General features: G+C 46.5%; 1 long non-coding RNA gene across 1 annotated transcript; it reads right to left on the bottom strand.

Moving 5' to 3' along the window:
- Positions 1-31,454: 31,454 nt before the first annotated feature.
- Positions 31,455-132,896, bottom strand: LOC138565924 (uncharacterized). The gene is made up of 3 exons (XR_011301709.1): positions 132,817-132,896; positions 34,859-34,973; positions 31,455-33,619 (listed from the first exon to the last, which is right to left on the bottom strand). It is a non-coding gene; the product is annotated as an uncharacterized lncRNA (long non-coding RNA).
- Between the last annotated feature and the right edge of the window lie 11,283 nt (positions 132,897-144,179).

The raw sequence follows: 144,179 nt of genomic DNA, 5'->3' as shown, positions 1-144,179 counted from the left end.
TAACCTATGGTGGTGAAATGTTGACCTGATTAATGAAATCCAATCTAGGAGGCACAAATTGGGAGAAAGGGGATTGAATAAAATGTAACAGAAGGGAGATAGGGCGGGGACACTCCTAGCTGATAGGATATGAATACAGGTAATTGAGAGAAGGGTCAAGAAAATAAGATGTGAAGGGCCATTTGCTGCATTGCTGATGTAGCCAGTGGTTTTGCTGAATATTATCAGACACTTTATGGCAATGGAAATAGGCTTGAAGGACAGAATACTATAGAATGCCCTAGGTTATCCCCAGAAGAGTTAGCATATCTAGATAAACCGATAACACAGGAGGAGATATACAATGCGATCAAAAACCTAAAAGCAGGTAAAACTCCAGGGGAAGATAGCTTCACGGCCCCCTTTTACAAAACATATTTGTTGACCTTTTCCCCTTTTCTCATTAAAATGTATAATAGTGTTCTATTGAATCAAGGGATCCCGCCTTTATTCCCCAAAGCCCTGGGTGAGGAATAAAGGTGATGTGAAATGTGGCTTTAGAGTGGGCTGGCTGACCTTGCAGAGTAAATGATATTCCAGACCCTCGGCAAAAATGATGGGGAAAGGGTTACAATCAGAAACCATATCCCTCCATACAGGTACCTGTCAAGGTTGTCCCCTTGCTCCACTGCTTTATGCACTGGTAATGGGGGCCCTTGGCCTCCACTCAAGTTTTAACGTTAACTTCAAAAAATCATTGCTGTTTCCCATGGAAGAAATGTCCCCTCTAACAAGAGAGCTCATTTCTAGACTCAGTTTCCTCCATTATGTAGACAAGATAAAAAAGGGATGATTATAACCAAATCACTTGATAACGTGGGAGGAAAATCCCTTAAAGTTATTGGAGGTAGTAAGGAATGAGTTTGAAAGATGGGGCAATTGTTTTTTTGTCATGGATAGGCCGTTTTACTGTGATTACAATGAATATATTGCCAAGATTTCTATACATGTTCCAAGTGACTTCTGTGGAACATTGAAGAAGGCTCTGTTGGACTTGCATATGACACACTTATCCTTCCTAAGGCGAAAGGAGGGGTGGGTTTTTCAGACTTTACAATATATTTTAAATCCACCCAAATGAGGGTTTTTGGTTGACCATATAGTCCCTCATACTGCTAAAAAATGGGTCACTTTAGAGAACACAGTACTATTCCCTGTATCTGTGAGTGAGTGGTTGTGGGTCCCTAGAAATATCATATTGGACATCATTTTAAATCACCATGTCAGAGAGCCTTATGGGACTTATTGGGGAACAGAAAAGATACTAGATGGTTGTCTTCCTGTCCATCCCCGTTGAGTGCTTTATGGGACCCTTCGATTAGAGCTCTTGTGATTGATCCCAGTGGAGTCCAACAATTGTACAAAGACGGACTGGAAAGAGTGGGGCAATTATGGAATAAAGAACAGTTTACAATGATTCAACAATTACAAGATCCAAGATTACTGTGGTCGGAGGGTGGGAGCTGGGGAGGGGGTTATAACTGTTACATGTATTGCATATCTTGTTACATAGAACTATCCACTAAGAATTAAATGCCAGGAACTGGATAATGAGTTTGAAATATATTGGTTGATATTATAATTTCACATATATGCAATACTTTGGAAAAAGGAAGACAGATTTATTTAGGAAAACAAACAAGAACCCATCTCTATTTGTGTGGATAAACTGGTTAGGAGGAGCTCATGGTGTTACACATGAATAAAAAGACACTGCCCCTTTAAGGGCAGCCAAGGAGAAAGAGCGGGAGGAAAGACGGAAAGGGAGGGGCTGGAGGGAGGAGACGGCAGTTGGAGTTTGGAGGTGAATAAAGTTGGTTCACCGTGAATTTGGCTCCGTGTCATCTGTAGGCCTGAGTGCGTGCGCATGAGCGGGGTCCAACACTGGCGACGAAGCCGATGCGAACCCGTGGGTGCCGGCAGCAGTGACAGGAGGGCGGTTAGCCCAGCAGTTGAGAAGGGCTCGTGAGCCCAGCAGGTCAGGTGGGCCTGTGTGCCCTGCAGTCCAGCAGTGGCCCGTGTGCCCTGCTAGGAGAGCCTGTGTGCCCAGCAGCGTCCAGGGAGGGCCCGTGTGCCCAGCAGCTTGAAGGGCCCGTGAGCCCAGCAGTGATTGGAGGGCCTGTGTGCCCAGCAGCGTCCAAGGAGGGCCCGTGTGCCCAGCAGCTTGAAGGGCCCGTGAGCCTAGCAGTGAGTGAGACACCGCGAGGGCCCGTGCGCCCCGCAAGAGTGCAGCGACCTGCACACCCGGCAGCAGCCGACGACAGGAGCGACGCGCCCGTCATCGAACAGAGGACAGTGCGCCCACCGGAGGACCAGCGCACCAACTACGCGGTGGACCAGAGAGCCAGCGGAGGCCCGTGCGCCTCAAGAAAAGGAAGTTCGCAGACCTGCAGGACGTCAGCGACGCGAAGAGCCCACGAGCCAAAAGAGGCCCACGAGAAGGAAGACTGCAGAGAAAGCGCGCCATCCGCGAGGGAGGACAGAGAACCACAGCGGGCCCATACGCCAGGAGAGAGGAAACCCGCAGGCTCGCGGCATCAATTTAACAAGTAAGGTGCCGGAACGGGATAACTGGGAAAGGGGAACCCCGTGTCCCCTGCACGTGACATTTCACGGAAACACATCCAAAGGAGAGCCACGTTACGAGGACAAGGAAGACCCCGAGTCCCCCCACGTGACACTTCACCAAATAGTAAAGGGGGAATCTATTCACCAAAAACAGCAAAAGGGGAACCGGGTAATCCATTCACCAAGGGAAACCCCGAGTCTCCCCACGTGACATATATAAATCACACAAAGGACAACATCAGCACGAAAGAAAGAAGCACACTGTCTCCCCCTATGACATTGGGAAAGGAAAACACCCCAGAGCAAGGGCACCCCAGTGCCCCCACAGGACAGTTACAGCGACCACACGGCAAGAAAGCCTCATTACAGAGGGAAATCCCGTGTCTCCCAAAAGCGACAAGCAAGCATACAAAGGAGTGGGAAAGACCACGAGAGAGAGGGGAGAAAACCCAGTATCTCCACACACGCGACCCCTCAAGAACCTACCAGGAAAGCCATCTAGAGATGAGGTTTTGCACCACACCCTAGACGGCAAGTCCAGACTTGGGCACACGTGCACTGTAAGCCACGATACCAACAGAAAACCGCGAACAACGCCCACATACCACCCCAACGGACTAGTGAATACTAAGGGACACCATCATGTCAGCCCCGGACGCAGCAGACCCCAACGCTCCACCACCACCACCAGGAGCACCCTCCTCTCATGCAAGCCTAATGAGGAGACCTGCCCCGTTCACGTTAAATCCACACCATGACCAGGGGCAAAGATGGATGGAGGAATTTGACGACTTCGTAGGTGCCATTGGCACGCAAGAACCTCCCAACATATTGAGCATATTTGCAAATGTCGCAGGGAGAGAAATCAAAAACATTATACGCACAATCCCTCCACAAGATCGCACCACATATGCAAGACTCCTGCAAGCCATTAACGAAAAGCTGGTCATCTCACCTAACCGGGACTATGAAAGATACACCTTCAACCAATGTGGCCAGCTACCTCACGAATCAATAGGGGAGTTCGTAATACGTCTCCAAAGGAAAATATCCAAATGTGACTTTGCTAACTTTAATGACGAAGAAGCCATTAGATTACGCATCATAGAAGGGTGTGTATCCTCGATGTTCCGGAAGCACCTCCTCAAGAAACCCTTATCCCTAAAAGAAGTGCTAGACCTAGCCAGGGTCTACGAAAGAGTGGACATTCAGGCAGGAGCCATTGAGAACCCAAAGAAGGGAGAAACCATAGCCGCAATACATCCCTACGCCCGCCAGCCAAACCCCCAACCAAGGACCAATCAGAGGTACCCAACGCAATGAGCACAGGGTGACCGCCAATGCTATCGCTGTGGATTCGAATATCCACACAGAGGACCATGCCCTGCCATCGGGCAACGGTGCATGAGATGCGGAATGGAGAACCACTTCCAAGTGATGTGCAAGGAACTACTACCGGAAGGGGGATCAATACGCCCACGACCTGCCCCTCGCACGATGGACGCACATAAAGAACAGCATCACCAAGTGGATAGGAACGTACCTCTCGCGCCATCATATCAACGCCCAAACACAGTGAGAGCTCTGGAGGGACTTCAGATTGAACCGGACAGGAAAGACTACGAACTATATGATGCCTATCAGGATGACTTCATGCGGGAACTAGAACGCGAAGACAACCGCAAAGCGGAAGCACCAGACATCCGGGAGCGCGACAGGGAGCCATACCCCTACGCCCCACCACATTATCCACCAGGTGGAAATGAACAGTCTCAATACCTGCAAGACGGCTACGACCGAGAGTATGTATGCCTTCTCAGCGTGGAGGAGGAGGACACTGCGGCTCCCAGAGTAACAATTCAGATGGGAAGAGCCCAAAACAGATTTATCGTTGACACAGGAGCGACGGTAAACGTCATGAATGAAGACATTTATCGTGAAATAGCCTCGGCATACCCCATCCAAGAGTCTAAGACACACATCTTCCAATGGGGAGCAGCCCAACCCATGACATCAAAAGGGAAATTTCAATGCGATCTACGGCACAGAGACATCACAGCAACCGCCACGATACATGTGATAAGAAGCCCAGCTATTGGCCGCTGCCTTCTCAGCTACAGGACAGCCAACGCACTTGCCCTGATTGACCTACATTATGACCAGTCGGAGGTCATTCAAGGACTACCACTACCATGCGAATCCGTCAGGGCAATGATAGACAGACCGTTGGCAAAAAGGGAACTCAAGGACACTTTCCCCAAACTGTTCGAAGGAGTAGGAATGCTAAAAGGGCCATGCATCAAACTACACATAGACAAAAATGTCAGGCCAGTTCCACAACACCCACGGAAAGTGGGTTTCCACCTCCAGGAATAAGTATCAAAGGAAATACAACTTCTCCTCCGGAACGACATCATAGAGAAAGCGGAAGGGCCAACACCCTGGGTGTCACCAATAGTAATTGTCCCCAAGGACAATGGTCGCCTTCGCATATGCGTAGACATGCGCATCCCAAATACCGCCATCCAGAGAGAAAGGCATCCAGGACCAGGATTGGAGGACATGCTAATAAGGTTAAACCAGGCGAGATTTTTCTCAAAACTTGACCTCAACCAGGGCTACCATCAACTCGTCCTGGATCCAGAATCACGGCCCATAACCACATTTGCGACGCATGATGGCCTGTTCCGATATAAAAGATTAAACTTCGGCATCTCATCTGCCGCGGAAATATTCCAAGAGACCATCATGCGTCTCATAGCATCAGAGACGAATGCATTAAACTACAGTGATGACATCCTCATATTCGGGAAAGATCAAGGCCAGCACGATAGGGCCCTCAGAAACATCTGCTCCATCCTACAAGATGCAGGGCTAACACTGAATGAGTGCAAGTGCGTCATTAACAGAACAAGTCTCAAATTCTTCGGACACACATTCTCAAACAACGGAATATCTGCAGACCCGGACAAAATAAAGGCCATCACTGATCTTCGAGCGCCGACGAACACAGCAGAGTTACGCTCGCTATTGGGAATGGCGGGATATTGTGCGCGATACCTTCCGAACTACGCCACAACGACTGACCCGCTCCGCAACCTCCTGAAGAAGAACCAACCGTTCACATGGGACGCACCCTGCCAGGAGGCATTCATAGCGATAAAAGAGGGACTTACCAACAACAAACAACTGGCATACTTTGATCCTAACTGGCACACCATCATCACAGTTGATGCGAGCCCGGTGGGGCTGGGAGCCATCCTAGCACAAACTGACTCGGCAGACAACGGCCACCATGCAATAGTTGCCTACGCCAGCCGAGCCCTGTCACACACGGAAAAAGCCTACTCTCAAGCAGAGAGAGAAAGTCTGGCCGCGGTATGGGCGTGTGAAAAGTACCACCACTTCATCATTGGCCGGAAATTTACCCTAGTGACAGACCACCAAGCCCTCCTATCTATCTTTGGGAACCCCAGGACGAAGATGCCACCCCGCATAGAGCGATGGGGGATAAGACTACAGGAATACGATTACACCATTATCCATAAACCAGGAGGAGACGCAAACCCAGCGGACTATTTATCTAGACACCCTCTACAGGACAAAGATGACACCTTGGCACATGAGGCCACTGAATATGTCTTGTACCTATCGTCAAATGCCATGCCGCCCACCATCTCCACCACGACGTTCGAGGAAAGGAGCAAAGCCGACCCAACGATCAGGGCCGCTATCACACTCACTCGCTCCAACAAATGGAGAGAACGCCACTCAAGCAGAACTGAAGAAGGAGGCGTAGACCAGAAAGAATTGGACCGGCTAGCCAAAGTAAAAGATGAACTTATAGCAACTGACCAAGGGCTGCTACTACGAGGAAAGAGGTTAGTAGCACCAAGAGACCTAAGAAAGACACTAGCAACGCTGGCACACGAAGGACACAGGGGAATAGACAACACAAAAAGGTTCCTCAGGAACTATGTCTGGTTCCCATACATGGACATGATAGTGGAGGACATGCTCAGACACTGCAGACCCTGCCAACTGGCAGCCCAAGGACCAAACCCAAACCCCCTCCAGCTCACCATGCTGCCAACAAGACCCTGGCAAAAGGTCGCAATGGACTTCTATGGACCCGTAGAAGAGGGAGGGTATCTATTAGTAATAATAGATGAGTACTCAAGATTCCCGTTTGTTAAGCAAACACCCTCGACATCCTTCACTGACAATGCACCCATAGTGGATGAACTTTTCAGCGAATGGGGCATCCCCAATGTCGTGAAGACTGACAACGGGTCCCCTTTCCAGGGACGGGAATTCGCAAACTTCGCAAAGCACCTAGGCTTCTCCCATCAAAAGATCACACCACTCTGGCCCCAAGCCAACGGGATGGTCGAACGGTTTATGGCCACGATCAAATTGACCCAACAAAAGGCAGTAGCGGAACAGACACCCCATCCGAAAGCCATCTGCAGCATGCTCCGAAGCTACCGGAATACTCAGCATGACGCAACTGCAAAGCCACCCGCTGAACTCATGGTGAGATACCAACCCAGGACGCGTATCCCACGTTGGGAGGACTACACGCCGGAAGAAGACCTAGCCATCAGGGAACGCGACGCTGAGAAACGAAGGAAAGCCAAGCAATGGGCTGACACAAGAAGGAGAGCAAAAGAACAACAGCTGGAAGTTGGACAAACAGTACTGGTCCGACAAACACAGCGCAAGAAAACGGATACTCGATACCACCCAGAGCCAAGAATCATCACAGCCATCAAAGGGCCCATGGTCACGGCAACTGGAGAACTAGGGGACATTACCCGTAACTCCTCATTCTTCAAGAAGCTATATCTGGAAGAACCTGAACCACCAGAAATACCTGACGAGAGCCTCGATGAGGAAGAGGAAACAGAACCCCCAATAGAGTCAAGCGGCGAGAGCAGAGAATCACCAGGGAGACCCCTGAGGACGATAAAGAAACCGATGAGGCTCATCGAACAGATGTAGCTGGACTGTCATGATAAGCACGGGGGAGGTGTTACACATGAATAAAAAGACACTGCCCCTTTAAGGGCAGCCAAGGAGAAAGAGCGGGAGGAAAGACGGAAAGGGAGGGGCTGGAGGGAGGAGACGGCAGTTGGAGTTTGGAGGTGAATAAAGTTGGTTCACCGTGAATTTGGCTCCGTGTCATCTGTAGGCCTGAGTGCGTGCGCATGAGCGGGGTCCAACACATGGTTTACTCCTGTTCAAAAGCTGCCGAGAGGTCCAACAATACAAGCATACAGGCATTTGCTGGCGAACCAAGAATACAGCAGCATTATGGGGTCATGTAAGGCGGCACGAGGCATGCAAGGGCAGAACTTTCACCTACTGATCTTAACATAGGATGACCATTCTAGGCATATGATGTTATTTTTGGTTCATTTGAGCTGCACTTGCCGTATGACACCCAAAACCTGCTGCCTTTGCCAATGCATGTTGGTTGTCCCATGGCTGGAAATGTGTTTTAGGCGCATTTATCTGTGGGTGAATGCTGCTGGTAAAAAATGCTACCAGTGTTCTCGTTTACGCCGCTATCCATGGGTAGAGGGTTGAAGTAAATGTGATAGGGAGGGAGGAACATAGGCGTCGAGTACATGGGGTCGAAGAGTCAACTGCCCCGTTGCTCTTCCGCAATCGTGGCAGGAATGTCCTTTTTCCCAGGTGGAGAAGCTGAGAGCAGATCCAACGTTGGGCAGGCAAAGTCCATCCCGTAGCCCACGCCCCTACAGCGACCAGCGAGAGATCATAGATTATAGATGGGCTGCTGCTTTTAACAACGGGGCTCTTTTCTTCCTGCTCCAGTGTGCAACCATGCAGTCACCTCGCAACCCACTGTTACACTCTGGAGACAAAAGCCCCCCACTGGGGCCTCACACATGCTTGCCTACTTTCGTCGTTTTCGTCCTTTTGGCAGAGCATTTGAAGTGACAGCTGTTTATGAGCGATGCTTTGTTTTAGAAGCCATTGTTTTGGACAAGACGTTAATGTTTAGGTGATAGGAACTGCAAATGGGAACTTTAATACTGAAAGCAAACATAACGAACGCATCAGTGAGTTGCCCAAATATATGCCTTCTTCCAATACAATTAAAATTGCCACCCATTTTTTTTAAATGACTGCTTTATTTTCATGATACAAAAATATTTTTTGTAGCATGCCACATTTTCCTCACATCATATCTTAAGCATGTCTTTGTCAAACACTTAAAAACAACGAAGATGGCTTTTCACACGTTATCTGTTGCGAGTTTTAAAGTCTTGAAATACAATTTTCAAAAACCCACATGTAATGTTTTTAGCCTTCTGATGAATTGCATTCTGGTATTTGTAGTCTTCCATTAGAGATGTGGAAAAATAACACTACAATCATGCCTTTTGCTTAACATATTTCCGTAAGGATGTACATATGCATATGACCTTATGATTTGAGTACTTTTCTAGTCCTACTTATGAAACAGAGTACAGCTGAACGCAAACATGGGGGTGAAGAGGGGAACGGAGGAGAGAGCAAGAGATTTCTGGTGATTTTCCTAGTAGATGGGAGAATATGTTGGTGTCCTGGAAACTGGAGAGATTGCATTCCCTGATCCTGGTCCAGTGCTGCTTTTCATTAACATTTGAAGACCTGCAAAATCTTAATCTCACTGCCGCAAGACCTCTCTGGTATATAGGTTGTACTTCGCAGTTTAAGGCAATCTTGTAGTAGTGGCATTTTCCCTATCTACCCCATGCCTAATCTCTGCCTTGATATCCTTGGAACCTGCAGTGACAGCAGGAGACATAAGTGTGTAGCTCACCTTATGTTTTGAAAATACTAAAAACTCCCCTGTAACCGACAACCTAGGTAATTATTGCCCCATCACCAACCTTCCCTTCCTGGGTCAGATCATCGAGAATGCGGTAGCCGCGCAACTGCAACAGCACATCAACAACAACAATCTCCTCCAAACCTACCAATCCGGGTTTAGACCCAGATGCAGCAAAGAGATGGCAACCATACAGGTGGTCGACACCACCCTCCACATACTTGATGATGGCGACCCTGCCTCCTGGTTCTACTCAACGTCTTGGCTGTTTTTTTTCCATACAGTAGACCACCAGGTGCTCATGGACACCCTACATCAGCGCACAGGGATCAGCAACCTTGTCCTACGCTGGTTCAAGTCCTGCCTCGCCAACTGCCAGCAGTTTGTTCAGTTAGACTCCTCAGGTTCACCAATGCTACCGGTAACATGTGGATTCCAATAGGGTTCCATCTTCTTCCCAGTGATCTTCAATCTATTCATGGAGCCTCTGGGAGCCCTCCTAGCCACACACAACATCCACATCCACCAATATGCCGATGAAACAGAGCTATACCTGAAGATCGACTCCATCAGGGTCATCCACAGGATCAAAACCTGCCTTGCAGTGATCTCGTTTTGGAAGTCCAGTGCATACTTGAAGCTCAAACCCTCCAAGACTGAATTCCTACTCCTCACCAACAACACTGAACACCCAGATATACAGGCCTGACTTAAAACATGATTTCTGAGGGCTTCACAGCAAGCTTAACCCCTGAGACAAGTCCCTTGGGTTCCACATCGATAAACACCTCTCCATCAAGACACACATAGCAAAGAAAACTGACAGCTTGGTATCAGCCCTCCCTCCTGTGGAAAGTCTAGCCCTTCCACCTTCCGGACAGCTTTAGATCCACTGTTCAAGCACTGGTCCTATCCCAACTGGATGGGGGCAATGCCCTCCTCTAAGGCCTCCCATTGTCCTTCCTGTGCCCCTGAGAAATATCCTACATACGGCTGCATGCCTCATCAATGGTCTACTCAGGTACGACCACATCACCACGCCCCCTCATCAACCTTCACTGGCTCCCACTGCATGCACGAATCACCTTCAAGTCTTGCTGCGTCATCTATACGGCTGTTGCCCTCAAGTCACCCAGCTACCTCACGGAGCAACTTAGCATCTCCAGCAGACAGTGCTCCACCAGAAGCCAGCACACATGCAGACTTCATATCTGCTGCTGCAAAAAGTAAAGGAACAGAAAACAAGCCTTCTCTGCGTATGCCCGAAGACTATGGAACCTCCTCCCCATCAGCATCAGACTCGTCACCACACTCCTACAATTCAGAAAAGAACTCGAGACCCATCTCTTCAAGGACTCTCTCCTCAACCCTGAGGCCATCATGTTGCCCCCTCGCCATCTGACTCGCTAGACGCCGTCCTTCCCTCTCCTCCCTGCCACCCTGTACAGCTGTACCCCTCCTCTGTCCCCCTCTGTATCCCACCCCCTCTGTGTGTGTGTATGTTCTGTTGTTACCTCTGTATAGCGCTCCATTATGCATCTGTATTGTTGTATACCTCTGTAAAGCTCTCTGCTGCTTCTCCAAGCGAGGTCCGCGCTAAATAAATACAATAATAATAATACTAATAATAATAATAATAATAATAAAAGCATTGCTTGGAGATTCATTTCTTGAGACAGGCAAAATGATCCTCATATTTAGTTTCAAATTAAAAGCATATTGCTTGTTTGGGCAAAATGGCCAATTATATACACCAATCATGAAACTGCTTCAAAAGCAACACTTGACTTAAGTTAGCAAAATACAATCACATTTCTTTGCATTCCACAGTCAGCCATAATTTTTTAAACCAGCACTGCAAAAAGACCTACCATCTGCAGCTGGGAAAATACATGTTCAAGTGCCTGACTTGCCAACTTGTGTCGAATCCCAGCTTCATCGCTTAACCAAACGGTGTGCTCTCAGACACATCGTTTTATCTATCTCAGTGACGCTTATCGGCCAAAATTAGAAGTCTCTAAAACGGATTCAGACCACATTGTCTGCTAATCCAAAAAACGCTTCACTCATGATATAGCCACATATTTGTGATAATAACAGTGACAGTTGTTATGATGAACATCGTGGTTTGTCTCTGGGATTACCTGTGGCAACCTCGGTAAATGTCACTTCCTACGATCCTCTCTCGTAGTAAAGACCCATTCTATTATGTCAATTTCAGTGATGTCACAACATATACAAATTATGGGGCCCCACACTTCTTTAGCCATGCAGGGCACCACAGATGCCAGTGCCGGCCATGACTGCAAGTATGCGCCAGGAATCCTGATCAGGCTATGCAGGGAAGAGAAGAAGCTTTGCAGCAGTGCGTGGGACTTCTCCCCCAGCTGCTGCCTCTGCGAAATCCATCATGGAAAGTGCCCTAGACACTCTTGCAGCAGGCCTCCTGGGTGGCAAGTCCTTTTTCATTCACATGTTCTTTGCATGAGTGCACTTGTAATGTGCAGCAGTTTCATTAGCGGCTGCAGAAAACACTCTGAACAACATAGGCGGCCCATTCCTCTCAAAATCTTATCGGCACCGAAATGTTCACGTGAATTGTTTGATATACAAATGTTGCGCACACTATGCATAAGATGCATGCCTTTGTCAAAAAGTGACTACAAGCAGTAATGTTTCACATGAAGGCTCTTCAGGGGGGCGTTTAGGTCTTGGCTCAAGTTCTCCAATATCTGGTGCGAAATAATCAACCTTGATTGACATTTATGCTCCCATGTCATGTGTAAAGGAATTCAAAATGACATGCTTCAAAAAGGCCTGCATTTACAGAAAATGCCTCTGGAGTTATGAACTGTACAGAGGAACGTAGTTTTCCTTAGACAGTCAATATAATACAAGGGGCAGCACGATAGTGCCAGTCTGCCTTCATAGCTCAGGTCAGGGGCCAGGAGGCTTCTCCTGTTTCCTGTTTGTGTGCTGCAAGTGAGCCGGAGGGCCATGGTGGTGGTGTCTGGAGTCCAGGGCTGCAGGTAACGAAAAACATTTCTGTATGTATATATGTGGGGATGCATGCGTGTTTGTGTGCATGCATGAAAGGGTTTGTGTCTGTGTAATTGCTTTTGTGAATAAGTGGAACCTTAAGTGTGTATGTTGAGGTTCATGGGTGGTCGCGTGTCAGAGATAGCTTTTATGCTGTAAGAATGCGTTCATTAAGTTTGTGGTTGTGTCTGGACAGGGAGCAAGCATCTGATTGGGGGCGGACAAGCAGCCAGCAGCAACATATTCTTTTACAGTGGCATACATATTTACAGGCATTATGAGCAAGGCAAACCTAACATGACGAGTGTTCTTACATGGGCGTGCAGGAGGAGGGCTGCATAGGTGCAGATGGGTAACATGGACATGTTTGCTTACAGTGGCATACAGTTGTACTGACATTCTAGGCAAATCCAACACGAGTGTTCTTAGATGGAGGTGCAGAGGCTACATTGGTGCAGGTAGGTTGGGCATGATTTCTTAGAGTCAGCATATCATTTTTACTCTCCAAAGCCAACATAATCAGTATTCTTATGCGGCCAGACTGGCTTGGTGCAGTTTTATTTCCTGCCAATATGAGCAAATCCAATAAGTTTATGTTCTTACATGCGGATCCAGCATCGACATGTTTTCTTATAGTATCATAACTGGCACTATGGGCAAAGCAAACATGAGTATGCCCTTACATGAGTATGCCCTTACCTTATGTGGGAGTACTGGCATATATTGGTGCAGCCAACTTGGACATGTTTATACCTAGCCAGCATTACGTTTTATTTACACTGACAGAATACTAGCATATATTGTGCACAAAGGGATCATGAAAAGGCATTGTGAAAAGCTTCTGTGCACTGTTGGTGACTTTGCAAATATTGGATTTTTTAATTGGGTAACCTACAAAACAGATTCTAAACTGGGTGGCTTTTTGCTCAAAGTGTGATGTAAAATATACCCATTTTAACCAATTATAAAAATAAAGAAATCACAGGATAGAACCCCCAGAGATCCTCTTGGTTGTTTCAGGCTCCCTCGCTGCAAACCCCTGTATATTCATGGAAACTGTTTACCCAGCACCCTAAAATAATAATTCTTCTGCTACTGTATTTTTCCTCATATGTTTTCTAAACAAGAGTATTAATTAAGTAGTGATTTTAGGTGGAGAAAAGAGGGCAGTGGTTTGCCAGCATTATTAGCTTTGCTGGGCTTTAGAATTCTCATATTGAGCAGATACTATGGCTTTCACACCCCAGCCGGGGGCAGACATGGGCGGTAGTGGCCCACCAGCCCAAAGCAATGGTACGCCCCAGCAAAGCGAGGGCCTCTCCTCTGGCTGTGGGCTGTTACGGACATGGCCGCACCCCCTACCCCTTGCTGGGGGGGTGAAAGCCATTCATACGCCGGAGTTCATCCGGGGTGAGAATGTTTTTTTTTCATCCTCGAAGGATTGGCTGCCTAAGTCCCATTTCCATTTCTATGGAGGCGACCGGGATCAGAGAAGCACAGGGACTGAAGCTCAAAGCTCTGGTCCCGCAGGTAAGTTGGGAGGGGAGGAGGGGGTGGGGAAGGGTGTTTGTTGATTTATGGGGTGGGTGAGGTGGGGAGGTAACAGGGAGAGGCTGCCTTTTGCCTCCCCACATAAAAAAGAAATATAAAAAGTGGTGCCACCCCGGGAAGGTCCTCGGGTGGCTAGAACCGTCGGCGCAGAATGCATATTCTTGCCTGCCGTTGCAGTCATCTGATTGACCAATAGCCCTTCGCCGGGTGCGTATTTGCATTTAGACATGTAGACATGTAGATTACTGTTGTGTGGCTGAAATGAAAACATCTAGCTCTCCTAACCAAGCAGGTGCATCCCATGGGGCCTAGTACACATATATGTAGATCTCTTGAGACCCTATGCAACATGTTTGTATATGTTAGAATTCTAGTAGGGGCGTCTCTGCGCTTTTGTGATAGCAACACCTACTGTGCTACATGACAAGTACCTGTATACTCCTTTAGACAACTGAAACACGAATCACATGCTTCAACTAATTTAAGGTGTTTACATTTCTTTGTTGCAAATCATGAAACTTTTAAAGCACTAGGGTTAAGGGTTGTACACAATAATAAAAAAAAATATTAATATCATCCCTGTACCGAAAATCAAAAGCCGGTACCCATAGGGAGGGGTGCAGATGTAACAGGGTTTGTTAATCTCTGCACACAATGAAAACATCAGAATGCTTGTGGCAATGTTTTTACAAGTGGCATTGAACCACGGGAAAAATGACATAGAGCTCAGGAAACCGCAGTAAAGTCATTTCAAATATGCTGCATAATTCTTTCACGGGTTAAATGGTTGCTATCTCTTAAATCCACATTGATGTAGTGCAATTGCTTTTTATGGTACACGTGGAGTAATTACTTCCCTGAAGGAAATAGGTTGCTTCCTTTTGTTTGCTGCTTTTGTTCCTTCTCCATGTATAAAAATAAACACAGGGACGTGAGGTGTGTCAACCTCTTTATTTCCTCATTAACATGAAGATGGCTGCACTCTAAAATAAAGGTCAGAAGCCACCAACTTTAGGGTAATGTACTAAGGAACGTGGTAGGGGATTGCTTATCCAGGTCACTGCTTCAATATCCAGGTCACTGCTGCAGGTGCTGAGGCAGTGGAGGAAGCACTGTTGGGCTGTGACTGCCGGGTAATTTCACGGAACAGTTGTCTTGGCAGAGAATGCTCTGCCGGATGTAGAGTGGCAGAAAGTTAAGCATTACATGACGTGGACTGGCCCAGCCGTGACCACCTGGGCAGGATAGTGGGCGGGTCGTCCAGCAGGTTCCAAGAGCTGTGTGTAGCGAGTCAGCTGCAGTTTAGAGGAGAAACATAATTCCTTTCAAGGGTGTTTGCCCAGCCCCACCATCATCAGCATTGCCCATAGTTGCCATCTGGGCTGGAGGATGACAAAACAGCGTGTCCACAAATGGTACTGGGGGCCGGGTATGGATGGGCGGATGGAGGAGGCTTTCAAATTGCGTATGTTGTGCAGCGAGAGTAGTGGGTCTCATATTAGCACCAAACCGCTCTTGCGCCGGGTACATGGACTGGCTATTGCTTCACCAACAGCATTGCATATCAGAGTGCCTGTTTCAGAGTTAGGTAGTTAGGCTAGATTAGGTTGTATCGCAATGGACTACCACTCGAAATGGGTGGTGTTGTCATGGGTCAGGATGTTACTTCTGCCATTGTGGTCCAGTTTCTGGAGCGTGTGTTACGCTGCGGGATAACGGGTTCCCTATCACTTTGACAGACACAACAGTGCATAATTCTGGATGGGGTTTTTCAGGATTTTTTTAAGCCGGCTTACATGGTCCACACAATTATGGCTCTACTGTACCTGGCCAAACAGTCTTGCAGAGAGAATAAATGGGGTTGTTAATAACCCTATCCTCTTAGCAAGGGCCTCTGGTTTGGGTTGGGAGTTAGATGAACAGAGACATGGTTTGGGCCTATTGCACGACATCCCACGCCTCTACAAATCAGAAAGAGCTCGGGGTAGCATCTTCCCAGTGATGGCTGCCCAACTATGGAACTCCCTCCCCACCACAATACGCACAAACCAATCCTTCTACAAATTCAGAAAGGACACCAAACTATGGTTGATCTCCAGAGACACATAATTATAGACCATTATTTCTTTCCACTTCACCCAAGTGTATATATCTCCCATCAGTATTATTGTATTGTATTGTTTTGTATCTGTATGTACATTCCTTGCCTCTTGCTTAAACTGTGCATTGTTATGCTTGTCCCATACCTTTATATGTAATTACTGTGTGTACTACCTATTCCGATACCATGAACATGCATATTCTTGTAATGCGCCCAGATACCTCAGGGTGTGGTGCGCACTATAAATAGTAAACAAACAAACAAATAAACAAGGTCATCTCTATTGGTTGTTTTGAAGGGCCTTAAGCATCTGTGTGAACTTGCGCCAAAGAGGCTGGGTGAGTCCGAACCTCTGAGGAGGTGAAAGGTTGAGAACTGTTGAGGCATGTGGAAGAAAGCCAGAATTCATACAAAAGGTGGTAAGAGAAAAAGAGATCTTATGAGCCAGTGACTGGGTGATCGTGAAGAATACCAGGTGGCGTAGTAAGGTACTTTCCAGTTTCTCTCTGCGGACGGTTGTGAGTTTGTATTTGTGATGGTGGAAGTTGTGAGGAAATGCCATATGTCAAGGCTGTAGAAGGCCTGGCTTTTTTAATTTGTATTGTTTAATAAAATGATATAGGTAATTCCATCTCAGAAAGGGTAGTCTGCCAACCAGAGCCACCCTTTCATTAAGTTCCAAGTCAAAACCATAGTGAAACATGTGCCCAGCTGCATCAGTATGCTGATCTGCAACGCCTGCTTTCCAGTGGTACATAGCAGGTTCAGAGGTCACAGCAAAGTCGCTCCAGCACAGAGGCTACATTTAAAGACTGCAGAAGGGTTGTCTGTATTCTAGTCAGTCAGTCTATCTATCTCTGCCAGCCTGCAGGAAAAGAGACTGATCCTTTGTGAGGTGGGGTAACGCCTGCCTGTCTCCAGCAGGACAGTCTCTCAGCAGGAGATGTCCTTTGAAATAGAAATCAAAGGCCACACATGTCATAGCCTGGAAGAAAGTTGACAAATCCACACTCCTTCTCTAACCACGGAAGCCAAATCAAGTACAACGCTCCCACCTTGGCTGGCACAAGTTCCTGATAATAGCTTACAGTGGTCATCAGGAGGCAGTAAATGGGGGAGGAGGATTAGGGAGAGGTTGTGGATAGGTATAGGGATTTTAGGGAAACTGGATAGTGGTTTATGGTAACCCATGTGATAGGAAGTGGGGCGAATGAGGGAACAGTTTTGCACACCCTCAATGATTTCACAACAGCTTGTACCATATAACTCCATACACATATGCCTCCACCACTCATAACTGCGGCAAAGCCTTGTGAGAGCCACTCCTACTTGTGGCATCCCTAACCTCTGACTATAGCCCTAGGCGTAAGCGATCACACATAACAAACACAAACATGCCACAGCATGTGCTGAATTCCTCAGATAAACAGTACCTTTGCACGAGCGGACCATATTACATAGACAGTATTACGACAACAGCGAACTGACATCAGCAAAGCAAGCAAAGCACAACACAGCAGCCAGGAACTGTGGGTTTTGTAGTCTGCAGCACTATGGCCCCACATCTCCACGGCTGGCTAGCCTTCAAATTATGGCTACGATCATATAAGCCTTCATGACCCACAACTACCAGAATCCTGAAAACATCCTAAACAAACAGACTAGCCTCACAACAGGGTGTTGCAAACCAAAGTGCTTTTAATGCTTTGGGTCTGTGATGAGGGGGTGTGGTTAGTAGTCATAGGGAGCTCAGTACAGTTGTAGAAGGATTTGACCATCTTGTTTCTCTCTGTGCTCCTTTGCGTCCTATCTCCTCCACTTCCTTTTAGCACAATGTTCTTTGGATATGATGCAAAAAGGCAAAAACCACAACGACAGGGATTGGACCAGTTAGAGCACTGTTGCTTTGTCCAATCCCCTGTAGATCTTTGCCTGTAAAATAGGGGATCTCCCACATGTTCTTTGATTCACTTTTGGGCCTTTCAGGACATAAGAAACAATTAATTTGGACCTCTTTTGGGAGGGTTTGAGCCTTCCAAAGCCCACAGCTATTGGCGTGAAGGAGTGTTCCAAAGCAGAGGTAAGCTCTGCTTCCTACCCATATCAAGGGCACATTGGAGGTGACTCTAGCTAAAGACCAGCCACTCTGCTTGAAAGCTCAGAAGGGTGGGAGAGCAGAACTTGAAAGGGCTTTTGTGATGTGAATTGCATTATTCAAATAACTCAACAGTTCTGATGTCATATAGTAGTAAAGGGTTCCCATCTAAAATCTGCAGTGTGGTAGACACATTTGAGTGAAACCCATTTTCAGTTACAAGATGGCCCGCAGATTTTTGCTTGTAGATACTGTTGCCTTTGCCGTTTTCGATTTCTAGGACCGCACCGTTTGGGCTTTCCGCGTTTTTTCAGCATTTAGCTACCTTTTCACTCAGCAGCGTTGTAATGCCTAATGGTGACCTAAAACTAGCGCAAGGGGCCACTGCGGACAGGAGAACGCAGCTAGAACCAAAGAGGAGTACGAGTGACTTCAAGTGAGTTCTGCATGCACCAAAACGAAATGGCGGTGCGTCGCATATTACCGTTGTTTTCTCTTAACATTGCCACTGGCTGGCAGGCATTTTTCCATTGACGGTCGGAGTGAACTTTTTTCTTTTTCTTTTGCTTTTCCGTCCCTTTCTCCCTTCCGTGTTTCCTCTGATATAGGTGAACACCGAAACAAGTAAACTGTGTGGGGGTGGTCTTGCAACTTTCTATTTCCACTAGACCGTCATGGCGACAACACGCGTCCCAGCCACTACAGATACCTGAGATCAAACGTTCCCAGCTTAAGGTCAGTTGAGTTTCACACTGTTAACAAGACCATATCACTTCAGCTATTTCAGTGCGGTAGAACCAGTGTGATAGAAATACCATACATGTTTAAACAAATATGTAATATGAATAAAAGTTGACAGTATGCGCCTGGCATCAATTAATGGAACTTGTCAGCGCACATTCGGTTTATAGAGCGTTCCTAAAACAGGCACGCGATGTCAACAAATAACCCAGTTTAGTTAAAAGAATTTGATTTAGAGGGGTTTGAGTCATGGGAATAGACTTTAATAGAATATTTTCTTCTTGCTTTATAAACTTCATAATTTTAGCAGATAACACCGTGTTGTTACTGCTATATCATTAATGAGGCTTTGCCTTCCCACTTTCTTTCAGGGGATTTTACTCCTGCACACGCAGACGTTTTTGTTACTCCTGCAACTATTTACCAGTTGACTGCGAGTTAACCCTTCAAGGTATTTATAGACCTGGAGGTCGACTAACTACTATAATCAGTTTTTTGATTCACAATATCTGACTGATTTATTCGTTTGTCTTTGTTTCTCTCCCTTTTTGCTGTGTAGGTTGGCGTTATACAACGATAAAAGCTTCCCTCTAAATACTGCCCCCCCTTATTTGCACCAAGTTACATGGTCAATTTTTGAAGTCTTTAAACGATTGTAATGCCAATTGTTGTTCATAGCACATCACCCCTGAAGAATTTCCCGGTAACAACTCTCTCGAAGGAGAATGGGAATGAAACATGCCAGGTTTTTTTCTGTGAGAAAGATGTCGCAGTTATAATAAGGCATTGAGAGTCGCTCTGGATCCAGGACTATTAATAGGAAATTATCAGTTAGTAAAGAGATCCAATTTAGACATCCGTACTGTGGGTTAATCCAGGATGCTAATGTTTTTTATATATATATTTTTTTATGTCATTTGTGCTGTCTATCATGTAATTGGATGTTGTCGTTTTAGTCGTGCAGTAACCACCACAATAGAGCAGTATTTGTAATCATAATTGTTTTGTTCTGCTTTTTTGACGTTTTTTTATTTTGGTGGCGGTAGTTTTTTCACGCACACATGGAATTCTAGGAGCACCTCTCTTATCTCCACTTATTCTTTATTAGTTTTGTATTTAGTTATTGATTGTTCCTGCTCGAATACATTGTGATTATTGTGGTCGGTATGCTATTTTTAAGAAAAGAAAATTAAATGGATTTTTATAACATGTAATTTTGTAATAAAGTATAATAATATGTATATTTTTTCAACCACAGCTGTCAGTGTAATTAGTTGCAAGGTTTTCGAATAGTCAAATTTGTATCCCTAAGGGAGCAGTGACGAGAGGAGCTAGGACCCTTCTGTTTTTGATAATACGTTTTTTGTGGGCACCGTCCTAGACCTCTCTTAAATAAAAACCCAGTCCTTCTCTAGTTCTATGGTACGATCACATAAGCCTTCATGACCCACAACTACCAGAATCCTGAAAACATCCTAAACAAACAGACTAGCCTCACAACAGGGTGTTGCAAACCAAAGTGCTTTTAATGCTTTGGGTCTGTGATGAGGGGGTGTGGTTAGTAGTCATAGGGAGCTCAGTACAGTTGTAGAAGGATTTGACCATCTTGTTTCTCTCTGTGCTCCTTTCCTTCCTATCTCCTCCACTTCCTTTTAGCACAATGTTCTTTGGATATGATGCAAAAAGGCAAACACCACAAGGACATGGATTGGACCACTTAGAGCACTGTTGCTTTTGTCCAATCCCCTGTAGATCTTTGCCTGTAAAATAGGGGGTCTCCCACATGTTCTTTGATTCACTTTTAGGCCTTTCAGGACATAAGAAACAATTCATTTGGACCTCTTTTGGGAGAGTTTGAGCCTTCCAAAGCTCACAGCTATTGGCGTGAAGGAGTGTTCCAAAGCAGAGGTAAGCTCTGCTCCCTACCCATATCAAGGGCACACTGGAGGTGACTCTAGCTAAAGACCAGCCACTCTGCTTGAAAGCTCAGAAGGTTGGGAGAGCAGAACTTGAAAGGACACCTCGGCCCTATAGCCCATGCAGTGATTCTCACAACATCTGCAGAGCTAGAACATCCCGGATCCCTGTTATACCAAATTGAACTGGTCTAACAGCATTCATGCCATGTTCAGCACACACAATCCAAAGGGAAGTACTGGTTCTGCTTTTGGTACTCCATCAAACTTCGAACCACCATGCTTTGTATCCAAAGAACCGGCTTGCCACTGCATTGTGTCAAGCGGAGCACGACCATTGTTGAGGTCGAACAACCAGCTTGCTGATGTGGACAAACTCGAATCGCTGACTCTTTTAACCCTGTCTGAGATCATTAAGGTCACTGCATCGAAAACAACGGCCCTCGACTTCAATTGCTGGAGCATCTTGTCACTTGAAGCACTGGTTTCCAACATTTCAAACCTACTCGACACTCACTGGCGAGCCATCTGATCTGCACGACCCGAATGCTGCACTCAAACTGCACCAAGCTCCTGCTTCGACTCAACTAAATGCCAGCTCGCCAATTGAACGAGCATGACTCGATGCACCCAAACTTGGTTTGACCCCCTCTGCAGTACAGCTTGAAGCCTTGTTCGATGCTGTTGAACCGCCGAACATTGTAATTAGGTACTTTGAAATAAACTCTTTCACACTGGTGCACCTTTTGAGGCCCTAGAGACTGGTGAAGACACTTTTGCACCTTTTTCCAATAGGAACATATCCTTTTTGAATTCCTTGTTGTATTTCTGCACGTCACACTAAAGAGTCTTCTCTTCTTATACTTTTGGATCTTTCTGCTGCGTTTGATACTGTTAATCACACTCTTCTTCTGTCTGCTCTCTCCTCTTTTGGTTTTTCTGGTTCTTTTTGGATTCCTGGGCGGGGGACTCCTCTGAAACACACACACTCACTTGTGGTGTTCCTCAAGGGTCAGTTCTTGGTCCGCTCATTTTCTCTCTTTATACTTCTTCGCTAGAAGGGGTTATTTCTTCTTTTGGGTTTTTGCATTACTTTTACGCTGATGATACACAGCTCTTTCTTTCATTTCCACACTTCACAGATGATATTCATCTTAAACCTAGTGCCTGTTTACTGGCTATCCAATCATGGATGTCAGACCACTTTTTAGTTCTTAATGCTGTGAAAAGTTATTTTCTTTCCTGCTTCTAAAATATCTTCCTCTACTTCACCATCCTTTACACCCTTTCCTCCGGCTCAGTTACCCATTTCATCAGTGGCTCATAACCTAGGCCTTTTCTTTGACTCAGATCTTTCTTTTGAGCATCACATTTCATTATCTGCTCGTTCCTGTCGATTTCATTTATATAACATACCCAAAGCTTGTCCTTTTATAATCTTTAAAGCCACAAAGTTATTGATGTCTGCTCTAATCTTTTCACAGCTTTTTTATTGTTCTTCTGCACTTTTTGGACTTCCTATATCTCGTTTTTAATGTCTCTATTCATACTCTTTGTTTGCTTGCACCTCATGATTCTATTTTCGATGGCTTTCTTTTCATCACTGCCTAAAATGTAACTTTTTATGTTTAGTCTTTAAAGGTCTTTGTGGTCTTGCCCCTCCTTATTTTTTTTCACTTGTTTCCTTCTATCTTCCTTCTCATTCACTTTGTTTGTGTCTCATTTTCTTCTTATAGTTCCTCGTCCTCCATGTGCTCCATCTCATTTCCGTTCTTTCTCTCTCTCTCTCTTAGCACCTCTAAATTGGAACTTACTTCCACTCTCTCTTTGTTCTATAACTATAACGGAGTCTGTTTTCCCTTTCCATGGTGGCCATTCAAAATGAATGGAAAAAGGTAAACAAATAAAATGACTGCAAGGGACTACAAGTAGTCCCTTCTCCGTTTCCATGGTGGCCATTCAAAGAATATGAAAAATGTAAACAAAGAAAATGGCTGCCATGGAAAGGAGAGAAGGGGCTACGTCTAGTCACTTCTACCGTTCCATGACAGCCTGTCACGGATCCGGATCGTATGCGCTGGGGACAGAAGTGTTCCCAGCGCATCTGCTCCCAAAATTGACCAAAAAGAAGGTAAGTGGGGTTGGGAGGGCGGGGATTTTTTGGATTGGGGGACAGGAGAAGGGGGAGAGAAAACACTTACCTGAATCCCCGGGGGGGCGGGGGAGATGGCAGCGTCCAGCCGTGTGGTGGCTCGGAGCGGGGATTACCCTGTTCTGAGCTGCCTCATTGGCTGAGGGGCTGCCACACCCTTCGCCTCCACCGGGGATAAAGGAAAGGTACGTTAGGAGAGAGATTCCCGCTTGGGTAAAGGCCTGGTGAGGGCCAATCAGCTTGATTGTTACTATCTGATTGACCCTCGCCGGGTACTAATTGTTTATAGAACCTTTGTTGGATATTCTTTTGTTTTGAAACTTTTCTATTTGGGTTGCTATTGGCTCACATTAACATCTCTTCTAAGAATATAGCCTTTCCTCTGTCCACGTTGCCACAAAAGGCAAAGGAGGTATATCTCTTAGCTGTACCTGGTTTACCCTTATGATGGTGTCCAGTCAAAGTTTTGAAACAATAGTTTCGAATGACAAAAGTTCCGAAACAAATGTTTCAACAAAAAAACGTTTCGAATGTATTTTTTTTATATTAAAGGGTTTATTTTAAGTTTGTATGGTAAAATAAGTGTTTAAAAAAACAGGGGTTTGGGGGGACCCCCTCATAAAAAAAAAATAAACATTTGAAACTTTTTTTCGACACTTTTATGTCTGAACTTTTGTCATTCGAAACTGTTACTGTAGAAACTGTCCCTATGAACCCTTATGATTGGGATTACTTTTGGTTTGTTGAAGTGTCAGGGCTGAGTAGGCATTTTAGCCAGTGCTCATCCTTATACTCATGCACAGCAGAAGTCATTTTGTCACAGACAGGGGTCACTTGGTTAGTTACCAGGAGTTGGATTGTGGTACGGATGCTACCCCTGATTCCAATTTTGACTTTGTGGTCAGAGTATCACTTATCCCAAGGGATGCTGGTTAAGTGCAGATTCCTGAATCGGATTCTAAGATAACAGTGCAACAGTTCCACATCTGCAGGGTTGCTGCAGCAACAGTGGAGTCATTAATCATTCTGGTCAATTGGAGCCCAGTGCTGGAAAAGTGTTGATGGATGCCATGTCTCATGACATTGGCCTCCAGCTCAGCTCAATGACTTTGATATGGGATGTTCCGGTTAACGGGGGAAACTGCGTGAGGCTATGACAGTTTGGAGTGTTAGGACTGTGTTAGTGGAATGTGTGGACATGTGCAGGAGTTCAAGGGCAGATGGCTGAATGAGTTCAGGATGTGAGATTGGGTGTGTCTGCTCCTACCCATGCTCATGAGGGGGGCCTATTTGCCCATTAAAATTCACCTGCATATGCAACAAGTTCCTTGCTTTCTTTCTTACAGCCCACACAATATATCTATTAAAATATATTCTTTATAATAAAGTAAAATGCCTCACTAACCATATCACTAAAAGGAGTTCCCTTCCTAACAAAGCTAAACTAAGGTTCTTATCAGAGGGATATTTCCCAGATCCCTATCCGCCACTTCTGTGGGTCTCTCTCCACTTGCTTCAGATATGGGGTGCCTCAACGCTCCCCTTGTATCAGTTCTTCACCAATGTCTATCTTCTTTCTTGGAATATTGGTAACCCCTCTCTCTCTTGCTCTCTTAGCTCTTGTGGGTCTCTGTGACCCCATTGGAGGTTTGTACTCCTCAGGTTTCTCATGCTTTCATAACCGTTGTCCTTATTTCCTTTCTCTCTCTCTGGACCTCTATGACCCTAATATGGGATTAGGGCAATTCTTCCTTCTCCTCCTCTTGCTCTTTCATTTATCAAACACCCTTTGATCTGGGCAACCCACTTATCTTTAGTATTGCAGGGTCTCCTGAAGTGAGGGTGTGTCTTTTTGGCAGCAGTGGTGTTCACCGCGGCTAGCCGCTCTTCTGTACTGGATACGAGCGGGTTTCGGATTCCGCTCGTCTTGACATTTTCTCTTCCTTCTGCTATCTTGTTATCAGCGAAGGACTCATTCCTCCCTCGGTTTCTGGTCTCGGCATCGGTTTGCGGGCACCGGGCCCACCACGTGTGGTCATTCTGCTTCTCAGGCCCTGCTGTGATGCTGTGCAGGGCAGATGACTTCTCCCTGGCACATCCGCTTCCTTCAATGCTACAGCCAGTTACGCGGTTCTGTGCGGCTTCTGCCCTTGCCTGCGTCCTCACTTCTGGCACTCGCTTTGTGTTGATATTCTCCTCCTCCACTCCAGGATTATTGGTGCTTTATTCTCTTTCCTGGAATGAGAGGGGGCGTATTGTTCAGCACAAATTGTGAAACACGTAGAAGGTTCAGCATTACCTTGAGGTACATACATGGAGATATTGTCACTATTATCTTGAGGTAAATAGATGGAAGTATTATCCAGGTTACCTTCTCCCATATAAGCAGATATCATCCGTATAGGGAGTTCACAATGGAATTGGGCTTCCTTGGGCCTCATTATGACTCTGGCGGTAGCATGCCAGTAAATACCGGCACGGCTACCGCCAGAGTCACACATTTTCTGGCACCGTGCAATGGGCAATTACCGGTGCATTACAGCCCCGGCAGACCCGGTAATTGCCCATTGCCGGGCGCCAGAAAATATTACTCCCTATCCCCATTTGAGTCCCATTGGACTCAATGGGAATGGGGAGGACGGATGCACCGGCACCATTCGTGACCTGCGAGCGGGTGCTGTTCTGCCCGCAGGTCAGACCTGGCGATCTGAAAGGCACCCGCTAGCAGAACTCGTAGTTTGCCCGTCCGGAAACAATGGTACCGGCAAGCTTACCGCTACTGTTTTTTCCAGACCGGCAAACTTGTAATGAGGCTCCTTGTCCCCTAAAGGGGAGTCACTCCTAGTAAGGTCCCGCTTGCCCAAGCCCCTAGGGAGGGTTTGGCTCAGCGGGCTACACTCCCTATCCTCAGAGGGGGTGGCTCCCCTTTGGAAGAAGGGACGAACACCCTGGATATTTCCCAATAGTAATTAACTACAACCTACACAGCCAGGTAACACAGTGGTAGCTTTTCAGAATACAGAAAAACAAATGCAGAAAGTGCTTTCAAAGGACCAGGAACTGTTTACAGACGTTTACCAAGTCCAGCTGGACTTTCAGCAAGGCTCTCGGCCTATGAACTGAAATTACCCGTAAGCCTCAATGTTAAGTATTTGGGGCCATGGGAAAACATTGGAAATGCTGACCAATGGAATTCTGCACACGGGTCCCTGTATGCAGTGAATGAAAAAGCACAGCAACAAATAAAGAGAAAACGAAATGAAAGGATAAGGACAATTATCTTTCAAGTAAAACAAAAGGCAAAACAAAAATACATTAAAACAAAATTGTTAAACATTGGGTATTAATGAAAAATAATATCAAAGGATAAACACACTTTTGTGGTGTTAAGGATAGCATGTGCATACTATTCCTAGTCCCTAGGCCATAGTACCATTTGGCTGAACCTTTATTTCCGGTGCTTAACCTTTTTCTAGGTTTCCTTTATAAAGTGTCTCAAGCAAATATTGCCTTGTTTATGGTTCTATGTACACAATCATGTGTATCTACTGCTAATAAGGTTGATATATGTTCTTATCATGCTTGTAATATATTGCACACAATGATCAGCACTAAATCTTCACTTTGATTGAAATTGTTTCAGATGTGGTTATTATAAATTGTATGCACATTTGTATTTTACAAATCAAAGAATGGCTTTCTTTTGCTGCTCCTGTATAAATCCCTCTGCAGGTTCACATGCAACCATTGTTGTTTTATTTTTTTTAATAGTTTTAGTTGGATTCTCATTGCATAATAATGTCGGTGTACTCAAAGCATATCGTGTAAAGACTATATTCATATATATTGGCTCTCATTTCAAGTTTGGCAGTATTTCGTCAGAATTACCGCAGAACTAGCGCCAAATGGAAATAATGTTACCGCTCGTTGGTCCCATGGGTTTACCACAGTATTACAAGTGGTGGTAGGGCATGTTAATCCCTATTTTCCAAAGTCCATAGGTATCTCTGGGGTTTTCTACTGAACTTCCGCTGACGGTAGTTCCTCTGGCAGTAATTCTGATTATTTTGCTGATTTTTCATCAGTAAGGTGAAGGATTTACCTCCAGCGTTTTGCTGGAGATAAATCCTCCACTCCCAGACCAAACTCAGAGTTTGGCGAAACGGGAAAAGTGGCTGTAATTCTATTACTACAACTTTTTTTACAACTCAGCCACTCTCGGAATGAGGCCCATTGTGTGTTATTGCGTTTTATTGTTCATTGTAAGGTAGCACTCCTGTCTACATATTATCAGTACCTTTTTATCACTTGTCTAGTAATATACAGAATTGTGCATCTCTTGCAACTATTAAATTTAGACTTAAACAATATGAGCTGTCTTTTGATGTGTTTGATGTTTCCATGCAGCTGTAATGGGAGGGTTGCAGTTCTGTATGTACCTTGATGTCAAATGTTTTTAAGATTTGTATTCTGTTTTATCTAAGTATGATGCTGGTTTGTGATCTGTATCGTTTGTTTTGTGCTAAATGACATCTGCTCCTTGATACTGTATGCAGTGATAAGTTGAGCCCTACAAATGAATGTTACCTAGCCCGGTCTCCCTCTTCCTTTCAGAGTGGTCTGAACTGACCTCTTCTCTCCTGGCCTCCATCTCCAAGCTTCTCCTCTGAGACTTCAATATTCACCTTGACTCCCCTGATGCGGACTATTCTGCAACCTCTGTGACACTCTTTCCCTCTCCATTCTTCCCTCTGGTCTGACGCACTCAGCCAGACACACTTTGGATGCTCTCATCTCTGCTGACATCCCCATCTTCAATGCTCTCACTACTCCTCTCTCCTGGTCTCATCATACTCTCAAGTCCTCTCACTTGGACCTCCTGGGTCCCCTGGCTAAGCCCCCACCTGCACTGCCTTTCTCCTTCTCTGTCATTCAACCTATGAAGCGAGTGTCAGTTGCTGCTTTTGCTGCCACCTTCATTTCCCCCAACTCCTTCCTCTGACTCTCACTCTGACACATACCTTACTAAACTTCAACTCTCCATCTTCAACACTCTTGATATCCGTGCCCCTGTCTTGAGGATCCGCAGGAAGCCTGCCTCCAAGTGCAGCTCCTGGTGTGACTCTGACCTGGCCTCTCTGAAACGCAAGTAGAGAGCTGCTGAGTGGAGGTGGTAGGCTTAAAGCACATCCTCTGACAAATTTGCCTGCCGCTTGCTCCTAAGGCAGTACAGACTCTCCATCTGCTTGAAGAAGAGGGCCTATAACCAACCCTGCATCTCTGGGACCACTAACAACAAGGCTGAACTTTTCAAAATCGGCAAGGAACTCGCCAATCCTACTGCAGTCTCCACTTCTCCTCTGCCTTCCCGGCCCTCTGCACTGGCCTCTCACTTTGTCCCTAAAACTCAGGGATTCCTGTCCTCACTCTCCTCTACACCACTCCTTTCTCCCTCATCTGCTCTCAGGTCTCCTTTGGCCCACCCCCCCACAACCCTTCTACTCTCTTCTTTCTCTCCCATATCACCTGATGAGGTCACTAGACAAGTCTGCAATCCAAACAGGTGCTACCCTTGTCCCCTAGAACTGTCAAGAACAACATTGTGTCATGAACCACCGAATTCAGTCCTTCAGGGCTTCGTGGTCCATGATGTACCGCGGCATGAGCTCAGTGACTCCCCCAAGATGGCCAAGGGCCGGGAAACGCTGCGCTCTAGCCTTTGCTCGCAACACTCTGCTTCCTAGAAAACAGGCATGCCCCCACGGCTCTGCGCGTCTCAACGCAACTGCTTGGAGTTGCTAGACGTATGTTTCGAGTCTGTTAACCGTGCTATATCCAGTTTGTATCCTTTTTTCTCCCTTCCTGGAACCCCCTCCTGATTCTTGCCTCACCCGCTAGCTGAATCCCACATCCCGGACTCCGTCTTGCGCTCGTGCCGAGGTGTCTCGAACATCCTCTGAGCATAGGACACTTGCACCTCCTCCTTCCTGGATTCGTGGCTAACATTCCTGGATACTGAACGCTATCCGGCTTAAGCAGCAGGCTGCCACACTAGAACCCAAAGACTCGCGCTCCAACCTGTATCAGTCTCGGACAGTGAGGAAGAAGGAAGTCGCATCCAAGAAGACCACAAGCAAGGAAAAACAGGTGAGAAAGAGAGAAGCTTGTGACACATTGTCTCCCCTGCTCTAGCCTTGGCTGATTTCTGCAATCACTCCTTTGCCCCTGGATCCTTCCCCTCACTCCTCAAGCAGTCTCTCCTCAAAAAGCCTTCTGCCGTCCATTCCTGTCCAGATAACTACTGCCCTCCATTACCCCCTTCCTGGGCAAACTCTTGGAGAAGCTGGCAATCTCCTTGCTTCCACCACACAGAATCTGCTAGTTGTTTCCACAATCAGCAGTCTGGCTTCATAGCTGCCAAAGGCATGGGAGTGCCCTTCTGAACACCCGTGAAGACTTGCTCTCTAATCTCTATTCCAACTCTCCTTCCATTCTCATCCTTCTTGACCTTTCCTCTGCCTTTGATATGGTCAATCGTGCCACCCTTATAAATCAGCTCTGTGATACCCTTGTCATCATGGACCTGGCTCTGGACTGGTTGACCTCTTTCCTCTCTGACCAATCTTCCCAGGTTCAACTGGGCCCTTTTCTCTCCTCCATTTCACCCTCCACCAGCGGTGTCCCTCATGGCTCCATCCTCTCGCCTTGGCTTTTGATCATCTAGCTGGCCACTCTTGCCCATTTGATCTCCACCTTCTCTCCTAATGTCCAGTGTTATGTGGATGACATGCAGCTCTCCTTCAAGCTTCCCTCCTCTGTCTCCTCCTCTTCCTCTCTCATTCCTGACTGCCTGTCTGCTATTCAGGCATGGTGCATTGCTAACAATCTCAGCCTTAATGCCAGTAAGATACAGATCCTTTTCATTGGGACCCCTGCTCCCTCCTTCCCTTCTACACTCCGGCTGTCCTGCATGGGCCCCGCCCCTGTCCCTCCTGTGAGGCTAAAAACCTTGGACTCGTCTGCGACTCCTCACTCTTCCTCTCTCCTCACATCACTGACCTTACCAAGAAGACCCACTTTCAGCTGTACTTCCTCAGAGGCATTCTCCCTTTCTTCATCTTCCGCCAGAAACTCAATGGGCCTCATTACGAGTCCGGCGGTAACATGCTGGTTTTTCCAGCTCAGTTACCGCCGGACTCGTATTACCATTCTGCCTCCGTGATTCCCGGAATTACTGGGGCATTACAACCCTGGTGACCCCGGAATTCCAGAGGCGGAATTCGGTAAATCCCCATTCCCATTGAGTCCCATAGGACACAATAGGAATGGGGACCATGGAAACACCGGCACCATCTTGTGATGGTGCCGGTGTTTCCAATGTCCGCCTGCAGGCGGGTGGTGTTTAACCCACCAGGTCAGACCTGGCGGGAATGACACATCCGCCTGTAGGACTCGAGATCACCCGGTATGGAAACAACGGTGGCGGCGGGTTTACCGCCACCGTTATTTCCATACCGAGTGACTCGTAATGAGGCCCAATGTCGCCAGAGCTCTGGTCCTCTCCAGGCTAGACTACTGCAACAGCCTCTTCCTCAATCTACCTTACTCCTCCCTTTGCCCCCTTCAACTAATCCAGAATAGGACTGCAAGATTTATCCTTTGCATCTCTACAGCCCTAAAATCTCTTCACGCTCCCGGTTGCTGCGAGCATCAAGTCGCATCTCCCCTGCATTATCCACAAGGCTTTCTGGGGGCTGGGACTCCGTTACATCCAACTCTCTCTAAATACCTTCCTGCTAGAGCCCTTCAGTCTTCTAGCTCCAACTCTCTGGAGATCAGACTCTTCTCCAAGCAGATTTCTCCCTCTGGAATGGTCTCCCTGCCCTCCTCAGATTTTAGCTGGATCTCCTTAAGTTCCGGAAGCTTCTAAAGACCTTCCTTTTCTCTTCCTCCTCCTTCCCTCTCCACCTCCCCTGCTAATGTCCCTGTCTGCCTCTTGACTGGCTACCTGGTTCCTTCATAGTTTTACAGGGCAGCAGGCCCTCCTCGTCCAGTTTACCCCTGCACTTGGGCTCCTCTGACCTCCCCCCCCTTAACCTGCACGTGCCCTTCTGGGCCCCCTCCCCCTGCACTAGCCTGGCAGGGCATTCACCCCTTGAGCCCTTCCAGCCCTTTACCTCACACTTAGGTTGTGGACTGTCCCTCCCCTGCACTCTCTGCTTTCTCCTGGCTTTGTCCACCTGGCCTCCCCTGGCATTCACTTTCTCACGGGCCCTTCCACCCTGACCAGCACTCCTGTTTGGCTTTTGCTTGGCCATGTGGAGGGACCTCATATATATGTCTCCCTGGACCCCAACAAACCAAGTTATTGGACTCAGATAGGCAAGAAATCACACTTTGAGCAATAGTTACAAGAAAAGAAAATGGCTCATTATAGGCCTTGTATTCACAGCTTATACATACACACATAATTAACACGCATAACATATAATCATTTGTACAGAATTATAAAGAAAATGCAACACCATTATAATGGTTGCAGAAGACACCTTCATCTTGACCACCTCAACCCTGCTAAGTCCCAGAGCAGGTAGGCAGAGAGGTCACTCGTACTAACGAGTTCTTGAGCGGAGCGTCCTCCCTCTCAGCGAGACTGCATCACCTGGGGGGTCCAAACTCTAACTGTCTTCCCAAGAGGAATACCTCTTCTCTTTATGGAGGAATCCCTGCCCCTCTTGGCTATGAATGCCCTCAGCCAAAGAGAAGACCACAAGCATAAGGAGCACAGAGTGGAAAAATCCAGTTAGAAGTGGAAAACCCCAGCTTCCCTTCCTTGCCTTCGTTCCCAGTATCCCTTATCGCTGCACCTGCAGAGCACTCTGACTCCCTTTCTGGCTCGTCCTTCAGCGGACAATACAACAACTATTCTCCACAGTCAGTTTATTTGACAGCATTATGTGACCTGGCCTCTGCTACAAAAATGCACATTTACTTACTGCGCCAATGAAAACATAGGCTTTCATTGCGGTGATGGAAGTGAATGTCCAAAATGGCTGCTCACGGGCGCCATGTTGTTTTAGCACATTTTTCGCATAAGCGCTACAGTCCACCCCTTGGGCAATCAACTACCATAACCCAATGAACAAAAGGATGGTTCCCAAAACCTCCGAAACATCCTCCACAAATTCGGAATACATGAAATACAACAACAACAAATCAATATAATAACACCAAAAATCCAAATAAAGACAGAACGTAATGCCTTGGGAATCCATGCAAACACCTGACCCCACCAATCCCTGTCCTGATCCTGGGTGACCCAGGCAACAAGATCTTTTAATCCCTTGATATGCTTTTCAAAGGAACGGTAATGGTCCTCCAAATCAAAACAACACATCCATTCTACTGCATCACACCCCAAATTATGCTTCAAAAACAAATAATCAATAGCAGCCTTATTCTGCAAAATAGCTTTTCTAAAATGTCTATTATCTAATAATAACTCTGTTAAAGCCTGCGAAGTCTCGTTAAGCCCTTTCACTACTAAGCAAGCCAATTTAATCATGGTTTTATAACCCTCTGCTGCTAGACCCCAAATCCCTATCAACTAAATGGCCAATGCCAGCACTTCGGTTTCAGACAACAAATGCTCATCAGAATTACAATCAGGTGATATAAAGTACAAATTGCGTAGACTGCCGAATAGCAGGCTGCAAAGGAAACATCATTAGGCCAAGATGCGTTAAAGCACAGGGGCCACCTGAAATGTTAGCAGGAATATATGAATAGGTATAGTTCCCACAGGAGAACAACCAGCCCGTGGGAAGTTTCACATGGTTCAGGGGACTGGCAGTTAATACGGTAAAATTACACAACATGGTATTCGATACATCAACACAATCATTTGTTGGTAGCGCGCATAAGCGCTGCTTAAACCAGTTCTTCCCTCATTCTGATTCAAATCTAGTTGTTGACATTTACCAATATAGTTCAAATCACAAGTCATTTGATAACAAACATCAGCAGAAGCGATATTGTAAGTAATGATGCGAGTCATGTTTTTCCATCTGTGTCTGCGCAGAACTTACAATACTCGTAAACAGAAAGAGAATTTCTGACATCAGAATCCTCGACCAATGAATCTTCATGCAAGACCCTGAATAGATTTCTTAATATCGGGATAGGCGTTGTTATAGCTACAAGGCAGGTGGAAATCAGATTTGTGGAATCGTGCACATCTGCCAAACAGAAACGCAAAAGGTTCACCAGCCGCCGAGCCAGGTAAATCAATGTATTCTCAGGCTTCCCGACAATGAGCCGTGTTGCACAAAGGGCATAGAAACTACAGATGGGGGCAAGAGCAGGGCATTGCACTTCTGCCCTCGCCGTTTTCTCAAAGCACCGCAGTATTCTGCAATGGACGCATCATCCGGTGCAAAGGTTGTAGCAGGTGTGTCAGTTTTCAATCATATCCCCGATTCCATCTGACATTTGCCACCTCTCCAAGCATGTCCCCGGACCCTCCTGAATACACTCCATCGTGCCGCACACAGACAACCAGCATTCTCAGGATCTAGAAAATCAGAATGCAAAAACAAGATAGCAGAGTACATCATTCGCTCAAATAACATTTGTCAGCAGGAACATGTGTCCATTTTCATTTACCAGGTTCCATCACAAGAACCACTTGATGATCTCCCAGTGCTATCACATCCGCCGGTACGGGCGGACCATTAGGCTTCTCCACCCACACCTTGGCGCCCAGAACCATTTTATCTGTTGACCCAAACCCTCTGTCCCCATGGGTTGTCGCTACTGTTGGTGGCTCCCCTTTCTTCACCAGGGACAATTTAACAGATACCAGTATCAATTGTGCCACCCGATCTCCCTTATGAATAGGCAACATATTTTCTCCACTAGTCATAAGGATGACCTTCATTTCTCCCTGATAGTCTGCATCCACAATCCCTCCCAATACCTGAATACCTCTTAGGGCTAGTCCAGATCTAGGGGCAATTAATCCCATATGTTCAGATGGAATTTGTACTCCAATCCCTGTTTCAATCACAATGATGCCTCTGGGCTCCAATCAAATTTCTTCCCTTGCATGCAAATCCACCCCAGCAGACTCAGGAGTGGCACGATAAGGAGCCAACGCCCCAGATGACATTTCCCAATACAGAAGGCTTTCCAATGCTTTGTTAGGTCTGAATTACAAGGCTGGCATTAACATGCGCATCAACAGAGTTTCACAGTCATCAATGGGACGATTATTAAGTATCTGAACTGCCTCTAGCACACGTTTCTGCCACCCTTTCAAGGTACCCTCACCAGTTTTTCACAACTGTTTTTTCAAAAATCAATTCATCCTCTCAATTAACCCCGAAGCCTCAGGGTGGTAAGGGACATGAAAGATCCATTCAATTCTTTTGTCTTGACAATAGTCTAGAACCAACTTTCCCTTAAACTGGGACCCATTGTCACTGTGAATTTGTAAGGGAACTCCATAATACACAGCCACTTGATCTAACAATTTAATCGTGTTCAATTGGGTAGCTCTCTTACATGGTAACTCCACTAAGTAACCGGAACATGTGTCCGCAATTGTAGACGCATATTGACATCCCCGGCTAATAGGCAAGGGGCCGATATTATCAATCTGCCATATTTGTCCAGGCAATTTACCTCTTTCAGAGTGCCATGAATTATATGTGGAATAGATCTCTGCTTCTGATGCTGGCACATGGCACACTGTAAAATCACTGTATTCACAACCTTTAATGGAATGCTAAGTCCCCTGTCTTGCGCTCACCTTATAGTAGCTTTCTCTCTGAGGTGTCCAATCTTCTGGTGGGCCCATTTAGCAATCCCTTCCAAATCGTCCTCCTCAGCTCTTGTGTTCATGACCGGAATTTTGGCATGTTCGTCTGCAACAGAATTGAACCATCATTCTAATGAATCATTTGCACAATGTGCGTCTACATGATACACAGTTACTGTAGTATGCATTAGCATCTCAGCAATGTCTTGCCATAGTTCCTTGCCCCATAACTCTTTAGCATAATTCTTCCATCCATTATTTTGCCATGTAGGCAACCATACCACCAATCCATTTGCCATGGACCATGAGTCCGTATAAATGTGACAACACCCAGGCGTCTCTTGTTTCAAAGCCTGATACACGGCATACAGTTTCGCAAATTGACTACTCTTCCCTTTTCCAGAGGTGCTTAAAACCTTTTTTGATTTGGGATTTTGCGCTACTGCTTTCCGGTGTCGCTCAATTCCCACATATTTGGCTGAACCATCAGTAAGCCTGGCATGCTGCACTTGCACATTCGATAATTCTCCATGGGGAATTCCCCATTTGACCGGAGATTCACCAGTTGTTATTTCCTCTTCAGGCTCCTAATCTACTAGCGGAACTCTCACCACTTGTTCGTGTAATTTTGCTACTCCGCCTTTCCTGTCTTGGCACGATCTTGAATGTACCATTTCCATTTGATGATACTGGCCTCTTGTGCATGCCCTAATCTATGTGTTTTAGGGGAGCTCAATATCCACTACATGATAAGTATTTCGGGTCGGATAAATACGTCATGACCCACTGTCATTTGTTTTGTATCCACAATTACCCAGTAATATGCTAACAATTGTTTCTCAAATGGAGTATACCTATCACCAGCCTTGGGCAACTTCTGACTCCAAAATCCTAAAGGCACTCGCTTCCTGTCGTGTTTTTGCCACAAACTCCAAATGACATAAACATCCTGTACAGATACGTTGAGTTCCACCTCTCCATCCCTCAACAGCCATAAATGATTTTCTTGTGTGTTACTTTGTGAAGGGGAGCAAGAATGTGTCCCAAATATGGTATATGTTGTCTCCAGAATCCAAACTGCTCAATAAACTGCTGAGCTTCTTTCTTAGTCCTCGGAGTAGAAAACTCAAGGATCTTTTGTTTGGCTTTTGGCACCATTTCTTGATGTCCATTGTGCCTCCGTATCACCAGAAAAATCACAGTCTCTACCAGACCCTGGGTTTTAGTGTCATTAATCTCCCACCCATCCCTCCTTTGTCCTTTCCTGATAAGGTCTAGGTGCACTTGCACACTATGCTCATCTTTGCCTTGGATAATATGTCATCAATGTAATGCACAATTTGCACATCTGGTTTGCACAGAATCTTATCTAAGTTTTCTGCCACCAGCCGGTGACAGATTGTTGGGATATGCATATATCCCATTGGTAGGTGTTGGAATGTATACTGCCTCCTATTCTAGGAAAATGCAAACTGCTCCTGACATTCATCAGCAATCGGTACGGTGAAGAAGGCATTAGCCAAATCTAGCACCGCATACCAGGTTCCCTCAAATGTTTCTACATTTTCAATTAAAGTCACTCCATCAGGTGCTGCTGGTATTAACAGAGGAGTGTGTTTATTTAACTTGCGATAATCTACAGTCATCCTGTAGCTTCCGTCCAATTTCTTAACAGGCAAGATCGGATTGTTCCATGCCGTAGTTACGGGACGCAATACACCGGCTTCTGCATACGCTTTAATGGTTTCCGAAATATCCTTCTGACCCCTGGGAATTCGATATTGTTTCTTGGATACTCTTTTCGTGGCTATCGGAACCTGCTCCGAGGGCATTTTTAATTGTCTGATGATCACGGGAGTACAAGTGAAAGCACTCACCACAAACTGATAAAGTTTACCTCACAATCCAAGGGTTAACCCCTCTAGAATGTCAAATACAATAATGTATTTGGGAGTGGGGACAACTAACACCTGCTAGGTGTCTCTTTTTAAACTTCCAATTTTCATATCTATTTCAGTCTGAACGGCAGGGGTCTCTTCCCCCCCCTAAAGCTGTGATTGTAAAATATCGTCCCTTGAACCTTGAAGGATTTCCATGTATCAATGAGGCCTCCACCCAGGTATCAATTAAGGGGCGGACCCCCTGTATGTTTCCTGATTGCCAAAATCATTCACCTTTACATGAGGTCGTCGGCCTACCTTAATAAGGGCTGTTGTTACCAGAGTTTGAGCATTAGCCTATTCGTACTTGAGTGTGTGTTTTTAGACTCCATTTCCACCATCGCACTCACCATTTTCCTCAAGTCCGCATACATTGGAGGGGTTTGTGGAAACATCCCTAGGGACTCATTGCCTCCCTCCCCAGTAGGTGGTGCAGAAGGACCCACCTCCTTACTAGACTTGTGTACTTGCTGTTGTTTTACTTGTTTGTAACACTCTTTTAATCCTCGCTTTTTATACAATTGATACATTTCCCACGTCTCAATCCCATCAATGTCTTCCTGTGGCACTCCATCTTTTAGCAGTGCTAAAAACATATCCTTTCTGGATAAATGGGAATCTTGGCTGTCAAATCTCTTCCCAGGGGTGCGTCTTTCGCTTCTCCCCTCTCTTTCCCGGTCTCTGGGTCGTTCCTCTGTTTTTTCCCATTCTCCGAGGTCTGCCAATTGTCTAATCACATCCACCACCTCATCAGTCATTTTGCCTGTCATTCCCACCAATAACATAACATAACAGACGTATTTGTAAGGCACACCTTCACCCCCGAAGGGGCATCTTGGCTCTAATAACAGATGTTTATTGACACCCAACTTAATGGTACTCATTTTATCAACCTCGGAAGGATGAAGGGCTGAGTGTACCTACCAGGATTTGAACCTGTGACAATGAGGTCAAACACAGGTCTCCTTAGTGGATGCATTAGTCCACTGAGCCACAGACCCGGCTCAAAGGTCATAATGACATTCTTATACGTGGGTGGAGCAGCTCTAATAATTGTATTCCTATCAGAAACAGACAATGCTACAATTCCTATGTTTTTAAGTAGTGTCTAAATGAATTGCCTCTTTCATGGCGTATTCCCTTACTCGTTGTATGGCCTCTCTCAATGTGTACCACTTCCTTTCCACGCTTGCCACTCCGAGGTGAGCGGATACTTACGATTACACCCTTAGGCTGCTAGATGTAGCAAAGATATTTGAACCTCTCCCTCATCGTCTTCTCGAGGGGTGCCTACTCATAACATTTCCTGCACCTGGATTTCCTGTGTCAAGGGCAAAAATCTGGCAGAGTACTTCGCATCTACACGGATAGCTGCCGCCCCTCCATCAAATAACCTGACCATCCAAGTTAACAAGGATTCATCAGCTCTATGTTTCAATCGGCTAATGATTTCCCCAATCTCCTGCTGAGAATAATCCTTGAGCACTGTCATATCCACCATCCCTGCTCCGGGATTATTCTGATTAGGACCCATTCACCTACGTATCACTGGTTTAGCAGTTAACTCCTTACAGCCAGATTCCGGCCTAGGCAAAACCTCTGGCTCCGAACCACTATCGGCACTCGTACTATCAAATACATCTCCAATCCATTTATCATGGTCCCAATCCACCCCTACGGAGGCAATTACAGTTGCCATTTTACACAAATTCACTCTCCCACGTCTCTTTCTATATTTGTAACAGGCAACCCTTACAGCAGCGCGCTCAGCTGCTACTTGATATCTGTCTGCCTTATCATGATACAACTTCTTTTGGAGCTGCTTCATTAACGCAATCTGTTTCTCAGCAACCAGCTCCTTTTCCAATTTCAGGACACTCGCCTGCAATTCCACATTCGGTTGGTGCATCTTGCGAAAGGCATGCAACAGAATCCAGCCCCTCCTACCTAAGGCTGAACACTATTTTCCCTTTTCCGCCGGCACCTTATGCAGGCAGCCCACCACTTCAGCTGGACTCGCCTCTCATATACTCGTGTCCCAGGTCTCGCTCAGACCTGCACCACATGCCTATGTCTGTGCAACTTTATCATACAGACTCTTGGTCCATCCTGGAATAGTCACCTCAGAACAGTCTCCTCCTGCAGAGTTTCCCTTTTTCCTAAATAGGGAACTCATTTTACCAAATGGATATTTCACGTCCCTATCGTCAATACCTCACAACACACATTTCTCTTCTCAAATTGATGCCTTTCTGAGTCCAAAACTTTGAAGTCTCAGATTGGCAGGGCTCTTTGGCATCAATATTAGCACAAAGACTCTGCTCACAATGGCAAAATGTTTTGCTTTTGCTTGGCCACGTGGAGGGACCTCATTTGTACGTCCTCCTAGACCCTAACAAAACAAGTTATTTGACTCAGATAGGCAAAAAATCACATTTAGACCAATAGTTATAAGAAAAGAAAACGGCTCATTATAGGCCTTTTATTCACACCTTTTACATACACACATAACTAACACACATAACATATAATTATTTATATATAAACATAAAGAAAATGCATCACCGTTATAATGGTTGCAGAAGACAGCTTCATCTCGGCCACCTCAAGTCCCAGAGCAGGTAGACAGAGAGATCACTCATACTAATGGGGTCTGTAGCGGAGGGTCCTCCCTCTCAGCGAGACTGCATCACCCAGCGTTCCAAATTCTAACTGTCTTTCCAAGAGGAATACCTCTTCTCTTTATGGGGGAATCCCCGCCTCTCTTGGTTATGACTGCCCTAGGCCGAAGAGCAGACCACAAGCATAAGGAGCAGAGAGTGGAAAAATCCAGCTAGCAGTGGAAAAACCCAGCTTCCCTTCCTTGCCTTCGTTCCTGGTATCCCTTATCACTGCACCTGCAGAGCGCTCCGACTTCCTTTCTGGCTCGTCCTTCAGCGGACAATACAACAACTATTCTCCACAGTCAGTTTATTTGACATCATTTTGTGACCATGCCTCTGCTACAAAAATGCACGTTTACTTACTGCGCACACGAAAACGTAGGCTTTCATTACGGTGATGGAAGTGAATGTCCAAAATAGCTGCTCACTGGTGCTATGCTGTTTTAGCTCATTTTTCACATAAGCGCTACAACTCCCCCCCACCCACCTCCGGCCTCCCCCGCACTTGTAGTTACTGCACTTGAACAATCCGAATGTCACAAGGCGTAGTAGGACCATTTTTATTTTTCATCCCTGCCCCCCCTTGTCTTGCTATGCCTTGAATCAGAATGTGTATAAGTGCACTATAAATACCCAATAAATACACACTTTTAAAAATACATGTTACTAGTACTAGATTTAAGAGCCTGATCATATTTTGTCTAACTTAATGTAATTTGCTATAATATCATTCCTGTGGCAACTCTATCTTGCAATAATTATCGCCCTCATCTGAAATAATAGCAAATGTGAGCAGAGAGTGCAATTGGAACAGTTTGTTCCCCACAGTTCACTGCATTTTTTTTATAGCTCTACTGCGTTTGCTGCTGTCACATACGATACTCGGATCAATGACCAGAAATATACAGAAAACTTAACTTTAAGGTGATTTATTAGGTAAATGTTACAGTGCAGGGGCAAAAACAATAATTGGGTAAGACATAAAGTGAAACCAAAATGTGGCAGGATAGTTGGTGGTTTCTAACTAAATGTACACAATGGGCCCCATTAAGAGTTTGGTAGTATTCCGCAGGTAAATCCATCAGAATTCACGTCCCTATCAGTGATACCGTTCCTGCCACTTCGTCTGCCGCAATTCCCAGCAGATTACAAGTGGAGGTAAGGGATGTTAATACCCATTCCAAACTCTGGCACTGGTAATACCGGCTGTTTTTTCCCAATGGCGTACCTGACTCACCTCCAGCTCTTGGCTGGAGATAAAACAGACCCCCCACTGGCAATTCTGCAGTATGCCGGTGCAGAAATGTGCCAGTAAATGGAATTACCGGCATTTTAATTCCACACCGGCATACTTGTAATGGGGCCCAATATCTTTTGGTATCAGGGTTGCCCTCCCAGGAAATGAAAATACTGCACAAATAAATATCTCCAGTTTTCCCGGTGTCCGGGACTTGGCTTCTGCTAGTGCTTCTATGACTCATGTTTACCCTGGTTTCACAGTGATGTATCCGCTTTATTTCATCTCTTATCTTTACTTGTCTTGGAAGTGAGCCAAGGACGCAAGGCAGTGTCAGGGTTTAACCAACTTCTCTCCTTAGACTCACAGCCCCCAATCGCATTAGGCTAGTCAGTACTGTAAGGAAGGCATGGTATCAACAGTAAGACAGTGACCACAGTTCAAGGGTGTTTATTGAACTTCAAAAAGGGTTTGTAAAAGGCCTATGTTATGTTAGGTTAATTTCTTAAGTGCACGGTCACCCGAGAGCATCATGGCGCTGGAGAGGGAGAACATGTTAAAGCCAGATAGCAGGTAGAAAGGAATATACCTAGAAAAGTGCAGTTTTAAGAGCTTCCCTAAATACCAGGTGGTTCGATAGTTTCCTAATCGGGAGTGGTAGTCCATTCCAAAGGTTGGCCGCAGCAATGGAAAAGGCACGGCCGCCTATCCTAGTATGCCGAAACCTGGGTACTGTCAGGAGATCTCCAGTAGAGGAGCGCAGAAGGCGCCCAGGTTGATATCGGGAGAATTTAGATTGGAGAAATTCAGCGCATTGAGAATGAAAAGCTTGGTGAACTATACACAGGTCCTTGAACCTAATGCGCTGGCTGACCGGCAGCCAGTGAAGAGAGCGCAGCACTGGGGTGATATGGGCTCCATAAGGAGTGCCAGTGGCCAACCGGGCTGCTAGGTTTTGTAGACGCTGCAACCGCTGAATAAGGCCAGTCGGCTGGGCCAAATACAGTGAGTTGCAGTAGTCTAGGTGAGAGAACTAAAGCTGCAACCACCGTCGGGTGGAGACGATCCGGAATCATGGGAAGGACCCTCTTCAGGACCTTGCCTTGGTAATGGCCTGCCTGGCAGACGGCCGTGACTTGATTCGCCATAGACAGGGAGGCAGAGAGAATAACCCCCAAATTCTTCACCTTACCAACAGGGATAGGGAGATGACCAAGGGTGGAAGGCCAGAAAGCAGAAACCTGAGAAAAGTGAGGGGTCAAGGGGGGACCCAACCAACAGGACCTCTGTTTCTTTCTCCATTCAGTTTGAGCTCACCAACGGCTGTCAAGCAACTCCGAAGGTACGACAACACCTCAGTTCGATCTTGTTCTAACTGGATCAGAATCTGGGTGTCGTCGGCATAGGAGTAGCAATTAAGGCCATGGGAGCAGATGAGACACACCAAGGCCCAAATGTAGATATTAAATAGAATCAGAGACAGAGACAAGCCCTGTGGGACACCACAAGTGATGTAACAAGGAGTGGAAGGAAAAGGTGGCATAGAGAGTCTGTTTAAGATCTGCCAGGAATGAGGTGAACCAGGCCAGTACCTGTCCAGATATGCCTATCTGGGCAAGGCAGGGTAGCAGGATGGGGTGGTCGACAGTGTTGAATGATGCAGATAGATCTAATAAAATCAGGGCCCCCACCCCACGTGAATCCACCAGCCTGGACATATCATCCTGGACTGATACTAACACACTCTCAGTACCTCTGCCAGGTCTAAAACCAGTCTGTGCAGGGTTGCAGATATTAGAGGATTCAAGAAATGAATAGAGTAGGGGTGCAACTAGCAGTTCGAGTAGTTTAGACAAGAAGGGGAGCAAAGAGATAGGGCGGAAATTAGCTAAGACAGTTGGATCGAGTGAGGGCTTTTTTAGAAGTGGGACCCCCCTAGCAGATTTCAACTCATGTGGAACATTGCCCGATTGACATGAGTCATTTATAGCAGTTGTTAAAGCTACTAGGAGATCTGGTGCAATTTCTATCATAATCTCCGAATAGCGTCAGACAGGGAAGAAGATTTGATTTTATGGATAGCTGCTAGTATTTCTCCCTCTGTAAAAAGTGCAAAGGTGGACCATTTAATGATATTATCTGATGATGTAACATTAGGGGTACTGCTCGCACTATCAGCAGAAGTAGCTAGTGTTTTGGCGATGTTAGTCCGGATAGCGTCGATTTTTATTAGTAAAGAAGTGAGAGAGACCGTCACACAATTCTTGAGGTGTTTTAACTCTAGAGGTGAGTGAATCTGAAGATGCCAGAGATTTGACAATAGAGAATAATGTTTTTGGCTGACACAGAGCTGTTTCAATCTTAGAGGAGAAATAACATGCTTCGGTGGTTTTAATATTCTCCAGATAGGTAGAGAGACAAGATTCATAAATATGTCTAAGGAAGGGATAATAAGATGTACGCCACTTGCGTTCGGTCTGTCTCAGCCTAAGTCGCGCTGCTCTGAGTTGGTCGGAAACCCATGGTTGCGAAGGCAGTCTGCGACATTGTATCATTTTCAGAGGAGCAAGTGTGTCTGCTGTGTCCTGAAATATCTGGGACAGCCATGACAGGGAGATGGGTGAAGCGGAGCTACAACAAGAAGCTATCCGTGCGCTTATCTCTTTAGTGTTGACCGACATTACGAAACAAATAAAAGCACAGAAACATGGGGAATGCGGGCGCTAGAGAGACACTACCTATGTGGTAGTTGTTCGTGTTGTCAGCAGACGAGGAAATCTACAGAAATAAATTTAGGATTAAATAGCCAATGGAGACAAAAAGTGTTAACTAACTGTAATTCTAAATTTGTAGTATATGTAATATGGTGCCCTTGTAAAAAAAAAACAATATATGGAAGACTTAGAGAAAAATAAAAATTCGGATAACAGAACACAAAAGCTGCATAAACAATAGAGTTCATTCAGCCCCCCTTGTGGGACACTTTATTGAAAGAATACATAAAGCAGAAGAATTGTAGTAATAGTATACCAGGTAAAAACGAGCAATGACATCAATATGGATAGAGGCTCATGATGAAAGAAAAATAACTCATATTCCTGACGAAAAGCATGGAATTGGGACTGAATGAAAGGCCAGACTGAGAAGATCCCAAGGATCTCCTTTTAGACACAGAGCATAGAAATACATCACAAATGATGGATCATCTTGGAAGCCGACATAGGATATGTGCTTATGAACCGGCAGGTATCTGTAGACCAATAATAGTATCCCTCTTTTATAGGAGTAGCATCGGAAAGAAAAGGAACTGTGAAAACAAGTTTGAATATAACTTGGGATAACCTTGTAGAGGTTCAAGTGACAATAAGAGATCAACGAAGCCTAGAAAATGAGGAAAACCATCTTGAAGAAAGAGGAGTAAGACTTCGGGCCCTCTGCCATAGGAATCCTGCTTCATATGGTTCAAGCCAGGACTTTTAGAGACAGATTATGGCAAGTAAAATCCAGGACTTACTTCATTAAGTGAAGGAATCACATGATGATAGTATGGAGAAACGTGACTGCTGTAAAAATGAAGAAACTGCGGGAGGCATTTGATCGAGGCTGCACAGACAATGGGCAAAGCGAGCTGGAGCAATTCAGAGTAAAGTACCTTAGAGGTAGGGTCTGTGACGCGACGACAGGAAACAATGACGAAGGGATTAGTGCGCCCTAAAAAGAGATCCGGGAAAGAGACGGAGCAAGAGAGAAGGAGCCAGCCTGTAGATGCGCAGACTGTCAGATGACAATTTTCTCGTTGGTGTAAGGAGCGGTGATCGGCACCCGAGAAAGTGACTAGCGGCACTACGTCTTTCAGGTAAGCAAATGAGAACAAACTGTTTAAAGAAGAAATAGAATAAGAAGGGGAGTAAGGAGATGTGAAGAGTTGGAAAAACGGATCATAGTAGTATTTGATTTACCTAGATCTGCCCATCCTGTAGAGTTTTGGGAAAAGAATGCAAGGAGAGGTCATTGGGTACCAAAGGATGATCGGGACCCGTTAAGGTGCCTAGCTGCATCTAAGCCTTGGGTAAGTAAACATGATACGAATAGTAAGAGGGTAAAGAAAAGTGAATAGTTAAAGACAACAGGATAATGTTAGCTCTTTTTCCTTACTTATTCAAGTACGCCCTGAAGAGTGAAATATTTTTAGGAAAGATACCTGGGGATCTAAGGAAGACCGTGATCTGACTGTTATCCAGATCGAAAAAAGAAAAAAAGAAAAAAAAATGATTTTCCAAAATCCGGGGAGGATAGCTATTTGAAATCGAGGCAATTAAGATCAGGCACAGAGGTAAGAAGATTTGAGAAATCGATACAAACATTCCTTTTAATGATTAAAGATAGAAAATGAAGAGTAAGACTTCTACAAATGGCCGTCTGTTAACTCTTGTTAATAGGTAGTGCGTGCGTGTGAAGAGTGTGATAACGCCATACACATGAGCACAACCCAGATACGAACGCACTGCAAGAAGGTTGGATAAGATAGAGAATCCATATGCATGAGTAAGAAGGTACAGAATAAACTATCACCTATGTTGCTTATAATATCATCATAATCAATAAGCCAGAGTTAGTAGAGAGGCAAATGTGCTATAGCTCGATGTGATGGCTGACAAAAAAAGAAAAACATTTGTTGTTTAAAACATTTTTTTTATGTAAAACCTGTCACCCACTACAAGTGAGGCATGTTAATGACGAATGTAAGAAAGGAGGTTTAAAATGAATTGTCCTCTTCTGCTGTGAGTTTTACACTGTTCCTTGTAGTAATAGAACTACAATTAGAATGGTTGAGTAACAAAACCATTTTTGTGCACTTGCTTTCCACAGATATCCTTTCAGTGGTCTGGCCCAGACGAAAGATACAAGGGAGTGGAATAAAAGATCAGTCACCAAAGAGCTTAAGAAGACCAGAAAGACATATGCATAGTAAAGGTGTCCGGTGAAAGGATCGACTGAAAAGGATCGAATGACAAAAGGGTCGAGTCAAAAGGACCGAAAACCAAAGGGTCGATTCTATTTTATTTTTTTTATTTTTTTTTTTATTTTTTTTTTAAATGTATATATTTTTTTGGGATTTCGTATAGGTAAAAAAAGTGGTTTTTACACCAAAAATTCGACCCTTTTTTTCGGTCCTTTTGACTCGACCCTTTTGTCATTCGATCCTTTTCATTCGAACCTTTGACCTATAACCCATAGTAAACTGTTATAGTACATACCATACCCCTGAATAATTTCCTAGTCAACTGTGTTAAGTAACAAGGAAAGAAACATGTTGGGTTCTGTTTTTGAGTGTTGAATGGTTGAATGAATGAGTGACAGTTGTAAGGATGATCAGAAGGAGCTGGGAATATTGCGTTCACCTGCCAATGCAGACAGGCGTTGACAATAGATATCTATTAAAAACTTGTTCTATATAAAAATAAGGAGCTAAAGAACCAATGTACTTGGTAACAGATTGTGCATGGGACAATTTTGTCCAAGTAAAAATTATTTTTAGAATTGTGTCTGAAACATGATAAATTATGCATTTTATTGATATGTACTTTATAAAATGAAAATAAATTGATATTTTTGATAAAAGTTGGTAGTAGTATGTTGTAATTGAATAGATAATAATACATACTACAATGAGCAGGATTACCCCACAAGCATTTGCTGCCCAAGAGTTGTGGGTCCGAGGCTGGAGAAAATCTACACGCTGAGCTAAGGGTCAGAAGACAAGATGGTCTGACCCTTGGAGGAGTGAGGACATCCTCCATAAGAAGTAATTTTGAGTTGACTTTGCACCTTTTGTTGAGAATGAACAGAACTTTGGAACATTTTGGTATGACACATCACTTGAATCGAAGTATCTGAACTGTTTGATGGAACTTGATGAGACTGACTATTGCTTTGGCAGACAACTTTGGAGCAAGAGGGAAGACCTTCCTTCCTTGAAAGACTTGCCCTTCCTTCTCACCACAGCGTGGCAGTTCACCTATTGAGTTATTTCACTATCCTGATAATATTTGCTTTAGAATTGTGATAAAATTCCTTGAAAACTTACGTTTCTATATGTGCCTCCATTCTGAGAACATTGTGGTAAACCTACAATCCTATTCACGTACGGACAGTCTACCACAACACTCAAATAGGTGCTGAACAGAGAACACACCTCAACTAAAGGACGTTTTCCCTTGATCCAACTCATAGTATGTGTAATTTTTGTAATGTTATCGTTTAAAGCGTGGACCTAGCTCCGGAGCAGCGGAACGCTGTACAGAGTGTTGGTAGCCGGCTTTTGGGCTGGCATCTTTAAACAGTAGCTCAGTACTGTGGGGTCTGTGCATCAGTATGTGCATCCATTGGAATTAGTTCTTGGTCAGGTGTTGTTGAAAGAGCGTATTTTAAGAGATTTCCAAATTCTGAGAATTGTGGAGGCATTCCGAACCATCACCGGGATCGAGTTGCCGAGAGTGGGTGCATGAAAAGGAAAGGATTGTTTGTGGTTCCTTTCTTTGCGCACAAGTTGTGATTCAAGTCGGTTGGTCTATTTTCTGCGCAAGGAGCATGTGCCACCAGATATGTGAAGCTCAGCCGTAAGGTACGCTGGTGTGCTACTCTTGACTGCTTTGTAGATGATGCATGCAGTCTTGAACAGTATCCTGGCTTGGACTGGAAGGCGATTTAGTTTGCGTAGGATGGGGGTAATTTGGTCAAATATTCGTGCTCCCGTGATAAGACATGCTGCAGCGTGGTGGACTGCTTTTAGGGGAGCCAAGTCAGCAGTTGGAAGCCCTATCAGGAGAGCAATTCCCCCATCGATGTGCAAGACCACAAGGGCCTGCACTACGGTCCAGAAGTCCTGCGGCGGGATGAAGGGTTTGATTTTTGAAGAGTAGAGATTCTGAGCCAGGCTATTTGGGCCTTCTTGGATAAGTGTTTTTGTAAGGACAGATTGCTGTCAATGCTGAAGCCTAAGGATTTTGCTGAGTCTTAGAGTTGTGGAACAAATCTTTCTAGACCAATATCATTGAGCCATTGTTGGACAGGTTGTTTTTTAGCGGGTGGACTGATGAGGACGGATTCAGTATTGGATGGGTTTAGTTTGAGATAGGCAGTCGACATCTAGAACTGGATGATGGCTAGGTAATCACAGAGACGAATGATGTCCTGCACGCTATTTACTCTCATGTACAACTGAGTATTGTATGCATATTAGTGGATGGCTATTTTGGGATCTTAGTGCCCAGTGGCTCATTGTAAAGGTTAAAAAAGATTGATGATATAATGGAGCCTTGGGGGACTCCGCAGGAGACCTGGAGTCAGAAAGAACGCAATGAGTTCATCTGGACAGTCTGGTGACTGCCTGAGAGGTAGCAGGTAAGCCAATTCAGGCCAGTGCCAGAGAATCCCATCCTGTCAGCAAGGAGGGAGAGAAGGATGAAGTGTTTGACGGTGTCAAATGCAGCTGAGAAGTCAAGAAGGACGAGGAGTCCACATTATTCACGATTTGGAGAGCATCATCCACCACCTGGATGGTGACTGTCTTGATGCTAGACTTTGGGCGGAACCCTAACTGAATGTCATTTAGGAGGTAGAATTGTTTGATTCTGGCAAGTAGTTGTATAGCAACGACTTTTTCTAAGATTTTGCAAATCAATGGGAGGTTCATAATGGGCCTGTAGTTAGCCAGGTCGTCTAGATCTAGGGTTGTTTTTTTCAAAAGAGGTTGTATGAGACCAGTCTTGAGAATGCCCGGGATTGATGCTTCTGCAAGGGAGGCGTTGATGATGCTGAGGAGCGCATTGAGCGCCAGGCCTGTCAATTGTTTAATGTTGGGGACTGGAATTATATCGTCGGAAGTAGGTTTCAGGGAGGAAATTATTTTTAGGAGATCAGGGGGCAAGAGAGGAGAGAATTGAGTCCAGAGGGCAGTGTGTGTGCCAGGCTGCAGGGTATGCTAATGTTGTGGGAGGTTGATTCGATGGTCTCTCAGATATTGTCTATTTTTTCAATATAAAATGAGTTGATTCTACATGTTTTTCCAGAATTGCTGGTATCTTGGTGTCGGGTGAGGGTTTGGTGCAATGCTTTACTACTTCAAAGAGGGCTTTGCTACTGTTAGAGTCAGTTGCAATGGTGGTGGAGTAGTAAGCAGCTTTGGCCTCTGTAATCAGAATCCCATGGTTTACGCGCAGAGACTTGAGGTTGGTGAGGTCTCCAAAGTTATGTTTTTTACACCACTGTTTCTCTAGGGGTCTGATTGAGTGTTTGTTGGAGGCTAGCTCTGGGGTGTAGCATGAGGTGGATAGTTTAGTCTTAGCCTGGCTGGATTTTAGGGGGGCATGAGTGTCCACCAATTTCATTGCAGAGTTGCTGAATAATTCCAGGAGTCCCTTTGGTGGGGAAGTCTGCAAAGTTTGCTTCTAGCTCACAGACTGAGAAGGTTTTGAATGAGCGGCATTGAGTGAGGGGGCATTTAGCCTGACCTTTGTGAGCCGGAGTCCAGTGGGTGACTGATTATGGGATGGTGGCGTGGTCAGGCCAGTCAAGTGGGATAGGGTCTGCACAGGTGATGCAGGTGATGATGTGAAGACTAACTGTCTCATTACAAGTGAGGCAGTAATGGGTTAACGGCGCCGGTAAAGGTGCCGGCGCCATTAACCCCGTACTGCCTCATTACGAGGTCCCCTCGCGGGACCCGCTCTGGATGTCTGGTCAGACCAGATGTTCTTTGCGGGTCCTGCGAGGGGACCAGCATGCTAACAACGGGCCCGTGATTAACGGACCCATTGTTAGCATGCTCCTGTGGGATGTATTTACCCATGCATCCGAGCCCTACCTCAAAACTGTGCATTACTGACATGAAAACATCATGATGGCCAGAGCTTCCCAGAAAATGCACAGGGAAATGCATGAAGAATAGGCTGCCACTCATTTTTGCCGATGTTGTGGGCACAGAAGGACACTGCCTAAAACCACCATTGGACTACCCACACAGTAGTCTGAAACCATTGGGAATGACAATGCTGATTGCCAAAAGCAAACCCATAACTGTTGGGAATTAATTTTCTTAAATCCCAAAAAGGGGTGCAGTACCAGTACTCACCACTATCCAAAAGCCGGCGTTTTAAAACCACCAGATTTTACTTTTTGTAGAAAACTGAATAAATGAACCCAAAACATGCCAAAGAAAGACATTTTAAGAGGTGGATCCAATGTAAAGTTATATTCTGAAGTGACTTGAAGGTTTATAACAAGACTGGCTGAGCTGTGGATTTCAGCAGTTTAAGTAAATTTGGACTGAAAGACACTAAAAATTTAAATGTTTAAAGGAAATGAGTGACCTACTTTGAGTGTCACATAGGTTGCAATTGTTTAAATGTCATAGTTTTAAACTTAGAATCAGCATTCTAGCTGCATATGTAAAAAAATGTCTTGACTTAAACTGGGTAACAAAAAGTGACATTTTATCTGAAACCTGGCTTAAGGAACTGAATTCTGCCTGGCAACTACCCCCATCAGGAGTGAAACTTGAGTCACAGCTGTGTTCCCAGGCCTATCTGCCTTTTGCTGGCCACACTAAGGATATGCCATCTCTCTGATAATTGAATTAAGGGGAGCCCCCACAGAATACAGGAGCTCTGAACAAAGCCCTGTCCTGACTCAGGCAAATGTTTTATTGCAGATGTCGTAAAACAGCTTCCTCTTGGCAGAAGCTGGGAGGGGCAGGGTCTCTGAGCTTGGCAGAAACTGGAAAGACTGGTTTCTGTACCATGTGACCTGAAAAGACACACCTCTATAGCCAGAATATGGTTTTAGAAAAAGATGAATAACTCATAGTACGGACTTGTGAAAATTATTTAAATGACACCATGATTCTTGTGATTTTTCTGCCCACATTTTAAGAGGTTTTTAGAACCGGTGGCATGTTCAGGGGGGTTTTAGCGGAAAAGAGGATATTACTCAAAATGTGTGCATGTGAAAAATCTGACACTTCATCAACTAATGTCCATACTCCTTGCGCACATGTGTGTAAATTTGGGGTAATGTCCGGTATTGCAAACCAGTTAAAAAGTGCAAAATATTGCCATTTCTGAATGCAAGCCCCCAGGAAGAGCAGAGTTTGAACAGGGTATACCTCCTGTAATGCATGATGGGTGCATATGATTTTAAAACAATATGTACCTCTGCAAATATGTATTTGGTTCAAATCTAGATTTGTGTGCAAGTTGACAGGAGGAGTGGACTTTCTGCAGGCTGTAAAATGACATCACTCTGACACAACTTAGCTCCCCCAATCAGGGGAGAAATGAAAGCTTGGCCAATGATAAGTGGAGAGGGGTAGGGGCTAGTGATGCTGCACACACACCCATAAAAAAAAACACATAAAAGCAGATAGTGCAAGCCAAATGGACCTTCAAATCCATTTGCTGCGGGACGCTCTGCTGGAAAATCCATACTTTACCTCCATCAATCTCTAGAGAAAGCTGTGCAGAAAGATCCAGACTTTAAATCCCTCAATCTTCAGAATCCAGAGAGAGAGCAGACCCAGATCACTGTGAAGTGCAGAGACCAGAGTCCAGTCCTAAACCTGACCAGATCCGTGGCAAGGCATATTTCTAAATATATTGTGAGTACATAGCAAACTGTGCAGAACCAATCTCTTAGTTAAAATAATATAATTCAATCCTATTTTAATCTAAGTAGAACTGTCTCCTAACTGTAACCTGTCATTTGTAAAGCTGTCACCTGTCATTTTCTAGTTGCAAGCTGCACTTGTCTTTTTGAACTTTAAATTTTCAAATCTGAAAAACGACCTTTATTTAATCGCTCATATCTCCATGACCGTTTGTGCTAGAGACTTGCAGTAACTTTCCTCTGAAAGCTGAGAATCGTGGCTTTTCAACGAACGATTCCCTATAGTTTTGCCGCAATCGCGGAAAACGCACTCGCGAATTTACCGCGATTTGCAAATTTCTTCACGTGTAAAAATCTGCTGCTGCTTGCCTTCCATTTGCCAGAAATTCGTTTAACCTGCTAGTTACACCCTAGATCCTTGCTAAAGTGATCCTGAACTTATTAAAAGCATATACCACTCACCCTAAACCTCCTAGAGGGAATTAAAAGCATTTTAGCATATTTTCTTTCTTCATTGCCAGCACATATCAAAGCATTTTGCCTGTGTTTTCAACTTCTGTAGTCTAAGTTGCTGGGTGAACTGAATTACATTTGAATTGCATTTCTGAGAATTGTGTGCCTTCCTTCCATTTCCTTGCATTGCATAAAAGGGGGGGGGGGGGTGAATTGTCCAAGAAAGTGATTACATTGTCTTTTGCTGAAATCCTATCAAGTTATTTTCTGTACTGCATTTCATTCCACATTGCATCCATTGGAAACCATAAAAGTATTGTTGCTATCTTATCCATTTCATGTCAACTCCTTAGTGATTATAAAGAAGTGTGCTAGTGCCAGATTCTCCGTTGTTAATCCTTATCATATCAGATTAAGTGTGCTATTCAATTATTAATTTATTATAAAGCGTGATATATATATCTATTGTTTAAATTATCAAATAAACTTTTAACTTGCAAAACAGAACTACTTCTTGGCTCAGTGGGGTCAGGAGGATTCCAAGAGAGGGGTGTTATATAGGGGTAGTCATCCAGAACGCATGAACTGGACATAAAGTTATATCAATAAGGGTTTTCATTCAGTATTATAGACTAGGCGTTGACTTAGCTGTAGTGTTGAATTGAATCCTCTTACAAATTGGGGGCTCGTGCCGGACGTTTGGGTTAGATCTACCATTTGTGCAGATTAATACAGCGTGCCAGCTGACCAGATACACATATCCGGTCGGATCACCACGCTGTGTTACGCTGTAAAGCACTCCTCATAGGAACGCTCTAAGAAAAAGGTCTGTTTTGCAAAAATAAAATACTAATTTCTGTAAGTCAGGACAGAGACCAATCTCTAGAATGACGACCTTAGTAGACATGAAAATAGCCAGAGAGCACCTCTTACATAAACTATTTGTGAGAGGTGAATGGACTGAACAGGGCCAGGATGCCTGGTTGCAGACCATCACGCGACAGGTCACTGAAACAGGGTCAGACCTATGGAGAGATCAGGGTCCATTACATGTGGCCCTGAGTGAACTATATATGGCTCCTAAAGCCAAAGATGAACACAATAAGATTGCCAGGGTAGCGGCATATTTGTATTTACATATGGGAGCCATGCAGGACAAATGTGCTGAAGGCCAAGATCTGGCGAGTAGGCAACTGCTGGCATTACAGAAGGCCCAATCTGAGCTGGACTCTTCTGAGCAGAGGCTGCTCAGGAGCCAGGAGTCAGAAAATGATAGTAGGCAATATATCATTAAAATAAAAGAGGATATGGGCATCCTACAACAGGAAAAGACAGACCAGGATACCAGATTTCTGGCCCTGCAGAAGGAGCACCAAGACAGTTTGGACTCCTTACTGCAGAACCAGAAAAAGTTGGAGCAACAGATCAATTTCAACAGGGCATGCACGGAGCATGTAGTCACCCTGCAAAGCCAGCTAGATAGAGAGAAAGAGGAGAGTAATAAACTGATTCTGAAAGACCTGGATACCCAGGCAGAGTTTGATGAGGAGCGCCAAAAAGCTGGTGCCTTTCAACGACAGAGGGACGACCTGGCAGCACAGATGCAGGATCTCAGTCAGGAAAGAGACACTTTAGGCCAGTAAGCCTGCCACTTAAAAAAGGAAATTGAAGAAAATCACCTGGCCCTCCAGGGGCTGGGTGACCTCCAAAAAGAAAACCAGAACTTGGTAGAGCACACCAGAAGGGTGGAAGATGCTCTGGCAAGAAAGGAGCAGGCCAGTAGGGATGGGACTCAGGAGGTAAACCTCCTGCAGCAAAGACTGGCCCAGTTCTCCAGGACCAACCAGGAAGCACAGAGGGAAATTGAGGCCCTCTGTCAACACAATGATAGGCTCCAACAACAGGTAGCGATGCAGGAGAGACTGATAGAGTCTAGTAAGGCCTTGACTGAGGAACTGAAAGCACAAATGCAGGCTCTTGCATTGCAACATGGAGCAGGGGCGGATAGAGATGAGGTTCGCTGGGAAAGGGAAACTCCTGAGCATAACCTCAGGAGCCCTAGTACCAGAGGCCTGTATCTCTCTCAGTCCCTGGACTCTTCCACCCCCATGTCCCCTGGCACACATGAGCACAGGGCCACAGGGATGGCAGATTACTATCCAGCTAAAAGTATGGGGCTCATAGGCCAGTACCACTCAGGAATGGAGGGGTGGGCATCCGGGTATGGGCACCCAAGTACAGTACAGTTCAGTGGGGAACCCCAGGAGAGTAGGCCCCTTAAGGGCATCCTGAAAACCTCTGCCCAGTTAGGTCAGTGGGGGGGGGGGGTACCCAGCAAATCCCGGCAGCAAGGAGGGATCTGAGGACTCCTCTGAGCACCACAGGAAACAGGAGACCAGGTCCGCACATTCTGCCAGCCATTCCCAGGCTCGCAGAATCCGGGAAAACCTGGAAGAACAGACAGGAACCTCTGGGAGCAGTGCCTCTGAGTCAGAGGATGAATGGACAAGGGTTACCCGAACCAAAAAGGCCAATAAGGCAAAAAGGGCCTTGCTTAAGGACCCCTTAAAGCAGATTAAGGCGATCAGGAGCGTCATCACGCCTTACCATAAGAACGCTAAGTATTCTGTTTGGGAGCACTTAGAGTTGTTTGAGCAAATGATGGAGACTTTCCATTTGAAGGACAGCCAAAGCTGTATTCAATATGTAAAGTGGACCTTCTCCCCGGAATACTCCAATTTCTTTGCGGGGCTGGAGGACCAAAATCATTTAAGATGGTCCACCTATAAGGCGGCCATCTTGAAACATTTTTCCATTCATAGAAATCCTCAAGAGGCTCGCAAGGCAGCCTACAATTTGCAATGTGGGGAGGATCAGGCCCCACGAGAATTTGTGCAAGAACTGAAATGTGCTTTTGCGCAGACCACAAGAAGGGTGCGCACAGACAGTAGAGAATTCATCAATACATTTTTTCATGCCTTGCCCAAATATATAATGACCCAGCTCGTGAGGGATTTTCACGAGAAAAGATCTTTAGACTGGGTCATTGAACAGGCTACCCGGATCTATGAGGTGCAGAAACCGGTAGATAGCAAAAGTAATGCCCAGAAAAACCCCAAAGCCAACAGCACCCCTGCTGCTGCCAAGGTGGCAGAGGTAAAGGTCACCCCTGTTTTGGATTTGGAGATGGGGGGCCTAAAAACCTACCTGCACCTAATAATGCTAGGCCCAGAAGGTCCTCGGGCCAGTCACAGACAGGGAGCCAGGGAGGCAGCCCCACAAATGGGGTCCCTCGCTCTCCTGATTATGTAAGCCCCCGTTACAAGGGAAACAGACCCATCCTGGGTTATGTGTGGACTCCTCCAGCCCAAGGGGGGAGATCCAGCCAAGAACCTAACCCACGGAACTTTCCTCCTAACTTCCCACCGGAGGGCAGAAATTCTCCGAATCCTGGGCAGAACTTTTTCCCCAGGTATCCACCCAATTTCCAGCCCCAAAATCCTCCACCCTTCTTTCCCCAATTCCCTGAGCCCAGACAACCTAATCCGGGAGAGGGGAGGCCAAGGGTGGAGGGGTACCCAAATCTTCCCAACCCGGGGTATTACCAGAGGAGGGACAGCTACCCTTCCCGGGATCAGCCCAGGGGAGAAAACAGGGCCCCGTATCAGCCTGAGCGGGTTTCCCAGTTAGAGCGCCAGGTTCAAAACATGGCGCGGGATCTGGGTCACATACTGAGGGCTCAGCAGAACCCTCAGATCGGCGTGCCGGCACAGAACGCACCCAACTCTGGACCTGGTGCTCCAGAACAATGACGGGGGCAGCACCCCGATAACACACCGGTTCCCAGGGAGGAGGCACAAAGGGAAGGGGGGTGTAAAGCCTTGGAGGAAGCTTCCTTCCTCACTTGTAAACAGCCCCTGGAAACCCAGGAACCGGAAACAAAATCTCTTGCCCCTGAAAGTCTGCCTCCTAAGGAACAGAGGGGGGGTAGGAGAAACAAAAGACCCAAACAGACACAGTTTGAGGAGGAGGTACAGATCTTCCAATTTGAGGGAGAGGGATCCTCAGAGGATCCTGGGAAAAGGATCTTCTCCTTCAGAGAGGGGGGAACTCCTCCCAAAGAAAAATGGGTCCCTAGGGATGCAAATCCAGACTGGGGAGATGTGGAGACTGAGCTACCGCCGCCCACCATCTCATCCCAGAACCAACAGCAAGAAAATCCCCTGGTTCAAACCCATCCTGGTGACTGCCTCCAAAAAGGGGGGGTGGCCCGGAACCGGAGCCAGGGGAACCCACAATGGCTCTGATCTCCAGTTGCCAACTTTTTCTTTCAGATTCCCAAGGCTCTCCACAGAATTCTGCCCAAATCTCTTCGCTAGCGATGTCCAAATCTAGAAAGTTAGCCCACCAGTTGTCCAAAAATGTGCATTATCTGTGCCCCCTTGAGGAGAAGGAGGGAAGATACTATGCCCCGGTACAAGTACAGGGGCAGGGTACAATTTTGGCACTGGTGGACACTGGATCTCAAGCTACCCTTCTGTCCAGAAGGGCCTTTGATGAACTGAATGCAGGAAGGGGAGAGAATTACCAAATTCCTCTCACCTCTCTTCCTGGACAACTGCAGAACTTTGACGGGAAGGAAATTCCCGTTGAGGGGATGGCAGATTTGGACATAAAAATTGGGCGACATAAGTTGAAACACCCGGTCATAGTTGTGACCCCAGAGGGCACCCCTTGTTTACTAGGGAATGACCTCCTGAGAAGGTTGTCACCCCTAATAGATTGCGTAAACAAGGTCCTCTGGACCCAGACTAGCCGACCAATAAAATTAAAACAGAGTGTCAACCATGTTAGTTTAAACGGCACATGCCACATGGTTGAACAAAAACCTGACCAAGTAGAATTTCACTTCCAGAATAGCCAAATTCCAGATGTGACAGTAATAGCAGTAGGACAACAGACTGGTGATGGAGGGTCCTCTCTATTTCTGAAAATCAACCTTCCTTCCAGTCTAAAGTGGTACTCCACGCTGGAAGGAAACACTCTGAAATTCTATACTAATCCACAATCAGAAACTCCCACTCCTATAGTCCAGAAAGATGTGAAATCAGCTCAGAGCCTGGCTGATATTCAGCAAATTGGAGAGCAGTTGTTCATCCCTGTCCAATTAAATGATGGGAAGGACTCTGTTCTCGCTCGAGTGTGTGTGAACAACGGTAAGAGCTTCATCAGCGAAGCCATGTTCCGCCAACTCCCAAAAGATCCAGCCATTCCCACCTTCAAACTGATAGACAAATGGGAAATGGACCTGGGTGTATGCTCAAAATCTCCATTGGCAACAAGAGCATAGTCCACAATTGTTGGGTCGTGCGAGACGTCCCTGCCGCCTTTTACTTAGGCAGTGACATTCTCAATCGCTTTGCCATTAGTTTGGACCTAATAAACTTCAAAGCTTGGTCCCGATTAGCGGATAATCCCATGGGCTTTGATGATCCAGAAAAAGCATTTAGGTCAGCTCAATTGCTACCTTATGCAGTTGAAATTCAGATCAAAGAGGAAGTCACCATCCCAGAAAGGACTCGACAATTTTCCCTGGAAGTGAAAGTTAAAAGAGGACAACATTTGAAAAACCCTGATGCTTACATACATCTAAACGCTTCTCTCCAACAGCAAGGGTTGGGGGTAAACCCAACTCCATTAGTCAACATAGAACATGACACCATTCCAATAGAGGTGGATAACAGCGACTTAAAGAGTATTACTCTAGCCGCAGGCACCATTATTGGAATGGCGGTTGATGACCGACATTTTTCCATCGACTTAGTAAATGAACTGTTAGGACCAATCCCCAAGGACTGCTTTGACAGTGATGACAATACAACACCAGACAGGATTTTTACCCGGCATGGGGGGAACTTCCTGGTGTACACTTCCTGCCCCTATGGTAAGGAAGATGTGACTTGTGACTTCAGGAGGGATGAGGTGATTTTCCAGGTCCATGAGGGCTGCCTTTCCCACCTGAAGCCTCCGGTCCAAATCAGCACTCTGACCAGGGACTTCTCCACCCAGCTGGAGGAGGCCGCTGAAATAGCCAAACCAGAAGTCTTTCCAGGCTTCAGGCAGATGGTGGAAGAGAGAGTCAACCTAGCTGAGGCCTGTGTGACTCTGGAACAAAAGCAAAAGTTGAAACAAGTTTTCTTGGATTTCCAAGATCTCTTTGCGGTAGACTCATATGACTGTGTTCGCACTGACATCCACACAACAACAATCCCCACGGACCCTGGCGTGACTCCTGTGTTTGTGAAGCAATATCGCTTTCCTCTCGCATCAATGGAGTCCCTTACTGAAATAATTAAGAACCTTGAGTCCCGGGGAATAATCCGTCCAGTCCACAGCACCTTCAATAATCCGGTGCTGGGAATATTGAAGCCAAACGGCCAGTGGAGACTCTGTGCTGACCTTAGGGAGCTCAACAAACGGGTCCATACTTCCCGATGGCCTCTTCCCTACATTGACCAAGGGCTGGCCCAGATTCAGGGGTCACAGGTATTCACTGCAATAGATCTGACCAATGGGTACTGGACCGTGCCTGTCAGTAGGGAGGACCAATACAAACTGGCGTTTACCTTTGGGGGCCAGCAGTACACATGGACCCGGACTCCCTTCGGATACCTTAACTCCGGTAATGAGTTCAATATTTTCCTACATAAGGCCATGCCAGACCTGGGTGCGAGGGGTAACCTGGCTTATGTAGATGATGTCCTCATCAAAAGTTCATCTGTGGAAGAACACATAGCGGAGATCCGTTATGTTCTGACGCAGTTGAGGGCCGCCGGAGCAAAACTTTCCTTTCAGAAAGCACAGTGGTGTAGAACCCGTAGTAATTTCTTGGGGCATGAGATTACTGCTCAGGGCCTCTGTCCCCAGGAAAAGAAAGTGGAAGCACTTCAGAAACTGAAAGACCCCACAACTCTGCGGGAACTAAGGAGCCTCCTTGGACTGACTAATTACAGCAGAAAGTTCATTGAGGGCTACGCAGAGATCACCAGACCCCTGATTCATCTCCTGAAGGGGGGGGTCAAGTGGGAATGGGGTCCAGAACAATCCGAGGCAGTAAGACAACTCAAAAGAAGCCTCTCACAAGCGCCTTGCCTAGCTTACCCTGTCAGAAACAAGGAGTTCTTCCTGGAGACGGGGTTCTCTAATACGTGCTTGACGGCAGTATTATACCAAAAGCATGACAAGGTCAATAAAGTAATCTCCTATGCGAGCAAAGCTTTATCCTCTGTGGAGGAAAAATTCAACGATTGTGAGAAGGCACTCCTGGCAACGGTGTGGGCATTGAAGAATTACCACCCGTTTATCCAGGGGGAACACATCATAGTGGAGACTCCACACCAGCCTCTGCAATATCTCCAAAGTGACAGAATCCGGGCCGGAAATGTGAGTAATTCCCGAATTACTTCCTGGATTCTGTCAATGCAAGGTTTTCCTGTGGAGGTCAGATATGGCCAAAACAAGAAGAGTCCCCTCGCGCAAGGTCTGGCTGACTTGCATGATTGTGCCAGAGAAAACTGTCTCGAGGACGAAAGTCTAAAAATCAAGGACAACATGGAGGCATACCTTAATTCCCCACACAAAGTCTTTGAAGAGGACAAGTGTGAGGGAATGCCCACTGTCTATGTGGATGGATGCTCGTACCATGTTGACAACAACGGGGAGAAAGAACTGGTGGCTGGCGTAGGGAATGCATGGGTGAATGAGTCCCCAGAACCCTCCGCTGGATACAAAATTGGTCCCCGAAGTAGTCAGGTGGCAGAATTGATGGCTGTGCATCAGGCCATCCTCACTGCTGTCCAGCATCAACTCCACGAACTGGTCATAATCACAGATTCGGATTATGTACGGAACGGGTTCGTGGAGCACCTGGTTAATTGGAAAACCAGAGGCATGTTATGTGCTAACAACAAACCCTTGAAACATGGGAAGTTGATTCAAAACATTGATGACCTGGTCACCTCGAATGAGATGACCATCTATTGGAAGAAGATCAAGGGTCATTCCAAAGTAGAGGGACCAGACAAAACTGGAAATGACTTAGCTGATCAGCTGGCCAAAACTGGGGCCATCCAAGGGAATCTAATTGAGATTGAGTCCCTGTTGGGGGAAATCCAGGTCACTGCTATCACTAGGTCCCAGACAAATGCTCACAACGACCTTTCAATTGCACAATGGAGTAAGGAGACCCCTGATGCTGATTTGATTACCGCTCAGAAGGGGGATCCCACAATTGGTAAATTTTACCAACACCTTGAGGACCCTGAGAACTTTCCCCTGACGGATACCGATTACATTGGGAAAGAGGACCTAAGAGTGTTGATGAAATGTCCAAAAATGTTCCGAATCCAAGACGGTTTGCTGGTAAGGAAATCCAAAGCTGGCCACGATCAGTGGGTGGTTCCTACCTCATTCCGAAGCCTGATGTTAAGTCACGCCCATGATGCGGCCACCGCCGGTCATAGGGGGTTTCACACAACATTGGAAATCTTAAGAGAGGTTGCATACTGGCCACACATGGGGCAGGACCTCGACCAATATTTGAAGGGGTGTCTTGTGTGTGCACAATTTCAGCCATCATCCCTCACGCATCGTGCACCTCTCCAAAAGAGGGGGATGACACTGCCATGGTCAGATTTACAAATCGACTTTGTAGGCCCCGTGATTCGCTCTGCTAGGGGGAATAAGTACATGTTGACTGTGACATGCTTGTTTACCAAGTGGGTGGAATGTCTCCCAGCCCCAAATTGCAAGGCATAAACTGCAGCTGCCCTGATGATTAACCATATCTTTTCCCGTTTTGGTCTACCTCAAAGGATTGAGTCAGACAGGGGTAGCCACTTCACCAGTGAAGTGATGACAAAGATGTGGGAGATACTGGGGGTCAAGAGAAAGCTGCATATTGCTTATAGACCAGCTTCTTCTGGAGCAGTGGAACGCCACAACCGCACAATTGTGAGCATCTTAAAAAAGTTTGTGGCAGATTCTGGGCCAAGTTGGGATATCCGATTACCTCTGGTCCTAATGGCCATCAGATCTACCCCTTCATCTGCAACCAAAATGTCACCATTTGAGTTGATGACTGGGCGCAAGATGGTGCTTCCGCAGCATTTGCTCTACAGGACCTAAGAGCAGACACTGATAAATGCCTCCACTACTCACGAGTATGTGGAGAATTCAAGGAAACACCTCCAACATGCTTTTGCTTACGCTCAGCGGAATCTAGAAAGATCGGCTGATAGCATGAAGACCCACTATGACCTGAAGACTTCCAGGAAGGAATATCAGGTGGGGGATCGGGTCTATCTATACAACTTCCAAAGAAACCAGGCAAAACAGCGGAAATTCTTGCCTACATGGAAGGGACACTTTGAGATCATCGACAAGATCTCCCCTGTGGCCTACAAAATCCACATCCCCAAAGGTCCTTTGGCAGCGGGGGAAGACAAGTGGGTCCACATAAACCAGTTGAAATGTTGCCATCCCAGGCACACTCTGCAACAACTGGAGGAATCCTCTGGAATCCTAGCGGGTACTGTCTCAGACTAATTCAGTTCCAACGATAAAACATACCACATCTAGTCTCTAAAATATTGTGATTTGCATGAAACTTTCTCTTAGTTATACTGTTTTTTTTTTCAAAATAAGAATGTAATGTTTCGTTATGATGAAATGCATATGCTGCCCCACTATTTCAACAGTGGTGGAAAAATGTCTATGAGTAGGTATTGCCGCTCTTCCTTTGTCGTCCTAGGAGAAAGAAAACCTGGAGACGGGCCAAGGAGGATGATCCGGAGACTGGGAGGATGACGCAAGGGGGCCCGGGGTACCGCCCAATATTCCCATCAGGACCGGCGAGGAGAACCGATCGACCAGTACCGGATGGAGGAAGAGATGCTGAACTGGCCATCCACCGGAAGAAGATGAGAACTACATCCCAGATCTTGCGGTTCCCACCAGTGAAGGATCAGATGGCCACCGCAAGAAGGGGGGCTTGTGGGATGTATTTACCCATGCATCCGAGCCCTACCTCAAAACTGTGCAGTACTGACATGAAAACATCATAATGGCCAGAGCTTCCCAGAAAATGCACAGGGAAATGCATGAAGAATAGGCTGCCACTCATTTTTGCCGATGTTGTGGGCACAGAAGGACACTGCCTAAAACCACCATTGGACTACCCACACAGTAGTCTGAAACCATTGGGAATGGCAATGCTGATTGCCAAAAGCAAACCCATAACTGTTGGGAATTAATTTTCTTAAATCCCAAAAAGGGGTGCAGTACCAGTACTCACCACTATCCAAAAGCCGGCGTTTTAAAACCACCAGATTTTACTTTTTGTAGAAAACTGAATAAATGAACCCAAAACATGCCAAAGAAAGACATTTTAAGAGGTGGATCCAATGTAAAGTTATATTCTGAAGTGACTTGAAGGTTTATAACAAGACTGGCTGAGCTGTGGATTTCAGCAGTTTAAGTAAATTTGGACTGAAAGACACTAAAAATTTAAATGTTTAAAAGAAATGAGTGACCTACTTTGAGTGTCACATAGGTTGCAATTGTTTAAATGTCATAGTTTTAAACTTAGAATCAGCATTCTAGCTGCATATGTAAAAAAATGTCTTGACTTAAACTGGGTAACAAAAAGTGACATTTTATCTGAAACCTGGCTTAAGGAACTGAATTCTGCCTGGCAACTACCCCCATCAGGAGTGAAACTTGAGTCACAGCTGTGTTCCCAGGCCTATCTGCCTTTTGCTGGCCACACTAAGGATATGCCATCTCTCTGATAATTGAATTAAGGGGAGCCCCCACAGAATACAGGAGCTCTGAACAAAGCCCTGTCCTGACTCAGGCAAATGTTTTATTGCAGATGTCGTAAAACAGCTTCCTCTTGGCAGAAGCTGGGAGGGGCAGGGTCTCTGAGCTTGGCAGAAACTGGAAAGACTGGTTTCTGTACCATGTGACCTGAAAAGACACACCTCTATAGCCAGAATATGGTTTTAGAAAAAGATGAATAACTCATAGTACGGACTTGTGAAAATTATTTAAATGACACCATAATTCTTGTGATTTTTCTGCCCACATTTTAAGAGGTTTTTAGAACCGGTGGCATGTTCAGGGGGGTTTTAGCGGAAAAGAGGATATTAATCAAAATGTGTGCATGTGAAAAATCTGACACTTCATCAACTAATGTCCATACTCCTTGCGCACATGTGTGTAAATTTGGGGTAATGTCCGGTATTGCAAACCAGTTAAAAAGTGCAAAATATTGCCATTTCTGAATGCAAGCTCCCAGGAAGAGCAGAGTTTGAACAGGGTATACCTCCTGTAATGCATGATGGGTGCATATGATTTTAAAACAATATGTACCTCTGCAAATATGTATTTGGTTCAAATCTAGATTTGTGTGCAAGTTGACAGGAGGAGTGGACTTTCTGCAGGCTGTAAAATGACATCACTCTGACACAACTTAGCTCCCCCAATCAGGGGAGAAATGAAAGCTTGGCCAATGATAAGTGGAGAGGGGTAGGGGCTAGTGATGCTGCACACACACCCATAAAAAAAAACACATAAAAGCAGATAGTGCAAGCCAAATGGACCTTCAAATCCATTTGCTGCGGGACGCTCTGCTGGAAAATCCATACTTTACCTCCATCAATCTCTAGAGAAAGCTGTGCAGAAAGATCCAGACTTTAAATCCCTCAATCTTCAGAATCCAGAGAGAGAGCAGACCCAGATCACTGTGAAGTCCAGAGACCAGAGTCCAGTCCTAAACCTGACCAGATCCGTGGCAAGGCATATTTCTAAATATATTGTGAGTACATAGCAAACTGTGCAGAACCAATCTCTTAGTTAAAATAATATAATTCAATCCTATTTTAATCTAAGTAGAACTGTCTCCTAACTGTAACCTGTCATTTGTAAAGCTGTCACCTGTCATTTTCTAGTTGCAAGCTGCACTTGTCTTTTTGAACTTTAAATTTTCAAATCTGAAAAACGACCTTTATTTAATCGCTCATATCTCCATGACCGTTTGTGCTAGAGACTTGCAGTAACTTTCCTCTGAAAGCTGAGAATCGTGGCTTTTCAACGAACGATTCCCTATAGTTTTGCCGCAATCGCGGAAAACGCACTCGCGAATTTACCGCGATTTGCAAATTTCTTCACGTGTAAAAATCTGCTGCTGCTTGCCTTCCATTTGCCAGAAATTCGTTTAACCTGCTAGTTACACCCTAGATCCTTGCTAAAGTGATCCTGAACTTATTCAAAGCATATACCACTCACCCTAAACCTCCTAGAGGGAATTAAAAGCATTTTAGCATATTTTCTTTCTTCATTGCCAGCACATATCAAAGCATTTTGCCTGTGTTTTCAACTTCTGTAGTCTAAGTTGCTGGGTGAACTGAATTACATTTGAATTGCATTTCTGAGAATTGTGTGCCTTCCTTCCATTTCCTTGCATTGCATAAAAGGGGGGGGGTGAATTGTCCAAGAAAGTGATTATATTGTCTTTTGCTGAAATCCTATCAAGTTATTTTCTGTACTGCATTTCATTCCACATTGCATCCATTGGAAACCATAAAAGTATTGTTGATATCTTATCCATTTCATGTCAACTCCTTAGTGATTATAAAGAAGTGTGCTAGTGCCAGATTCTCCGTTGTTAATCCTTATCATATCAGATTAAGTGTGCTATTCAATTATTAATTTATTATAAAGCGTGATATATATATCTATTGTTTAAATTATCAAATAAACTTTTAACTTGCAAAACAGAACTACTTCTTGGCTCAGTGGGGTCAGGAGGATTCCAAGAGAGGGGTGTTATATAGGGGTAGTCATCCAGAACGCATGAACTGGACATAAAGTTATATCAATAAGGGTTTTCATTCAGTATTATAGACTAGGCGTTGACTTAGCTGTAGTGTTGAATTGAATCCTCTTACAAATTGGGGGCTCGTGCCGGACGTTTGGGTTAGATCTACCATTTGTGCAGATTAATACAGCGTGCCAGCTGACCAGATACACATATCCGGTCGGATCACCACGCTGTGTTACGCTGTAAAGCACTCCTCATAGGAACGCTCTAAGAAAAAGGTCTGTTTTGCAAAAATAAAATACTAATTTCTGTAAGTCAGGACAGAGACCAATCTCTAGAATGACGACCTTAGTAGACATGAAAATAGCCAGAGAGCACCTCTTACATAAACTATTTGTGAGAGGTGAATGGACTGAACAGGGCCAGGATGCCTGGTTGCAGGCCATCACGCGACAGGTCACTGAAACAGGGTCAGACCTATGGAGAGATCAGGGTCCATTACATGTGGCCCTGAGTGAACTATATATGGCTCCTAAAGCCAAAGATGAACACAATAAGATTGCCAGGGTAGCGGCATATTTGTATTTACATATGGGAGCCATGCAGGACAAATGTGCTGAAGGCCAAGATCTGGCGAGTAGGCAACTGCTGGCATTACAGAAGGCCCAATCTGAGCTGGACTCTTCTGAGCAGAGGCTGCTCAGGAGCCAGGAGTCAGAAAATGATAGTAGGCAATATATCATTAAAATAAAAGAGGATATGGGCATCCTACAACAGGAAAAGACAGACCAGGATACCAGATTTCTGGCCCTGCAGAAGGAGCACCAAGACAGTTTGGACTCCTTACAGCAGAACCAGAAAAAGTTGGAGCAACAGATCAATTTCAACAGGGCATGCACGGAGCAGGTAGTCACCCTGCAAAGCCAGCTAGATAGAGAGAAAGAGGAGAGTAATAAACTGATTCTGAAAGACCTGGATACCCAGGCAGAGTTTGATGAGGAGCGCCAAAAAGCTGGTGCCTTTCAACGACAGAGGGACGACCTGGCAGCACAGATGCAGGATCTCAGTCAGGAAAGAGACACTTTAGGCCAGGAAGCCTGCCACTTAAAAAGGAAATTGAAGAAAATCACCTGGCCCTCCAGGGGCTGGGTGACCTCCAAAAAGAAAACCTGAACTTGGTAGAGCACACCAGAAGGGTGGAAGATGCTCTGGCAAGAAAGGAGCAGGCCAGTAGGGATGGGACTCAGGAGGTAAACCTCCTGCAGCAAAGACTGGCCCAGTTCTCCAGGACCAACCAGGAAGCACAGAGGGAAAATGAGGCCCTCTGTCAACACAATGATAGGCTCCAACAACAGGTAGCGATGCAGGAGAGACTGATAGAGTCTAGTAAGGCCTTGACTGAGGAACTGAAAGCACAAATGCAGGCTCTTGCATTGCAACATGGAGCAGGGGCGGATAGAGATGAGGTTCGCTGGGAAAGGGAAACTCCTGAGCATAACCTCAGGAGCCCTAGTACCAGAGGCCTGTATCTCTCTCAGTCCCTGGACTCTGCCACCCCCATGTCCCCTGGCGCACATGAGCACAGGGCCACAGGGATGGCAGATTACTATCCAGCTAAAAGTATGGGGCTCATAGGCCAGTACCACTCAGGAATGGAGGGGTGGGCATCCGGGTATGGGCACCCAAGTACAGTACAGTTCAGTGGGGAACCCCAGGAGAGTAGGCCCCTTAAGGGCATCCTGAAAACCAAATCCCGGCAGCAAGGAGGGATCTGAGGACTCCTCTGAGCACCACAGGAAACAGGAGACCAGGTCCGCACATTCTGCCAGCCATTCCCAGGCTCGCAGAATCCGGGAAAACCTGGAAGAACAGACAGGAACCTCTGGGAGCAGTGCCTCTGAGTCAGAGGATGAATGGACAAGGGTTACCCGAACCAAAAAGGCCAATAAGGCAAAAAGGGCCTTGCTTAAGGACCCCTTAAGGACCCCTTAAAGCAGATTAAGGCGATCAGGAGCGTCATCACGCCTTACCATAACGCTAAGTATTCTGTTTGGGAGCACTTAGAGTTGTTTGAGCAAATGATGGAGACTTTCCATTTGAAGGACAGCCAAAGCTGTATTCAATATGTAAAGTGGACCTTCTCCCCGGAATACTCCAATTTCTTTGCGGGGCTGGAGGACCAAAATCATTTAAGATGGTCCACCTATAAGGCGGCCATCATGAAACATTTTTCCATTCATAGAAATCCTCAAGAGGCTCGCAAGGCAGCCTACAATTTGCAATGTGGGGAGGATCAGGCCCCACGAGAATTTGTGCAAGAACTGAAATGTGCTTTTGCGCAGACCACCAGAAGGGTGCGCACAGACAGTAGAGAATTCATCAATACATTTTTTCATGCCTTGCCCAAATATATAATGACCCAGCTCGTGAGGGATTTTCACGAGAAAAGATCTTTAGACTGGGTCATTGAACAGGCTACCCGGATCTATGAGGTGCAGAAACCGGTAGATAGCAAAAGTAATGCCCAGAAAAACCCCAAAGCCAACAGCACCCCTGCTGCTGCCAAGGTGGCAGAGGTAAAGGTCACCCCTGTTTTGGATTTGGAGATGGGGGGGCCTAAAAACCTACCTGCACCTAATAATGCTAGGCCCAGAAGGTCCTCGGGCCAGTCACAGACAGGGAGCCAGGGAGGCAGCCCCACAAATGGGGTCCCTCGCTCTCCTGATTATGTAAGCCCCCGTTACAAGGGAAACAGACCCATCATGGGTTATGTGTGGACTCCTCCAGCCCAAGGGGGGAGATCCAGGCAAGAACCTAACCCACGGAACTTTCCTCCTAACTTCCCACCGGAGGGCAGAAATTCTCCGAATCCTGGGCAGAACTTTTTCCCCAGGTATCCACCCAATTTCCAGCCCCAAAATCCTCCACCCTTCTTTCCCCAATTCCCTGAGCCCAGACAACCTAATCCGGGAGAGGGGAGGCCAAGGGTGGAGGGGTACCCAAATCTTCCCAACCCGGGGTATTACCAGAGGAGGGACAGCTACCCTTCCCGGGATCAGCCCAGGGGAGAAAACAGGGCCCCGTATCAGCCTGAGCGGGTTTCCCAGTTAGAGCGCCAGGTTCAAAACATGGCGCGGGATCTGGGTCACATACTGAGGGCTCAGCAGAACCCTCAGATGGGCGTGCCGGCGCAGAACGCACCCAACTCTGGACCTGGTGCTCCAGAACAATGACGGGGGCAGCACCCCGATAACACACCGGTTCCCAGGGAGGAGGCACAAAGGGAAGGGGGGTGTAAAGCCTTGGAGGAAGCTTCCTTCCTCACTTGTAAACAGCCCCTGGAAACCCAGGAACCGGAAACAAAATCTCTTGCCCCTGAAAGTCTGCCTCCTAAGGAACAGAGGGGGGGTAGGAGAAACAAAAGACCCAAACAGACACAGTTTGAGGAGGAGGTACAGATCTTCCAATTTGAGGGAGAGGGATCCTCAGAGGATCCTGGGAAAAGGATCTTCTCCTTCAGAGAGGGGGGAACTCCTCCCAAAGAAAAATGGGTCCCTAGGGATGCAAATCCAGACTGGGGAGATGTGGAGACTGAGCTACCGCCGCCCACCATCTCATCCCAGAACCAACAGCAGAAAATCCCCTGGTTCAAACCCATCCTGGTGACTGCCTCCAAAAAGGGGGGGTGGCCCGGAACCGGAGCCAGGGGAACCCACAATGGCTCTGATCTCCAGTTGCCAACTTTTTCTTTCAGATTCCCAAGGCTCTCCACAGAATTCTGCCCAAATCTCTTCGCTAGCGATGTCCAAATCTAGAAAGTTAGCCCACCAGTTGTCCAAAAATGTGCATTATCTGTGCCCCCTTGAGGAGAAGGAGGGAAGATACTATGCCCCGGTACAAGTACAGGGGCAGGGTACAATTTTGGCACTGGTGGACACTGGATCTCAAGCTACCCTTCTGTCCAGAAGGGCCTTTGATGAACTGAATGCAGGAAGGGGAGAGAATTACCAAATTCCTCTCACCTCTCTTCCTGGACAACTGCAGAACTTTGACGGGAAGGAAATTCCCGTTGAGGGGATGGCAGATTTGGACATAAAAATTGGGCGACATAAGTTGAAACACCCGGTCATAGTTGTGACCCCAGAGGGCACCCCTTGTTTACTAGGGAATGACCTCCTGAGAAGGTTGTCACCCCTAATAGATTGCGTAAACAAGGTCCTCTGGACCCAGACTAGCCGACCAATAAAATTAAAACAGAGTGTCAACCATGTTAGTTTAAACGGCACATGCCACATGGTTGAACAAAAACCTGACCAAGTAGAATTTCACTTCCAGAATAGCCAAATTCCAGACGTGACAGTAATAGCAGTAGGACAACAGACTGGTGATGGAGGGTCCTCTCTATTTCTGAAAATCAACCTTCCTTCCAGTCTAAAGTGGTACTCCACGCTGGAAGGAAACACTCTGAAATTCTATACTAATCCACAATCAGAAACTCCCACTCCTATAGTCCAGAAAGATGTGAAATCAGCTCAGAGCCTGGCTGATATTCAGCAAATTGGAGAGCAGTTGTTCATCCCTGTCCAATTAAATGATGGGAAGGACTCTGTTCTCGCTCGAGTGTGTGTGAACAACGGTAAGAGCTTCATCAGCGAAGCCATGTTCCGCCAACTCCCAAAAGATCCAGCCATTCCCACCTTCAAACTGATAGACAAATGGGAAATGGACCTGGGTGTATGCTCAAAATCTCCATTGGCAACAAGAGCATAGTCCACAATTGTTGGGTCGTGCGAGACGTCCCTGCCGCCTTTTACTTAGGCAGTGACATTCTCAATCGCTTTGCCATTAGTTTGGACCTAATAAACTTCAAAGCTTGGTCCCGATTAGCGGATAATCCCATGGGCTTTGATGATCCAGAAAAAGCATTTAGGTCAGCTCAATTGCTACCTTATGCAGTTGAAATTCAGATCAAAGAGGAAGTCACCATCCCAGAAAGGACTCGACAATTCTCCCTGGAAGTGAAAGTTAAAAGAGGACAACATTTGAAAAACCCTGATGCTTACATACATCTAAACGCTTCTCTCCAACAGCAAGGGTTGGGGGTAAACCCAACTCCATTAGTCAACATAGAACATGACACCATTCCAATAGAGGTGGATAACAGCGACTTAAAGAGTATTACTCTAGCCGCAGGCACCATTATTGGAATGGCGGTTGATGACCGACAATTTTTCCATCGACTTAGTAAATGAACTGTTAGGACCAATCCCCAAGGACTGCTTTGACAGTGACAGTGATGACAATACAACAGCAGACAGGATTTTTACCCCGGCATGGGGGGAACTTCCTGGTGTACACTTCCTGCCCCTATGGTAAGGAAGATGTGACTTGTGACTTCAGGAGGGATGAGGTGATTTTCCAGGTCCATGAGGGCTGCCTTTCCCACCTGAAGCCTCCGGTCCAAATCAGCACTCTGACCAGGGACTTCTCCACCCAGCTGGAGGAGGCCGCTGAAATAGCCAAACCAGAAGTCTTTCCAGGCTTCAGGCAGATGGTGGAAGAGAGAGTCAACCTAGCTGAGGCCTGTGTGACTCTGGAACAAAAGCAAAAGTTGAAACAAGTTTTCTTGGATTTCCAAGATCTCTTTGCGGTAGACTCATATGACTGTGGTCGCACTGACATCCACACAACAACAATCCCCACGGACCCTGGCGTGACTCCTGTGTTTGTGAAGCAATATCGCTTGCCTCTCGCATCAATGGAGTCCCTTACTGAAATAATTAAGAACCTTGAGTCCCGGGGAATAATCCGTCCAGTCCACAGCACCTTCAATAATCCGGTGCTGGGAATATTGAAGCCAAACGGCCAGTGGAGACTCTGTGCTGACCTTAGGCAGACCTTCCAGGATTTTGCGGCATGAAATGGCAAATTTTGCGGCATGAAATGGCAAATTTTGCGGCACAAACCTTTATTTATTGCGGCATTTTTGCGGGACATTTTGTATTAACTGGAGGGTGTAAGATTGCCACATTGCAGGAAATAGGTAGAGTGCAAGGCTAGAAGAGAGCCAGGGTATCAGGAAGAGTCCCAGATGTCTCTGGCTTGGCAGAACAGTGTTTGATTTGGCTACATTTCTGGTTTAATGTTCATGCCTATTTAATAGTATTAACTAAATTGATCATTATCAATTGTAATGCTGAAAATATTCCCCTTCTATGTTCTCCAATCCCCCAAACACCCACAAACATCTCACCAACTCTCCATCATAACTTACATTCCTTAACCTCTCACTCTGTCATACAAATACTCACGTGCTATGTCACACTGTCAAGTCACAATCTGCACTGCCCAGCCCCTGCCACACTCCAAATCATACTCCCAACTCACACCTTACACTCTACAATTCCTCCCTCAATATACAGTCCTTCATTCTTTTGTGCTGCTTCTGCATCTTGCATCTTTTCTCCCATTCTATCACATTCTTCCCTCATCCTTTTTCCCAATCTGCAGCTCACTGCCTCTTTCTGGCCAACCGCTTCCTCTACTTTCTGTACCTCTGCTCGCTCTCAGATTTCTGGCCCACCGCATCACTGCTTCCTCTGCTCTCTTGTGCAGCACTTCCTCCTCTGACCCACTGCTCTTCCTCTGCTTTCTTGCCCATCACTTCACATCTCACCCATCACTCTCCCTCTCTCTCATAGTGTAACCATTTTTATTATTTTTTTTTAAATGTAGATTTTGTCCCAGTTCCTCAAATGAGGGGGCATTTAAAAAAAGAACGGAGGATATGCTATTTTTAGACAACCCATTTTTGGAAATGAGCAGGTCACCTTATTCTCAAAGGTGACCGGCGTATTTCCACAGGCTTGAGCTGTAGCGCATATTGTGCGCTGGCAGCTGCCTTGAATGGTGTTCTGGGTTGTTTGACCGAAGTGTAATTATTTGCGGCGGAATTGACCGTAGTCAATTTTGCTGCAAATTGATTTGCACTTCAGCCAAACAACCCAAAATGTACCTTTCACCACCACCCGACCCCCTCCCCTACTTAACCGCTTGGTCGTTGCAGCTTCCCCTGCAACCCTGCGGTGCCAGATCCGTCCCTCTAACGCGGGTCGGATCCATCCCTCTAACGCGGGTCGGATCCGACTCTGCAGGGTCCTTTTTTCGTTATTTTCCTTTTTTTTCTGTCCCCGCCTCCAATTTTGAGGAAAAAGGGGAAAACACTTCTGCAACCACCCTAGACCAAAAATACTAAACAAGGGGAGCGGGTGACACCCCCGCAACACATGTTCAGTATTTATAAAAATCGATCGAATAGTACTGCACGTAATTGATCAAATTGTAACATTCGATAGATTTTTGTCATCAAAATGGGGAGTACTTTGAATAGAATCGCTCTCCCGACAGTGTTCTGCAAGCTCCCAGCGCCTTTCACAGGGACAGGCACTCTAGGTGCCTGCCGCTGTAAAATGTGACCCAAAAAATGCATTTTTATCCTGTTTGAGGAACAGAAATGCAAGCGACTCAGCAGCGGTTCATACCTTAAAAGAAATGCATGACAGGGTCAGGAAAGACCCTGTCATGCAGTGGCAGCCCCACATCCCGTGCGCGTAGGGTTGCCTACAATTTCTGCACATTTAAAAGTGCATCTTGCTTGAAATGAGGGATGTGCTTTTAAATTGACAGAAACGCCACTTTATTTGATCAAGGAGGTGAAAAAGGCCATCTGAATGGGCGCGCATATAAAATGTGCCCATTCATGTGTCCCTTGTGGATTGGGCTGCAATTTTTGGGGCGCAAGTGATTTCATTTCTTGTGTAAATAAAAACAAAAAAAAAAGTTGAGCACCTGGCACCCTGAGGATTCTTTTTTTCAAAACAGTAATTTTTGCAGATTACTTAAAAAAAAAAAAAATTTTTTTAAAAGATGCTTTTTTTGCACAAAACGGCCATTTTTGCGGCATTTTGCGCAAAACGGCCGTTTTCGCGGCATTTTGCGGGATCGCAAAATCGCAATAAGCTGGAGGGTCTGCTTAGGGAGCTCAACAAACGGGTCCATACTTCCCGATGGCCTCTTCCCTACATTGACCAAGGGCTGGCCCAGATTCAGGGGTCACAGGTATTCACTGCAATAGATCTGACCAATGGGTACTGGACCGTGCCTGTCAGTAGGGAGGACCAATACAAACTGGCGTTTACCTTTGGGGGCCAGCAGTACACATGGACCCGGACTCCCTTCGGATACCTTAACTCCGGTAATGAGTTCAATATTTTCCTACATAAGGCCATGCCAGACCTGGGTGCGAGGGGTAACCGGGCTTATGTAGATGATGTCCTCATCAAAAGTTCATCTGTGGAGGAACACATAGCGGAGATCCGTTATGTTCTGACGCAGTTGAGGGCCGCCGGAGCAAAACTTTCCTTTCAGAAAGCACAGTGGTGTAGAACCCGTGTTAATTTCTTGGGGCATGAGATTACTGCTCAGGGCCTCTGTCCCCAGGAAAAGAAAGTGGAAGCACTTCAGAAACTGAAAGACCCCACAACTCTGCGGGAACTAAGGAGCCTCCTTGGACTGACTAATTACAGCAGAAAGTTCATTGAGGGCTACGCAGAGATCACCAGACCCCTGATTCATCTCCTGAAGGGGGGGGTCAAGTGGGAATGGGGTCCAGAACAATCCGAGGCAGTAAGACAACTCAAAAGAAGCCTCTCACAAGCGCCTTGCCTAGCTTACCCTGTCAGAAACAAGGAGTTCTTCCTGGAGACGGGGTTCTCTAATACGTGCTTGACGGCAGTATTATACCAAAAGCATGACAAGGTCAATAAAGTAATCTCCTATGCGAGCAAAGCTTTATCCTCTGTGGAGGAAAAATTCAACGATTGTCAGAAGGCACTCCTGGCAACGGTGTGGGCATTGAAGAATTACCGCCCGTTTATCCAGGGGGAACACATCATAGTGGAGACTCCACACCAGCCTCTGCAATATCTCCAAAGTGACAGAATCCGGGCCGGAAATGTGAGTAATTCCCGAATTACTTCCTGGATTCTGTCAATGCAAGGTTTTCCTGTGGAGGTCAGATATGGCCAAAACAAGAAGAGTCCCCTCGCGCAAGGTCTGGCTGACTTGCATGATTGTGCCAGAGAAAACTGTCTCGAGGACGAAAGTCTAAAAATCAAGGACAACATGGAGGCATACCTTAATTCCCCACACAAAGTCTTTGAAGAGGACAAGTGTGAGGGAATGCCCACTGTCTATGTGGATGGATGCTCGTACCATGTTGACAACAACGGGGAGAAAGAACTGGTGGCTGGCGTAGGGAATGCATGGGTGAATGAGTCCCCAGAACCCTCCGCTGGATACAAAATTGGTCCCCGAAGTAGTCAGGTGGCAGAATTGATGGCTGTGCATCAGGCCATCCTCACTGCTGTCCAGCATCAACTCCACGAACTGGTCATAATCACAGATTCGGATTATGTACGGAACGGGTTCGTGGAGCACCTGGTTAATTAGAAAACCAGAGGCATGTTATGTGCTAACAACAAACCCTTGAAACATGGGAAGTTGATTCAAAACATTGATGACCTGGTCACCTCGAATGAGATGACCATCTATTGGAAGAAGATCAAGGGTCATTCCAAAGTAGAGGGACCAGACAAAACTGGAAATGACTTAGCTGATCAGCTGGCCAAAACTGGGGCCATCCAAGGGAATCTAATTGAGATTGAGTCCCTGTTGGGGGAAATCCAGGTCACTGCTATCACTAGGTCCCAGACAAATGCTCACAATGACCTTTCAATTGCACAATGGAGTAAGGAGACCCCTGATGCTGATTTGATTACCGCTCAGAAGGGGGATCCCACAATTGGTAAATTTTACCAACACCTTGAGGACCCTGAGAACTTTCCCCTGACGGATACCGATTACATTGGGAAAAAGGACCTAAGAGTGTTGATGAAATGTCCAAAAATGTTCCGAATCCAAGACGGTTTGCTGGTAAGGAAATCCAAAGCTGGCCACGATCAGTGGGTGGTTCCTACCTCATTCCGAAGCCTGATGTTAAGTCACGCCCATGATGCGGCCACCGCCGGTCATAGGGGGTTTCACACAACATTGGAAATCTTAAGAGAGGTTGCATACTGGCCACACATGGGGCAGGACCTCGACCAATATTTGAAGGGGTGTCTTGTGTGTGCACAATTTCAGCCATCATCCCTCACGCATCGTGCACCTCTCCAAAAGAGGGGGATGACACTGCCATGGTCAGATTTACAAATCGACTTTGTAGGCCCCGTGATTCGCTCTGCTAGGGGGAATAAGTACATGTTGACTGTGACATGCTTGTTTACCAAGTGGGTGGAATGTCTCCCAGCCCCAAATTGCAAGGCAGAAACTGCAGCTGCCCTGATGATTAACCATATCTTTTCCCGTTTTGGTCTACCTCAAAGGATTGAGTCAGACAGGGGTAGCCACTTCACCAGTGAAGTGATGACAAAGATGTGGGAGATACTGGGGGTCAAGAGAAAGCTGCATATTGCTTATAGACCAGCTTCTTCTGGAGCAGTGGAACGCTACAACCGGACAATTGTGAGCATCTTAAAAAAGTTTGTGGCAGATTCTGGGCCAAGTTGGGATATCCGATTACCTCTGGTCCTAATGGCCATCAGATCTACCCCTTCATCTGCAACCAAAATGTCACCATTTGAGTTGATGACTGGGCGCAAGATGGTGCTTCCGCAGCATTTGCTCTACAGGACCCAAGAGCAGACACTGATAAATGCCTCCACTACTCACGAGTATGTGGAGAATTTAAGGAAACACCTCCAACATGCTTTTGCTTACGCTCAGCGGAATCTAGAAAGATCGGCTGATAGCATGAAGACCCACTATGACCTGAAGACTTCCAGGAAGGAATATCAGGTGGGGGACCGGGTCTATCTATACAACTTCCAAAGAAACCAGGCAAAACAGCAGAAATTCTTGCCTACATGGAAGGGACCCTTTGAGATCATCGACAAGATCTCCCCTGTGGCCTACAAAATCCACATCCCCAAAGGTCCTTTGGCAGCGGGGGAAGACAAGTGGTTCCACATAAACCAGTTGAAATGTTGCCATCCCAGGCACACTCTGCAACAACTGGAGGAATCCTCTGGAATCCTAGCGGGTACTGTCTCAGAGTAATTCAGTTCCAACGATAAAACATACCACATCTAGTCTCTAAAATATTGTGATTTGCATGAAACTTTCTCTTAGTTATACTGTTTTTTTTTTTCAAAATAAGAATGTAATGTTTCGTTATGATGAAATGCATATGCTGCCCCACTATCTCAACAGTGGTGGAAAAATGTCTATGAGTAGGTATTGCCGCTCTTCCTTTGTCGTCCTAGGAGAAAGAAAACCTGGAGACGGGCCAAGGAGGATGATCCGGAGACTGGGAGGATGACGCAAGGGGGCCCGGGGTACCGCCCAATATTCCCATCAGGACCGGCGAGGAGAACCGATCGACCAGTACCGGATGGAGGAAGAGATGCTGAACTGGCCATCCACTGGAAGAAGATGAGAACTACATCCCAGATCTTGCGGTTCCCACCAGTGAAGGATCAGATGGCCACCGCAAGAAGGGGGGCTTGTGGGATGTATTTACCCATGCATCCGAGCCCTACCTCAAAACTGTGCAGTACTGACATGAAAACATCATGATGGCCAGAGCTTCCCAGAAAATGCACAGGGAAATGCATGAAGAATAGGCTGCCACTCATTTTTGCCGATGTTGTGGGCACAGAAGGACACTGCCTAAAACCACCATTGGACTACCCACACAGTAGTCTGAAACCATTGGGAATGGCAATGCTGATTGCCAAAAGCAATCCCATAAATGTTGGGAATTAATTTTCTTAAATCCCAAAAAGGGGTGCAGTACCAGTAGTCACCACTATCCAAAAGCCGGCGTTTTAAAACCACCAGATTTTACTTTTTGTAGAAAACTGAATAAATGAACCCAAAACATGCCAAAGAAAGACATTTTAAGAGGTGGATCTAATGTAAAGTTATATTCTGAAGTGACTTGAAGGTTTATAACAAGACTGGCTGAGCTGTGGATTTCAGCAGTTTAAGTAAATTTGGACTGAAAGACACTAAAAATTTAAATGTTTAAAAGAAATGAGTGACCTACTTTGAGTGTCACATAGGTTGCAATTGTTTAAATGTCATAGTTTTAAACTTAGAATCAGCATTCTAGCTGCATATGTAAAAAAATGTCTTGACTTAAACTGGGTAACAAAAAGTGCCATTTTATCTGAAACCTGGCTTAAGGAACTGAATTCTGCCTGGCAACTACCCCCATCAGGAGTGAAACTTGAGTCACAGCTGTGTTCCCAGGCCTATCTGCCTTTTGCTGGCCACACTAAGGATATGCCATCTCTCTGATAATTGAATTAAGGGGAGCCCCCACAGAATACAGGAGCTCTGAACAAAGCCCTGTCCTGACTCAGGCAAATGTTTTATTGCAGATGTCGTAAAACAGCTTCCTCTTGGCAGAAGCTGGGAGGGGCAGGGTCTCTGAGCTTGGCAGAAACTGGAAAGACTGGTTTCTGTACCATGTGACCTGAAAAGACACACCTCTATAGCCAGAATATGGTTTTAGAAAAAGATGAATAACTCATAGTACGGACTTGTGAAAATTATTTAAATGACACCATAATTCTTGTGATTTTTCTGCCCACATTTTAAGAGGTTTTTAGAACCGGTGGCATGTTCAGGGGGGTTTTAGCGGAAAAGAGGATATTACTCAAAATGTGTGCATTTGAAAAATCTGACACTTCATCAACTAATGTCCATACTCCTTGCGCACATGTGTGTAAATTTGGGGTAATGTCCGGTATTGCAAACCAGTTAAAAAGTGCAAAATATTGCCATTTCTGAATGCAAGCCCCCAGGAAGAGCAGAGTTTGAACAGGGTATACCTCCTGTAATGCATGATGGGTGCATATGATTTTAAAACAATATGTACCTCTGCAAATATGTATTTGGTTCAAATCTAGATTTGTGTGCAAGTTGACAGGAGGAGTGGACTTTCTGCAGGCTGTAAAATGACATCACTCTGACACAACTTAGCTCCCCCAATCAGGGGAGAAATGAAAGCTTGGCCAATGATAAGTGGAGAGGGGTAGGGTCTAGTGATGCTGCACACACACCCATAAAAAAAAACACATAAAAGCAGATAGTGCAAGCCAAATGGACCTTCAAATCCATTTGCTGCGGGACGCTCTGCTGGAAAATCCATACTTTACCTCCATCAATCTCTAGAGAAAGCTGTGCAGAAAGATCCAGACTTTAAATCCCTCAATCTTCAGAATCCAGAGAGAGAGCAGACCCAGATCACTGTGAAGTGCAGAGACCAGAGTCCAGTCCTAAACCTGACCAGATCCGTGGCAAGGCATATTTCTAAATATATTGTGAGTACATAGCAAACTGTGCAGAACCAATCTCTTAGTTAAAATAATATAATTCAATCCTATTTTAATCTAAGTAGAACTGTCTCCTAACTGTAACCTGTCATTTGTAAAGCTGTCACCTGTCATTTTCTAGTTGCAAGCTGCACTTGTCTTTTTGAACTTTAAATTTTCAAATCTGAAAAACGACCTTTATTTAATCGCTCATATCTCCATGACCGTTTGTGCTAGAGACTTGCAGTAACTTTCCTCTGAAAGCTGAGAATCGTGGCTTTTCAACGAACGATTCCCTATAGTTTTGCCGCAATCGCGGAAAACGCACTCGCGAATTTACCGCGATTTGCAAATTTCTTCACATGTAAAAATCTGCTGCTGCTTGCCTTCCATTTGCCAGAAATTCGTTTAACCTGCTAGTTACACCCTAGATCCTTGCTAAAGTGATCCTGAACTTATTCAAAGCATATACCACTCACCCTAAACCTCCTAGAGGGAATTAAAAGCATTTTAGCATATTTTTTTTCTTCATTGCCAGCACATATCAAAGCATTTTGCCTGTGTTTTCAACTTCTGTAGTCTAAGTTGCTGGGTGAACTGAATTACATTTGAATTGCATTTCTGAGAATTGTGTGCGTTCCTTCCATTTCCTTGCATTGCATAAAAGGGGGGGTGAATTGTCCAAGAAAGTGATTACATTGTCTTTTGCTGAAATCCTATCAAGTTATTTTCTGTACTGCATTTCATTCCACATTGCATCCATTGGAAACCATAAAAGTATTGTTGCTATCTTATCCATTTCATGTCAACTCCTTAGTGATTATAAAGAAGTGTGCTAGTGCCAGATTCTCCGTTGTTAATCCTTATCATATCAGATTAAGTGTGCTATTCAATTATTAATTTATTATAAAGCGTGATATATATATCTATTGTTTAAATTATCAAATAAACTTTTAACTTGCAAAACAGAACTACTTCTTGGCTCAGTGGGGTCAGGAGGATTCCAAGAGAGGGGTGTTATATAGGGGTAGTCATCCAGAACGCATGAACTGGACATAAAGTTATATCAATAAGGGTTTTCATTCAGTATTATAGACTAGGCGTTGACTTAGCTGTAGTGTTGAATTGAATCCTCTTACACTCCCCATCCCCATTGAGCCCTATGGGGGCTCAAATGGGAATGGGGATGGTCTGGGTTCCCTGAATGGGGAAATACCGGGCCCTTCAAAGTCAGAATGGACTGGTATTTCCCCATTCAGGGACCACGGACCTGGACCCGAGTTTGGAGACAGCCATGCCCTTATTAAGGGCATGGCTGCCTCCAAACTCTTAATGAGGCCCTAAGTCTAAGGTGTTGCCTTTGTTGTGCATGGCAGAGAGCATAATTTGCTTAAGGTCCATGGAAGCAGTCAGTTTGAAAAGCGTGCTTTTATTATGGTTGTCAGCCTGTGACTCTGGGACGTTAATATCACCAAAAAAGACATTACTAGAATGTGCTAATTTGGCAGATGAGTAAGCTGGAGATGTCTGCAATGAAAGTCACTCATGTGAGGTGGTCTGTAGATGAGGTGGAAGGTGATGGATTCCTTGTTGGATAGAGGGAACCGGCAGCTGAGTGATTCAAATGAGCTTGTTCTGGGAGCGGGGATGATTGTTGTTCCGCTTCCTGCCCTTCAATGCTGGTCTGCATGTTGGATGCAGTAGCCTTGGGGAAGGAGGATGTCAAAAACATGTGAGGAGGATGGGATAAACCCTGTTTCAATGATGAACTGGGCATAGACGTTGCTGTACGAGATGTTAGCAATCGCAGCATGAGTGACTGCTGAACGAGCATTGATCAACATGAGGGGGCATGTGCATGTGGTCCATGGGTGTTCGATGGGGGCAAGGGCAATATTAATGACATTTGCTAATGTAGCTTGCTGGGGCTGCCCAGTGCACCTGGCCATTCAAACCATAGCTCCCTAGAGAAACAAATAGAATATCACAGCCAACAACTTGCTCCCACTATTGCAACATGTCCTGGCGTCTCCCACGGACAACATGCCGACCCCACCATGATGACTAATCTCTACAATGACACTATTCGAGGGGGTTGGTTCCTCCGACGTATTCCATATCTATGACAGGCAATGTCCACAGCTGTGCTGCTTCGGAAAATCTTGCGTCGATTCGCTGTCCCCGAGGACCTCCTCCGACGGCCGACGTCACCCGATGTGAAAAGTAGGACGCACGACCCCCATAGCCTCAGTTCCGTTTTTCCGCGAACGTGTTCGCTTCGTGAATCTCGGTACGCCTCGACTCTTTGGAGTTTGCTGTTTTCTTCTCGGTTCGTTGAACCTGTTCGTTTTTTTTTATGAAGACCTGTTCGTGGCGATGTCTACTTCGTCTTCAACCCCGCATCCGGGCTTCAAGAAATGCGGGAGTATTGATGCATGATATGCAAGAAACAAAGCAGGGAATGCGCAAACACACCACACTCACTGGTTGCTGACTAGATGCCACGCCTTGGAGAAAAGGTGGCCTTTTGTTACCACACCTAAAATCAAACACACCCGGCATAAAGAGAGAGCCAAGAGTTCAGAAAAAGCCTCTAGTGCCGGTACACGTGCAGGCATATGCATGCTCGAAAGCTCATTTCAGCCCTCGGAAACAAGCAGTCACCTAACGATATTAACACCTCCAAAACAAGTGATCGAAGTGAGCGGGAACGGTGGGGAGCGGTGTTCCACTACTTTTATTCTTTTCTCTTTACCATTCCTCTACGTTCTAGGACCATATTCACCATTCTATAAAGAGGATTTGCCCATTCATGTCTCTGTGCAAGTGTAATGTTGTAATCGTAGCCTTAGTTACTAGTCACTTAGACTATTGCAATGCCCCGGCCGCAACTCCTGGTGACATGTTGCACTATGCTTCCGCCTACCCTCTCACCTGCCAAGAGCACAATCACACTGCTTTTTTCGGTTCACTTCTACCACTGTTCAAAACCATGAGTAAATTCAAAATCTGAATGTGATCCAGTAGCAAAGTATATAACTATATGATATTAAGCTGACATAGCAGAGCAAAGCATGAGGAAAGAATTGTGCAGTTAAACTTTATAATCGAAGTTTGAAGCAAATAATCAAGATGCCAAGAGTACATAGTGACCCAAGTCACTATCAGAAATAATTAGCTAATCTATCTAGACACCAGCTACTCTGTCTAACATGCCAAATGGTGGCCATATGCACCACCACATACAGCATAGAAGGCAGTGGTGTAACACATGGTGGGGACCCCCCTGCGAGCCATGCTGAGGAGGCCCCCCCAACTCGGCAACAAATCACTGGTCAAGCCGAACTCTGGGCTGGCATAGATTATCACGCTTGCAAAATACACACGGACGTGCTGCCGAAGGGATATACCACACACCGCACTAGGCGAAAGATATAAATAAGTGTTTTAATGCTATATACAGCACACTTTCTGAGAAAAATTGCCTAAAAAACCAAAGTGTTTGCAATTGTTTTGTAGGGTAACACCAATCCCATCGATGCAAGTAACCAACAGTGCACAGGAGCATTAATACTTTGCTATTAAAAATGCCATGCCACAATGAAAACATGTCCAACTGGCTACACAATGTAGACCAGTGTAGACACATAATACCGTTACAGTAAAGCATGCCAGGCCACATTTAGACATACCTAGACTGGTTGCGCCAAAATGCCAGTCGAAGCATTAACACTCATCAAGAAGAGAACACACATTCAAGCCTGTGGCCTCTAACAACACAGCCAAACTCTTTCAAATCTGCAAGCAACTGATTAACCCTGTTGCAGTCTTTACCTCTCCTGTTCCCTCCCAGGCCCTCTGTATGGCTCTGTCATCTCACTTCTGTGCTAAAACTCCTGTCCTTCAAATCCTCTTCCTCTCACGGCCCCCTTTGGCCATCTCTACCTCTCTTCCTCCTTTCTCCTCTTTCTCTCTGACAACACCTGACAAGGTTTCTAGACAAGTCCGATCTATGAAAGTGTCATCCAAACAGGTGCTCCCCTGCTCCATGAAAACCATCAAGGACCATATTGACACTCTCGCTCCAGCCTTGGCCGATTTCTGTAATAACTCTTTTGCCACTGGAACGTTCCCTTATCCCCTTCACCACTCCCTTATGCCCCACTCCTCAAGAAGCCATCTGCCTATCCTGCCTGCCCGGCAAATTATCGCCCAATCTCCATCACACCTTTCCTGGGCAAACTGTTGGAAAAGCTGGCCATCTGCCAGCTTACTCTCCACACAGAATCTGTTGGTTGTCTCCATGACCTTCTGTCTGGCTTCAGAGCTGCCAGAGGCACAGAAACTGCTCTCCTGAACACCTGTAAAGATCTGCTTTCTAACCTTGATTCCAGGATACTTTCTGTCCTCATCCTCCTTGATCTTTCCTCTACTTTCGACACGGTCAACCACGCTATCCTGATCAATCCTGATCAATCGACTCCGTGAGAACCTGGGCATCACAGATCAGGTCCTTTCTCTCCGCTCCATCCTCTCGCCATGGTTTTTCAACCTCTGCTTGGCCCCTTTGGCCCACCTGAAATCTACCTTCTCCTCTAACTTTCAGTGATATGCGGCTGACACTCTGCTTTCCTTCAGGCTCCCCTCAGACTCCTCTACTCCCTCGCTCATTCCTGACTGTCTATCTGCGATTCAGGATTGGTGTGCCTCCAACAATGTCTGCCTTAATGTCAGTAAGATGGCGATCCTTCTCATTGGGACTCCTGCCCCTGCTTTCCCTCTCTCACTCTGGCTGCCCGCCTTCGGCCCTTCCTGTGAGGCAAACAACCTTGGTGTCATCTTTGAATCCACTCTCTCTTTCTCTTTCTCTCCTCACATCTTGGACGTCACCAAGAGGTCCCACTACCAGCTGCTCCTCCTCAAAGGAACTCTTCCCTTTCTCACTTTCCCCCAGAAGCTCACTGTCTCCAGGGCCCTGGTTCTCTCTAGGCCGGACTACTGCAACAGCCTCTTTCTCAATTTGCCATCCTCTGCAACCAATCCAGAACAGGACTGCAAGACTTATCCTTGGCCTCAAGCCCAAGGATCTTATCTCTCCAGCCCTGAAATCTCTCCACTGACTCCCAGTTGCTGTAAGGATCAAGTTCAACAACCTTTGCATTGTCCACAAGGCTTTCTGGGCCTGGGGCCCTCACTACATCCAACGCTCTCTTCCAAAATATCTTCCTTCTCAAGCCCTTCGCTCAGCTACCTACAACTCTCTAAGGGTTAGACACTTCTCCAGGCAGAGAGTAGGGGTAGATCTCTCTCCTCTGCTGGTGCCTCGCTTTGGAATAGCCTCTCTGCCCCTCTCAAACTTGAGCTGGACCACCTGAAGTTCCGGAAGCAGCTCAAAACTTTCCTCTTCTCTGCTTTCTCTCTCTCCCTCCCCTGCTTGCCTACCTGACCTTCCTGTCCGCTGTACCGACTGGTTGCTTGGCTACCCTCAGAGTCTCACTGAGTCCAGACGCTTTCTTGATCAGTCACCCTTGCACTGCTTCTGGGCCTACCAAGCACTTAGGGGCTGTAACTGCAACCCTACAGTCCCTTGTTCGCCTTGCAATACCCAGAGCCACGCTGCCCTGGCTGCACTTACTCAGAGCATTTCTGCCCTGCATTCCCTCCTCTCTCCCTTGCACTTCCCCCCTCCCTTTCCCCTTGCACTTCTCGTTCTCTCAATTGCACGATCTGAATGACACAAGGCTTAGTAAGATCGTTTGTCTTGTCCTACCTCTATCTTCCCTCCCTTGTCGCGCCTAGAAACACTTGTTTAACAGTGCATTTTAAATGACTTATATCATATCATTTGATCACAGATGCCCAGAAAAATATACATGCCACATTAAGAAATGGCTAGACTGGCAGCACTCAAATGGCAGTCTAGCCAGGTAATTCACTTAGCAGGACTGCTTTATCAGAAATGCCCAGTTAAAAAAAGTCATACCAAACTGAGGAATGACTAGACTGGCTGCACCAAATTGCCTCTAGCCACTAATACCACATATCATGCCTGCTTAACCTGGACATGAACAGCATTATGATTTGTTGCACAATCCTGCCTCCCCCCACACATCCGCTCTCCCTACCACCCCTACCCCAACCTCCAAAATCAACTCCATGGCCCAGAATTACCTCCATGTCACTCTTCCTTGTCCCAGAGCTCACGTATGAGGCTCTTTGCCTCATAGGTAAGTACTGGGATGAGGAAGAGTGGGATTAGGAGTAATGAAGAGTACAGGTAGCTAAGTCAGGCATTACCTCCATGTACCTCTACCTCATCCCAGTACTTGTGTATGAGGTAGAGTGCCTTATACACAAGTACTTTCTCATGCACACTGGGACAAGGAAGAATAGGGCTGGTAGTAATGAGTAATCAAGACATTAAACACAAGTATTGGTGCAACACCATTGAGTTGACTGGGATTCAGCAATCCCCCTGAAACTTTGGGCTATTTTTGTTGACTCAACCTGGCTGACCTTTAGAGCAGTTGCCAGACAGAACAGGGCACAGATGTTAAATGTCACCTGGGTTTCGCTGTTAACAAGAGCCCAGCTAATACTAATATAAAGCATTTCACTGTTAGTACCTGCTTTCAAATGTCAAATGTTTTATGCAATTGAAATAGTGATATGGGTTTAATACTTGCATGCCAGGGGAGTGATTGGAAGGGTAGAGAGGGAACAGGAGACCACTCATTCTCACAGCAGTCCATAAGTGGGTGCTTTCAACCTTAAAGGAGAGAGTTAACTGCTTGTAACATTGAAGCTGCACTAGAATAGTCTTATTAAAATGAGTAAAGAAATGAGATGCCCCCAAACAAATAAGTTTGCCCCTCCCCCACCGCCCATGAAGTTAGCGCCTCCCCCAACATTTGAAAGGTTAGCCCCCCGAAATGTAGGTTTTGTTGCGCCCCTGAATGCAAGCACACACACCAATCACCATATACACACACCATATACAGCCACCCGTACATTTAAGTGTGCACCCTTTCACCATACAGGCACACACACCCAGGCACCCACCCAGACATTTAAGTGTGCACCCGTTCACCATACTTTCACACGCGCACACATCAAGGGGAGCCCTAATACTTAAAAATGAAATTGGGCCTCATTACAAATATGCCAGTCTGGAAACAACGGTGCCAGTAAGCTTACCGGCGCTGTTGTTTCTGGACCAGCATATTACAGCTCTGCGGGCAGTTGCAGTCCCACCCAGCAGGTCAGACCTGCCGGGCAGAATGGCACCCACCCGCAGTTTTCATGGAAGCACCGGCACCGTTATTAACGGTGCCCGTGCTTCTGTGGTCCCCATTCCCATAGAGTCCAGTAGGACTCTATGGAAATTGGGTCTTACTTACCATTTGCTGGCGCCTGACTTCCCGGACCGCCGTGGTCATAATCCCCTGGTGTTACCGGGAAGTTGGGCACCAGTAAATCATGACGGGTCCGGCGGCAACCTGCCAGTAGCACCGGCACGGTTACCGCCAAACCCGTATTGAAGTCTATTGTTTCTTCTTGAAGGTCACTCTGACTTCATAAAGAAATTATTTCCGTTATAGACCAAACCATAACAGAAATAATTTCTTTGTGAAGCAGAGTGACTTCAAAAATGAACTATGGGCCTCATTACGAGTTTGGAGGCCGCTGCCTCCAAACTCGGGTCCGGGTCCGTGGTCCCTGAATGGGGAAATACGGGGCCATTCCAACCTTGGAGGCCCCGGTATTTACCCATTCAGGGAACACATCCCCATTCCCATTTCAGTCCCCATAGGGCTCAATGGGAATGGGGAGAGAGCTAACAACGGGCCCGTTAATAACGGGCCCGTTGTTAGCTCCCTGGTCCCCTTCCGGGACCCGCAAAGGACGTCTGGTCTAACCAGACGTCCAGAGCGGGTCCCGCAAGGGAACCTCGTAATAGGGCGGAATGGGATTAACGGCACCGGCACCTTTACCGGCGCCGTTAAACCCATTCCGCCCGCCTCGTAATGTGGCCCTATTTCTTTTTGAAATCATAGGGCTCCCCTCACCCCATGACATGGAGGCCTCAAGCCTAGCGTCTTCCATGCCATGGAGAGGGCGGAGCCCTCGGACTTCAAAAAACATTTTCTTTTTGGAGTCACTCTGCCGTCATAAAGAAATAATTTCTGTTACAGAAATAATTTCTTCATGAATGAAGACTGAATTCAAAAAGAAATTAAAAAAAAAAAAAACAAATAAATAAATAAAATTCTCCAGTGGGGCCCCCTCCCAGGACATGTGCTGGCGGGGCCTACCCGCACCGCGGGGGCTGCGGGGGCCCCTGCTATGCCAGTGATAGAAGGGCATCAGCAAAAAGTATCATGAAGGAGGTAAATTCGCAACATGTAAGCCAACGTGCAACAAGACAATGCCCTGGACAAAGGCCAGTTCTTAAAGCTAATATAGACCTCCCCAAACACACGGCCACTCCCCACAAGGCCACGACAGAGGTCACATACTACATGTACTATACCACTGGCCTACCACAACTGAGCTCTATAAGATACCTATCAGAGGTCTTTATTTACAGGGCCACCTCCATCCGTGAGGCAAAAGCTAGAGCACTTTCTGGGCTCATAAGAATACATATAAAGGTATAAATAATGTGCATTGCCAAAGAAGAAAGAGTCATCTCTGCAAAACAAATGCACGAAGAGCCAGTGATGAAAGCAATCGAGGTACTAGTCACCAGTGGCAGACTGGCGCCTTCAATGGGGCAACCGTACCAGCCAATCTACAGCAAGTCCCGGGGCATCATTATAAGTACAGCGGTGTGGTGAAAAAGGGTGGTAAAACGGAGGTAACTCCGTTACAGCTGCATTATTGCACTGCCATATTATAGGTTTGGCGGTGAGGTGGAGGAAAAGCCTCTAGCAAAATACTGGAAGTAAATCAGACAAAAATCGGCAAAATTGGCAGAATTGCTGTCAGTGGAATTACCGTAACTGGTCATTCCGCTGAAATCACTGTAGTGTCCTATGGACTTCGTAAATGGGGGCCAACACTGCCATACCACCACTTTCAATTTGGCGGTAATTCCGCCGCAGCAAGTGACGGTAACAGTAATTCTGTTTGGTGATTTTCTGGCAGATTTACCACCAGAATACCACCAAACCTGTAATGAGGCCCATCGTACCTTAAAATAATCCCCTTTTCGGTCACACCAACAAAATGTTGCATCCTGAAACCGCAGTGTAAGCAGGGGATTTGAAAACACTTATGTATGAGCGCAATAGAAATAAAATATCAATTCAATTCACCAACGCATCATTAACATTATCAAGAAGCACAATGTAGCAACACGCAAAAGGCTGGAGAAAAGGTTTCACAGCAGGGCCAGGCCATCGATTCTCCTCACTGCGGAACACGCCTTTCAACGATTGGGCATTTGGAATATGGCTGCTGCTGGACAAGAACCTGATATTCGAACGTGTCAGCATTTGTCTGCCGGGGCAGCACACAGAGCAGAGCTTCAATGGCCTTCCAACACCACGGCCCACATGATCTCATGGCGCTGAGTCACAGCAGCAACAAACACGCCCAGACTCACCCTGAACATTACAACTAAATGCCGCAAAGCACGCTCGACAGGCGTGCTGAACACCTGTTACAGGCCAGAGGGCAGCACCAAGACTCCATGACAAGGGGGTAGCTTAACACGAGCAATGCCCGTGGCAGCAGAACACAGAAAAAATATAGAGTAGGTCCCAGCAACTCATTTTTCATTCCGTACACTCATACTTCAGAAAGCAAATCTTTGGGCTTGAAACATTAGCAACATACGTGGCCTTTACGAGTTTGGTGGATTTAGTGGTTGTAACCGCCGCGTTATTACCGCTGAACCAGAGTCAAATCCTCCATATTCCGAGGTGGTGTTATTCCCCATTCTTGAGCCCCATAGGGGTGCTTTGATGTTTGGCGGAATTACCATCATTTTTTTGGGGGTAAACTGTTGGAAATACCTCCAGCTAAGTGCGGGCGGTTTTCCTTCCACTTTACCTCCAAAATCGGAATATGGCATTGTGGTAAAAGTAGCAGTAATTCCATTACCATCACCTTTTTACCACCCCGCAAAACTCTGAATGACCCCCATTTTGCACCGACCAACTATAAGTTTGCCGGTGGTGCAACCGATTTACCTCCAGCTAACAGATAGGGGTAAGGCAGGCGCCTTACCGGCAAAAATCGCCGGTATTACCTGGGAAGTACAGAACTTGCTAAAGCTCCTGCAGCGTCCATTTTAATGTATGATTTATTATGCTGAATAACCTTTTGACGAAGCAGATTCTAGCTGCAATCTAATCATTTACACAGTAAACAACATTGGTGATGACCGGTCTGTCTACCTTGCAGGGTGCCACACCGCCTCCCCCGTTCCTGCTGATGCTGTACATTTTCACCTCGTACATATGAGCAATGTGTGGGTCTGGTTATAACACCGTCAGGGAGAAGGCCATGCTGCTAAACGAGGTGATGAAGAGGGACACAAACGGCCTCATTACACGGTAGGCGGTGGACCAAGGTGCTATTAGCACCTTGGTCCATGCCGGTAAATTACTGCACTGCCTTGGAGGAAAGGGGAATTACCGCCCTATTCCAAGGTTGGCGGGTCGGTAATTCCCCCTTCCTCCATTGCCCTTCCCCATTCCCATTTTTGCCCCATAGGGCATAATGGGAATGGGGAAGGTGCTAATTACGGTACCGCAAATTGCGGTACCGTAATTAGCACCCTGGTCCCTTTGCGTGTCCCTACTTTAACGGCTGGCCTACACCAGCCGTTAATGTTGGGTCCCGCAAAGGGACCTCGTAGTAAGGTGGTAAGGGTTAACGGTCACCGGTACCATTACCGGTGACCGTTAACCCTTACCGCCTTCCATGTAATGAGGCCCAAAATCTTTAATGCCAGACAATGGGCCTCATTATAACCCAGGCGCTCCCGTAATGAAGGTTGCTGGTACGGGACCGGCACCCTTCATTACGGAAGCGCATATTACGAGGTTCCCTTGCGGGACCCGGAACAGACGTCAGGTAAAACCAGATGTCCTTTCCGGGTCCCACGAGGGGACCAAGGAGCTAATAACGGGCCCGCTTTTTGCGGGCCCGTTATTAGCTCCATCCCCATTCCCATTGAGCCCTATGGGGGCTCAAATGGGAATGGGGAAGGGTTTTTCCAATGAGGACTTACCAGGTCCTCCATGGTTGGAATAGCCCGGTAAGTCCTCATTGGAGGAACCCGGTAATGGAGCCCGGTATGGAGGGCTGCCTCCATACTTGTAATGAGGCCCAATAACTTCAAAAAAGCATGAAGGAGAATTGCCAAAAGATTTGACAACAAAGAGAACATTATACAGAAAATACAATTATACAATAGAGTACGGTCGCCTGGTGAACCAGCATGTGACCATGGACTTCATTAGAAGTTTGGCGGTAGCCTTGCCGGTAAAACCAACAGGCTGCCGCCAAACGTCATAAAATTTCCTGCGCCCGCGAATGGGCAATTACCAAGTCATTACAGCCCTGCCGGACCCGGTAATTGCTTATTTATGGGTGTTGCAAAAAAGATGCTCCCCGTTCCCATTTGGCGCCATAGGGCTGAATGGGAATGGCGAGGTCGGATGCACCGCCACCGTTTGTAACGGTGCCGGTGCATCCGACATGCTGTGCTTGCAGGTGCCTTTCTGCCCGCCAAGTCCGCCCTGGCGGGCAGAAAGGCACTTGCGAGCACAACTTGTAGTTTGCCGGTCCGGGAATTACAGTACCGGAAAACTTACCGGTACCGTAGTTCCCGGACCGGCAAACTTGTAACGAGGCCCCATGTCTTCATATTAAGAGAATTTGTGGCTACCTGAAATTATAAAATATATGTGGAAGACTTAATAAGGGACATACTCTTTGTCCACACAAACAGCAACAAATCACAAGAGAGATTTGTACAAGAGAAAGACCTGAAACTCGACAAAGCATTCCAGATAGCCAGGTCCATCATTGAGACTTACACCAGAAAAAGAAAGCAGCCATCAACACAGCCTCTTCTGAAATGCATCCACTGAACCTCAAATATGCAATGAGATGCAAGAGAGGAAGTCAATGCACTAGAGACATACACAGAGGAAAAAACTTTCAGAGGGGCAGCCCTGCTATAGATGGGTCAACCCCGATCACACTGGGCATGACACAAGATGCCCTGCAAGGAACATAGTGTTTGCCAGGTGAGGGAAATTGGGTCACTTCTCCAAAGTCTGTCAACAGAAGCAACACAATAGCCACGCTAACAGGAGAAGATAACAGTGGCTGCATACTCAGCAGCAACAAGAACACCGTCCTATGCCTTCAGGTCATGAAAGGAAAGAAGTGACCCAAACCACACTGAGTTGTACAGGCTGATGGTAGCGAGGCCCGATTAGTGGGGGATTTTGGATCACAGGTCACTGATTCATAGTTCCAAAACAATGGTTTGCAAAGAGAAGCTAAAAGTTGAAAAGTTACACATAATGCCCATAGCCTATGGGGGTTGTCTGAGGATAAGCACCATGTGTATAACCAATGCCGCCTTGACTACAAGAGGTGCTAATTGTCCGAACTAGAGACCATCTTCAACAACCATGAGGCATTTTCTAAGTCTCTGGGATGCATCATAAAGTACAAACCCTAGATTAAGCTTTGCCCAGGCGCAATCTTGTTAAACACAAAGTAAGACCGGCCCCTGCTGCCACAGCATGGAAAGGGCTCAATATGGTTCTCAATAAACTGCTCTCCAAAAGAACCATAGACGCAGTTGAAGGCAGCGACTGGGTAGTTGAGTCGCTATTACTGAATAACAAGATGTCATCTAAACAACTTTGCCTTCGCGTGGAGTTACACAGGCTCAACAAAGAAGTGGTGATGGATTGCTGCCCCTTCCCAAGCATCTGGGAACTCCTAATGTTACACAATGGTACGGTATTCTCCAAATTACACACACGAGATGCCTACCATCAGGTGAAGAAGCATCATTATTCCACTAAATCCCTCACAGCAGTGATCAGCCTTTCAGGAGCATTCCAATACACATTCATTCTCTGCTTTGCTACCTCAGTCTTTCAGGGAACCATGTCGCCTATTAAGTGACCATAAGTCCTTTGTCCATCTACTCAGTCCTGAAGGCAACAAGACATCCACACCTATATATTCTCATACTACAGCCAAGCTACAGACACAGGATATTCTATATTAAACCATGGTCATGGGGGATACCTTGGCATCACTTTTACAGAATGAAGGGTCAGAGAAGTATATTGGTGACCCCAAATGCACCAGGATGTTGCAAGCTTAGTGTAAAACTGCCAGGAATACCTTGATAGTGACAAGAGACTACTGACCAGACAAGCCCCCCTTCAGAACCTGGAATCACCACTGCCACCTGGGAAAAGGTCAGGCTAGAGTTCATCGACACACTTGACAACATGCAGGAGGAATAGCTCTTTTGAGTGGTCTTGGTCGATTACTTCTCCTAATGGAGAGAAGTGAAAATTGTACCACACATCACCATATCTACAGTCAACTTCCCAACCTTCGTCTCTTTGACCGGATCCTGCCTTCTCTCATTAACTTCTTCCTTCTCCTGAATATCCCTTCTACTCTCTCTCTCTCTCTCTCCTCTAACTGGAGTACCACGCCACTGTACATCACCTCAGAAAACCTTCAAAGGCACAGACCTCCCCCACCTGGCAACTCTTAATGCCTGTGCAGCCAACAAACACTCCATTCTCTTCACTGACCTCTGCATCTCGCTTTCTCTCTCCATACTCCCTGCTGGGCCAACTCACTCAGCTGGATACACTCTGGATGCCCTCAGACACTCTGACCTATCTCTCACCTCCCCACTAGTCCCCCCTCTCTCCTGGTCAGACCCTTCTCTCATCTCCTCCCACCTGAGTCCCTTTGGCCCCTGACCCCCGCAAAAGCCTCACCAACCTTGTTCACTAACAACCGCCTGATGAAATGAGTGTCTGCGGCTGTTTTCACTTCCACCTTCAGCCCCTTCTTCCCCCACCTCTGACTCTACCTCTGACTGTGCCCTCAGCAACCTCCACCTTTCCATCACCAATACTCTTGACATTCTTGCCCCAGTCATTAGGATCCATCTGAAACCTGCCTCTAAGCGTAACACCTGGTACGACACCGAACCTGCAGCCCTGAAACGAAAGTGCAGGGCGGCAGAACGGAAGTAGCAAACCTCAGGCTCATCCTCTGACAAATTGGCCTGCTGCCTGCTCCAAAGGCAATACAGGCTCTACAACCGGGCCAAGAAAAGAGCCCACATTCAGGCACAGGTTTCCGGTGCATCCAACAACAAGGCTGAACTTTTCAAGATCTGCAGGGAATTAGCAACCCTTCCGCAGTCTCCTTCTCCGCTTCTCCTTCCTAGGCCCTCTGCAATGCACTGGTCTCACACTTTGCCACCAAAGATCAGGACATCCTGATCACCCTTGCTACACACCCTCACAACCCATCCTACACCCCCTCACCTCTATTGCCCCCCTCCCTCCTCTTTCCTCCTTCTCTTTCTTCTCCCCTGTCAAACCTGAAGAAGTTGCCAGAGTTGGCTGCTCCATGAAGGTCTCTTCTAAACAGGTTTCTCCTTGTTCATCCATGACCATGAAGGATAACATTGGCTCTCTTGCCCCTGCACTCACTGATTTCTGCAATCACTCTTTTGAAACTGGATTTTTCCCTCCTCCCTTAAGAATTCTGTTGTGCGCCCACTCCTGAAAAAACCTTCATCAGACCCTACCTGCCCTGCCAACTACTGCCCTATTTCCATCACCCCCTTCCTGGGGAAACTGCTGGAGAAGCTGGCATTGCCCCAACTCAACTCACACACCAACATTGTTGGTGGTCTCCATGACCATCAATCTGGATTCCGAGCATCCAGAGGACTGTAAACTGCTCTTCTGAACACCCGTGAAGAACTGCTTGCATCTCTGGATTCCAGCTCCCCAGCTGTCCTTATCCTTCTCGATCTCTCCTCTGCCTTTAACACAATCAACCATTCCATCCTCAAACAAAGGCTCCACGATACATTTGATATCTTGGAACGGGCAACGGACTGGCTGACATCCTGCCTTACTGACCGCTCGTCCCAAGTCATCCTGGGCACCTTCTTCTCTCCTACTTCCTTCTCCACTTGTGGTGTCCCCCACAGTTCTAGCCTCTCCCCTAGCTCTTTAACATCTACCTTGCTCTGTTAGCATGCCTCATGTACTCCTTCTCCTCCAACTTCCAGTGCTACGCAGATGACACACCACTCTTTTTCAAACTCCCTGCTGACCCTCTTGTACCCGGCTAATACACAGAGGAGGTCGGGGGATTAGACTGTAGGACCAAACGAGCCCCCAAACTTTAGGTAAACCTAAACAATAAACTAAAGAGAAGGTCCACAGTATAGTATCGCTATGTCACGTGTCCACACCCGCTTAGTGGGAAGTATGCATGGGAAAAAAGAAAAAAACACACTAGTTCTCATCTCCTCGATTGTAGTTCGCTGTGGAGCACATCGCAGTGATCAATGAATGCAAAGGTGGTATACATATAGCCAAATATTCAATTATCAATTTTATTAGGCCTTCAATGGTAATAGTACATCATAAAAATGCCAACATGGCATAACTCATCTAATACGAGTCTTTAGCACAATCAATAAAAACAGTTTTATGAGAATTTTACGACCAACCCACAACAGTGACAGCTTAATGTACACCGGGAAGAAAAAGGTGTATAATCCAAGTTCTACACAGACACAGCGTATACGGTTATAACATAAACAAATATATCTAGGTCTGTTTGTGCATTCTAAAACAAACCACACAAATGGGGTTTGGAGAAAAATAACACTATTAGATTGACTAATAAATTCCACACTCTTTTGCTCCCATTCGACCCAACATGTTTCATTCCTCACTCATTCCATACATACACAGTCAGGGGAAATTCATCAGGGGTATGTACTTTAAAGCACGATGTGCCAGGTTTGATCGTCAAATGGGGCGGAACTATGCTAACCGCCTTACAACTTGATTAATTCATCAGACACATTTTTATCCTACACCTATTGGGCAAGAGACCACATTGGAAACTACGTAGGCTGTGGCTTAACCAGACAACCAAAGCCGGTAGTTAATTGTTACAAAAAATATTGGTTTGTAATCAACTCGGGATATATTGTTTCTGAATCCCTCACAGATACAGCTAGTTCCTGTTGTTGTGATGAAATGCAAATTAACTTCCCTCGAAGACAGGGGACACGTGACACCTGTAGAGAAATAAGGAGATAAAGAGACTAATCAATATGGTCCCTCACTCATAAGACTGTTACATTATAATGTCTAGGGAGCTGATCAATGCTCCAAACCTATCTATTCATCAGGGCTGTTCAGACAAAACCCTCTTGCACCCCCCGTCATGCCTGACTGGCAATCTGCCATCCAGATCGTGGTGCACCTCCAATGATCTCTGCCTCAACGCATGTAAAACTTCCCATCGGGACCCCTGCTCCCTCTTTCTTCCCTTCACTCTGCCCTTCCTGCTTGGGCTCTCTCCCTGCTCCTTTTTCTGAAGCCAGATACCTTGGAGCCATCTTTGACTCCTCTCTCCCCTTCCTCCCTCACACTCCGGACATTGCCAAGAAGTCCCACTTTCAGCTCTTCCTTCTCAAAGGAATTCTCCCTTTTCTCACTTTCCCCAGAGGCTCAATGTTACTCGAGCCCTGGTTCTCTCTAGGCTAGACTGTTGCAATGGCCTCCTCTTGTATCTACCATCTTCTACTCTGCAACCCCTCCAGCTAATCCAGAATAGGACAGCGAGACCTGTCCTTGGCCTTAAGCCCAGGGACAGCATCTCTCCTGCCCTAAAAAGTGTTGACTGGCTCCTGGATGCTGCACAGATTAAATTCAAATCCCTCTGCATCATCCACAAGGCTGTCTGGGCCCGGGGACAACACTATCTTCAACTTTATCTTACTAAATACTCTCCCTCTAGACCACTATGTTCCTCTGGCACCAACTCTTTTTGTAAAGCATCTTGCTAAACAGGGGGTAGGTGGTTGTTCGCTTTCCTCAGCTGGATCCCTCCTATGGAACAGCCTCACCCTCCCTCTGCGCCTTGAGCAGGACCTTCTTAAATTCGAGAAGCTCCTTAAGACTTTCCTCTTTACATCCTCCTTCTCTTCTTCTCTCCTCTGCTAATCCCACAGTTGCTGTGATTGGTGTCCGGGCCCTTATGCATCCTCAGGGCCTCTGACCTCCCACATCAATCAGTCCAGCTCCTGCCTTTCCACAGCACTTGCATTGGCACACTCTCCGCCCTGCAGGTTTGCTCTTACACCTATCGCGGAACCAGGCCATGTAGCACTCAACATTCCTAGCACTTCATCTGTGGCTCACCTATGAGCTCGGACTCCACAGCACTTACCCCCTCTGCCCTCTTCCTTGCTGCACTTGCACGTTCTGAATACTCACAAGGCATAGTAGATGTGTCCTCTTTTCCCTTTGCCCCCCACTGCTCTTAAATATTGTGTTTTAATGTGTTTCCCACCATTTCTCCCTCCCTCACCTTGTGGGCGGTTTGAAACCGTATTTTCTTATTGTAAAAGCGCCTAACAAGCAAACAATAAAATATATAAATACGAAATGGCATTCTAATGGAGATTTTCATAGATAGGCGATTTCCCAAACAAACAGTGACCAACAACAGGGTCCAGTTATGCTCTGCTGAAATTAAAAGGTATTTCTCTGTGGAATTACTCAATGAAAAACTGCCTTATATCACTGCAGGCCAGTGGCTAAATTCAGAGGGCCAATAGGTTCATTGAAGACAGAATAAAACCGGTGGCAGCATACAACAAAATGGCTGCTCTTTATCTCACACTTGCAGTAAACTGCCTCATTACACGGACGGCGGTAAGGGTTTACCGGTACCGGTATTTTACCGGTACCGGTAAACCCTTACCACCTTACTAAGAGGTCCCTTTGCGGGTTGGAGAATTTAATGGCTGCTTTTTGCAGGCGTTAAAAACCAACCCGCAAAGGGACAGGAAGCTAATTACAGAACCGCAATTTGCGGTGCTGTAATTAGCACCTTCCCCATTCCCATTATGCCCTATGAGGCAAAAATGGGAATGGGGAAGGGCAATGGGGGAAGGGGGAATTACCGCCCCACCAACCTTGGAATAGGGCAGTAATTCCCCTTTCCACCAAGGCGGTGCCGGTATTTTACCGGCATGGACCAAGGTGCTAATAGCACCTTGGTCCAATTAGCACCTTGGTCCACCTTCGTCCGTGTAATGAGGCCCACAGTCACGGGTACAGCTAATGAGAGGAAGGGGAGTATGCTCCAGGTTGATGCTGCATCGCGTGTAGACATCAAAAAGACATCAATCAGTCGCTGTCGAAGACATTTTGTGACGAATGGAAATGTAGGGGACTGGATCAGAGTTTAAAGAAATCAGACACCCACAGACACCCTCTCTATGTACATGGTCTTCTACCAGGGCTGGCCTTAGGGCAAGGGGGGGGGCGGTAACCGCCCGGGGCACCATTAGCCCCTTGGGCACCATTAGCCCCCCGCCACGCCAGCTCGGGGGAATCTTGCAAGGGCTCCTGCGAGCTGGCGTAGTGGGAGAAGGCGCAGCAGGCGCCCTATTGTTAGTAAATGCGCCCACAGCGGCAGAGCACATTTAATAACAGGGTGCTTATGTGGTGCCCTATTGAGTCGATTACCTTGCTGCTCCGACATACAGTAGTGGACTGGGAATAATTTTCAAAGTCACCCCATATTACACATTTTCAGCAATCCCAACCCTTTTCCTATGGGAACATTTGGAAATGACACATAAAAGAGGCACATGGTGCAGAAGCCTACCTGGAAATCTACAGAGTTCCCTATAGGCCAGCCTGCCCCAGCCGACGCGGGAACGAGGCAGTTTTCATTAGAATGGGGCACTCATTCATTAATATGAGCATACTATTCCAGTGATTAACTCCCTGCTCAAGTGCCGGAGCGGGGAGTTAAAAAGAAAAGGGCTCACCCCTATTCCCCTGCATTGACCATGGGCGTGCGGAGAGCGAGGGGGCCGCAACATTGTTTTAAGCCACCCGGCCACTGCCGCCGCCACAGCCGCCGCTGCCTTCTACAGCAAGGGATACAAGTGACCACGAATCACGTTGTCACAGGAGATAAGCATGGAAAGCAGAAAAAGTAATCCACTTAAATAGCCAAACCTCACCCAGATGACACGACCAGGATGAATCAGCTCAGAGGCAGCTGAACTCTCGAGGAAGAACCCGCTGCGGCGGCTCTGGAATCGAGTGGCGGGAAGGAAGGCTAGACAGGCAGGTTTCAGGCCTCACATTAGACTGTGATGACACCGTAACCTCTCAGCCCTAACCCGTGGGCAGGGCCGGCTAAATATGTGTCAGGGCTTGTGGGGGTCCATTTCAACCTTCCTGCCTTACAACCGAGAAAAGCTGTTTGAAGCGCTTACATTGTAATTATGTCAAAAAGAATAGCTGCAGATTATGACAGGAGCCTGTCAGTCAGCAGGCAGCTGAAACACTAAATGTCTGCTGAAAAGCTCTTAATTGCTCTTTGACAGAAGGGTGCTGATGTGGGGAAACCAGAGTCAAAAGGCAACAAGGTGATAAGAGGGAGGTGACGGCCTGAAAGCACTAGCAAACGGAAGCCCGCGCCGTAGCATGCTTACTGCACGCGATTAATGTTCCAAATTAATGTACTGTGGTTCTGTGTCATAAAACTGCCAACATGGGGTATCTGCTCGGGGTACCCAGAGCCCCGTTGCCCATTTCATCTGGAAAACGTGAAGGGCCCTGAAGCCGTTCCTGATAGGAAGAATCACTCTGGCCCATATAAATAACATCACCATACCAAAGAGAGCAAGAAAGTTTCCTGAACTGTATTGCGATGATCTGTACTGTGTGGAAGAAGGAGTAGCTGTTGTAAAACAAAAGAAGGTACGTGGTGTTGTCAAGCCTCCCCATCTCACGCTTGATGACACTGCAGACTGCGGTAATATGGCGGACAGCGCATGCGCGAGAATAGCATACAGACAGGATACACAGACGGAAGCCAGGAAGCAAAAAGAAATCCTCTGAATCACCTGGATGCCAACAGTGAATAATGCTCTACAATTTAAATGTGATCTTTTATTTAATAGCAAAACAGATTCTATTGCTTCATTCACATCATTTATAAAGCAATCCCACAGCATGCATGTCATGTAAAATCACATTAGACATAGACCTCTTCCTTGTCACAGTAGGAAATGTATTGCACTTAGGTGTATTGTTGGGGATAGGAAATGTGCCGAAATTGGGTGGATTGTTGTAGGTGGGCAATGTATCGCACTTTGGTGCATTGTTGGGAGTGGAACATATAAGGCACTTAAGTGGATTGTTGTGGATGGGAAATTTGTTGCTCCTAACTAACCGTACTAAAATCTCACCATTCTGCATGCTCATCCTCAAACTCTGAACTAAACACAACCATACCTCTATCGCACACACTTCACAACACCCAACATGAAACCAAAAAAACATGCACAACCATACCTCAACACCACACAAAGGCTACCACCTGAAAATGCACCTCCCCTCAGTGACGGGTTTCTCCGAACTAAAGCTGACAACAGCACAATGCACTCTTACCCTTCTCCCTCTCAACTAACCCTCCTTCCCTTGCAGGTCTGCCAGAGCGCCAAGAGACCACGCAAGTGGCAACAGTGCACAGTACAAGACTTAGTACTTACTTACAAGGTAAGCTTACCTCTCTTCAGGAACTCCTTTTCACTTGTTACACTTTCATTCCAGGCCCCACCTTATTGCTTTGGTTCATATAGTTCCCTGGTATCCGAAATCCCTCAGCCTCAGCCAAACAATGTTCTTGCCTCTGGCAGGGACCTGTAAAACCTTCAGATGCTTTTCTTGGCTGCCAGGAGGGTCAACATTTCTGAGGCATTCAGGCTGGCAACCAGTGGCGTCTCTAGGGGGGAGGCCCCCTCTGCGCCCCTCCTAAATTTGATTCCTGGTGACGCCACTGTTGGCAACCCCTCTGAAGCAGGAGCTCTCCTGCCTGCAGCGTTCATTCCCGGAGGTCCTGCTGAGTGAGGGCCTTCTGGTTGAGCCGGCAGATGGATCTGCTGCTCCCGTCGCCGATGGTCTCTGACCTTGAAGGAATCTCAGTGTCACCGGGACTGCAGTGCAGAGCCTCAGTGGTTCTTCAGAAGCCATGGCTTAGGTAAGGCGCTGGTGGGGGCCGTGGAAGGTTGTGGGGCAACAGTGATGGGGGATACTGTGCCTGTGCTGGTGTCAGTCGCTATGCAACTCACGCAGGTGGCAGGGCAAGCACAGGGACATGCTTGGTGCTAGCATAGGTTGCTACGCAACCCCCGTTCGCAGTAGGGCAGGCATTTCATTATTTCAGTCACAGGGAGTGGAATGCTTCTAGTCCTCTCCCTGGTGGCAAGTTACATTTTTTCAGACCCTGAATCTCCATTTGTTGTATTTCTCATACGCTCTACATGGGGCAGCACACAAAGAAGAAGTGCCATTTGGAGCGTATATCTCCTTCGTCCTCCCTCTGGCTCCCTAGAAAGATCTTGCAAAAAGAGGAGGCAGGATAAGGTATCAGAAGACCCTCTACAGGAAATGTTCAGAAATGCCATCAAAGAAGAAGGGTTGAAGTGTAGCTGCAGCACAGGCATTTCCCTCCCTCTTCGCCCTCAACCTCACAATCTTCATCCAGCTTCATAGAAGGCTTCCTTTCCTCTCTCATGGCCAATCAGTCCACAAGGACCCAAGTATCCGGGCAGAACAGCCGCAGGAGCCCAAGTACTGGGCAGAAGTGGCAAATCCTGATTACCCTCTCCTCTTAAACAAAAGTGGTCCTGGTGCCAGGCTGGTGAGAGGTCACCTGAAATGATTCTGGACCCAATGGAGCAGGCTATCTGGGGATACCTGGTGCACCAGGCTAGTGCAGTGGGGTTACACGATAGAATCTTCATCTACTCCACCCCACTCAGGAATCCTCCACACACTACTTCCCAGGGGCTAGGCAAATTGGAAGGTGATGCATGAGGCAATCCAGGAACTGTGTGAAAAGAAGTCCATCAGGAGGGTACACACTCAGGAGATAGGGGCGAGGTTATAATCCAATGTGTTCCTGGTGCCCAAGCAATCAGGAAAGTTCTGGCTCATCATAGATTTGAAGCATCTCAACCTTAGCGTTATGCCACAACCCTTCACGATTGAATGCCTTCAAAGATTCATCCCCCTGGTATAAGAAATTGACTTCACTACCTCCCTGGATCTTCAGGATGCCTATTTCCATGGTCCGATCTGGTGGCCCCATCAACAATTCCTGATGTTTGCAGTGGGCAAAGATCATTTTCCAATTCAGATCCCTCCCTTTGGGTTGAAATCAGCCCCATAAATCTTCACCGAAGTCATGGGACCAGTGTTGGCAGCTATGCATTTCCAGGGAATCCAGGTTTTCTGTATTTGGATGACTGTCTTCTCTAAAGGCACACTACCGGGATCTCTTGGTGTAGCATGTGGAAACATCATGATCCATGCTTGGGAGCATGGTGTTCATTCTCAACAGGACCAAATTCCAGTTACAATCATCGTAGGACATTACATTTATTGGGGTGTCCTTCTGGACTGCACATGGGAAGGTACTTCTGCCTATCGACTCAAGCAGCAGTCTTCTGTGAGGCTGCTGTTGGCCCACCTGCAAGCTACAGGTCCACGGGCATAAATTCTCCTGCATCTTTCTGGTATCTTGGGTCCGCCTTCACCCGAAACCCCTTCTGATCCACCTCCACACCTCCAAAAGTTCTGGATGGAAGAGTCCCTGGATTTCAGTGCCATGAACCCAGTGGTTCCATCCAGTCATCAATAGCTGCAGTGGTAGTTGCAGATGCCTAACCTGTTGCATGGTTTTCCCTTTAAGCACATTTTGCTGATAATTGTTACCACTGATGCCAGCAAGACAGGTTGGGGGTGGTGGTGCAAGGTCAAGTCCACCAAGAACTATGATCACAGCAAGAGGCAGTACACTCATCCAAAACAAGGGAGTTGGCAGCAGCCGCCAGAGCCCTTCAAGCATTTTTATCGCTACTCAGGATAAAGACTGTTCTCCAAGCATTTGCAATGTTACTCAGGATGAAGCCTGTTCTCCTTCAGACTGATCACAGGATCTCGTCAATTTTCTCCTGGAGGAGCCCTTGCCTGTGAGGCTAGGGAGGTGAGGCTGCTATCCAATAGTCCCCTTAGTGGTGGTCGAAAGAAGGATCTCACACTGAGAGACACCCCCCAAGAGGATAAGGACACCGTTCTGTGAAGTAACTACCTAACCCTCTTGCCCTTTGCACCTATAAAAACTCTGAAGTCTGCAGAGAGTACAAATTAAGGTACTGCTGTGTGTTACTGTAACATTCCCTCCCTCCCCTCATTGAGACTTGACACCACTGAGACAAGGAAGAATAAGAATGAGGACACACTTGTTTCTAAGAGTACTGGGGAGAGGTGGCCATGAGAAGGCATTAAGAGTACATCATGGAAACAACCAAAAGACTATGACACTGCGCTGGGCCCAGCTATGACAGATAAAAACTGAGAAATGATTGAAGGATGAAGAGAGAAGCCGACAAGGCGCAAACAAAGCTCTGGAAGTTCAAACGAAGGAACCTGTCAGCTGTGCAGAGAAGGTGATCATCGGAAGATAGGGCACGGATGAGTGACAGCAGCAGAAGAATACAGAAGTGACGGGGAAGTCGAGGCAGTGGAATGACCTCTGGGAGGTAGACCATTTGGTCACAAAATGATACAGAGACCGCCAGGACAATGTCTTCGTGAAGCCGTGCAAGCAAACCAGAAGGAAGCGACGAGCGAAAAGCAAACCAGCGGCGACCCCGAAAAGAACCAGACACGCGTTCCCAACACAAGCATGGTAACGGGAACTGCAGGAAACTCGGGTGGGGTCCGGGGAGAACAGAGATTGGAAGTTGAATCCGAAGTAATTTCCCGTGTCACAGTAATTACCACGAAGATACAGAAAGTAGAAGTTGCATCCGGAGTCATTTCAGTTGTCACTGTAATTACCATGAAGATACAGAAAGTAGAAGTTGCATCAGGAGTCATTTCCCTTAGCACAGTAATTACCAGAGAGATCGAGAGTCAAGAAAGCTTTGGGAGTAATCTTCATCATCACAGTAGTGATAGCCAAATAACCAAGAGTCAAGAAAGCCTCACGAGTAATCTCCCTCATCACAATAGTGATACTGAAGAAAGACAAATGGAGGAGTCATTCATTTCATCTGGCCCTCCCCCATTCCGATGCTACAGAAATGGAAGGTGTACATCACTGGTAGTTTCTAACTCCTCCCCACCACCGTATCGCAGGTGGGAGAAATGGTATTCACTGAGACAACCCTACCGACTGTACCCCACGGGAATCAAAGAACCACTAAACCTACAGTTTATAGAGGATATGAACGAGCTGTGATTGAAATTACATCACTACTGAGCAGGGACACACATAGGTGCATTAGACACAAAGCACATATGCATACATCACGAAGATGCACAAACAATAGGTCAAATTGCATTTAGACATGAAGAATATGCTTGCATCCACTAGGTTAGAAGACACTTATTCTTTTATGCTGAAACGCAAGACACACAAGACAACACATAATGCTTGCTAACGCCCAATTTGACTAACCTGAGGTGTCATGTAAAACAAGATGGACGGCACAGCCACATGTGGATGAATGTGAGACAGAGAAGAAGCTTCTAGGGTGCAGTGGGACCTGGCTCGCTGAGTTAGTAGAAAAGGCCAAGGCAAACGGCACAGACAACGAGAGCACATGTTTGCCAAGAGTACATGAGAAATAAAAGCCTGAATCAGCACCCAAAAGGTACAGACGATTCCAGTTCCCAGACGTGAGATACAGTTCTTCTAGATTAGCAAAGAAACAATGTTAGAAGGTCAGATTCCCACCAACTTGGGCATAGTATTGAGAGGAAAGTAGCTCAAACAAGTCTCTCGAGGTCAAGGAAGGCCACAACACACACAGTAAATAGGATTAAAATCCTCATAAATGCAGAGCAGAATATTCTTAAATGCGGACCCCACACACGTGACCCTCAGTTGGAGGATAATGTCTGTTCATCAGAATCAGACACAGACAGAGACCTTCATTCCCATCCATTTCTCGGTGCAAAAAGAACAAGGTAGTGCGAAGTTGAAAGCTAAATGTCCTGGTCTGTGACTTAGAGAATCTGAAATGGTAACCTTATTGGTTATTGGGACAAGGAGCACGTTGGTGACATTCTCACCACCCATATGGTGCTCAAGTGCTGGTAACCTTCCAAAAGTATCAAGGCTGAGAAAGCCACCACCAACCAATCTTCAATCTCCATCCACGGTGTCTCACACAGTGATGCATCGTCCAATGATGTAGTGTACAGATGACATGTTTTACCTGTTGCAATTTAGAAGGTGTCTCAGGCGGAGTTAGTAGACAGTGGCTGACCAATGATTTTACTAACCCCTACTTAAACTTTACATAGATGATTTCCTCAATCAACCCGTTCCCACCTTAGGTTTTTAGGCTGTGACATGTTACTTATGATGCCATAACCCATTAAAATGTATTGTTGAGTTTGGAACTGTTGAGAGCTGTGAGGTTTTGCCTCATTGTTAGGGAGAATTCTCATAAATGGCTAATTTCCCTTACCTACTGAGTCCCTCAGCAGCTTTGCTGGATTTCTAGGGTTTATTTTTTTCACCTGGTAAGAGTGTGAGCCTTTTTTCCACTCTTACATGTGTTTTGCTGTGTGTGTTTTCACTTTTTGTGTGATCTGGAGCACTGGAGCCTCACTTACTCCATGGCCTCATATTTTTCATGTGTGTTACACAGCACCTTCCGTGCAGTGACAAAGGGTTGTCTTTTGGACTTCCCCCTGACTCCATTTTCTGGGGCTGACTACTGTCCCCCAGAAAAGGTAAAGTTGCCATTAACTTTATTTTAGTCACTCTAAACCACAGACCCAGTACACCCCATATTACATGGAGTACTGGAAAGGGTTCATTCTTATCCCTTTTTGTCTGTGTCTCTTGGAGCCTTGTTCTGCTCCCTTTACATCAAGACTTGGCTGGTGGCAGTGGTAACTACCCTATTTTTCGTACCGCGATTATCTTATATAAACGTGATATTATTTTAGGCTATTATATTAGCCTCAAACATAAGCCCGCTTAACTAAATATATTTTACTTTGGCTCTGGCTGGGCTTATTCGCCATTTCTTTTTGTTAAAGTCTTTCTCGTGTTGTTCTCTGTGTGCCAAACCGGGGATGATTCCTTTGTTCGCTGTCTTTTCGCGGGATTCTGCACAGAAGCCCTCCTTAAGGCGCCTGAAAGTCTAGGTAGGCAGGATGTGAGGGAGGGGTCTTCGGACCCCTGCCATGGGTTCCCTTTGTGATCCAAGTTGCACTCCTGTTTGATTGGCTGAGGGGGCTGCCATTGCCAGGACAGCCACCCTGCTGTGTGATTGACAGCCAGGCTGTATGAATCGGGGAACACTGCATAAAAAGCAGGTCTCTGGGACTGGAAAGGCAGAGTCGCCACTGGAATGAAAGAACCTACGAGGAGCTGATGGACGAGGACTCCTACAACGACTGAACTGCCCGGTGAAGCCCTGCTGCAGGTCCGAATCTTCAGACTCTGACGACAGAGAAGATCCTCCAGGAAACTTCATCCCTTGAGCTGGTGGGACCAACCGGTTGGCCCAAACTGCAAGCCAGGACCCCTCCTCAGGTTGAATTAACTGTACAGAGCTAGAGTGGGCAGGAGGGTCGCTGCTTGGGTTTTAAGGAGCGCACCTTCTATTTGTTGTTTTGCTCTGCTGCTGGCTTCTTCCCTGGGTGGCGCAGGACCCTCCAGTTTCCTACTTCGTGTCAGTCCGACAATCGCTTCAGGAACCATGAGCCTGCAGGAACCGCTAGGAACGTCTGCCGCAGCTACAGCTCCCTCTCCGTTTTAAGGTACTGTGCAAACCCGGTTGTCCGTTTCGTTCAACCGTGGTAAAAGTGTTTTAAAGCTTTTGCCAATCCGAGGGCTTGTCCTTCTCTTCTCTCTGAACTAACTTTTCTATCGAGCAACCTCGTCTGGAATCTGTGCCACAAACTTTACCGCAAACTACCCTGAATTGTGTGATCTTGAGCAAAAGACTTTTGACCCATTGACTTTGGCCCTAAGCCTTTTCTAGCTGATCTCCTCACTGAAGTTCCTCTTGTTCAATTGCGCTGGGTACTTAACTGTTGGTTGGCCTGATTTCTAATAACTTTGTCTTTCCCTCCCTTTTAAATTGCTGGAGTGCCATTTTGCTCCTACTTTGTTTTGTGAGCTTAACTTGTCTGGAATTTAAAGGAAGTGGTGTGGTGTATTTATGATTGCGATTTTTAACTTGCTTATAATAGTGAAATGTTATATAACTGTCGAGTAAATAAATATATATTCTTTTACTTAGAAACCTTGAGTCAGTGTTTGCCTGAATCATAGTAATTGCTGTCCTTTGTGTAACTATTTGATATTGCTCACTTGCCCTTTAGATAAGTCTGGCTGCTCTGCTACTACTACCACTTTAACTGTGTAGTACAGGCTTGTACCAAAGGTGAAATTGTACTGTCACTTGTAGTCTTAATTGTGTGTGATGTTCCCAAAGGGTACTGCATATAATTCTGCCTAACACTCATGTTCATGCTGTCCCTGTTTTCTGTGGGTATTGGTAAAAAAAACAGGTGTTTGACACATCATTTGTCTCTTCCATTTTTTAGGTGTAGGATTTCCATTGGCATGTCCTCTTGCTTATCTACAGGGGTCTTCCCACCCCTCCAATTCAATACCCAGAGAACCAAGAGTCAAGAAAGCCTCAGGAGTGTTCTCCATCATCACAGTAGGGATAACTAGAGAACCAATAGTCAAGAAAGCCTCAGGAGTAATCTCCTTCATCACTGTATCTATACCCAGAGAACTAAGAGCCAAGAGAATCTCAGGACTGATCTCCCTCATCAGAGTAGTAATATCTAAAGATCTGAAAAACAAGAGTGCATCGGGAGGAATCTCCCTTGTCACAGCGATAATCCAAGTAGGATTAAAGAGCATTCTATAGAACAAGAGCTATCTGGAGTTAATCTTAATAATGTCGTAAAACAGGGAAGAATTGCTCCAACTGTAAAGCAAGCTTTCAGAGGCCCTTGGGAAGAAGTGTATAGTCTTCTGAGGACTATTGTCAAAGAATATCCCAAGGCAGTCATCAAGCCTGTGCGAGGAGGGTCGCAGGAAGGGAGTCATTTTCCTAAACAAACTTTCTTTGTTGAATCAGAAGCTACAGCAAAAGAATGATAGGAAAGAGATCAGGACTGAGCCAATTCTGAAATTCGATAGGGCTTTAGATTTACCACCTTTTTGGTGGGGTGGGGTGGGTCCGAAAGTGGTGCATTAAAGATTTTACCCTCCCTGGTTCACTGTTAAAGACATTAGGAAACTTTGATAGGTCATCAATGTCTCGCTGTTGCTGAACTGTTAAGTCGGGGGAGACTATCTTATTTTCTGGTACTCCCTCCGTTAGAAGTCTAGCCATGGTGACTGAGATGGTTTCCACAGGATCCACTTTGCATTCTTTCAAGAGATTTTTATGGTAAACATGAATTTTCATTCTTCGATCAGGTTGGGCTACAAGATAGTTATACAGACCTTGTTTCTCCAAAATCTCATAAGGCCCATACCACTTTGAAAGCAGTTAACAGGTACCCTTTTGATTGTATTGGGCCTTCTGTGTTTTAAGGGCTTTTTTAGATTTTTATTGGCTACCTGCCTTACAATAGTCATATGTTCTTTAAAAAGCTGTGCAGTTTGGAAAATAGGAAGGGCTGCCTCCTCTCTCCTCTCAGTTTCTTGGAGCTATCTAATATTTCCCTAGGGTGATGCCCATAAAGAAGTTCAAAAGGAGAAAACCCCAAGGAATCCTGTGGGGACTTTGATATTGCAAAAAGGGCCCAGGGGCTGGTCGTATTCCAGCTTCAACCAGCTTATTAAGAATGTTTTTCAAAGTCTGGTTAAAGCGCTCCATTAGCCCTCCCTTTGAAGATGATAAACTGAGGTATGCAATGTTTTTGTCTGGATGATCTCCTTAACTTATGCCATCAATTCTGGCATGAACGTGATGCCCTGGTCTGTTAGAATCTCACAAGGGAAACCAACCCTAGACAGGAAGGGAATCTGTTGAAAGGTGTTGTTCCTAAGGGGAAAAGCTTGTGGGTAATGGGTAGCATAGACTTATATGACTATGATGTATTTGTTCCCCAACTTTGAAGGTTCTAAAGGTCCCCCTATGTCCATTCCGATCCTAGAGAAGGGTAACTCAATAATAGGGAGAGGTTGCAAGGGAGCTGGTGGCATTGTTCGGGAATCTGTCTTTTGTCATAAGGAACAGGTAGCAACAAAGTTCTTCATGTCCGCATGGACCCTGCCAATAAAACCATGGAATAGCCTGTCCTTGGGTTTTTGCAATTCCCAAATGCCCAGATGTCAAATGCGAATGAGCCAAATATAAGACCACTTATCTATGGCTGTGTTCTAGATATACCCATGGATGTCATATCCCCTTGATACAACAGCCCATGTTTAATGAAAAGAAAGGTCCTACCTGTGATCCACCCCCAGCCTCTGCAATGACCTTCGCAAAAGCCTTCTGCTAAAATCAGATCATAGCGTTGTTCAAAAGCTAAATCAGGAATAGCCTCTGCCTCTTTAGCTGAGGGTCTTACTGTCTCTGGTGGATCTGAGTCAGCTTCCCCAAAACCTTTCTACCTCTCTCAGTAATATCTTGCTACTGGACTTCAACAGGTATGGGAAACATTGCATTTTCAAAATTCCTTGCGCTTTTTTCTCGCCAACCTTTACATAATAGGCCTGTTTTCCATTATTATAGATTAGTATTTTTATGTCACTTCATTTGTCGGGATCTATCACACCGGCCATGACATCCCAGCCATGATTCCAAGCCAATTCAGATTTAGAAACTAATCTTATATGGGTGCCTTTTGGGGGTGATAGAAATAGTCCAGTGGGAGCTAATTGCATTCACCTACTGTCATGAATTGGCGATATCGAACCTTTTGGTCTGCCTGGTCCCTCAGTCAATAGACATTACTCCATTCACCTTCAACATGGCCGGCGCTCTGTTTCAGTGCAGTCTAGTCGTCTGTGCGGACTTCATGCTCCCTTGAAAACAGACACGCCCCCACACCTCTGCGCGTCTCAACGCTCTGCTTGCCTGCGTCTCGCCCGGCAAGTTGTGTTGTAGTGCCTAGCCCCCTTTACTTCGCAAATCCTGGTATCTATCTCCATCCTTTCTGGTTCCCCCCTTTCCTATTCCTTTCAAGTGCTCAATTCGGAACCTAGTTGCCCTGCCTCCTTATCCTGGTTCCGTCCTGGACTCTTCCTGGAACAATTGAACGTACCCAAGCCCCGGCGCCATTGCGACCGGAGTCCCGGACCTGCACGCTCTCCTAAACCCAGCAGACTGGATTCAGAAAAAAAAAAGAAGACTCCAGAGTTTACCTTTATAAAGGATGCTCATCCAGGAAAAAGAAACCCACAAACTCAAAGAAGAAATCCACAAGAAGCAAACAGGTGAGTCACAAATCCGAGGACTCAGATTCTGACACCTACAGCAATGGTAATGTCACTACTACTGTGAAGATCAAAACCGATACACTCAGGAGTAGCAACAGTTGGATTGAAGGCTTTAGGAGTAAACTTGCCCCATTTATTATCAGTTAGGCAGGGTCCCACTACTGACACCATATGTGGCATGGTGCAGTAAGGAGCAGGAGTTGGACAAAGGGGTGGCATATTTCAAAAAGTTTTATTAAATCTAAAAGTAAAGAAAAGGTCCTACCTCAACCTTATCTTTTAAAGGGTTATCCCTGCCTAAACAAATATAACTCAGGTGCTCACTGTCAGGATGTTTGTCCAAATTAAAAGTGCCCGTCCTCTGTCCAATAAACTCATCTAACCATACCACTAGTCTACAAAAGGGTTCAGCATCCAAATGACGATAGTACCAGGTGAATGACCCCCTTCTTCGTCCTTCAGGAAGTGGAGAAAATGTTGGATGAGGACATTATAGAACCACCTGAATGTCCTTGGTCCTTGCCAATAGTCCTGGTAGCAAAACCAGATCAGTCGTAGAAATTCTGTATCAACTTCGGAAAGCTTAACTCCATCTCCCAGTTGACAATTATCTTATGCCTAGGATTGATGATTTAACCGACAAATTAAGAACAGCGGCTTATATCTCCATGACTGATCTGACAAAGGGCTATTGGAAGGTTCCATTAAATATCTCCAACAAGGAAAAGACAGCTTTCTCCATTCCCCGGGGGTTGTTTAAATTCAAGGTTCTTCCTTTTGGACTATGTGGGGTCCCAGCAACATTTCAAAGGTTGATGGACACTGTATTGCAACCCTTTTACCATTTTTCCGGCGCATATCTAGATGAAATTTTAAACCACAGCCAAACTTGGGAAGAACACCTGTTCCATTTATATGGGGTTTTAAGGGCCCCAAGAAAGGCAGGGTTGACCAACAATCGCAGGAAATTTCATGTGGCTCAGTCAGCCGTGAAATATCTGTTTTTCTTTTTGTTGGGAATGGGTTAGTGCACCCACAGATAGAAAAAGTAAGAGCTGTTCAAGACGCCTTTTCTCCTAAAACGAAGAAAGATCTTTGCGCATTTCTCGGTCTCACAGGGTATTATCGTAGATTCATCACTCGTTATTCCATGATAAAACATCAAGTCTAACAGATAAGATGAAGAATTCAGAACCACAAAGGTTACGGTGGGAAAAACAAGATCTGAGCAGCTTTGACACACTGAAATATATACTCTGTAGCGAGCCAGTATTAAAGGTTCCTAATTTCAACAAGGGATTCATACTACAGACATATGCATCTACGGTGGGTCTTGGAGCAGTCCTTTCCCAGGAATATGATGGGGTGGAACATCCTGTGCTATACATTAGCTGAAAGCTCTTTCCTTGCAGAAAAAACAATACCAATATTGAGTTAGAGGCTCTTGCCATCAAGTGGGCTATAGTATACCTAAAATTGTATTTGACTGGTAGCAGGTTCAGACTACTTACTGACCATTCTCCTGTAACCTGGCTGAGCTTGAACAATACCAATCTCTGCAGGGGTATGTGATGCTTTACAGGATCCTGTCACTTTGCCCAAGGGGGGGATCCCTCCCCTACGAGGCTAGGGAGGTGAGGCTGCTATTCAATAGTCCCCTTAGGGGTGGTGGAAATCAGGACCTCACAGGGAGAGACTCCCCCCATGAGGATAAGGGCACCGTTCTGTGAAGGAACTACCTAACCCTCTTGCCCCTGAACCTATAAAAACTCTGAAGTCTGCAGAGAGTACAACTGAAAGTACTACTGTGTGTTACTGTACCATTCCCTCTCTTCCTTCCTTCCTTGAGACTTGACACCACTGAGACCAGGAAGAACAAGATTGATGGCACACCATTTTCTAAACGTACTGGGAAGAGGTGGCCACAGGGAGGCATGAAGAGTACATTATGGAAACAGCCAAAAGACTGCGATGCTGCGTTGGGGTGGGCCCAGCTAAGACAGATAAAAACTGAGAAAGGACTGAAGGAAGAAGGGAGAAGCCGGCAAAGAGCCAGCAAAGCCAGGAAAGTTCAAACCCGGCAACCTATCAGCTGTGCAGAGAAGCTGGTCCTCGGAAGACAGGACGCAGAAGAGTGGAAGCATCAGAAGAATCCTGTGATTCTCACGCCAGCGTCAGAGAAGTCGTGGTGTGAGGTGGCAGGTGGACCATTTGGTCCAACAATGACACAGAGACCGCCAGCCCCAGGCCTTCATGGAGCTGTGCAGGGGAACCAGAAGGAAGTGAAGAGCGCACAGCGAATTCCCTGTGACTCCAGAAAGAACGGGACACATGTTCCCATGTTCCAACACAAACATGGTAAAGCGAACCTCAGGAAACCTGGGTAGTAATTTCCCTTGTCACAGTAATTACCATGAAGACACAGAAAGTGGAAGTTGCATCAGAAGTAATTCCCCTTGGCACATTATTTATCAGAGAGATGCAGAGAGTCGAGAAAGCCTTGGTAGTAATCTCCCTCATCACAATAGTGATATCCAAAGATACAATCATCAAGAAAGCCTCAGGAGTAATCTCCCTCGTCATGAAAGTGATAGGCAGGACACAAGATTCAAGAAAGCCTCAGGAGTGACCTCCCTCGTCACAGTGGTGATACCTAGAGAACCAAGAGTAAAGAAAGCATAGGGAGTAAACCCGCTCATCACAGTAGTGCTACCCAGAGAACCAAGAAATCCTCAGGAGTAATTTTCTTCTTCACTGTAATGATACCCAGACAACTAAGAGCCAAGAGAATCTCAGGAGTTAACTTCCTCATCAAAGTAGTAATATCCAAAGGTCTGAAAAACAAGAGTGCATCAGGAGGAATCTCCCTTGTCACAGTAATAATCCAAGTAGCATTAAAGAGGATCCTAGAGAACACAAGCTATCTGGAGTTGCTCTTTATAGATAACATTGAAAAACAAATAACGTTGTAAGCCAGGGAAGAATTGCTGGAACTGTAAAGCAAGCTTTCAGATGCCCTTGGGAAGAAGTGAAGAGACATTTGAGGACTATTGTCAAAGAATATCCTAAGGAGGCATTCAAGGCTGTGCGAGGTGGATCAGGAGAAGGGAGTCATTATCCTGACCATACAGTGAGAAGCCAGGAATAAAACGCAGACACACAGGACTTACTATCCCTATCCTTGGAGGTATTTCCCTACCTCAACCAAAAACTAAGGTGACTGCCCGTTGTCAAGATGCCCAAAGTAAAAGAATACATCCTGTGTCTGAAATCCTATTTTGCCCATCACACTCTAAAAATTAACTCTACAGTGCAAAGGATATTCTCTTTGGATCTCAAGGTGCACAAATGTTCCAATTCAACCAAAAGATATAGCTCCAACCAAAAAGGTCCAAGTGCACAATATTCACAGTTCCAAGGAATGGCTCCCTTCCCCAGGTTCCTTTTACCAATATGCATGTTTTTTGTAGCCCGAGCGGAGGGCTACTCCCTCTTGGCGCACACACAGTTCTCGGGGAAATAGTTCCCTTCATCAGGTTCCTTTTAGCAGGTAGGTTCAAAACAAAGAATCACGTTTCAAAAAAATAGTTTAAGATCCTTGGCTTTATGACTTCCTAATGGTTCTACTTTCACCCTACAATTTGGATGCGGGTCCCACGCTTGCAGGTCATCCGGTATACTGCCAGGCTCTTCTTCACTCGTATTTTACTTTGCAATTTCAAGGGCATGTATCTTCTTTGAGATTCTTTTGTAACGTAACACACACTTGATTTGGCTAGGTGTATTCTTTTGTCAGGACTTCTTTAAGTCTTTTATACATTTTAACTTCACCTGGTATATTCTCCTACCAGGACTTCCATACAATTATTCTCTTCACCTTGTGTACACTCCTGCCAGGACTTTCTTTTCATAGTTTTTATTACAATTCTCTTTACCTGGCGTACTCTCCTAGCAGTACTTTAATACCATAACTTTATTCCAATTCTCTTCACCTGGTATACTCTCCTGCCAGGACTTTCATACCATAATTGTATTACAATTATCTTTTACCCATGAAACAATAGCACCCCAATTTTGGCTTATCATTTGTTTAAAGGGTCTCTCTTTCATATATTAGACTTTTGCACCCCTCTCAAGGTCGTTCACCTTTACTGGGTTTTCTTTTTCTGTCCCTTTAAGATGTGGGTTCAAAAGACCCACTCGTGGAATAGCTTATGGTCTTTTAGCTTCTTTACATACTTCACTTTGCTCTCTCGTGGCCTAGCTTTTAGATTTATTGGCTTCTTGACATAGTTCACGTTGCTTATGGATAGCTACTTCAAAGCAGCGCACACTTTCAGGCAACCCGGTAACCTGCTCTGCTTCCCTGGGTTTACTGAGTGCTCCAAGTGTCTCCCGCGCCTCTCTGCTTCTGTTCTCTTCAGATTGTGGGCTTGGCGTGCAACTTGCTATCCGTTGCACCTATGCTGTGCCGGTCTTTGGGTTCTGTTGCCTTTCTCTATTGGACAGTGCATTCTCTGCACTCCGGATCCTTCTCCTGCTGAGCGGATTAGCTTTGGTAGAGTTTCCTGCAGTGTCTTCTCCCCCACATTCCGGCCACTCCTCATGCAGACAACAGTACAGCTCAGCATCTGTAGCTCTCTCTCATTGCTGTCGGCTGCGCAGGTTTTAAACTTCCGTTTCTGATTAAAGAGTTTCCAAAGACCAGACTGCAGTGTAGGTTTGCCAGCCTTAGTGATCTTTACTGTTCTTTGTCTCTTCCTCGTCTCAGTTGTTGATGGATGATTCTTTATGTGTTGTTGAGGAAGCTGGTATAGGATTCTAATAGGAGTAATAATAACTGCTCTCTGCCTCTCCCTCCTCTCAGTAATTAATGTATTACTCTAGTTATCATGTCAGGGAATATTAATACTTGATTCATTCATGGATGAGGATGAGTGGTGTGATAAGCCATGAAGGCTTGATGAATGGAGGGAACATCCCCAAGAGGGAATGGGGGTATGTGATTTTTTACAATGATGTCAGGTCATCTCCCATGAGAGTCACCTCCCCCCAGGTGGTCGTCACTCATATAGCCACCCCCAGGGTCAGGATCAGGTAACGGCTGCCATCCCATGGCCACATGTGGAGAGGCTATCCCAGGCAAAGAAGTGATGACCCAGTACACAACATGAGGTGTCTCACCCAGCCAGGAACCTTCTTCTAATTCATGCTTTTCCCCCCTGTCCCTGTTCCACCCTTCCATCTGGGATATAAGGCTCCACCTGTCCAACCAGCCTCAGATTCTGTTGTTCCTGCCTCAGGCGGGGACTTACCTCACTGAAACCTTCTTCCCCTTTCTGGTTAAACTGAGGGTGCACCATCAAGCACCTGTGGCAGACTGACTGTGCCTTGTCCTGTGGGTCCGCTGCAGATTATGGCTCATGGGACCTCTGGAGAGCAAGGGGTTGTGGTTGAGAGCTTCCGGGTGCTGCGCTCCAGCCAAGCTCCGAGCATGGCCCTCAGTTTGTGCTGCTGATGTTGGATGGGGTAGGCGCCAGCCCTGCAAAGCTGGGGCTGCTTCCTGTTTGGTCAGCAGGTGAAATCATGCACGTGATGCACCTCTGGTCTGGGATGCGGCTCCGATCTCTCCGGGTCTCGGGTAAGGAGTGAGAGGAGGACGTACAGTGTTGCCTGGGCTGTGGCCCTCCTCGTGGCGTGGACTGTTTATCTGGTTATGGTAACAATCTGCAGCTGGGCCGTTGTGGGAGCCTGCTCCCAATTTATCATTGTCTCCTTTCAGCTCTGCTGCTGTTTTCTGCCTCCAATTTCGCCGCCAGGATGGGGAAGCATACTGAGAAGACAAAGCATGTAGGGCCTAGCTACGCAAGCTCATCTTCTCCTGAAAGGCCCAGGAAGAGGGTTGCAGATTTCTCAGCAAAGAGGTTGCTGCAGCTCTTCAAGAAAGCAATTCAGGAGGAGAAGGATTGTTCTAAGAATAATAACAGAAGCTCTCCTCCCTCTATTGACTCCTCCTCTTCTTCCAGCTCCTCTTCTTCGGAATTCCTTGGGTCTCGAGAGGATCACAAAGGGAAATACCTGGCCTCTATGTTGATTCAGGCTGCACACTATATAGGGTTTGTTCTACCTGAGCCCTTGCCTGCAGACACCACAGGCAGAATTCCTCTGCCTCAGCTTAAAAAGACACTGAAGACTGACCGTCCCCTAAGATTAACATATTGTATGAGTGGAAAAACCCGAAAAACAGAGCCGTGGTCCCAAGATTTTTGGCAAAATTATATCCTCTCCAGAGGGAGGCAAAGCTTCTGCCCCAGGCAGTTCAGGTGGATTCCATCCTCCCTAATTTCGTGGGCCGTTTGTCCATGGCTCCGAATGACGCTATCAAAGATGCCACAGATAAGAAGACGGATGAGGCTCCGCGAAAGGTTTACGGAGTGGCATATCTTTCCTTGCGGGCAGTGACATAGTTTTTGTATGCTGCTGAGAAGGCCCTGAGAGGCTTATGTTCTGTTTCCAGGGCTTTGCAGGAGGGGCCAGACCCTGCACTGCTGCAGCAATTGGGTAGATCTCAGGTCGAAATTCTCTCTGATTTGGCATCTGATGGGGTGAAGGTCTCTGCCATGACCATGGGCTCCATTATTTCTGACCGTAGGCATCTCCATAATAAAGAATGGCGTATGGCCTCACACCAAACAGCTGTGGCCATTTGAGGGGCATTCCTTTGAGGACAAGGTGTACAAGCTATTCAGGGCCGATAAGCATGCCGAAAAGCTTAGGCGAAAGTCGAGAACTGAAGTCTCAGTCCTCCTCTCAGCCTAGGACTCAGCCTTCTGGGTTATCCGCCCAGAGATGTGGCAGAGATCGGCCCAGATGGGTGCTGTGATGAACCAGGAATAAAACGCGGACACAGAGGACTCAAGGTTTAGTTAGAAACTTTTATTCAATTAATAAAGGGGTTGAAAAATGCTTGACTATCCCTAAACTAAGAGGTATTTTCCTACTTTAACCAAAAACGAAGAGTCTGTTCTTCATTAAGATGCCCAAAGCAAAAATGCTCCGTATCCAAATTCCTATCCTGGCCCTCACACTCTAAAAGTAACTCTAAGGTGCAACGGGTAATGTCTTTGGCTTGAAAGTGCACACATGTTCAAGTTCAAAAGAAGGTGTAACTTCAATACAAAGGTTTCCAATGGATAGTCTTTACAGCTCCAGGGAATGACTCCCTTCCCCAGGGTTCTCTTCACCAATACAACAGATCAACAAAACAGTCAAAGTTCTTTATAGTCCAAAAGGATCATTCCTTCCTCTTGGAGTTGCACTCTACTTCTAGGGAAATGTCTCCTTTCCCCAGGTCTGTTCAACCAATTCAAAATCCTAAGAACGTTAGTCTTCCTTGGCATTCTTTGTTCAACAAAACAACTTGGATGCAAAGCAACTTGGATGCGGGTCCCAGCCTCACATTATACATGGTATACTCCACTGCCAGGTTCTCCTCCACTTTCAATGCAATTTGTCTTACAAGCTTGTTTTTGCCTGGTGTACTTTCCTGCCAGGCCTTTCTCATGTGGTTACTTAACACACTTGCAAACTTGACTTTGCCTGGTTCACTCTCCTGCCAGGACTTTCTCGTACAGTTCACTTTATAAACTTGCAAACTTGACTTTGCCTGGTATACTCTCCTGCCAGGGCCTTCTCATGTTGTTTACTTTACACACTTTGCAAACATGACATTTGTTACTATTCCTTGTGATTTATCGGGTTTCAAAATCCCTCTGCTTTACTTCACTGTCTCTTATCGGTACTTGATAGCATTGCCAAAGCGCCCCCGTGTCCCAGCTTCCCCTCTCAGGACTCACCAGCCTTTTGTGGCATTCTCCATTTCTCTCGCGGTAAACACCATTCACCAGTTTCACCTAGTGGCTTCCACATCCTTCGCGGCTCCCACTCTGCTGGTGAGACCTTCTATGTGTTCAGGCGTAGCTGGTACTGCTTCCCGGTTCCTGTGGACACCAGGAAGACTTCTTCTCCTGCTGCAGTCCCAGCACAGCAAACCCGCTCCAACAGTCCTTCTTCTTCCACTGTTTCTCCATGCATCCAGGCTCCACGGTCTCCTCTGCGGCTCAGCAGTCCCTCAGTCAGCACCAAGAGGATGAAGGTTCTCCAGACAGCATCTCTCTCGTCCATGCTGGTCGGAATTTCCCAGCACTTATTATTTGCTTACAACCACTACAGCGTGTTCTCGGTGTCCCGACTTCACCGATCCTCATTGCTCCCTTCAGCCTCCTCCTCCCAGTGCTTCCTTTACTTGTTATTTGACATTGAGGAGTATTGTCAGTAGAGTTGTCAATATGTTGAGGGGACTAATGTCATTTTGCCATTAGGGCATGGGGAATGGAAGGAATGGAAGCAACATCCCTAAAAATGAAAGGGGATTCCATGTGTCACCCGATGATGTCATGCCATCCCACCGAGGGTCATCTACCCCCATGTGGTCCTCCCTCAAATAGCCGCCCCCAGGGTCAGGATCAGGTAGCGGCTGCCATCCCTTGGCCACATGAGGTGAGGCTATCTCGTGGAAAGGAGTGATCACATCATCAGATTCATCACAGTGCCTAGAAATAGATGTCTGTCCTCCCCTCAGAAACAGCAGAAGTCCTGATGCCAAACCTGTGGGGGGGAGGCGAACCTGCAGTGGTGTTGGTGGATTTGGACTTTTTGGTCCAAAGATCCCTGGGTCAACCGGACAGTGCGTTGGGGCTACCGGATTGACTTTGTGAAGCCTCCAAGCATCTCAGGGATAAACAGGATGCCTCAGCTCAGACGGAAGGTCAAGAGATCTGCAATGCACCTGGCCACCAAGGACCTTCTCATGAAGTGAGGAATTGGGGAAGTGCCCTAGAACGAGAGAGACAAGGGCGTATATTCCATTGTCTTCTTAGTGCCCAAGTTGGAAGTGAAGTTCAGGCTCATCATCGACCTGAAGTTCTTGAACCACTATGCACTGACCCGCCATTTCAAGATGGAGTGTTTTCAGTGAATGATTCCTCTGATCTGGAAGAAGGACTTTCTGGTGTCATTGGATCTACGTGATGCGTATTTCCACATTCCGATTTGGAGAAGCCATCAATGCTTCCTGAGGTTCTAGATAGGTAGGAAGCATTACCAGTTCCAAGTCCTGCCATTCGGGCTGAAATCGACTCCCAGGATTATTACGATGATCTTGGATCCTGTTATACACATTATTCACCTCTGAGGTGGATGATTGGTTTATCAGGGATGTATCCTGGGAGGTATTGTGTCATCATATCCATCTGATATATAGGATCCAGAAGGACATGGGGTTTCTTGTCAACTGGGACAAATTCTGTCTGAGTCCTTCGCTGGATCTTCAATTCATAGGAGCCCGGTTCTGGACCCTACAAGGGAGGGTGCTTCTCCTGCAGGCTCAGGCTTCCAATCTTCAGAGTTAACTTCGGTACCTGTTGTCCTCCTCCCGGGCATCGATGAGATACTGCCTCAGATCACTGGGTCACATGGCGTCTTTTTGGTGCCTTGCTTCCCTCTATGGCTGCTGCTGTTCTACCTCCATCAGTTCTGGCAAGAGGAAGATCTGGATCCGGACAGAAGGATCCCGATACTTTCATCCTTGGCATTGAAACTACAGTGGTAGTTTCGGACAAACTGCTGGCAGGGTTTTCCTTGTCCCAGTCCTGGCTGATCACTGTAACCACAGATGCCAGCATCAAGGGATGGGCCACGGTTCTGGCAGCCCGATCCTTTCAGGAGGAGTGGTCAAACAGGGAGACTTCCCGGTCCCCCAACTGGAGGGAGTTAGCAGCTGCTTATTAGGTGCTTAAGGCCTTTGCCCCAGCCTTGAGGGGGAAAGCTGTTCTATTTCAGTCAGACAACAACATGGCGATCTCGTATGCCAACAGGCAGGGGGGATCCAGGTCCAGAAACCTTGGCCTGTTGGCAGAGGAACTGGGAACTTGCAATCTCCTGTCCCTCAGGGTGGTCCACATGGTGGCAGACTGACTCAGCAGGGTCTTTCCTTCCAGGGAATGGGAAATTTGGGAGGACATTATTTTTTGAAAATCATATTTTATTGAATATCGCATATGTTATAACATCACATAGCATTCCAGAGAAAAGATTAACAAAGAGAATAATTATAACATAACCCCCCGAACCCCTCCTTATCCCTCCCCCCTCCCACCTCCAGTTCAAAGTATCATTTGCTGTCTGCTTAGCGGGTTTGTGAAGGGCATAGCGGTGTTAACATGATGTATTATTTTGCACGCCAAAGTCATGAGCCAAGTTTTGAAAGGTTCGCAAGCAAGTTGAGTTACTGGGTGGCAGCCTGTCTTCCTCGGGAGAGGAGCTCCTGTGGAGGGTGCTTTGCTTTAGGCGGGGCGACCGTATTTATCGAAGAAGGGCAGAAGGAATTCCATGTCATAGATAGCATGCACTTTGGTGACCCATGCTTTTTCCCCCGGCATTCCGGGGTTCTTCCATTTCTGTGCCAGACAGCATCTAGCTGCCACCAGCATGATCTGTAGCATATGGTCTTGGGTGTTTCGTGGTCATCACCAGAGTCTATACCAAAAAGGAGAAGCCAGGGGCAGGAGGGTCGTTCGACCCCGTCCACTCCTTTGATCCAGGTTAATACTTCTCCCCAATACTTCTGGACCACTGGGCACCCCCACCACATATGGATATAATCTCCCTTCGCTATTCTGCATTTCCAGCAGTGTGGGTCGTATCCTGGCCTCATTCTAGCAATCCTCTGTGGGGGGTAGTGCCAGCGGTGTAAAACCTTGAGGGCCTGGTGGCGATATTGAAGCGAGGCCGTGGACCGGTTGGCCCGCCTGCACATTGCTGCCCATCGTTCATCATCAATTTCCTCTTCTAGGTCCCTCTCCCACTGCGTGCGTGCCGGTGGTGGGTCTCTTGGGGCGGAGAGCAGAAAGAGTTTGTAGAGGCGGGATATTATCCCCTTAGAGCCCCTGGCAGAGAGGAGGAGCCTCTTGAAATCTGTGAGGTCCCTCCTAAGAGTGTCCCCCCACGATGGCTCATTGAGGACCCCTTTGAGTTGAAGATAGCGGAATGGGGATAGAGTGCCTATTCCAAGGGCCTCCTCTAAGTCTCTCAGGGGTAGGAACGTGCCCCCTACCCAGAGATGGCCAGTCCTACTAAGGCCAGCTTCAAACCACGATTGGTATGCCGCTGGCTCGGCTATCTTGGCTAAGAAAGGGGGGGGGCCCAGATGCAGCTCAATGTAGAGGGCCCGGTCGTGAGCCAGCGTTAGTAGCCTCCTTCCCTCCACAGGGACCACAATACTTTTAGGACTGGGTGGTTCAAAACACTTCTAGGGATGTTCTTCCTAGGGACCCATAGCCATTCCTCTATTGTGACGGGTGCAAGAACCCTGTTATCCATGGCCACCCATTGTTCATCAGTACCTGGAGTGAAGTGGTCAACCAGGACCCTCAGTTGGGAGGCCCTGTAGTATGTTTCGAAGTCGGGGTATCCTACCCCGCCTTCCTCCTTTGGCCTGGTTAATACCTCATGTGAAATCCTATGTTTTTTGCCCGACCATAGGAAGTTGAGAAGGACTTGCTTCGCTTCCATGAAGAATTTTTTGGGGATCAGCACCGGGAGCATTTGGAAAAGGAACAGGAACTTGGGGAGGATAACCATTTTTATAAGATTAAGGCGTGCCATCCAAGAGAGACCCGACCTTGCCCACCTCTCTATATCTTTTCTGATCGTGGCCCAGAGGGGTGGGAGTTAGCCGGGTATAGGTCTTTGGGGTCACGTGTCATCTGGACTCCCAGGTACCGGAATCCCACCTCTCGGAGACTAAAGGGGAGCCCACCCACATAGGTTACTTCTGGTTCCGGGAGGTTTCCCCCTATAAATGCCACCGATTTCTCGAGGTTGACCTTATACCCTGACAGTTCCCCATAGTGAGAGAGACCCTGTAGGAACCTGGGGACTGTCTGGGACGGCTTTGTAATGTAGAGCAGTGCATCATCTGCGAAGAGGCATATTTTACAATGTGTGTCTCCTATTTGTACCCCCCTGATAGCTTCATCCTTGCGGACAGAGATCGCCCATAGTTCCATCACAAGTGCATAAATTAGCGGGGACAGAGGGCATCCCTGTCGTGTGCCGCGCTCAAGGGGGAACATTCTCGACTCCGTCCCATTAGCCACCACTCTGGTGGAGGGAGAGGAGTAGAGCGCGGACATCCAACCGAGCCACCTCGGGCCCATTCCCAAAGTTGTGAAGACCTCCCCCATGAAAGCCCAACTGACCCTATCAAAAGCTTTCTCCGCGTCAAGGGCCAGTAGGAGTGCACCCTCATCGCGAACCACCCTGGAGGTGAGCACATGAAGAGTTTTTCGCATATTATCAGAACCCTGTCTGTTTAAGACAAATCCCGCTTGGTCGGGGTGTATCAAGCGAGGGAGGCAGCGTTCTAATCTGGAGGCCAGGATCCTTGCGAAAATCTTGGCGTCCAGGTTGAGCAGCGAGATAGGTATATAGGACCCGCATTCAATCTGGTCCTTAGGTATTACAGTGATGAGGGCCTGTAGGAACGTCGTGGGATTGAGTCTCGGCTCTTAATCTGATTAAATAATTTGGTCAGTCGCTTCAGCAGAACCGATTGGGTCTGTTTATAGAAATCGGCCGTATAGCCGTCACCCCCTGGGGCCTTTCCTGCTTTCAGCCTCTTGATGGCGCCCTCCACCTCCTCCTCTGATATCTCCCACTGCAAGGCCTCTAGTTCTGCTTCTGATAGCCTAGGCAGGGGGTGTTCTGCCAGATAGGTGCGGATATCATCTAGTGATTCACCTGCCCGTCTGGAGTAGAGTTTGCTGTAGTAGTCAGCAAAACATTCCGCTATTTCTTCCCTGCCCCCACAGGTCCCTCCGTTTCCGTCCTTAAAACGAGCAACTCCTCTCTCTATTCTACAGCCTCTAGCTCTTTGTGCTAGTAGGGTCCCAACTCTGTCCCCTCGTTCGTAGTACCTTTGCTTGGTGTATCGCATTTTCTTAATGACTTCCCCTATGAGGACCGTGTGGAGTTCTTGCCTTTTGCCCTGCATCTCTTCCAGGAGAGCCCCCCGGTCTACCTCTGGGAGGCCTAGCTTAGCACGCAGCCCACCCAATTCCGTGCAGATCTTATTTTCAATTAGGCCCCTTTCTCGTTTGCGCCTTGAGCCCTCTGCAATAAGGAGGCCCATGAAGGTTGCTTTTGCCGCCTCCTACTCCATAGACATATCGGTCTCACCGTTGTCGTTTATCTCGAAGTAGGCCAACATTTCTTTCCTCATGAAGTCCCAAAATACGGGGTCTCGGAGGAGTGTGTCGTTGCATCGCCATCGGGAGGATCTTGGGAAGATGGGTAGAGACCAGTTGGCTATAAGCAGTTCATGGTCAGACCATGTTATGGCTTCTACTTTTGGTTGTGACACCACCCCGTTCCCCTCTTCGGAAACCAACAGAAGATCAATTCTGGTATAGGTACAGTGCGGGGGTGAGAAAAAGGTGTAACTGCCCTGGCCTGGATGTCCTGCACGCCAGACGTCCACCCAATAGTGTTCCCTCAGCAAAGTTTGAATTGCTAGATTGTCTTTGGAGATCACTTTGGGCATCCCTCCCTTCGCGGACCATCGGTCTAGATGGGGATCCAGTATCAGGTTAAAATCCCTGCCCAGTATCATGGCCCCTTCCGCCCATTCGTCCATGAGATTGAGGATTTGGGTAAGGAAAGGTATTTGTCCCGAGTTGGGTGCATATAAAGTGGCTAGGGTGATACGTTCCCCCTCATAGTTTCCCTTAATACCCAGGAACCGGCCCCCGAAGCCCCGCTTGGTTTCTACTCTCGTGAGATTAAACGTCCTGCACAGGAGAATGCCCACCCCCTCCTTCTTAGAGCTCCTGTGAGAGGCCCAGTAGTTGCTACCGATCTCTTTCCCCTTTATTTTCGATTCCTTTCCTTGCTTGTAGTGAGTTTCCTGCAGGAAAAGGACTGTTAGGCGTTGTTTGCGGAACATGTTACTCGTTAAGGACCTTTTGTTCTGGGAGTTGAGGCCCTTGACGTTCAGCGTGCCTATTTTCCCCTCAATCATTTTCATCATTTGTATTGTGCTCTCTGAACCCTTTTGAGTGTTCGCTACTTAAAGCCTGTTGCAAAACCCGTGTCCGTGACTTGAGGTGGACTCCCCTCTTCCCCTGAACCCCGACAAAAACTCCATCCCCCCTCCCTCCTTCCCTTTCTCTTACCCGTTTTGTAGGGCGTTCGCCGCCTGCTCCCCTGGAAGGGTTGAAGCGAGCAACGAACCGCCAGGGTCACTACCCCGGCCCCAGGAAACAGAATTTTTTAATATGAAACCTTACGTCATGCCTTTCTCCGCTATGTGTTTGCCTTCTAGCACCAGTGGTGAGGATCTGGCGGGGGCGCTCCCACCCCCCCGCGGCTCAGGCCCGTGGGCAGCTTCAGCAGACCCCCTCAGCACATATCGCAACTCGGAGTCCCTGGGCACCAACACATCTCTGAGGAGAAATACCAAGTGTCCCATTATAAAACCTGAAAATAGCCCCAAAATGGGAAACTATCAACTCCGACCTAGGTCGTTTAAACAAAGAACTTCCCGCCTGGTGTGGGGAAAACATATAATGCCCAACGAGGTCCTCAGATGCCCGAGGGTTATAAGAGAACATAGATTGAGCCTTGGCATGTTGAGTGTGCACAAAATGAAGGAATTTCTGATGCTCCTTGTGGACAGCCAAGGCATTTATTAAGCCTCAGATGCTACTTATGTTTTCTTGTAGGGTCCCCTTGATCTGTTGAGGGGTGTGTGGTCTTCCGAAATTTGCGTGAGCCTTTGACTTTTAGCTTCCCCTGTGAGGGGTCTGGGCCCCGAGGGGCACGGCTTTGGTCTCCGTCGGTTCCAGTTTGATCTGTAGATCATCTCACGTGGTCACCCATCAGGTCCTCTGCGGCCCTTTGAATGTCTACTTCTGTGACTAGCTGGTATCTCTGGCCCTGCCATTCGAACGCTAGGTAGAATGGATGACCCCAGCGATATCGGGAGGACATTTTTTGATCCATTTGTTACAACTTTGAGAACCCATGGTTGGATCTCTTCACCTCCCCCCGGAACAGAAAGTCCTTCAGTTTCTGCTCCTGATTTCCATGTCAGGGGATCTGGGGGACCGATGCCATGAATCTGTCTTGGCCAACAGGCCTCCTGCATGCATTCCCTCCTCTTCCTCTGATCCTGAGGGTTCTTCTGAAAATAAATTGAGCTGAGGTCTGGGTTATTCTGGTGGCTCTGTTTTGGCCACGCAGGAGCTGGTTTCCTCTTCTCTTGGAGTTGGCTGTCTCCACAGTTTTCCTGCTACTGATTCATCCAATCCTGATGCCATTAGCTCAGGGGTTAGTCGGATCCTGGGGGGTTTGGAAGTTGAAAGGAACACGCTGCAGTGGAGGGGCCTATCCCGACAGTTAGTAGATTATATCCGAATGGACAAGCAGCGTTCCACAGTGAAGTCATATTCCAGGCACTGGGGTGTGTTACAGGCCTGATGCTTGCGGAATGGGTTCTCTGCAATCACTTGTTCAACCCCAGGGGTTCTTCAGTTCCTGCATGAAGGTTTGACCTAGGGTTAGTAGTGTCCTTCTTAAGGGCCCTGTGTGCAGCCACCACAGCCTTTTGGGTGTCTTCAGATTTTAGTCTGGGAGATTGTTCCCGATTACTAAATAGTTTTTCTATAGAGAGGCCCATATCGGGCTTGGGGTTACCCCTGTGGGACCTCCCTCTTGTTTTTTGAGAGCCCCTCAAGGTGCTCCTTTGAACCCTTATAGGGGGTCCCTCGCAAGGTGTTATCCATCAAGGCAGCCTTCTTGGTAGCAATCACGTCGTCCAGATGGCTGGGAAAAATGTGTGCCTTGACCTGCAGACCTCTGTATTTGCTTGTTCAGCAGGACACTCTTTTTTCTCTGCTGCAACCCTTCCTTTCTCCTTAAAGTAGTATCCAAGTTCCATGTGTGTCAAGAGGTAGTTTTTCCTGCAGTTTTCCCTAATCCCACAACCCAGGAACAAGTGGGCTTGAGCCACCTGGATGTCCACAGGGCAGTCATTTTCTTTTTAATACATTTTATTAGTTTTCAAACTTTAATAGTGTATTTTATAACACACTTTCCAACAATAATGGCATCAATGTCAACATCCCCCTCAAAAACCTTAAAACATCCCCCGCACCCTTTCTACCTTTCCCGCCCCAACCCCTTCTCCCACCCTCCCTTTATTAATCCTGCAGGCCCTCCCCTTCTCTTCGCTCACCCTTTTCCTCCCTTGTCCTTATTTCTGTCGGTCCCCGGGGAGTACTTCTTAGCCCAGTTCCAACCACTTTGACCATATCTTTGGGAATTTCCGAGGCCACCCCCTATACTCATAGATCTTTTTCTCCATCTCTGCACATCTGTCCATCTCTTCCACCCATTGATGAAAAACCAGTCTTGCAGCTGTTCCCCATACCATTGCTAGTCTCTTTTTCCCTAACACAAAGGCTGTTCTCAATATACCTTTTGCTTTTATCCCGTATCCTAGGTCCCCCCACACATTAAGCAGCAGCAGTTTTGGATCTACAGGGATCCCTCCTTCGATTATCCTTTCCATTTTTACTCTGATTTTTCCCAAAAAAAGTTGAGCGACCAGGCAGTTCCATATCGTGTGGTAGAAGGACCCCTCTGCATCTCTACATTTCATGCAATTCAGATGTTCCACTCTCCCTATACAACATAAGCTATCTCTGTTATAGTAAGCTCTGTGCAATACTTTAAACTGGATTATTCTGTATCTGGTATCAATACTCACTTCCCTTGGTGATCCCATAGCTTCAACCCACTCTTCCTCCTCCATGTTTCCCAAATCCCTTTCCCAGGCGGCCCTCAGTCTCTCCATAGGTTTGGCCGTAAAACTATTAAGCATCCCATATAACTTGGAGATCCCTCTTCCCATGATCTCTCCCTCCAATAAATACACTTCTAGCGGTGACCTCACCGGTAAGTCCCATGTGTCTCTCCCCTCCCTTGCCCCCGCATGTTGTAGTCTGATGTATGTGCATCTGTCCCTGTCTGATAACCCATATTTGTCCTTCAATCCTTGGAATGATATCAACTGTTCCTGTTCTATGATGTCGGAAACTCTCTTAATGCCCTTTTCCTGCCACCTCTCCTGGGCCCCTAACTTCTTGATTTTGGGTAAATTCATGTTGGCCCATAGGGGTGCTTTAAGTGTCACCTTCCTTTCCCATCCCATAGCCTTCAGGGTAGCCATCCTAACTTCTAGTACACTTCCCCTGTTCTAAGAAATCTGTGTCTCGTCCTGCTCCCATATAACACCTGTAGTGGGGGGTCCCCCTCATATCGGCCACGTCGCTGCTATTTGTGGTTTGTTTGTCCCTCTGAATACCCATTCGTTAATTATCAACAATTGAGAGGCCCAATAATATTGTAGCACATTTAGGGTTTCCTAATCCGCCCGCACACAGTGACCTGCATAGCGTGGACAACACTATATTGGTGTTTTGCTGCCCCATATAATTTCCCTTTTTATTCCCTCAATGGTCTTAAATTTCTTGTATTTTAACTGGGGCATTTTGTAGCATGTTTAAAAGCCTTGCCAGAGCCATCATTTTAAACAGGTTGGACCTGCCCACCATGTTTAGTTGTAGTGTTTTCCAGTACTTCACATTCTTGCTTCAGCCTATCTATGACTGGATCTAAATACATTTCCAAATATCTTGATGGGTACGTGCCCACTTTGACGCCTAAGTATTTCATACGTGATTGAGCTATCCTCAGTGGGCATCCTTCCGGGATCGCCTACGCTCCTCCCTTGACTGACATCGGGGTCGATTTGTCCCAAATTATCTTGAGACCGCTGACTTCCGCGAATTCCCAGAATATCTCGATTGGCCTGGGTCCTGTCCGCTTAGGGTCTACCATATATAACAATAGAGAGATGCGTTCTTCTACCTCCCGTGGGCCCTTCTAATACCCTGGAATACACATCCGCCCTGATGCACGTGGCAGTAGTTCCATTGTCAACAAAAAAAGCAACAGTGACAGGGGGCAGCCCTGCCTCGCCCCCCTGCGGAGTGGAAAACTCCCAGACGTTCACCCATTTACCTTGACTCGCGCCTCTGGATCTCTGTATAGCAGCTTCACCCATGATCCATATCTCGGCCCAAAAACAAATTCTTCCATTGCTGCCCACAAGTATTCCCAGCCCACCGAATCAAACTCTTTTTCAGCGTCAATGACACGACTGCGAATGGACCCTCCCCATCTGAGGCAGCCTCTAGTACAGTGTGTAGTCTGCATAGGTTCATTCTTGTCGCTCTCACCGGACAAATCCACATTGATAGGGAGGGATCAGGTCAGTCATCACAGGTAGTCATTTATTAGCCAGAACCTTGCTAAGATCTTAGTCTCTCCACTGTGGTCTGACGTACATCCAGTGATAGCCTCCCCACCCCCAGCCTTTCCTAAAAACATTGCACTCATTACCTCCATCGATTTCCCGCCACTATTTTTAAGAATTCTGCGGGGAAACCATTAGGTCCCGGGCCTTGCCTGACTGTAGTTGTACCGCCGCTGCCTGGATTTCCTCCACTGTGGGGTCCTCCTCTAACCATGCCATCTGCCCTGGTGTCTACTTGGGCAGGTTGTTCTCCGTTAAATATTGTCGGGTACTTTAGGGTACTTTCCCTGTCCCTCTGTGCGCCTTCGCCATTTAACCTAAGGTAGTAATTTGAAAAGGCTTCTTCTTCCGCCATAACCCTTCCCCCCTGGCACTCTAATCTCTTTCAGCCAGCGTGCTTCCTTGTCCCTCTTATCCTACCACGCTAGAATCCTCCCACATTTCTCCCCTGTGTCAAAGATTCTCACCCTCGTTTCCCATTATGAAGTTTTCACCTCATCCCATGCCAGCGACCCCAACTGACCTATGGTCCTAGCAAGCTCTCTCCAACTTTCTACAGTTTGGAGTCGTAGATGCTCCCTCACCGCCTGTTCCACCTCTCTTTCCAAATGTGTCATCATCTCTCTCCTTTTTCATAGTCATTCTCTGACCAAGATCATTGCTTTCCCCCTAATCACTGCCTTATATGCCGCCCATAAGGTGGAGCTTTTCTCCACTGTGTCTTGGTTGATCCTGAAGTACTCCTCCATTGCCGCTTTTAGAGAATCCACAAATTCCTCTTTTTAAGGTAAAAAGCATTGAGGCGCCACACTCCTTCATATTGCCTCCTCCCTCCCCTAATCTGTAGCTCTAGAGGGGAGTGATCAGATACCCCCTCGGGAAGAAGCTGCGCAACAGTCACCCTATTCATCAGGTCATTTGGGAGGAACACATAGTCAATCCATTGACAGTGCCGAGTGTGCGTGTGAATAGAAAGAGAACCCCTTCTCTCCCGTCCCTGAGCCCCGTGGCTTCAATAAAGGCTCTTAATTTGGTGTGGGGTGTCGGTCCTTGTCCCTCCTGTAGGGTGATCTGTCTTCTTCTTTTGGCTGTACCGTATCGTCAAAGTCCCCCCCACCACTGCAATGCCCCCCGTGTTGAGCTAACCACTGTTGAACCAAATTAAATGTGCCTTCCTGTAATCCGGGGGGAGTGTATACTGAAATAAGACGCACTGCTTCTTCCCAAACCGTCCTTCCCCCATTATTCCCCCGCCCTGGTCTCTCACCACCTGTGTCAATTCCAAGGGAACTGAGTTTTTCACCAGTATCGTCACCCCCCTAGTGCCTCTAGCATACCTCGTGTGTTCCACCACTCCATACCGTCCTCTTGCTAGAAATGTCCAGACCGTCATAATCAAGTGCGTTTCCTGAAGCATTACAATATCTGCTTGTAACCGTACTAACTGTTTGACCACAAGGCCCCTTTTTATCTTATCGAGCAACCTGTTCACATTCCATGTTACACATTTCAACGTTGATTCCCAAGTCCTAGTTCCCTGGGCCATTGCCTATTGTAAGATTCTTTCCAGGAAGATTCCCGGTGGGTGACTTACTTTTGTCTCTTTCTGTAGCCCTAATCTCAGCCACGAAACTACCCAATAAACTATTGATCTGCGGAAAAATAACATTCCCTTTTGCTTCTCCTCACCACCCAAATCCCCCACTCAAACCACCCTATGCATCCCCCAACATAAAGCATCTGTAAACCCATTACACTAGTCAATGTGGGATTGTTCCGGCACTACTGCCGTTGATCAGGGGGGAACAATGTGCCGTTGTCTCTCTAGCCCCGCTCTGGTCGTATATGGCAGCTAGAGAAAAGTTTGGTTGCTGCACACCTCCTAGTTTACCATTTCAATCTCTGAATGTGGACGGTCCTAGTACATTTACTGTTGCCCCTGATCAGTCACTTAGTGTGTCTCATTCCCACTTCCTCTCTTGCAGCTATTGTAGTCTTTTTGTAAACCTACTCTGTCTGCCAGTCCCATGCCTCTTCCGGACTTTGAAAAAATGTGACCCTTTCCTTCCCCACCACTCGCAATGTGGCAGGGAAGAGCATAGTGTATTTTTATCTCTGCACTGCGCAGCCGCCTTTTCATTTTTTCAAAGGAGTGTCTTGCATTTTGGATAGCCCTCGTGAAGTCCGGGAACATTGACACTTTTTCTCCATTTACCATGACCGGGCCCTTCTTTCTAGTGGCCTGCAGTATTGCATCCCTGTAATTTAGTAACTTTGCAATCACAGGTCTGGAGGAGGCCCCCGGTATTGCTCGATTAGGGATCCTATGTCTTCTCTCCACCGAGAAGAACTGTGAAAGGCCTGCCGGTTCCATCCATTCCTGTAACCGTTTTTCTAAATATAGTTGCATTGACAGCCCTCTGTCTTCTCGGGTAGGCCCAACACCCTGATGTTGTTACGCCGGGCCCTACCCTCTGCGTCCTCTGTCCTGTCCTCAAGCAATTTTGTCCTTTTTTGCAGCTCTTGCAGGTTTTTTTTATGGGTTGTGTCACATCTTCCAAGTCTGAAACCCTTTGTTCCACTTAGCCCATCCTTGCCGATATCTTGTACACATCTTGTCGCAACAAGTTCACATCCAGCCCCAGTGTTTCAATCTTTCTCTCTATGGTAGCTTTTGACTCAGTTATCACCGGCATCAGCTCACTCATGGACGGGGGAGACCCTCCCCCACTCCCCAGTCTCCTCTGTCACTTCACGATATTTTCTTGGGTGGGACCATGAAGGCGTCCATTTTAGCCTTTAGGGTGCCTTTCTTGTCCCATCCGTACTCTCTTTGCGTGCGGGGGCGGCTTACTTCGACTCTGGCCCTTTCTTTGTATTGCCTCGGCCCCTTGTTTTCGTGCTGCTGGGGTGTTTTAATCTCCCCTCGTTAGTATCTCTTGCCCACCCTTTGTATGGCTTCTTCTGGATGTGTCCTAGCTGCCCCCTCTGTATTTTTGTCTCCCCTTCACGCCCTTCTCTGAGCCGAGGTATTCCCCCCTTCCGGTCCACCACTCATGTGCTCTTAGGTACTGTTAGGTACTTTCAAGGGGCCCTTGCCCTTGTTGTGTGGCTGTGGAACGTCTTTGCGCCACTTCTCTGGTGCCTCCACTCCTCCCTCCATTCCACTCTTCTGCCTTTCTATGCAGCTTACCTCTTTTAGGCCTCGTGGATTGGGGTCGGGGGGGGCTTCTTCTGTGTCTGTTAAAGACTGGGGTGAGGATCTTGGCAGATGGGGGAGGAGGGGGTGTTCCGCTGGACCCAGTCCATTTCGCTAGCTTTTTCTTTGCTCCCCTTTGTTTGCCCCTACTCCGTCCCCACACCCCTCACACTCTCCTGGGGGAATAGATGGGGTACTGGGGGGAAGTGCACTCTTTTTTGCCAGCACTGGGTTCGCCGATCCTCTTGTTCCCTCCACGGGCTCGCTCACCGTTCCCTGGGGGTGTGCCGCTCTGCGCACCATTCTTCCTGCCCGCAATTGTGGTAGTGTCCCACCCCCCATTGCTTCCCTTGATGCAGCTCTGTTTTTCAACCACTCCGGAGCTTCGTCAGCGACCTGGTGCAGCTTTGGTGCACTCGACCTCCTCCTTCCTTCATCCGGCGGATTTATGTGCCTCCGAACCCCATCTTGTCCAGTGCGGGCGGCCGTCAATTTCCTGCACTCAATCACAGTTCCCGGGTTATCCTGACTGGCAATCTAGTCAGTATTCAACTCAGACACCTCCCGTCTCTGTATCCCACTCGCCAGTCCTGGAAACGGTCTGGGATTTTTCTTTTTTAGGTGTTTCTGCAGCAATATTCGCAGCGCCGGACAGAGCTGGACAAAGATGCGTCTAGCCCGCTATGCTGCGCAACAGCACCCCTTGTTGTGTGGCCGCAGAGCGTCTTTGCGCCGCATCTCTGGTGCCTCCACTCCTCCCTCCATTCCACACTTCTGCCTTTCTATGCAGCTTTCCTCTTTTAGGCCTCCTGGATTGGTGGGGGGGGGGGTCAACTTCCTCTGTGTCTGTTAAAGTCTGGGGTGAAGATGTTGGCAGATGGGGGTTACGGGGAGTTCCGCCGGACCCAGTCCGTTTCGCTAGCTTTTTCTTTGTTCCCCGTGCTTGCCCCTACTTCATCTCCACACCCCCTCACACTCTCCCACAGGGCAGTCTTGATTTATTTGGAAAGTTTGGATTCCATCAGGAAGGCGGATAGTCTCTTTGTGCCCTTTGGGGGGGTAGTAGACTGGCTCTAGAGCTTCGGCCCCTACCGTTATCAGATGGGTTAGGGATGCTATCTCATTGGCCTATCAGTCCTCTGGTGTCCTTTCTCCCCTTGGAGTCCATGGCAAGTCCACGTGGGCTATGGTGGCATCCTGGGCGAAGGCACAGGGGTTGTCCATTGGTGACATTTGCAGGACGGTCCTGTGGGCTGAGCCTATTACCTTTGTGTAACTCTACCACTTGAATCTTCACAGGGCAGGGGTAGATGCCTTTGGTGCTGGGGTTCGCAGTATCCTTTCTGTGTTGGATAATAAAACGGTTCTGGGTAGTGTTCACATTGTGGTGTCTTGTGTGTTCATTGCTCCCATTCAGTATTTCCTTTGGTATACCTCCTGTGTACTGGGATGAGGAAGCGGGGCGTGGAGGTAATGTGGTGATTACTTACCAGTAATCTTCATTACTCATAGTCCTACTCGGCACCTCCCAGTACCTCTTTCCAGCCTCTCCCTCCTGACTGGCGGAATGGGGCTGTACCTTGGTTGATGTAACTGAGGCCATGCGGGCTGGTGGGGCCTTATATCCCCGATGGAGGGGTGGAGCAGGGGGTGGGAGGAAAAGAAGGAGGGTTCCTAAGAAGATGAAACTCCTCATGTTGTGTACCTGTGCCTTGATGCCTTTATCAGTCTTGTTCGCGCTTTACCAACTATCCATACAATACAATGCAATACAATACAATACTGAGACGAGGAAGAGTAGGACCAGGAGTATTGAAGATGACCAGTAAATCCTCCCCACATTCTTCATAGCTTCTCTTTAAGATACTTCCCTATTTATCAGGGGCCTTAGACCCTTAGGTGGTTCCCTCTCTGGTTGACTATTGCATTGCCCTCTATCTGGCCCAACTGAAAGGCTTGATCCAGCGCTCCAGCGTTTTCAATATTTGGCAGCAAGGGATGACACAGGGTCTCCATATGTAGCCCAGTGATCCGTGCTCTTCACTGGCTTCCCATGGCTGAGAGGATTACGTTTAAAGCCCTTTGCCTAGTCCACCGTACTTACAATCATTTTGGTGCCGAGTTTCTACAGGACAAATGTATGCCTTACCTCCTGGTTCGGGCTCTCCGCTCCGACATGGCTCCGACATGCTCTGGCATGGCTAATCTTGTCGTTATCCTAACATTTAGGCGGTCCAGGTTGAGTGGCCGTGCCGTTTTGGTTGCAGCAGTACAATTTTGGAACGAGCTGCCCCCTGCAGTGCGGAAAATGAAGTATCATCTTCCATTCCGGTGTTTTCTTAAAACTCTACTATTTTAGTTGGGCTGTTAAGATCGTTCTCTGTTTAGCCTCCTAGCGCCAAGGTGCCCTTGGTGGTGTATGTGCGCTTTATACATTTCATTAACATAACATAACACATTACCCTATTGCCTCCACAATAGAGCCTGCTCTGTGATATTAAATTCCCAGCTTCCTAGAGCTGTGCAAGGGTTCTTCCTGCAAACGAAAGACCCCGCCGCTTCCACAATCAATACAAAAACAGACCAGGGAAAAAAGACTGGTATCCTAGCGCCACCTGCTGGATAGATATAGCCATTCACATGCACGCCTTATTAGTTTCTTCATCTCGCTTCTGTTGTTTACTCAATGTTGCCATCCACACTCCTTCCCAGCGCTTTATTGTCCCGTTTAATCATCTACCCCCTTTCTTTCCTGCGCCCTGGAGCCCGCTCCCGTGAGGCACAATACAACCAATCATCGCAACACGTTAAAAAGTGTGGTCGGTGTAACATGAAGGACATTCTCCAGGGATCTGAAGGTTCTCAGGCTTCCAGTCGCACCCAGCAGAACACCCTCAAAAGGCGACTGATGTGATAATTGCGCAGAGCACTGACGATAAGTTTCCCCCCTGCACAGAAAATAGCCTTACAGGTCTAGGAAACATTTCAAAGTCCTGCCAGCGCTCAAACACCCTCCTCTTTTATTTTTTTAAAAAAGTTTTAATTAATTTGCATGGTTAAATACTATTATTATTATTATTATTATTATTATTATTATTATTATTATTATTATTATCATCATCATTATCATTATGGCATTTTTTGAGCACGGACCTGGCTTTGAGAAGCAACCAGTGGTGGAAATGGAAAAAATGTAAAGCGGGATCCCACACGGGCCGGGGAGCTGGCAGTTGGACTCCACTCAAAGCAAATGTTCAAAATAATATTACAAAAATAGTGCAGTTTCTTTCATGCGGCTTCTTTGCAAACTCCACACTGTACATAATTTCCACTTTAAATCACTTCCACGGCAGTAAATCACTTCCATGGCAGATACTGTTGGTAATGCAGTGAATTTTGGTACATTAAGGGATCCATAGACATGCTGTACAGAAAAAGGCTGCCAGGGTGGCTCATCAGGTTGAGAAACCGTTGCTGAGATGTTATTTATTCATAACTGGTTGTTAATCATATGACGTTTTGCAATTCCTTATAGAAAAACCAAGTGGTATAAAATGTGGTTTGCCAGAGGATGGGTTCGGCTGGTCGTTCATGGCAGAGGTGGGGTTATTTCTGTCCCTGTAGTGAAAATCAATAGTTGGCACCCAGGAACCCATAGTTTAATTTCCTAATAACTGGTCTCAGCACAGCAGAAGCATTGGTTTGTGATTAACGAGTTTGACAAGCATATAACATCTTTATAAATATAACCTGTGCTTAAACACAAAGGGGCACACAAATCACAAAGTAGGTGTGGAAGTCTGAAAAAAAACACATTTCAAAGAAAACGAGTGAATGCAAGCAGCATTTTTCAGTTTGAAAATTACTTTTGTTCTTCTAATGAATTGTAAAAGGCACATTTGGGAAACAATAGTGTGCCCAGCATGTAGAAAGCCTGCTTTCAACAGTGATGCCCTCTCCCAGTGATATTCATGTCCCATTGATACCCGTGGTGTCCTTTTCAGGCCAAAAGAAAGAAAACAGGCTGAGCGACTAGAGACAGCAGACGCGCAAATGATGCCGGTGAAAGAAGCACAGAGCAGATTAGATGATCACCAAGCTCCAAGCTCAGCAAAGCTGGGGGCTCGGTATAGCCGGCCAGACATCTGATACCTGATCTTGGACCCGACAAGAGCCGGCCCATTGACCAGTGCTGGAAGCAACAGAGTGCTTTACAGAGTCATACAACAGTACAGATGCATAACGGAGCACTTTTCAGAGGTAACAACAGAACAGATATACAGTATGGGGTAGCAGATACAGAAGGGCACAGAGGGAGGGTACAGCTGTACCGGGTGGTGGAGAGGAGACAGGTGGGCGGCGTTTAGCGAGTCAGGAGGGGCGATGTGATGGCCTAGGTGTTGAGGCAGAGAGATTCCTTGAAGATGTAGGTCCTGAGTTCTTTTTTGAATTGTAGGAGCGTGGGGGCTAGTCTGATGCTGACAGAGAGGAGGTTCCATAGTCTTGGGGCATAGGCAGAGAAGAATTGTTTTCTGGTACTTTTCTTTTTGCAGTGGCGGATTTCAAGTCTGCACGTGACCTGGCTTCTGGTGCTGCACTGGCCGCTGGAAATGCTGAATTTCTCTTCAAGGTAGCTGGGTGACTTGAGTGTGACTGCCTTATAGATGATGCAGCAAGACTAGAAGGTGATTCGTGTATGAAGTGGAAGCCAGTGAAGGTCGATGAGAGCCGGGGTGATGTAGTCGTAGCTGCGTAGGACCTTGATGAGGTGTGCAGCTGCGTGTAGGACACTTCTCAGGGGCAGGACGACGGGAGGCCTTCAAGGAGTGCATTGGCCCCATCCAGGTGGGAGAGGACCAGTGCTTCAACGGTAGATCTAAAGCTGTCTGTAGGGAGGAAGGGATTGACTTTTCACAGTTTGTCAATGTGGAACGCAAGAGACTTGGCGCAAATGTTGAGCTCAGGCGTGATACCCTCAGAGTTCATGGTTGATAGCCAGGTCTGTATTTCTGGGTGTTCGGTGTTGTTGGTGAGGAGTAGGAATTCGGTCTTGGAAGGGTGAGTTACAAGTATGCACTGGAAATCCAAGATTGGATCAGCAAAAGGCAGGTTTTGAGCCTATGTATAACCTTGATGGAGTCAATCTTGAGGTAAAACAGTGTGTCGTCGGCGTATTGGTGGACGTGGATGTTGTGTGGCTAGGATGGCTCCCAGCTGCACCATGTATAGATTGAAGATCCCTGGGGAGAGGAAGGAACCCTGAGGGACTCCACAGGTGATGGATAGCATTGGCGATCTAGAGGAGTACATCTGAACAAACTGCTGGCGGTTGGCGAGGTGGGACTTTAACCAGTGTAGGACAATGTTGCTGATACCCATGCGCCGATGTAGAGTGTCCGTGAGTGCCTGTGGTCTACTGTGTCAAAAGCTGCTGAGAGGTCGGGTAGACCTGGAGGCAGGGGTGGCGCACATCAAGGATCTTGAGGGCGTTGTCGACCATCTGTATGGTCGCTGTCTCTGTGCTGCATCTGGGTCTGAATCCAGATTGGTAGGTTTAGAGGAGATTGTTGGTGTCGATGTGTTGCTGCAGCTGTGCGGCTACCGCTTTCTCTATGATCTTACCTAGGAATGGAAGAAGGGTGATGGGGTCATAGTTACCTAGGTTGTTGGGATCCAGAGTGGGTTTCTTCAGTAGAGGGAGGATTTGTCCTGTTTCTAGGGTCAATGGGAAGGTGCCTTAGGTTAGGGAGCTGTCGATGATCTCTGGGTGGGGAAGGAGAGCTTCTCTGGGGAGGGTGTTCAGGATGGATGCTGGGAGGATGTCAGCTGTATACGATATGGCTTTGAGGGCGGCCAAGGTTTCTACCAGGTCCTCTCTCAAGAGTGTCTTGAATGTTGTCCAGGATGTGGAGATTTCGTGAGGACGAACGTGAGGTGGGTCTGTGGAAGCAGAGCTGGTATGCTGAGGAAGGATAGCTCAAGGGCAACGTGTTTGACTTGAAAGCAAGACAAAGCAGCACAACACAGGTTGGAATCCCGATCCCGTGATTAGAAACTAATCGTTGGTATTAAGCGTGTTATAAAAGAATAATTATAATTATTATTATATGTGCTGGCAAATCTTGCTGATTTTGTCAATGAAAAGGTGTTGATGGCGCTGGATTTTTCGATGCAGTGTGGTATGGCAGGTAGCAGGTTGATGCAGTGCTTAATCGCATTGAAGAGGGCACTGCTTTCACATACCAAAAAAATGTACTATAAACAGTATTATGCAATTAAAAACCTTTTACATCAGTCATATTCACACAATCTGCCACCCTATTAAAACAATGAAAACATTACAAATACATTCCTTATGCAATTATAAAATCTCCCACTCAATTCTACCCAGTTCTATACATTAGTTCCAAAACACTAACCGTCGATTATTCTAAAACTTCACCCTCTGATATTTAATATACCTATTTTATTTGAAAATGTCAGTGCCTCCAGGTTAAGAAATGTTTCCTGGCCCGAACCTAATCTATGCCAGAAGGCCTCCGAAGTCACCATTCAAACTGGTTAACAAATAATGTGAAGCTTAATTCTCTCTGCCTGTAATGTGGGGCAACATATCATAACATGCTTCAGGGTCTGAACCTCTTTTAACTCTGGGCATAAATTGGATTTATGACTTTGGAAAATATTGGTGAAGCATGTAACATGCAACATTCTGAATATCAGGTTATAACATGCTTAAGTGGCACTTATTCTGTATGAGAAATTGATGCAATATACAGTAGAATGCATTATGCTTGGCATTTTATAAGCATGATAAATTGATGCATCAGACAGCAAAATGCTAACTAGACCATCCTTTACATACTTTACATAATTTATTTGTCGTAATTTGAAGCATATAATTGTACTGTGCTGGCATTTATCATACAGACACTCAGTATGAATGCAATCTTCAACAATGTATACATATTTTTTGATATTTGAAGTGCTTAACTGTTATGTTTTGGCTTACTACTATATACACACTATGGACGATTGCCTTATTAAGATACAGTTCCTCACCCTGACCAAGCTTATAGAGAATGATACAAAAGGGACCTAACCTGATAAGTAAAGGCGAAGTCTATCAAGAAGACGCATTAATCAAGTACTATATATTAATAGAATTCATCGAAGAGTGATTGTTTATTTAGCACTCAACCAGATCAGTTCCGGTCAGCATAATACGCTGAGCATCTACGAACATGACACAAGTGGGTGCCTTGAAACACTTGTGTATAGGCGTGTTATAAATGCCATATCATATCAAGTATAGCTACATATTCAAACATTATGGAATTGGACAGAAGGACCGAATATCATGACAATGCTCTAAACACATTATAAAGCGGGACATAAGAATCTCAGAGAATTCTAGACATCATTCTAATAATGTAATCATTAAGATTCTTTAACAACAAGTGAAGCAAGACCAACGCAAACTCGTACATTGACCTCACCATGTTATTGACAAACATAAAGTTTCAAAATGGCGATCGCAGGCCAATGAAATGCTGAATGTTGATCCGACCAGCTCAAAACACTGTGCAGAGGACACCCAATGACACAGGTAATTTATTGGATCTTAGGATACTCAATATCCATTACATACTTTAACACCAACACATATTGGACTAACAATTAGTATTTGACCACATTTTAATCTGTCTAGGTGAGGATAATTATCATTTAAGGTGTGAAGCAGAGATGTAGAATACTTAATAGCCGTGCTAATATTCAATGCATCCTTGCAGCACGTAAGGTGAGTATAACTTCTCTATATTTACACTATTTTTATACAATGACACTTGGAGTCAATGATCAGTTAGCTAACTATATATGAATCCATCTACCATTTTCAGGGATCTGATATTGAACGCAGGTACCAACAAGGGAGAGATCAAACAGTGAGCCCTCATCTAAAGGGACAGATTACCACTAAACATACACCAAGATGCACATTGCATGGGCTGGAGAGCAACTCTATCTCTTCTGGCACTTTTAGCAAGACACCAATGCTGTATTGTTCACGTGTCAAATAAGGACCAAATATAGTCTTAGGCATTATGAGTAAACTAATGACATTTAAACATGGACATGAACATTAACGTTCATAAACTGTAATTTCTATATATTTGTTTTCTCTTTTCTCTTTCTTTTTCATTTGTATACGCTTCATTCTTCTCAACTTCCTCAATGGTAATGTTTTGGATAATTGTCTTTACAATGTTATGATCTAATTGCGATATGCCTTGAAAACGACCTAAGGTCGAAACACATGTCAGTCAACTTGGTGAACTATGTTACGCATCGAGAATTCATGAAATGATATATATTTCAACTGGATACAGTAGTGATATTATTGTCAAATAAGCACAATTCCGACAAAGTATTCATGCCTGAATAGTCAGACTGTCGAGAATGAGAGACTAAGAACAAGAGGCAGTGAAGGGAAACTTGAAGGAGAGCTGCATGTGGTCTGCATAACACTGGAAGGGAGGATTGAAGGCCGAGATCAAATGGCCTGGAGGGGCAAGGTAGATATTGAAGAACCACGACGAGAGGATAGAGCCCGAAGGGATGCTGCAGGTGCAGAGTGTGACGGAGGAGAGAAAAGGGCCCAGTTGAACCTGGCATGGTCGGTTATTGAGGAAGGATGTCAACCAGTCCAGTGCTAGGTCCGTGCTGCCAAGGGTATCACAGAGCCGGTTTATAAGGGTGGCATGGTTGACCATTTCAAATGCAGAGGAAAGGTCAAGAAGGATGAAAATGGAAGGAGAGTTGGAATCAAGATTTCAGAGCAATTCGTCATGGGTGTTCAGGAGTGCAGTTTCCATGCCTCTGGCTGCTCAAGGCAGACTGGTGGTCGTGGAGACAAACAACAGATTCATTGTGGTGGATCAGCTGGGAGATGACCAGCTTCTCCAAGAGTTTGACCGGAAAGGGGGTAATGGAGTTAGGGTGGTAGTTAGCCGGGCAGTAGCGGTCAGAAGAAGGCTTTTTGAGGAGAGGGTGCACAAGCGAGTGCTTGAGGAGTGGTGGCCATGCCATGCCCTGCCCTTTGATCAAGTAATGAAGAGCCTGACCATGTGACCATGCATTAAAATGACAAAGTACGTAAAAAGGATACTGCATGTCACCTCAGGGCTCTGTGACCAAATCAGTGCTGTAGCTTTCAACCGTGTTCTCTTATTTTGGTTACTGAACTCCTCAGTTGAAACTACTTGAATACTTGAAATTACTTGAATACTGTGAAGAGATGTATGAAAAATAAAAAATAAAGGGATCCAACAGCCTAATGTAAAGACTTCGTTTCAGTTACAGTTTCAGAAGGGTTGGAGTTATTGGGGTCGGGACTCCCGGTCCCCTGTGCACCTCCTATTAGTGGGTAAAGTTTAGCCTGCAGCCTGGATCATGGTTTGTCTGGGGACCAACTCTGGGGTTCCCAAGAAATTTGATGCTTACTGGGATGACAAACCTTTGTTAAATGTGGGCGCTGGCTGGATCCATGGGACCAATATTAGCAGTTCTGCTTTTTTCAAATGTCTAGTCATAGTCCAGTCTTTAGGTTTGTGTGCATATGGTTTTTATTGGTGTAACTAACCAACAAAGTCAATGTGACAATTCCTAGCCAGACGTGGTCAGAACAACAAGCCAGTTTGGCCAGAATTTGTGAAAACAAGCAGCCGACGCGCGTTTCAACCAAAGTTTTTCTCAAGGCAGAGGTGAAGTGGCAGCAGACTTGTGTTGGAGTTAGCAGCTGGTCCCCCCAGTTTGGGGTGCCAAGTCGAGGCGAGGTGGCCTGATCTGGTGCCAGGATCGGCGACGTGTACCATTCGTGGTCAGTACGGAAGTGGTTTCAGTTACTGTTTGGAGCTGGCCAAGGGCCACCTTAAGCACTTTTGGTGCCTCGGGCATGGACACCTTTTGCAGCCCCCCTCCACCCAACTAAAGGAATTCCCTCATCATAACACAACCCATTGCTTAATATGCTTCCTCGCAGTGATCAAAATAAGCATGGGTACTCCCTTTCAGTGCCCTTACTCGCTTCCTTCTGGCTGTAATCAGAATAATAAACAAGTAGCATTCCAAGGCTAACATTAGCAAGTGTCTTCTAGCATAGGTACAGGATGCTTTTTTATCAATAGCAGCCACAAGGAAGGAATACGGGCAGGGGCGGTGTCAGGGCCTTTCCACCTTTTCAAACTAAAGGGGCTTTGAGCCTTAGCGGGGCCACAGCAGCTGCCCTCATGTTGCCAGTCAGGAGTCCTGTGAAAGCAATATCTTCCTTTCTCTATTTTCGTTCTGTGCCATAAAGTGTGCACTTTACAGCACTCACATTACAAGCAGCGTTTCCTGAGCCCCATGGCTAATCTTGTCATTATCCTGAAATTTCGGCGGTCCTGGTTGGGTGGCGGCGCCGTTTTGGTTGCAGCAGAACAACTTTGGAACAAGCTGCCCCCTGCAGTGCGGAAAATGAAGTATCATCTTCCATTCCAGTGTTCTCTTAAAACTCTACTATTTTAGTTAGGCTGTTAAGCTCGTTCTCCATTTAGCCTCCTAGCGCCAAGGTGCCCTTTGTGGTGTATGTGCGCTTTATACATTTCATTAACATAACATAACACATTACCCTATTGCCTCCACAATAGAGCTAGCTCTGTGATATTAAATTCCCAGCTTCCTAGAGCTGTGCAAGGGTTCTTCCTGTAAACGAAAGACCCCGCCGCTTCCACAATCAATACAAGAACAGACCAGGGAAAAAAGACTGGTATCCTAGCGCCACCTGCTGGATAGATATAGCCATTCACATGCACGCCTAATTAGTTTCTTCATCTCGCTTCTGTTGTTTACTCAATGTTGCCATCCACACTCATTCCCAGCGCTTTATTGTCCCGTTTAATCATCTACCCCCTTTCTTTCCTGCGCCCTGGAGCCCGCTCCCGTGAGGCACAATACAACCAATCATCGCAACACGTTAAAAAGTGTGGTCGGTGTAACATGAAGGACATTCTCCAGGGATCTGAAGATTCTCAGGCTTCCAGTAGCACCCAGCAGAACACCCTCAAAAGGCGACTGATGTGATAATTGCGCAGAGCACTGACGATAAGTTTCCCCCCTGCACAGAAAATAGCCTTACAGGTCTAGGAAACATTTCAAAGTCCTGCCAGCGCTCAAACACCCTTTATTTTGAAAAACATTTTTTAATTAATAATGTCTATGGTTAAATACATTTTTTAAACATTTTTTTTATGTGGTTTATTACAAACCTTTAAAAAGTCAACCCAAGACAAACATAATTTTCCTCATACAGATTACCAGAATAATGACTATTATTATTATTATTACAGTATTTATTGAGCACGAATCTGGCTTTGAGAAGCAAACAGTGGTGGAAATGGAAAAAATGTAAAGCAGGATCCCACACGTGCCGAGGAGGTGGCGGGAGGGTTGCGGGGAGGTTTGGGGGGTGGTCGAGTTTGGAGGTATGGGTGGCGTTCCGAGGGGGTCGACTCCCGAGGAGGCAGAGCTGGCAGTTGGACTCCACTCAAATGAAATGTTCAAAATAATATTTAAAAAATTGTGCAATTTCTTTCATGCCGTTATTCTTTCCAAACTCCACACTGTACATCATTTTCACTTTAAATCACTTCCATGGCAGTGGTGCACCCAAAATACTGTTGGTAATGCAGTGATTTTTAGTACATTAAGGGATTCATAGACACGCTGTACAGAAAAAGGCCACCAAGGTGGTTCAGCAGGTTGGGAGACCGTTGCTGAGATGTTATTTATTCAAAAGTGGTTGTTAAATCATATGACTTTTTGCAATTCCTTATTGAAAAAACAACTGCTATAAAATGTGGTTAGCCAGGGTTTGGGTTGGGCTGGTCGCTCATGGCAAAGGGGGGCTTATTTCTGCCGCTGTAGTGAAAATCAAAAGTTGTTACCCATGAACCCACAGTTTAATTTTGAAATAACTGCTGTCAGCACAACAGAAGCTTTTATTTGTGATTTACCAATTTGACAAGCATATAACGTCTTTAGAAATATAACCTGTGATAAAACACAAAGGGGCACACAAATCACAGAGTGGACGTGGAAATCTGACAAAAATAAAACACATTTCAAAGAAAACTAGTGAATGCAAGCAGCATTTTTCAGTTTGAACATTACTTTTGCTTTTCTAAGGAATCGTAAAATGCACATTTGGAAACCAATAGTGTGCCCAGCGTGTAGAAAGCCTGCTTTCAGCAGTGATGCCCACTCCCAGTGATATTCATGGCCCATTGATACCTGTAGTGTCCTCTTCAGGCCAAAATAAAAAAAAAACAGGCTGAGTGATTAGAGACTGCAGACGCGCAAATGATGCCGGTGAAAGGAGCACAGGGCAGATTAGATCACCAAGCTCCCAGCTTCCCTCTGCGAAGCTGGAGGCTCGGTATAGCCGGCCAGACATCTGATGCCGGATCTTGAACCCTGCAAGAGCCGGCCCATTGACCAGTGCTGGAAGCAACAGAGTGCTTTACAGATTCATTCAACAGTACAGATGTATAACAGAGCGCTTTTCAGAGGTAACAACAGAACAGATCTATAGTAAGGAGGTGGGGGGATACAGAGGGGCACAAAGGGGGGTTCAGCTGTACAGGATGGTGGGGAGGAGACAGGTGGGCAGCATTTAGTGAGTCAGGAGGGGTGAGGGGCGATCTGATGGCCTAGTTGTTGAGGCAGAGAGATTCCTTGAAGAGGTAGGTCCTGAGTTCTTTTTTGAATTGTAGGAGTGTGGGGGCTAGTCTGATGCTGACAGAGAGGAGGTTCCATAGTCTTGGGGCATAGGCAGAGAAGAATTGTTTTCTGGTGCTTTCCTTTTTGCAGTGGTGGATTTCAAGTCTGCACGTGACCTGGCTTCTTGTGGTGCAATGGCCGCTGGAAATGCTGAATTTCTCTTCAAGGTAGCTGGGTGACTTGAGTGTGACTGCCTTATAGATGATGCAGCAAGACTAGAAGGTGATTCATGTATGTAGTGGAAGCCAGTGAAGGTCGATGAGAGCCGGAGTGATGTAGTCGTAGCTGCGTAGGACCTTGATGAGGTGTGCAGCTGCATGTGGGACACTTCTCAGGGGCAGGACGACGGGAGGCTTTCAAGGAGTGCATTGGGCCCATCCAGGTGGGATAGGACCAGTGCTTGAACAGTAGATCTAAATCTGTCTGTAGGGAGGAAGGGATTGACTTTTCAAAGTTTATCGATGTGGATCCCAAGGGACTTGGCGCAAATGGTGAGCTCAGGCGTGATACCCGCAGAGTTCATGGTTGATAGCCAAGTCTTAATGTCTGGCTGTTCAGTGTTGTTGGTGAAGAGTAGGAATTCGGATTTGGCGGGGTGAGCATCAAGTAAGCACTTGACATCCAAGATTGGATCAGCAAAAGGCGGGTTGATTTAGTGCTTACCCGCATTGAAGAGGGCACTGCTTTCACATA

Source organism: Ambystoma mexicanum, chromosome 2p, assembly GCF_040938575.1.
Source record: "Ambystoma mexicanum isolate Mex_15411 chromosome 2p, UKY_AmexF1_1, whole genome shotgun sequence".
Lineage (NCBI taxonomy): Eukaryota > Metazoa > Chordata > Amphibia > Caudata > Ambystomatidae > Ambystoma > Ambystoma mexicanum.
Note: the sequence above shows the minus strand (reverse complement) of the source record. Positions and strands in the feature narration are given on the sequence as shown.